This window comes from Artibeus jamaicensis, unplaced genomic scaffold, assembly GCF_021234435.1.
Source record: "Artibeus jamaicensis isolate MK-2021 breed Jamaican fruit bat unplaced genomic scaffold, CSHL_Jam_final scaffold_833, whole genome shotgun sequence".
In the NCBI taxonomy this organism is placed as follows: domain Eukaryota; kingdom Metazoa; phylum Chordata; class Mammalia; order Chiroptera; family Phyllostomidae; genus Artibeus; species Artibeus jamaicensis.
In genome coordinates, this window is record NW_026522056.1 from 7250711 (window position 1) to 7393690 (window position 142980).

Consider the following 142980-nt stretch of genomic DNA (forward strand, 5'->3'; position numbering starts at 1 on the left):
GGTAGAAAATAGATGGGGGGAGGGCAAGAATAGTATGGGAAATATAGAATCTAAAGGACTTGAGACACATGGTCGTAAACTAAGGGGGGGAATGGTGGGGGAGGGGTGTGCAGGGTGGAGGGGAATGAAGGGGGAAATAAAACAACTGTAATGGCATAATCAATAAAATAAAAATTAAAAAAAAGAAAGTATAGAAAAGTTGAATTTTATACATTGGAAAGTCATATGAAAATATTCTATAATTTTTATTTTAAATTGATATTTTATTCATTTATCAACATGACCCTCACATTTAGTCACTTTCTACTTTGTTAAACTAGTGTAAACATTCATGAGTTTAATATAAACATGGAAAAAATTTAGAAATTTTATATTAGTTTATCTCATCTTTTAAAAATGTGCTTATGAATTTTGAAAAAAATTAAGGTACAGTGTTGGTATAACATTAAAAGATGTGTGATAGAAAAAAATACAGGAAGTATAGCTCTGGAAAGATAAGGTTTATATTGCTTTGCTAAAATGTATAGTTACCTAACTATTTAGAAGAGGTACAGTGAAAAACTTTATTTCATCTGGGTATGTTAATATTTGCATAAAATTCTAGAGTCTTACTTATTGCTAATAACCAAAATATTAGGAATAAAAGAGGCCCTTAGCCCAATAGAGATTAAAATTTTAATCATTTTCTACTCATGAATTCAACATGTCCTCTTAAAAAAGTTATTACTTTTAGGGGTTATAATCTGTATCAGTCTTACTACAAAGACATGTCAAATTTTCAACTTTTAAGCTTTTGAAAAGCACAGCTCCTTTAGAAATTTATCTGGCAGTTCCTTAAAAGGTTATACATTCTTTATTGTATGACCCGGCAATGCCACTCCTATGTGTACCTAAAAGAAATGAAATTATATGTGCATTCAAAATTTTTACATGGATGTTCATAGCAGCACTATTTATAATATCCAAGAGGTGGAAACAGCCAAAAATTCATCAACTACTGAACATATAAATATGTGTTATGCCCATTCAATGAAATATTATTCAACCATAAAATGGGATAATATAGCTATAACATTGGTAGATTTTGAAAACATTATGCTAAGCAAAAGTTGCTAGTCACAAATGCCTATATATTGTATGATTCTATTTATAGTAAGTGTCCATAGTAGGCACATCTATAGAGATAGAAATTAAATTAGTGGCTGCCTGTTCCTTGCAGTTTTGAGAGTGAGATAGGAAATGGCTGATAATGCTTACAGGGGTCTTCTTTGGGTTATGAAAATGTCCTGTGCTTTGATTTTACTGATGGTTGTACAACTTTGTGAAAATAATAAAAACCATTGAACTGTACACTTTAATTGGTGAATTCATGGCTCTGCTATTATAGGCGCCCAAATGTCCACTAAATGACCTCATCTATTTTTGTGGCTGCATGTCAGTTGCTGAGGTTGATCAGTGAAACAGCATGGTGGATGCTATCAGGATTCAGCTTAGCCTTACTAAGATATACTGGGGGCAGGACAGCTGAGTTTCTGAACATGCCATTTTAATTTCACAATCATAGCTGGTTAGTTGCCAGGTCAAAGTTGACTCACTCAGTATGAAGGTACCAAACCAAGAATCACAAGGTATCCTCATTGGTCAACTGAATTTCATTAAATCCAGTAGAAAGTAAATAGCTTCTTTTTAAAAGTAGTGTATAAGGCAGCCATGTTTGGGAGACAAAGAGTCCAAAACCCCAAGAAGTACCTCCAAGTTCAATTTGCCTCACTTTTGAAGGGTTTCCCATGTATAAAGCATCAGTCACAGACTTGTAGCTCAAAGGAGTGCTTAGGATCACAAAGTAATTGAAGACCCTATATCCTGTATTGTCCCTTCTGGGAAAGTAGAACCCAGATTCAGGCAATAAAATATTACTCTTGATTCTCTATCTGAAGCCATATTTACATATATTTAATGTAAGATATTTATGTTGGAACTCAAGGTCATCTTCCTAGCTCTGGTTAGTACTCCCTTTAGTAAACCTTGTATACTTGGGTATTGCTGTTGGCTTAGGTGTTAGTCTGCTACCTGGAAAACTACAAAATGACTGAATAAATACACTGATCTCTGGCACAATAATCAGTGAAATAAATCACAAACATTTTTTGAACTATCTTGGTCATGATTATAAGACTGAAATAAATCTGCATAATGAGGTTGCACCCACCAAATGTTTATCACTGTTTTCTCAAATGATCATTTAACAGATAGGGTAACACACCTACCATAATAAACTAAAATACAAATTGAAAAATTCTATTTCTCTAATGCAGGTGATAACATGATATTCAAATGAAACATGACATGAAGAATTATGAAAAAAGCAGAGAATTTAAGAGGCTGTGGGAAAATATAAAATCATCTAGATATAATCAGAGTAATAGAATGAAAGGAGAGAGAAAATTAGGTAGGGAAAATATTTGAAATGATAACAGTTAAGAATGTTCTAAAGTGAATAAAAGATATGAACTAGTGAACCCAACAAACTCTTCAAATTTTATAGATAATCAACATAAAATGCACCTCCAAGCACATCAACTGCTGATAACCAAAAATTAAAAGAAGAAAGTCTTTAAAACAATGAAAAACTATATTCTGGGGAACAACATTAAAAATAATGTTAGAAATAACAGAATCCAGAAACCACTTTTCATTTGAAAGAATGGACAGAAAAGTCACTGGAATAAAAATTTTAAAAAACTAAGTAAATAAACTATAAAATAACTGTCAGTATAGAATAATTTATTCAACAGGAATATATTTTTTTAAATTAAGGCAAAATTAAGAGGATTTTTACAAAAACAAAAAGCTGAAACGAATTTACCTGTATAGAATAAATTTTAATATTTATATTAAATTATTTAAATAAATACAATATTAGCCCTGGCTGGCATAGCTCAGTGGATTAAGCGCAGGCCTGAGAACCACATGATCCCGATTTGATTCCCAGTCAGGATACGTGCCTGGGTTGCAGGCCAATTCCCAGCAGGGAACTCATAAGAGGCAACCATACATTGATATTTCTCTCCTCCTCTCCTTTCCTTCCCCTCTAAAGATAAATAAATAAAATCTTTTTAAAAATAAATAAATAAATACAATATTAAAAGTGTATACATATATTTTTAAAAAATGAAAAGATGAGGAAGAACTTTAAATGTATATTACTAAGTCAAAGAAGCTTACCTAAAAAGGCTACTTACTATATGATTTCAACTATATGACATTCTGGAAAAGCAAAAATAATAATAAAATCAGTAAAGAAAAAAATCGGTGGTTGCCAGAGGTTAAAAAGGACAATAAAAGCCATCAATAGGTGGGACTATTCTGTATACTACTGTAATGTCGATACCAGTCATTACACATCTATAAAATCCCATATAATATACAACACTGAATTAACACCAGTGTTAATGGTGTTAACTATGGATTTGGTTGACAATAACATGCCAATATAAGTTCATTGATGGTCATAAATGTACCCTACTAATGCCAAATGTTGATGTGGGGCAAATTGTGTGTGGGAGGGGCATATGTAGGCGGAAAATCTCTATATTTTTCACCTGATTTTTCCATTAAACTAGAATTGCTGTGTGTATGTGTAAAATGTATGACAGTAATAAGTTGAAAAACCTAAATAAAATTATCTTGTTGCAATGTTCTTACATTGTGCATGGCAATGTAATATGTTGAATATATATAATATGATTTTCAGTCACTAAAGAAAAGAGGAATATGTGGTATATTTAAAATCAAAAGGCTCTAATGGATTATTAAAGTGGCTTCCATTAAGAAGATCAAGAACTGAAAAAATACATGTAAAAAATAGAAGACTACTAGCAAGATGAGAGAAGAAAACTTAATATCTTTGTAATTTACAGCAAATAAAATGGACCTATTGCTTCAATTACAGCCAGTACTGTCAAACTAGATTAAAAAAAAAACTATATGCTCTTTACAAGCACACACATCCACATACATTTAAAATATAAGGACACTCTTTTAAAATACAAGAATTAAAAAAATATCCCATGCAAATTCTAATTATAAAAAAGCAAAACTGGCTACAGAATTGTGAAACAAAATAGACAATGACAGAGTATTACAACAGGTAAAGAGTGATATTCATCCTGATAAATGTCAGTTCACCAAGAAAACAAACCATCCCTAAACATGAAACAGAACCACTCTGACTTCTGTTGCCCACCACCAAAAAACCCATGAGTCCCAATGATAGAGTCTTATGAAAAGGAAAGGAATTATTTATTCAAAAGTTACACAGGATTAAAATGATGGTAAAATTTTTTCACTCAATCCCACTCTCTTAAAAATAAAAGAAACAACTGCAATCACACACATTCCTGCTTCCCCTTGCCAAACCAGGCCATTCCAAAGTATAGTCTTTCAGGAAAAGAAACAGAAATCTGTAGCTTTAGGTAGGCAGATTTCCGATTAGCTTCTCCCAGTTGTCCATGCTGAACGAGGCTCCTCCTGTTCTTAATCCAAAACTGTATGGCCCTTCCTCCTGTGGAGCAGAGAGGGTCCTTCTGCATCCTTTCAAACCATGTGGCCAAGACCCCACACGGCTACGACATCTTGCTTTTCTGCTTGTTTCTAAGCCGCATGGCAAAGACCCCCATATGGCTAAGAGAGCATGGCTACCAAGTGTTTGGGTTTAAATCCTGGCATAGATCTTCCATAACCCCATTTCCAACTCCTCCCACAAAAGGTTACACTCACCAATACTTTGGTTTCTTCTTCCTTTCTTGGCTGCCATTCTTAGTTGGGGGAAGCTTGGCCACATAACATAGGGAAACTGCCTTCCTGCTCTTATGCGGATGTTAGAGCCAGGGTACAGCCTCCCAGCTGCATCATAGGTTAGAACCATGCCCATCTCCCAGGCTCTGAGCCTGGCGGGCACAGCTATTAGCATTACCAAAACACTAGCCAAGTTCTGTAGACATGCAAAGTAACTCTCAATAGCCCTGCTCTGCTTTTTCCTGCCCCCAGCCATGTTACTGGGGGTTTTGGGACTTCTCAGCCTACACCCTGTCCTGAACCTTGTTCCATACCTATTACAAATGGGTATATACAAAATAAATATATATATATATAAATACAAGAATCAGAAGTTGATAGAACATGAAAGAGTAATAGAAAAATCTACTCTTAATTGATAATATTAAAAGAACAAAGAGGCAAAAGGCAAAGAGGCAAACATATAAAGTATTTAAAATTATATTATTTAATTTGATCTAATTGACATTTATAGAATAATACAACTCATAACTGACACTAATTCACATTATTTTAAAGTTTACATGAAATCATCTGTCTACAATGGACCATCTAATGAAAAATGAATTTTGTCTCAATGAATTGCAATGTCTGAAAATCATTCAAACTTTTATTATAACCACAATGGAATTAAACTTTGGTATCAGTAAGAGTAATATAAGTGAAATACCCTCAAATGTATAGAATTTAAATAACATATGGGGCAAAGAAGAAATCATGATGAAAATTAGAAAATATTTTTAACTGAATCTTAATCAAAAAATATATATCAAAATATGACATGGTAAAATATAAATATAAGTTTGATGATAAATTAGATTAAGTTTATAGTTTTAAATTTATATATTATACAAAAAATGTTTCAAATGAATAAGAAAAAAGTTGCCTTTTTAGAAGCTGAAAAGAAAAAGAGAAAAATTACACTCAGATTAGAAAAAAGGAACTGAGCACAAAAGCAAAAAAATAATTAATTAATAAAGGTATAATAGGAAAAAATTTTAAATCCAAAACTTTGTTCTTTTAAAAGTAAATAAAAATAAAAATTCCAAGGGAAACTAGATGTGAATATATAGAAAACGTACAAAATTATTAACATTGAGAACTTTAAAAAGGGCTATCCCTGCAGATGCCACAGAAAAAAAGATGATAAAAGAGGGAGGGGTATTATGAATAACTTTGTCCAAGATATCGAGGCAGTCAGAAAAAATGTACAAATTTATTACAAATTAGATTTCCTCTAACAAAAGAAAAAGAGTATCTGAATATTTTGTAAAAAATTACATTCAAGGGTAAAAAAACAACTCTCCCACAAAGAAAATTCTAAGTCAAATTGCTCCATTTCTACATTCTAAGAAACATTAAAAGAAAAAAGTATTTTAAAAATCACACTAACTCTTTTAAAGAAAAAGAAAGGGATAACATTTCCCAGTTTCTTTAATGAGGCCATCATGTCTTTGATACAAAAATTGACAATAAATTACAGTAAAAAAATTACGGACAAATATTTCTTATGGATACAGATGCAAAAAACCTAAACAAAATTCTGGTAAGTCAATCCAGCAAACTATAAAACAGATAACAAATCATGATCAAATAGAATATATTCCAGGAATACAAGCTTACTTCAATACTGAAAAAACAATTTGAATTCACAACATTAATGGAAAATGGAGAGACTTATATGATCACCTCAATTATAAAATTCAATATCCATGGTAGATACATATCATAAAAATTCCAGCAAATTCAGAAAAAAAGTAAATTTCTATAAAAATCCATAGAATATAGTACCTGGTATAGAAGAGATTTGCTATTATTATATTCAACAAAGGAGTCATATCTAGAATACATAACAGATTTTACATATAATAAGAAAGAAACAAGGCCACTCAATTGAAAAATGGACCAAAGTCTCAAATAGGCATTTACCAAAAAAGCTATATAAATGACCAATAAACATATAAAACTGTGCTAATTGTTAACTTAATAATTATCAAAGATGAACTGAAAATTAAAACCAAAATGCAGGACATCTGCAGGTCCACCAAAATGATTTAAATGAAATAAAAATTCTAGTTATTAATGTAAAGTGTAACTTTCATCTTGTAAAACTATGGAAGTATCTTCTAAAGCATACTCCATTAGTCAACTTCACTCTAATAATATACCCAATGAAAATTCATGTTCAAGTGACATGCACAAGAAATAAAATAACCAAATAAGGTTTTTATTGGCTTCCAATACAAATTTTAACAATAAAATGGAAAAAACAGATGGTGTTATATTCATTCAATGGGTAATATTGCCAATGAGAAAAAGAAAACTATTACTACTTACAACATGTTTGGAATAATCAGTATAATAAAAGAACTCAAACCTTAAAGAGTACATTTCGTTTGGTTCCAGTCATACAGAGTTCAGAAACAAACAAAACTAATCTTTAAAAAGTAATGATTGTCAGAAGGTAGTCTGGGGCGTTGGTGGCTCTACATTTTATTTCTTGTTCTGGACCTAGGTACTAATTACACTTGTTTATTTACTTGAATATTAGTTGTGTCTGTGTGCCTGTGGTTTACAGAAAAAAAATATGTGTATGTAACTTAAATTAGAAGTGCACGTAAGGTGTATGTATGAGTCTTCCTGCTCACAAGCTGTTTCTTTAACCCTGCCATTTGGAAGTGATTCTGTTCTTTATTAGCCACAAAGCAACCTGAAACCGAGTTGAAGCCTCCAACTGCATAGATTTAGCGGCCAACGCAGCCCAAGCCCAAGAGCAACAGCTCACAAGGCCTACTGTCCCCACCCACCTTTGCTCCCAGAGCTGCCCGCCTCTGCCGGGGTCTCCTCGTGCTTCCAACTGCCTTCTTAGCCAAGTCAACTGCCATTATTCCGGCTGGGGTCCAGGACGGCGAGCCATGCTGTGCTTTCCATTTCTGCTCATCATGCTCATCGGGCTCCAGACGACTGGTATGAAGTGCACTATCCATCCCACCACTCTTCGTCCTGTTGGGAATGTGACCTCTCCTCCGAGTTTCCTTCTGAGAGACTAGATATCCCTGGTAAACTGCTTTGTTGTGGGAGCATTCATGTCTGTAAACCCCAGCACACTCCCACATTGTGGGAGGTCCCAACATTCCACCACCAATATCCACAGTGGATACCAGGAGGCTTTCTCACTAGTCTTGGGACCATATAAAAAAGGGGCGATACCATGCATGGTTTGAGTGGATGCCTCAGGACTGATGTTTCATAGACTGCACTGCATTTTTACCCCTGGACACTGTAGGTGGAAAGTCAAAAGGACCTGAGTTTATATATACTGAGAGTGTTTGGTCTTATCGCTTCAGGATTACTGCGAACCACACGCTGGTCAACATTTCTAAAGCAATATACCTGTTTCTCTTTACAAAGTCTTTTAATTCCAGGAAGACTGTGGATTGAAGGTATTTGAAAAGATAGTAAAAATAAGCAGCGGCATATAACCTGTTATGAATTTAGATGAGGAAATAATGAAGGAAGATATGAGGTGATGGGTGTGGCTCTAACAAAACATTTTGCACCTTACAGATTCTGAAATACTACGTGTGCAAATTACAGTTCCAGAGAAAATACAGCCATTATCAACAGAAGAAGTTCAATCAAATGTAATTGGACAGTTTTTTATAGTTTAAAAACCATGTGACTATTTTGTTCCTAAGAAGTAAACTTGGCATTTTTCATATATGCAATCTTGCTGAATTGTATAGTTATACCCATTTTTTTCTTGAGTAAAAAAGCCCTTTTGAAAATGGACCAAGATTAATAATGTTTCATAGACATATTGTGCAGTGATGCTTATTATTGAAGTCCTAGGTCCCATCTCTAAATTTGTTTCCCTATTGTTTGAATAATCACTGACTTGATCCATTTAGATATTTTCATTCATTCACCAGGCTGTATGTGGTGGAAACTGTTGTTAAGTAAGCTTCTGGCTTCCTTATGTGGTATGACAATCATTTTATTTAATGAAGTATTGATTTTTCATCTTTATTGCAAGTACATTAATCATAAAACTGTTCCTTTCATTCTATCTTAGTTTATCTTGGTTCAGTGTCTTTTTCTTTATTTTTGTGTTATTATTTCATTGCAATTTTTCCATTACCATTCACCCCTTTATACTCTCTTCCACTTCCAGCCACTCACCTCCCCGCCACGATCATCACACGGTTCTCCATGTTCATTTTTTGCTTGTTCCCTCCGCCCCCTAATTCTCCAGTCTTTTTAATTAAATTAATTAGAAAGATATGTATCTAAAGATTTATATCTATTTGAATCTTAGAAAGATTTAATAATTTTGTGAATGACTTTATCCCCAGTGTTTAGAGCTGTGCTTAATACACAGTAAGGGATTAACATATTTTTGAACCCATAAAGCTTACCGATACAACATATTCTATAAATGATATGAAACAGTATGTTTATAGTTATTATAATTAATAAATAGCAAAGATCATAGAAGAGCATATTCAACTCAAGAAGACTAGGAGATTTTTTTAAATAAAAATAACAATGGAGCTTCTAGGTATATAAAATATAATATGAAAGTAAAAAATCTAATATGAAAATAGACCATATCACTAAAGAGACAAAGTACAGGCAACATATAAATGACTTACGAGCAAAATTAAGGTAGTATTAGAGGTTCAAGTATATTATAATTGGAATTCCTGAAAAAGAGAAATAAAACACCTGAAGAGTTTACATTAAATATATATTAAGTGAAAAGTGATTTAAAAAGAACCCTCAGATCAGGTGTCATACAACAGCATATATAAAAATCATGTCACACCTTGAAAGAGTGAAATCAGAACACCAAAGCCAATAAAATATCTTAAAGACAGCCAGGCATAAAAGAACATATACAATAAAATAATAAATATACTAATAGACTCTCAAAATTGATGATGGGGATGAGGAAATAGTGAAATAAAAGCTTCATTTGTCTGACTTTAAATAAATTTGCATTACAGAATTATTTACTCAAATGAAATATCCTTCAGAAATGAGGGTTATATTAATAACTTTCAAATAAGAGAAGAAAATAGTTTAAATAATCTATTTCAGAAATTGAAAGTAGGACAAAGAATACCATAAAAACAGGAGCCGGTGAAAAAGTAGTGACTATCTATAACTCAAAACAAAACAAATCGAATATGTAATTGTAATCATAACAAATTAAAAAATAAAAGGAGTGCACAAGCCACAATCTAGTAGGGAACCAAAAAAACCTGTTAAATAAAAATTAATTGATTACATTTATCAGAAAATACACATATTTCAGATTGGATTTAAAAATATATGAGAAAACACTTAAATTATGAGAAAATAAAGGTCTAACATAAAAATTAAAAAATTATACAAGGCAAATTATAAGTAACAATAAGCTTGTGTAACCATATTTTTATATGGCTAGTCTTTAAGAAAACACGGATAAAAGTATAAAAACAACTAATAGGGTTGGAAAAGTAGAGATAGTAGTATATAGAAAGAAATTTTAAAAAATAAATAAGAATAAATAGATGTGTCAACAAACTTGAAAACCTTGAGGAAATAAGCAATTTGTAGAAATATAAACTCATGGGGAAAGAATAAACAGAAAATGACCAAGACTTAAAATATTTGAACTTGTATATAAAAGCCTCTTTCTAATAATATAACTAATAGTAGATTATATGTAGAATTGAATTAAAGAAGGATGGCTAGTATGACCTTTTCTACTCAATATTATATTTGATATTCTAGAAGTATGATATAGAAAACAAAAGACTCAAATATTAACATAAGGAGAAATTTAGAATTATAAAAAGAGAAAACACATACAAGCATATGTGCTTACACACATAATAAATAATATTTATTGGTAAAGGACATTTTTATAAAGCATGCTCATTGTAAAAATATACATATACACCTATAAAATAAACACATTTTTGCTAAAAGTATGAGTTACTTATCAATAATATTATTTAAAAGATAAAGACCTTTTTAGGCTATAGTAAAACGTTGAACCACTAGTAAAAGTGGAGAGATAGATCATGTTGACAGTAGAGAATGCTCAGTATATTCTAAACTTAGTTTCTACTATATCTAGATTGACTACAGTTCCAATAAGAAATTTCATGGAGAATTGCAGGTTGATTTTAAAATTCTTATGTAATGCTAAGAGGTCAAAAGTTGTTTATTTTGAAGAGTAAAGGGGTGACTTGCATGGAAGTATATTTTAAAGTTTTAGCAATGAAAGTAATGTAGTATTATCTAAGGGCAGAGAAATTAGTGGAACAGAATAGGGTGCCTCCAAAATATTCATACACATGAGAAACTTTTCAATGCAATGGTAGCATTAAATGCATTGTATAAAGAATGGACTGGGTAATAAATGGTGAAGGCATAGCTGATTGACACCACAGAATAATAATAAGCTGTATGGCATATTAATGCCACATTAATACCAAAAACATTTAAGATAATTTAGATGCATGCATTTGAGAGTAAAATACTAAAAATTTAGAAGGCAAAACAAAAGGTTATTTACAGGACTTTATAATGGGAAGGCTTCAACCAGGGGAAAAAAAAACAAATTCTTAAGTAAAACACTGAGGAATATCTAGATTTAAATATATAAATACATAGCTACCATTAACAAAGTGAAAAATGTTCCAGTCTCACAGAAGAAATTTGAAATCCTTATAATACAGAGAGTATTCAGACTGTATCAATAACTCATACAAATCAATAAGAATGGGTAACAAAAAAATCAAATTTACAATTTGGGACATTTACAGGGAATTGCCAAATAAACACAGTAGGGTAGTACTCTACATCAGCAACAGCAAAAATTAAATCTAACAAAACAAAATGTGATTAGAACATATGAACAGAAGGCTAATATGCACTATGAATTAAATGTCTACATCTGTACAAGTTTAGAAATTTTAAATTTCAAGTGAAATTGAAAAACTACTTAGCTTTTTTAAAAAATAAGTCTACTCATAGGCTTAGTTTAACATATACCTAGCAAATATGCATAACACGATATGTCCAAGATTATTGGAACATTGCTTAAAATAGTGAAAAATAGAACTAACCACAATCAAGAAGATAGATATATAAACTGCACTGTATTCAGTTATACCACAATGAAAATAAATAACACTACATGTTTTAATGATGATGATGAAAGCAAATGTTTGTGTGAATTGTGCTCACTATGTCTGAGGCAGGGTTTTAAGCACCAGGGGTGATCCAGCAATGAAATATATAACTTGAAGAAGGATTACATTTATTTAAAGTTAATATTTATGCAAAACAAAACTATTACTTAAATAAACATTGTAATTAGTATAAATATAAAAATATATAGAAAAATAAACTTGAAATCTAGGATTTAAAAAACACATAGCTACTACATAAGAAAGGGAAGTAACTAGGTGTACTTAAAATTATTTTCAAGTACGTGTAATGTTTTTATTTTTTTAATATAGAAGCTGGTGACAAGGAATTTTATGTAGTTTTCTTTAATATTTATTTGCCCCCAAACATGAAATAATTTAAAATAACAGTCAATTGAGGCTTATAAAGAAGTTCAAATGCCTTTTTAGAAAACATGCATAAAGTTGAGATATTGAAAACCTTTCTCCTGAAATCAAGATAGAAACCAGGGTGCGCCCTATTACATTTTCTATTTATCATTGTTCTGGTCCAATGCAATAAGGAGAGAAAACAACAAAAATTTAAAATAACCATGATAATTGTAAAGAAAGAAACAACACCATCATTATTTATAGATAAAATTATTGTAAACCAAATAAAATCCAAAATAATCTAGAGATAATTAGAAATAATGCCATATTTAGTAAATTCTCTGGAAACAAAATAAAAATATAAAAATCAATTGTATTTCTATTCTACAAAGCAAAAATATAAAATGAAATCTTTAAAAAGTTACAGCTTGCATTGCATACAAATTAGAATCTAAATAAATTTCACAAAGATAAGCAAAACCTTCTTGTGGAAAACCCTCAAACAAGATGAGAAGAGTTAAAGACCTAAATAAGTTGGATGCACCCCATGCTCCTGCACTGGAAGATCTGTGCTGAAAGATGTCAAGGCTCCAAAAATAGACATATAAAGATTAAATCATCCATCTGTTAGACATCATTTCCTAATCCTCATATTAATAAAATAGATCAATAAGTATTGCATCTATACTTGAAACAGACCGTATAAAATCTACAAATTATTATACACTGTGTAATGCTAATTCCTTGCTTTACTATATAAATTTTTATTGAGTAATTTAGTTATACTCTTTCATGTTAAGCATAAATTTCATAATGGTGTCAATCTTTATTTAGATATAGTTATCTGATAAAAATAATCACTTTTTGAGATTTTATTTTATTGGGTAAATATAAGAGTTAACAGATAAGAAATTACACAAATTTTATTCTATAATTTATATTATGAAAGTGATTACTTGACTATCAAATTCCATTGAAATACATCAATGTTAAATTATAAATTATTTTTATTGTATTAGTGTGCTTTACAATGTAATTATTGTCAGTATAAAATGATAATATTCCTTTCTAATATTTTTCTCTTTTTTTTTGCCTTTTTAAATACTATCTGCTAGGTGTCTTACCACATCGTAATTGATGGGCAAACATACACTATAAACCTGATGCAAAAGTAGGTGATCTATATTATTTAATAATCTGTCTTTGTTCTACTTACAATTATCATTTATAATAATCTACAATGTCATTATTTTGCATTTGTAAACGTTTCTAGTTACTAGTTTTTTGCTATCTTTTATTTTCTCCTTTAACAAACTAAAAAGTCTACATAAATAAATCTTGAATCTATATACTAACTAATTAAATTCATAGTGTAAGCTCCCATCTTCCTCCTTCATGTAAAACCAGATTTCTGTTTTGGTTTTCCACATGTTTCATGGGGGATGAATTTGGGTAATTTTCTATTTTTATCAAAACATAAATAGGACTCTTTTGAAGTTTCCATACATTCAACTCTATTTAAAAGAACATAAAGCATTTTCAGGTGGAAAGAATAGTAATATTTTTTTTAAAGTTTGCATACCATGTCAGAATGTCTTAAGGATTCAGTATAATTGTAATTAATCAAAGTCAGTTCCATGCCAGCTGATAAGTAGTTTGGGGAAAACAAAGCACAATATACTAAGGAATAAAGAAATATCAAAATTGTAATGGTCCTTTCTAAAATAAGAATAGACATCCAAACATAATGACAGGCAGAAGTCTGCAAGTGAGATTACCAAATCAATACACAAATAAGAAATATATCTGCATGATTTCTGGAAATCACAGTTGCACTCCTTTCCTACCTGGTAAAGTTTGGGAAATGCTTTCTGTATTTTAAGATGGATGATACTAGTTTGGAGGAAGATACTGAAAACTGACTGAAAAGTACTTCTTCCTGAAGAAAAAAATGCACTTTATTTAATTTATTATGTTAGTATTTTCTTTTTAATTGAATTTATTGGGGTCACATTGGTCAGATTATATAGCTACATTTTAACACAAAATATATGGGAAAGAGCCAGATAGAACCACACAGTCAATGGTGATTTGGGAATGCCAAGTGATGGGCATGAGAGTAAGCCAATGGCCAGGCCTAAGGCATCTTCATTATGAATAACTATCAGTATCACAGACACAATATGTACTGAATGTTTCAAACATTTGTAAGTATGTAAAGTATAATTGCTTAGAAATATAAGAAGACCTGAATTAAAATGCAATATAGCCGTTGATTTTTAAGCTCCTTTTTATATTAGGAAAAAAGGCATATAATATAAAATATAAGTAATGATGGTACAATAATTCATGAATCACATATTACACTCACTACAGTTAAAGCTCTTCTTTACTTGCACACAAGCAATCAAAGCACATTTAAACAGAAAGCAGTCACATACTAGAACACAATTTTGAAGAAGACCCACATTCTCAATGTTGAGCACAATAGAATTAGAACACAATTCCCAATGTTTAATCAAAAAGCACCAGCTTTTTAGAAATTAAATAACAGTCACCAAATAATGCTTGGCTTTGAAAAATTCAAAACATTGATACCAAATATCAATAAATTAACTGCAAATAGACTGTTAAATAAAAGTTTTTAGAAATTACCAAACCTATAATCATAGTAAATACAAAGCTTTTTCTGTTTTCACATTTTTATATGCAACAGATGAGAGTAGAAAGAGCAACCCTGGGGTAGGGAGGAGCCAATAAAGTGTGGCCACGTAGCCCTTGCTGGTAGAGTCAGGAAGCCTTCAGTGACCATGGTTACTGGTTGCCTCAAGCTCTGGCAGTCCCTACTCAGGGTATTTTGATAGCTAGTTCGTTCCAGGCTTAGCCAACAGTTGACACATAAACAGGGTGATACCATTATGCTCTCAACAGACTATGAGGCTTGGGCTGTGTGCAGAACTAGCACCAATCTTTCCCTTGTCACAGCAATTTGGCAATCCCCTAGGACCTGTAAACATGAAATTACAACAACAGAGATCAATTTAATCACATTGCTCAATGATGTTCTTGCCAAACTCAAGAATAGATCTAGATTAGCATATTGAGAATACTCATTCTAATGAGTACTCTGATTATCTCATAAGATGCTAGAGTTTGTGATATGCTAGTCATGCTTTTTTGTTGTTGTTATATCTCTAAAATTCTATGATTTTTCAATTTGAGCATTATTACCCTCAATTCAATTCTGGAAACTTTCTGTCAATTTTTAAATTTAATATTCCTTTTCTCCCATTCTATTAAGTCTTTCTGGAATACTGTAGAATACAGATTGGGGACTCTTATTAATGTAAACTTGGGTGAATGATCATTTTGTTCTTAAAAGTAAGCAATTCCTGACTTACTTTTTCTATCACATGTGTTTCTAATATACTCTTTTCCATTTCCCATTATTCTTTTTAAAATGTCTGATCTTATGTCTTTATTTCTTATTTCATTTTTTTACTGGACTCAAGTAGAAGCTCTCAGAGAGGACAACCTATGTCTCTTGGTCATCTGTTCCTGGCATTTTTTTGTTGGTCTTCTTCATTCTCCTGGCCAAAAGTTTTGCACATTTTGCAATCTCTATCTTATTTTTCTTAGTATATCATTTCTATACAGAAATACGCTGACATTCGTATTGCAAAATGCATGGAGTAACAAGATGCTGGATCTTCGGTCCTTTGGTCCTAGGTTTCTTACCTTCTTTGTTTAGGGGTTTTCTCACAATGTATTGGTGGACCTCATCACCTTGGAGAGACTGAAAGTTTGTGGATTCTGCTAGCTCATTTGGACCCTTGGTGATGAGTCATAGTAGTATCAGTGAGCCCAAGAATATCTTGCTCCCCTTAGTTTTTACAATGACCAAGTTGAGAACACCGAGATTGGTATCTACAATGAAACCCCTGAACAAACTTGTGCTTTCTTTCTCCGCTCTATGACAGGAATGTCCCTTACTCAGGAGAAGGGAGACATGGCCATGGGTCAGGACACCCTGCTTCATGGGGAAGATTTGTTTGTTGTTTCCACCATTGATTTGAACCCTGTAACCCTTCCCTTCTTCCCCGCAGAGTGCCAGCAGCAACTTTTGTGGCCAACTCATAGAAGGTATGAAGTTTGTGTTCATTATCACTTCAATGGCTGGCAACCAGTGACCAGGAAAGAAATGTTTGGGTTCATCCTGAAGCAGCTGACCACCTGTCAGGTGCCACAAAGAAGTGGCTCTTACTATTTTTTATTTGTTCTTTATTGTGGGTATTTTTCTCAGATTTTAATTTATACTTTATGAAAATATGTCTAGTTTACTTTTAAGAATTTTTATCACTACTTTTCATGTATCTCCTATGCAAAGATACATATTTATGCTCTGAAAATCTTTTTTATGGCTTCTTTCCTGTTTTTTTCTTTTGAATGTGAAATCTATTCTAAATTAGAGTTTCAGTGTTACTTAATATTGTTATTTATCTACATCAGATTTCTCCCCATTTTCAAGCTCTGGATTTTTCTACGTTTTAAAAACAGGTTTTCTACATGTTTTAACAACAAACTCCTACGGAACATTATCTTCCATGATCTTTCCTAAGATTACTTGGGCTGTGGAAACTTCTCTTTGAGGGTGGTTTTATGGATGATTTTGCTTGATCTCTGCTGGGTTAATTTTGCTAAGTCCAATTTGCTCATACTCTCGAGGTTTCAGCAATGATGGGGGTTTAGGTAATTTATTTCCCATCTACATAAGATGTAGTTGAGAGTTCTCATTTCTGAGTGTGATGTTTCTACTTTGGTCAGGACTGGGTGCGTAGCTACCTTTTACCCATGGTCTGCGGACAGCAGGTATCAATTTTTCTCCTTCCTGGTCATGACTTAACAGAGAATATTTTTAGCTCTATGCTCTTTCTTGAAAGGCTCACAATATAATCTCATACTAGGGACACTTGTTTAAAAAAATGTGTTCTATGTTAGGGACCAGAGGGACTGAGGCACGACAGGGGGCATCATTCTGAAGGCACAATTATGGTCCAGTTTCTTAGTTTGCAGTGTCCCCTGATCACAACTCTGTCAGCAGTGGCACAGGTCTTTGTTTGATCTACTTATTTGATCATTATCTTTGAAGGTAGAGTTAGTACATTTTTTGACAAGAGGCCAGATAGTAAATATTTGAGACTTGAAGAGTAGTCCATTATTTTTCTGGTCTCTGAAATGTTTAGTTTTAGTAATGCTCACCTGTGAAACTACCTTCACCTGAAATTCTAGTTTAGAAACTTTTTTACTGTTGATTTAATTTCTCTAAAGGTTTATGATCATGTAGTTTTTCCTTTTCAGTCTATTTTTATATATTATATTTTTTAAGTATTCCTTGGTTTCAATTTAACACTTCAAATTTTGGTTCATAGTATTGTCTTAGTTTTTCAAAAACTGCTATTTCTAATAATAGTTACTTTCACCCCTGTTTTATTTTTCCTTTGACAAATCACACCATAACTTTGTGAAATTAACAACCTTTCCATGAACTAGTTTGTTTTGTTGACCATCTATAATGTATGGTTTTTATATTATTTCTCAGTTTGTTAAATTTCTTGGTGCTATTTTGATGTTTGTTTTCCATTTCAATTGAATTCTAATTACTCATCAATCATACTTATTTTCTAGTTAAATTTAAAGCTATTTTATCCCCTACATACTATTTAGCTGCCCATCACATCTTTGGATATGTAGAGTTTCCTCCAGTTTAACATTAGCGAGTATAGTCTGGTTTATTTCTTAATTATATTTTATTGATTATATCTTTACAGTTGTCCAAATTTTTCCCCTTTACAGCCCTCCACCCAGCACCCCCACTCCCTCAGGCAATCCCCACACTATTGTCCATGTCCATGGGTCATGTATATAAATTCTTTGGCTATCCTATTCCCTATACTGGACTTTACATCCTCATGTCTATTGTGTAACTACCTATTCATACTCCTTAATCCCCTCACCTCTTCACCCATTCCCTCCCCCGAAGTCTGGCAATCATCAAAATGCTGTCTGTATCCATGATTCTGTCTCTGTTCTTCTTGTTTGTTTAGTTTGTTTCTTTAGATTCAATTGTTGATAAATATGTATTTATTGCCATTTTATTGTTCATCTTCCTTTTGTTTTGATCTTTTTCTTAAATACTTCTCTTTAACATTTCATATAATAATGGTTAGGTAATAATGAACTCCTTTAGTTTTTTCTTGTCCGGGAAGCTCTTTATCTGGTCTTTGATTCTAAATGATATCTTTGCTGGATAGAGCAATCTTGTCTGTAGTTCCCTGCTGTTCATGACTGACTATTTCTTGCCAATCCCTTCCAGCCTGCAAAGTTTATTTTGAGAAATCAACTGACAGTCTTATGGGAACTTCTCTGTAAATAACTAACTGTTTTCCCTTGCTGCTTTTAAGATTCTCTCTTTATCTTTAAACTTTGGCATTTTCATTATTATGTTTCTTGGAGTGGGACTCTTTGCATCCATTTTATTTGGGCTTCTGTGCTTTCCTGGATTTGCCTATTTCCTTCACCAAATTATGGAAGTTTTCCTTCATTTTTTCAAATAGATTTCCAAGTTTTTGCTCTTTCTCTTCTCTTTCTGTTACCACTATGATGCAAATGTTGGGTCTCTTGAAGTTCCAGAGGCTGCTTACACTATCTTCATTTTTTTGGATTCCATTTTCTTCTTGTTGTTCTTATTGGTGGTGGCGGTGGTTATTATTGTTGTTGTTATTATTATTGTTATTGTTCTTCTTCTTCTTCTTCTTCTCTTTTTTGCCTCCTTATGTTCCAAATCATTGATTTGATTCTCAACCTCACCCACTGTACTATTTGTGTTCCCATAAACTATTCTTTATTTTAATTAGTGAATCCTTTATTTCTGACTGGATCTTTTGTATGCTGTTGAGGTCCTCACTAAATCCCTTGGTGGGTCCGACCTTCTGGCATCTCTGGGACACACTGGAAGAAGAGGAGTTGTCTTAGGACATGTATTAAATATATTGCAACATGTAATCACAAAAATATCATAATGTTTTAAGTAAATTTATGATCTTATGTTGGGCTGCATTCATAGCCATCCCAAGCCATATGCGGCCCCAGAGCCAAAGGTTGGACACCCATAACAGTGTTTTAAACCCTGCATCTGATAAATTGCTTATCTCCTCTTTGTTTAGTTCTTTTCCTGGAGTTTTGAGCTGTTTTTTTCATTTGGGCCATGTTACTTTGTCTTTGTATTTTGGCAGCCTCCCGGTGTTTGTTTCTATGTATTGGGTAGAGCTGCTATGACTCCCTGCCTTGGTAGAGTGTCCTAATGTAGTAGGTGTTCTGTAGGATCCAGTGGCACAGCCTTCCCTACCATCCAAGCTGGGTACTTGAGGTGCATTTTTCATGTGTACTAAGTACACCCTTCTTTTGTAGTTGAGCTTTGATTGCTGTTGGCAAGTCAATGAGAGGGATTTATCCAGGCCTGTCAGCTACAAGGACTGGCTGTGATGACTGACCACCGACTTCCACCCTCCGTGGAGGATCAGTTGTGCAGTTTCTGGGTGGTGGTGCTCCGATGTGGTCTGTAGCTGTTCACTGGGTGCACAGACCCTGGGATTTCCTGGATGGTACAAGCCAAGGTCAGACTCCTCCTGTGTTCTGCCCAGGGCCACCCCTCCTGGGCTATAAAGCAATTTGAGATGGCTGTTACTTATGCTGGGCTTGGAGATTCCCAGATAAAGCCAAGCTATGAATCAAGGCTTGTTACTGATAGTGCTGGGTCTGGGGACCCTTAGAAAGAGGTGTGGGGACTGGGGACTCACTAAGACCTGCTGTTGTTTGTTTGAGAGGATTTAGGAAGTTGTTAAGCATGAGCCAAGACCAGCCATTCATATGGAAAAGTATTAACTGCTTGCCTAAGTTGGAGGACCTCCAGGGTGAGGCAAACAGTGTTACCTTGATAGACAGATTCTGTATGTGGCATCCATCTGCCAGCTTTGTTGCTCTGTGGTAGGTTGGTTCAGAAAAGCAACAGTTGCCTCTACCCACCTTTCTTTCTGGGAGAAAGCTATTCTTCAGCTCTCACATTGATGCCAGACTCTTCAGTTCTTCATTGTATGCCACTGGTGCCTTTCAAACTGATAATCCAGTGTTGAAGCTCAGAGAGGATGAGTCCGATTAATCCATGTGTGGGATTTTAAGAGGAAGTGCTTGGGACTCCAGAAGTTTCTTTCATCAATTCAGTCCCTGCTTGTTTTTGCAGCCAGAAGTTTTGGGCTCTTATCTTCTTGGATCTGGAAACCCAGGTTCAGGGGCCTCTTGTAAGGCTGGGCCTCCTCACTTCTAAGATATTCCTCCAAAGTTGTTATCCACCATACATGGATGTGGGAGCTGCCCATTCTGCATCTCAGTCCCTCCTACCAGATTGGGTGGATGATGTTTCTTTAATATCTTAGTTGTCAGGATTCCATTCAACTCAATTTCTGATGGTTCTGAGTGATGGCTGTTCTATAATTTAGTTGTAATTTTGATGTAGTTGTGCCAGGAGGCAAGCTGTGTTTACTTCTGCCACCCATCTTCACCAGAAGTCCTCCCATTTTCTACTTTTTATAACATTTCTTCTTTGGCCCATAAATTATTTCATTTTATCTTAGTGTCAATACATGTGGCAATTTCTAATTATTATCTCTAATAATTTTTATCTCAGAATATTCTCTGATTTTAATCCTTTAAGAGTTTTGAGGCTTTTTTGTGATATAATGTATATTCACTGTTTATAAATGTTCTGTATGTGCTAGAAAATGTATATATTCTGCAATTGTTCTTACAATGCTTTTTAATCATATAAAATTTTTCCATATTCACACTGATTTTTCTATTTATTTTGTTTCTTTGTAATTTATATGATTTATGATCTTCTACAATAATTTTCAAATTAACTAGTTTCCTTGTATTCTTTAAATTTTGAATTATACAAAGTAGAGCAAAAGTAGGTTTACATTGTTTGTATGGGAAATAATACAATAATTAATAAATATACTTCAAGAATAAATTGCTAGTATTCACAACTATAAATCTACTTTTGCCAATCCTATATATTTTTGAAATTATAAACATTTTTAATAAAAATTTTAGCATTATGTAGTGATTCTTCATAATTAGTATCTTAAATTTTATATATTTGATGGGTGTTGCATCCGCCGTCATGAGAAACAGAGGTTCGGAGACTTTCAGAATTTTCAAGATGTTACTTTATTGGCCAAGTTTTACCTGCGCAGGGGCAAGCTCTCTGAGTGTCCGAGGACACTATGCTCAGGAGAGCTGCAGATGAGAGCTGCGCCCCAGCGCTTACAGCTATGTCCTTATATAGGGGTATGCAAGCAAGCTTTGAACAGAAGCAGATGTGGCTGTTAACTATTGGCTAACTCTAAACAGCTGATTGCCATTGGCTTATTAGGGAAATTCAAAAGGCTCTTTGTGTAGTTGACGGTTAGCCCTTTTAGGAAGTAAAAATTTCCCTGTTCCTGGTCAGCCTAACTTTCAACATCTGTTTTGGACCTCAACAATGGGTATATAATTACATTGGCTTTCTTTGTTTAGATTTGTTAATATGTATTTACTACTTTCCCCTTTTAATTTTTATTTAGCCTAATTTTTATTTTTATTTATTAGAATTTTAAATTAAGCTTTAAATTCTATTTTTAATATAATTTAAATTAACATTTTTACTTTGTAGTTATTATATATTTCATATTTTAAAATATTGTTTACTTACAGTCATGAATCTAAGCTACTATTTTCTTCTAATGTTTTTCTTTATTGTTTTCACTTTCATATTTAGCTCCAGGACTCATTCAGAGTTGATGTTTGTGTATTTTGTGAGTAGAGGAGTCAAGATTTGATTATTTTTTCATATTAGGATTTAATGGATCCAGCACATGCTTTAAAAAAAAAAAACCCTTTTCTTCACTTGTCATAAATCAAATGGCTGTTTCTGAGAGGTGTCTTTCTATATTCTTTTTTCTCTTCTTTTAGTGTATGTTTATTCTTAAGCCCTATTTATCAATACAAATACCACACAGAAGTAACTAATACAACTCTGTAATAGGTATTGATACCTTGCCTTGTTCTACAGTTCTAAGATATTCTTACTTTTCTTCATCCTTTGATTTCCATATATTTTTCAAGTAATTGTATTATTTTTCCTTTTGTACTTTCAATTTTATATTTCTTTGCTTTCATTGTGTTTAATGAATCTATTATTTTATATTGCACCATTATCTCTCTATAAAATTTGTGTAGATCCTTTTACTCCTCTTTTTGTGGTTTCTGTAGATCAACATATTAATTCCTGAGTTATTGAATCTAATACATACTTTTGCTTTTACCAATTACCCAATATTGTTAGAGCATTTAAACTTTAATTCCACTTGTCTTTATCTACTTTTTCATTATTCTTTATGTATCATAGTCCTGCATACATTTAAAACCCAATGAGAGATTACTATTATTTTTATTAAAGTCAATATTCCTTTATATTTAACCATAAATGTACCCATTCTGGTGCTCTTCATTTCTTCTCGCATTGCTGTTTTTATCTGTAGTTAACATCCATGTATCAGGAATTCTCTGTATTTCTATCACAGCTCTGCTTCTTTTTTTAAATTATGTTTGTTTGTATTCATTGTTAAATCTTTATTTAACCTTATTCTTAGAAGTGCTTTTGCTGGAATAAATTTTAGGATGACTTTTAAAAATGACTTTAGTTCCTTTAAATTATTATTTCATTGTCTTCCAGTTTTATTTCTATTGACATGGTGGCTCTCTGTCTTATTGCTATTTCTTTGAAGGTAACATTTTTTCTTTATTCTTTGACACTGATTTATTTTAATTTTCATCAGTCTTTAAAAAATATTTAGGTGTGACTTTTCTTTCTGTTATTATGCTTGAATTACATAGAGCATGTTGATTCTGTATTATCAATTTGAAAAAAATATTTGCTCTTATTTTCAAAGATTTTAATTTTTTTTTAGCATCTTGGACATCTGTGTCACTTCCAAAATTTGGCAAATGTTTTTACAGAAAAGGAAGTTATGTACTTGATACATTTCAAATGTTCAGTATTTTTATTTCAGTCCTACGTGAACCCCCAAATATCTGCCTGTGTCTAAGCCTCTAAATAATTAGTGACTTTCTTCTTGGGACAAACATGGACAAGCATCAATATTTGGGTTCTTCCTTTCTCTGCCAAAAAACAGTGCCTGCATATCACCAGCAAAATTTCTTTATAGGGCTTTCAGTTCAGAATTTATGTGTTCCCTGAAGTCCCACCTCACTGTCAGTCATTTTCTTTTTTGTTATGACAAGAGGACAAAAAGTTTTGTTCTGATTGTCAGTGGCTTGGTTTTTGGACCAGTTGCTTCAACAAATCCAGACTGCTGTGTCAGTCTCCATCTTTATGTTACACTTGCTTGGGAAAATGAAAATGGAATACTCACAGCTACCTTTCTTTTTATAAAGTCTCACAAGCATATTTTCCTCATATTTAAAGGATTTTATTTATTTATTTAGAGAGGGGGGAAGAGAGGGAAAGAAACCTCAATGTGAGAGAGAAACATCGATCTCTCTCTCACATGGGCAATGAGGCCCTCTCATATGGGCCTCAACTAAAGCCCAATCAGCAACCCAGGTACATGCCCTAATCAGGGATACCCCCGACCTTTCGCTTTGTAGGACAATATCCAAAGAACTGAGCCACACCAGTATTTTAATGTAAGATGTCCATCTAATCTATTGAATTCTTGTTTTATTAGTTCAGTATTTATTGACCATTTGCTATTTTCTAAGTACTTGAGATACATTAGTAAACAAAGTGGATGTGAATCTCTTAGTTTCTATTGTTAGCAGATGACTCTAATTATGATATAATAAATAAATTTAGGGACTAGCAAAATAATGCTTTTTTGTTATTAAAAATTCTTTTATTATGGCCATGGCTGGTATAGCTCAGTGGATTAAGCACAGGCCTGTGAACCAAAGCATCATCAGTTTGATTCCCAGTCAGGGCACATGCCTGGGTTGCAGGCCATATCCCCAGTATGGGGTGTGCTAGAGGCAACCACACATTGATGTTTTACTCCCTCTCTTTCTCCCTCCATTCCCCATCTCTCTAAAATAAATAAATAAAATCTTTAAAAAATATTTTATCACAAAATCATAAGCATGTAATTCTATAACATAATAATATCACATGTAAACACACCATATGATATTTTAGATGAAATGTTCACATTAAAACTGTAACTTATTGCATCCATAACATTATCCTACCAACCACACTCCAGCAGGTGTTACTTCTCCTGGACACTGTAAATTAGGAAGAGTGTTAAAATGCTTGAGCAAATATGTAGAACAAAGGAAAAATATTTTTTGGAAATCCAATGCTTGTTGATAGAGAAAGTTACATTTTTTATTAACTTATCAAGATGAACCTCACTGTGAAGCTGATATGTAAGAAAGACTTGAAGTAAATGAGCCAATGAACCATGCTAGAGAATATCCCAGGAAGGGGCAAGCAACATCTTGCGCAAATGCCCTGAGGCAATAGATTGCCTGTTATATTAAAAAAAACCAGAAAGATGGTATGACAGTAAAGTGAGTGAGGGGAGAACTGGAAACTCAGATCTTTGAGTAAAACAAGAACAAAAACAGAGACTCAATCTCTGTTTTTTCCTCACCCTCTCCCTCTGCTTATGTACCTATTTATAATAAATATAACTAAATATCTTTTTGAAATAAACTTAGGAAACAAATTTTCCATTAAATACTTCTCATCTATTTTACAGAGCTTTTTTACCTCATAATTTTAGAGTTTATGGTTATAATGGCACAGGACATATGAAACCTTTTGAACAAGAGATTCAGGTATGGTTTTTATCAACTGTTTTACCTTCATTATTTAAGTTCTGTGATCACCTTACTTAGGGTCCACTTGTTGCTGGAATACAAAGGGTTGAAGTTATCTTTTGTTTGGGGCATAAATTTAACCATTTCTTTTTGATGATGTGCCTTGAGTAAGCCTTATTACACAGACAGTTCTCCAAATAAAAAATGATTGTGATGTTTTTAAGCTATTATTTCATGGTGATGTACATGTACATACTTATGAGGCTAAAGGGTTGACTATGTTGAGACATACTTCAAATGAAAAAGCATGACTTAGGTTAGGAAAGCTAAATCTGGGAAGAAGAGGAGAATCCAAAGACTTTTTCTGAAGTATTTTAGGGACTAAGTAAATCAACATGGAATTTTATGTATATTTAAGAATACGAGGTCTGTCTGGGAAAAGTCCAGCTATTGTTAATATAACAAGAACTATTTGCACAACATTGATGTAACCTGGCAGTCAAGGAGAGTGGACTGGAATGTGCATGTGTGAACAATGAGGACTTCACTGTACTACTCAGTGGGGGTGGTAGATGCCATTGAGTGAGCATGTGTATAGTGTTGCGTCACATTCAAACGACTGAGTGAGTAGAGCAATGAATCTGCAACAAATTTTATTTTAAGCTTGAACATTCCTCTGCAGAAACTATTGGGTTGATTCAGAAGCCTTTCAGGGATGATGCAATGAGTGCAGCACAAATAAAAGTGTGACACAAACGCTTCAAAGATGGTCCAGAATCTGTTAAAAGTGATCCATGTTCTGGAAGGCCTGCAACAAGCAGAGCACATGAGAATGTTGAATGTGCACAGGCTGCGATCAACAAAGACTGGCGACTGACAGTGTGAGGACTAGAAGCTGATCAGCAGATTCCAAAAACTACTGTGTCTGAGATTTTGACATAGAATTTTGGCATTAAATGTGTCATAGCTAAATTCATTTCATGGCTTCTGCTACCAGAGCAGAAGGAACATTGTCCTACAGTTACTAATGACTTGATTCAAACCACTAACAATGAAACACATTTGTCACCCTGCAATTTCTGGCTCTTCCCAAAACTAAAATCACCTTTAAAAGAGAAGAGATTTTAGACTGTCGTTTAGATTTAGAAAATATGATGGGGCAGTTGATGGGGATTCCAAGAAAGGATTTTGCAGAGTGTTTTGAACAGTGGAAGAGACACTGGAAGAACTGTGTGAGGTTCCAAGGTACCTACTATGAAGAGACTGAGCCATCATTGTCCTGTGTACCATGTTTCTTGTATTTTGTGTCTTCTTCAATAAATGTCTCTATTTTTCATATTACATGGCTGAATACTTTCTGGACAGATCTTGTCATATGTTAAGTTTTCATATATTGGGAGAACTTGTAGCTTCATTTTCTAATGTCTGTAATTTATTGGAAAAATAGTAGAGAACAATTCATATAATTACGTGAGTTTCACATGCCTGAAATACCATTTTCCTTTTTACCTTTGCCATACCCTGCAAATTCCTATTGTTTTTTCTGTTTGTATTATTGATTTCTATGTTGGAAACCTACCAGTACTTTGAAATTAAAGCATTTTTATAGAGACTAAGCTTTTAACAGAATAAATAATAGAGATGGTGAATAATTGCTTTAAATTTTTTGAACAGACTGGGCAAATATATGGGTTGTTTATGGAGTAGTCTCTACAGTTATATAAATAATACATAGTCAAACTGTGTTATTGTTAGGGTGGTCAGTGACACAGGCTGTGAAAGAACTCACAAAGAGAAGAAAAGGCAGAGAGCAAAGTTTTATTGACTTTCCCAGGGAGAAAAGGGGTCTGGTGTGGAGAGATACATCCAGCAACAAAATGTAGGGGCATTTCCGTTGGTTTTGTTCAGGCTACATTCTGTGCTGATGTTCCTTTTGGGTAAGAGTTTGGGCTTTGCAGTCTAGCACATCTGGTCTTGTAAGACATGACCTCTGCACCTTCTGGGTGCTTCAGTAATTTTCTAGTTCTGAGGACAGAGGCTCATAAAAAAAAAGTCAGACAAGCTACTTCTGGCAAAGAGGGCCAGTAAAAGGCCCTCATCTTATTAGTTACAACATACATACACAAATATGTGTGTGTGTGTGTGTGTGTGTGTGTGTGTAAGAGGGAAGAGAATTAGAATCAGAGAGACAAAGAGATACACAAGCCCAATATCCCATGCCTGAATTTTATATAATTTTGCTATACCTAACAACTAATTCTACTTCCTGTCTCTCAGGAGGTAACCATGAAAAATAAATGTATAATTAAAATGACAGGGCAAAGAATGCTTTATTAGTAACCTGAATGAAATGAGTTGTTGAATATTGGCCTCAAATGTAATGAGTGCCGTCATGTGCCACATAACAACGTTTCAGTCAACGATGGACCACCTGTACTATGGTGGTCCCATAAGATAATAGTGGAGAAAAAATCCTAACACCTAGTGATACCATAGCCATTGTGATGTTGTAGGGCACACATTACTCACATATCTGTGGTGATGCTAGTGTAAACAGACCTACTGCACTGCCAGTTATACAAAAGTACAGCACATACAATTACGCACAATACATAATACTGAAGCCAGAAAAGTTGGCATTTGTGCCATCTGTCACCACTAGGACCAAGAAGTAGAGACAGGGATTGAATCTTTTTATCAGTGCTTTATTCAGATGCCCAGCAAACTGAGAAAATGGTGCATAACGTACCCTAAAAGATTGTCTCACACTCCATTTCAAGCCAACCTTTTTTATAAAAAAGAAAAAAGTTTAAGTAAGGGGTTTGGAATTCAGGAAAAGGGTTAATCATATAAAAGCTACAGTCTGTCAATTTCTCTAGCATCCTTCCATCTGCTGACCTGTGAGTCTTTAGCTGTTTATTCATTTTTCCTTAGGATAGATTGTCTTTTTGACCATTTCCAGAGAATTTGAATGGTTGTTTACTCAAAATTTTCATTTATTTTGCTAGGGAGCACATTTGTGGAGCTCCTCATTCTGTCAAACCAGAAGTCAATTCTCCATATATTCTTTATTAAAGAATACTTTTTCTTCTTGGGTCCAACTTCTTTGGGACTCTCTGTGATTCCAGGATTTCCTGGAAGTCTATTGCCTTTGCCAGATTGAGGAAGTTCTCTTTTATCATTTGTTCAAATAAGATTTCCACTTGCTGCTTCTCTTCCCCTTCTGGTACCCCTATAATTCAGATGTTGGAGTGTTTAAAGATGTCCTGGAGGTTTCTTAGCCTCTCCTCATTTTTTTGAATTCTTGTTTCTTCATATTTTTCTGTTTGGTCATTTTTTCTCCATTCTGGTCAGCTCCCCTGATTTGAGTCCCAGTTTCCTTTCTATCACTACTGCTTTCCCGTGCATTTCCCTTCATTTCAATTAGTTTAGCCTTCATATGTTCCTCTAATTTGTGGCTAAAATCAACCAGTTCTGTGAGCATCCTGATCACCAGTGTTTTGAACTGTGCCTCTGATAGGTTGACAATTTCTTGTTTGCTTAGATTTATCAGTTTTGGGGCTCTGAGTTCTTGAGCCATGTTTTGATCTGTTCACCCAAGGCACATCATAATTACATTATCCAAAATTACAATCAATGAGAGAATCCTAGAAGCAGCAAGAGATAAGGGGACAGTCACCTACAAAGGAGTTCCCATCAGACTGTCAGCTGATTTCTCAAAAGACACCTTACAGGCAAGAAGGGGCTAGAAAGAAGTATTCCAAGGGTCATGAAATCCAAAGACCTACAACCAAGATTGCTCTATCCAGCAAAGTTTTCATTTAGAATGGAAGGACAGGTAAAGTGCTTCTCAGATAAGATCAAGTTTAAGGAGTTCATCATCACCAAGCCCTTATATAAAAAGTTAAAGGGACTTATCTAAGAAAAAGAAGATAAAAAAGATGAACAGTGAAAGGACAGCAAACTCACAGTTATTAAGAACCACACCTAAAACAAAAGCAAACAAAGAGGACAGCTAGATCAGAAGTGAACCATAGAAATGAAGATCACATGGAAGGTTAGCAACAGGGGAGTGGGAGAAGGAGAAGGAGAAGGGGGGAGAAGGTACAGAAAATAATGAGCATAGACCATAGATAGAAAATAGATATGGGGGAGGAAAAGAATAGTATGGGAAATATAGAATCTAAAGAACTTGAGATAGGTAATCATAAACTAAATGAGGGAATGATGGGGGAGGGGTGTGCAGGGTGGAAGGGAATGAAGGGGGGACTAGAACAACTGTAATGGCATAATCAATAAAATATATTTTAAAAAGAATATTTTTTCTTAATACATAATTCTGTGTGCCAGAGCTCTTTTTCCTTAGCATTGTATTCTTTCATTGTATCCTGCTTCTATGTCTAAATATTTATATCTATATCTGTATCTATATCTATATCTATCTATATATAGAGAGAGAGAAACATTATTGTTTATATTATTATGTCTGTGAAAGTTATGTGTTACATTATTTTTGGCTTATTTCAAGATTTTTTTCTTTATTTTTGGTTTCCATCAGTTCATTATGATGTGCCCAGTTCCTTATAGCTTGTGGAAATGAAAGGAAGCAAAAGCTATTTATTCAGAGTTGGCCATTGCCAGGGAGCCAGCCACCGTCACTTATGTTTTGGCAGATGCCGTTACTGGAAGCCACTGTTTTCCCATGAGTTCACCTGTCTGTGTGCACTGACCCACAAGCAGGAGTTTTCAGTATAGAAAGAAAAACAATAGTTTAATATTACATTAGCTAATTTGGAGATGGGGAACTTATATTTCTAAAAACCCAACTTACAAGTTAGATGTTATCTTTAGGCAGCCAGAGGTCTGGACCATGTGCCCATTAGGTCCCTGCTACTATCTTCTGCTGCCTTGGGGGCTACCTACTATCTGGGGGAAAGGCTAGGTCTCCGAGGAGTCTATCTATCATCTATCTATCTATCTATCTATCATCTATCTAAGAGGGAAGGGTATAATTTCTGGAGCTAGGATTAAAAACTAAATTTAATAAAATTATTAAGATCATTGATTTTAATACTGTAAAACAGGCAGAGGGTGAGAAAGGTTCATAGAGTAAGAAATAAAAGAAAACTTCAGGTATGCCCCATCTGGAAGAGGGTAGGCTTGAAACCAGAAAAGACACCAGAGCTCACAAGGCTTGTCATCAGCCAAACCCAATAAGCAGAGACAGAGATTGAATCTTTATGGGCATATTCAGATGGCTGGTGATCTGAGGAGACAACAGGTTCAAACCTTAAAAAAAACATTGTACATTCTCTTTCCAGGTCAAAGTTTTTATAACAGGGAATAAACAAGGTGCAGGGAAAGGTTTCGAAATGCAGGGAGAATTGGGTGAAAAAACTGCAGCATTCTCATCCTGGGCAGTCAGCTGTTCCCAGGGGCAGGCAGTCCTCTGTCTCTCCCTGAAACACAATGGCCCAGGTGCCTCCACTTGTCCCTAGGTGATAATCTTATAGCAGTGCTTCAGGAGGTCGGCTCTTTCTCCCAGGAGCCAAGATGTGCCTTAGCTATGGTTTCTGAAACAAAAGCTTTAACATATGCATTATTTACTAGGCTTATAACTGTTTACCTCAAACTAAAATTTTTAGTTTAAGGTAAACTCTTGAGTTTACCTGTGAGGTTAAGAAAGCTATAGGTAGGCTAACAAGAAGCAAAACATCCTGTGTGTTTGTTTAGGGGTATGTACTCAGCTCTGTCTGGTTGGTCTCAGGTTGGAAGCAGAGACAAAATTTAGGTAAACTAAAAAATTTTTAATTGTTTTATTTACTTCATATGTTATTGTTTAGCTTCCTGTATTGTTACAAGAGACAGAAATATGGCTTCCTACGATGTCTGGCTGTAGCAAGCTGGCTTCCTGGGCTTACTGTTGTCCGTAAGGGTGTTGATTGATTTCCTGGGCAGGTTGCAGTGGGTTTTGTATCAGAATTCACTTTTTATATATGATCTAGCCATTGTCTATTTGTATATTCAGTGTCTCAACCTATAAATTGTTCTATCTCAATATATTTGGGGAACTTTTGGTCATTATTAAAAATGATGACCAAAATTATTAAAAATGATGAAAGAGGATATCTCTTTCCTCTTTTTATTCCTCTGAGAGTACAATTAAACATGTTAGATAACATTATCCCACATATTGTGACAACTATGTTCAGTTTTTAAAGGTTCTTTTCTCTTAGTTTTTTTTTAAATTTGATGATTTCTATAAGTCTATATGTTATTTTATTCTTTTACTTTTTTTGCCTTCTCCAGTGTACAGTAAAACCTGTTCAATGTGTTACATTTTAAAAGTATTTTTTTCTAGGATTCAGGGTTTAGGATTTTATAACCTTTATTTCTCTGCTGAATTCCCTAATTGCTTTCTTATTATGCCAAAGTTTACCTTTTGTTTTAGATCACATTTTTAATACCTGCTTTAAACCCTTTTTTTAAACTAAGGCAAAGTCTTGGTTTATTTCAGAATCAGTTCTTTTTTTCTTTTTAATTTTTCTCTGGACTATGAGGCACATTCACATATCTAATATCTTAAAATCATACTGGCCATATTCAATGATACATTCTAGAGTAATGAACTCTAGATTTCATTACTCTAGAATGTATCATTCTTATTCCACCAGACAATTAACTTTGCTAGAGCCACTTTCAAAATTGTATCTTTCTGTGTTCAGAAACTGCCAAAGCCTTCTCAGTTTTTCTAGCTTTTCTGGTCTTAGTTTCTGCTACACTACTTGCACTCTCTTTCAAATATTCTCAGTTTAGATGTAAAATAAGAACTATATCGAGGTTCATAGCCCACATTCTTGGACCTTGCTCTGTTCCTCCTTCTTTTCCTGGCTACTCTACCTCAATTTCTAGGAACCTAAAAATGTAATAACTAGGATTGTTTTGTTGTTGTTATTTGTTTTTGTGAATTGATTTGAGAGAGAGAGACAGAGAGACAGAGAAACATGTATTTGTTGTTCCACTTACTTAATGAATTCATTGGTTGATTCTCGTATGTGTCAAGATTGAATCTGCAGTCTTGATGTATCAGGATGATAATACAACAAACTGAACAGTCCAGCCAGGACAAATGTTGGTTCTTTCTTTATTTTTTTTATTTTAATCATTGTTCAAGTACAGTTTTCTGTCTTTTACTCCCATCCCAGCCCATCCCCCAGCCCTCCCCACCTCCTTCCCATTTCCACCCCCGCCCCCAGTTTTTGTCCATGTGTCCTTTTTACTTGTTCCTGTAAACCCTTCCCCTTTTCCCCTGAAATTCCCTCCCCTCTCCCCTCTGGTTACTGTCAGCCTATACTCTATTTCAGTGTCTTTGGTTATATTCTGCTTGCTTATTTGTTTTGTTGATTAGGTTCCTGTTAAAGGTGAGATCATATGGTATTTGTCTTTCACCACCTGGCTTATTTCACTCAGCATAATGCTTTCCAGTTCCATCCATGCTGTTGCAAAGGGTAGTAGCTCCTTCTTTCTTTCTGCTGCATAGTACTCCATTGTGTAAATGTAACATAGTTTTTTGATCCATTCATTTACTGATGGACACCTAGATTGCTTCCAAACACTTGGCTACTATAAATTGTGCTGCTATAAACATTGGGGCACATAGGTTCTTTTGGATTTGTGTTTCAGGGTTTTTAGGATATAATCCTAGCAGCGGAATTGCTGTGTCAAAATGCAGATCCATTTTTAGTTTTCTGAGAATATTCCATACTGTTTTCCATAGTGGTTGTATCAGTCTGCAATCCCACCAACAGTGCACTAGGGTTCCCCTTTCTCCACACCCTCTCCAACACTTGTTGTTTGTTGCTTTATTTATGATGGCCATTCTGAGCAGTGTGAGGTGGTATCTCGTGTTTTTGTTTTCATTAGGGCATTAGCTACCTTGTGCGGTCCTGCCTTGGGAGTGCCCTCAGGTGAAAACTAATGCAAAACTCCATAAATACCATGTTTTTCTTTCTCGTGTTGATTGCTTTCTCTCACCTTTTTCTGCAAGCCTTCATTTGAAGTTCAAAATTGTTTTTCAGAGTTTATATTTGTTGCAGTTGGTAGGAGGGTTAATCCAATGCAAGCTGCAATGCTGTTACACTCAAATAGTTTTAGAAACAAAAGTTTCTCTTTTTGAATTTGTTTGGTTTTGTTTTTATAAAAGTAAGCCAGTAGAGTATGAAAAAATTACTTTTTGATGATTTTTTTCCTTGATCCTAATTACCCAGAATTACATGTTCAATTTATAAAAAATATGAAAATGTATTAATTCCTTGTGAACCTCGGGGGAAATTTATTGGACAATTGAGTCAAATGCTCATCTAATAATCCTATTAATTTGTTTTGGAAGCAATGAGTATTTGAAGTATATGCACCAATTAGCATTTGTTTTAAATATTTGAGAATAGTACCTTTAAGATGAGTTATTCTAATAGAGATAAATGTATTTTATCTTTTATTTTTCAGAATTTTTGCTATTACCAAGGGTATATTGAAGGGTATCCAGATTCCATGGTGATCCTCAGCACATGTACTGGACTCAGGTTGTGATAGATAATTTTATAACTACAAAGTAGAATATTATTTTAGAAATAATTTTTTAATTTACAAATTATATTTAGTAGTTCTAATGTGAGGCATGCCTTATTGTGGAAAACCATCTTTGGAAAAGCATGGTATGGAAATTTTTGTAATATCCTACACTTATTCTGAATTAAGATTTTTGCTATGTTTGGAGACCATGAAATATCGATGGCTAGGCAAATCCCAACAGCACTACTCTTTCGTGCCACTCGGTAAGTTTACGGTTAGGAATTTTTTCCTACTTTTACTGCCTAAGATTAAGACTGAAAATTATCTACATACTATTAAACAAAAACCCGACTAAATGGCATATTATATATATACATGCATATATATTTAAATGTATTCTGAAATCTATAGGGGCTTACTACAGTTTGAAAATGTAAGCTATGGAATTGAGCCCTTGGAGCCTTCATTTGGTTTTGAACATGTGATTTATCAAGTACAACATAAGAATGATGGTGCTTCTTTATACGCTGAGGATATTAAGCCAAGAGAAATGCCCTATAAAATACAAAGCATAGAGGTAGGTGATTGAGCCACTATATGATTATTACTATTTATCACATAAATAATGTATTTTATCTGATAAACAAAATATTCACATTAATACACATGACTGATAGATAGATGTGCTAGATGTACCAGAAACTTTTGTGGCTTATATTGTAAGCCTTAAAACTTTTCATTCCAATTTCTAGGACTACAGCTGCTTTTTTTCACTGTTAGGGGCATATTTTTCTCCCATTACCTAGGCTGTTATTGTCTTCTGATAAACTCCTTTCTCCATATCCGTTATAGCAAAATTATGACATAATAAATGCAAATGCCACTCACATAAGTGTGGAAGATATTTCCTGAGGAGGATCACTAGGGTCTTTTAAGGCAGCTGCCTTAGGCACAGCCATTATATTTTCCTCAAGATGCCGAGTTAATTTCCTTATACAGGAACAGAGAAGCCACTTTCACTAGCAAAGAAGACTCCAGAATGCAGGGTTTTAATGACCCCAGATTCATCAGAGCTTTCACATATGTCCCCATTCCATTTTCAGTATCTCATTTTTCCCAATTAATACCCTCACTTTAACAGTAGACATTCTGTGGTGTTGGAAATTTAATATGTATTATAATTCATGTACTCATAGAATGAGATTCTGGGTTTGGTTTTCAGTCAACTGTGGTCTGCATCTACAGTAGTGGAGTTTTTCTTTTTTTAAGGGTATATATTTCTTGAGAAAAATAGAACCAACAGGAAATATGTAAACATATGTGAATGTGAATATATGTATGTATATATGTGTATATATACATACATATACCCACACTCACACACACACATTAATATATATATGGGCATTGTGATCCAGTCAACTTGATAGATACAACCATCTATCTATTAACCATCTCACCAGGGCTACAAAATTTATTTCTATATTTCTTTCATAAGTTTCATAGTTAAATCTATTTCATTTTGATATATGATTCAACTGAAGTTAATTTTTATATAGGGTCATGAAAGATTCTAAATTCATTGTTCTTCATATGGACATCTAGTTTTCCCAACACCATTTGTTAAAAGGATTATTTTTTGTTTCACTGAATTGTCATTGTCTTATTTTTTCAAGGTCAGTTGATCATAAATGTTAAGAACTATTTCCACAATTGCCATTATATTCTATTGATCTTTACACTTACTCTTATGCCAGAACCACACTTTTTTTTTACTACTATAGCTTTGAAGTAAGTTTTGAAATTAGTAAGTGTGCATTCTTCTTTTTTCAGCATTGTTTTGACTATTCTTGTTAATATGAATTTCCAAATTAATTAAAATTTTATGTCAATTTTTTTAAAATCATGAAATCATGTCAATTTTCTAAAACCATGTAGATTGTATTGATTCTGTAGATACATTTGAGGAATGTTGCCAATTAACAATATTAACTCTTCCTATCCGTGGACATTGAATAGCATTTTGGTTTTAGATTTTCTTTAATATTTTTCTGCATTGTTTTGCCTAGTTCAGTTTTCAAATCATCAAGTAAACTTATTTTGTTAAATTACTTCTACAAGCTTTATTATTTATTATTATTATATATTGCACATGTAATTTTTATTTAAAATTTGCATTTCTCATTATTAGTGTTTGGAAATTATCAATCTTTGTATACTGATTTTATGTTCTGCAGACTTTTTGAAATTGTTTATTAGTTTTTTATTGGACTCTGATTTTCTGTGTCATGTCACTTTGAATAAAGACCGTTTATATTCTTCCTTTTCAATTATGATAACTTGCCATTTCTTTTTTCTTGCCTAATTGTCTCCAGTATACTGTCTGAAAAGGTGAGAAGAGATATTCCTGTCTTGTCCCAATCTTAAGAGGAAAGAATTCAGTCTATTAAGTATAATGTTAACAGTAAAATAAAGTTAATCCTCCTTAGAATTTTCAACTCTACTCTCCAATAACACTCTCCTTCTCATTCTATCTCACTTTTTTTACTTTTCCTTATACACTTACATCTAGATATTAATATTTTCTTTTTTAAATGTATCATATTGATTATGCTATTATAGTTGTCCCATTTTTTCTCCCTTTATTTCCCTCTGCCCTGCACTACCCCTTCCACATGCATCACCCCCCTTAGTTCATGTCCATGGGTTGTACATTATCTATCAGTTATTTGGCTTCTCTATTTCCTGTACTATTCTTAACTTCCTCCTGTCTATTTTTTACCAACTGCTTATGCTTCTTACTCCCTGTACATTTTCCCCCATTATCCTCCTCCCCCTCACTGCTGATGACCCTCCAAGTTATCTCTATTTCTACAATTCTGTTCCTGTTCTAATTTTTTGTTCAGTTCATTTTTGCTTTTTTCTTTTCTTAGGTTCAGTTGTTGAAAGTTGTAAGTTTGCCGTCATTTTACCGTTCATATTTTTGGTCATCTTTTTCTTAAATAGGAGCCTTTAACATTTTGTAAAATAGAGACCTGGTGATGATGAACTCCTTTAACTTGACATTGTCTGGGAAGCACTTTATCTGCCCTTCCATTCTAAATAATAGCTTTGTTGAATAGAGTAATCTTGAATGTAGAAGTCTTGAATGCTTTTCATGACTTCTGAATATTTCTTCCCAATCCCTGCCCTGCAAAGTTTCTTTTGAGAAATCAGCTGATAGTTTTATGGAAACTCCCTTGTAAGTAACTGTCTCCTTTTCTCTTGCTGCTCTTAAGATTCCTTACCTTTAATCTTGGGTAATGTAATTATTCAGTGCCTTAGCATGTGCTTGGCACTGCTAAGAGGTTGGGTCCAACCACTTTGGGACTCTGAGCTTCCTGGACGTCCTGGAAGTCTATTTCCTAGGGAAGTTTTCTTTCATTATTTGTTCAAATAAGTTTTCCATTTCTTGCTCTTCCTTTTCTCCTTCTGGCAGCTTTATGATTTGGATGTTGGAACATTTAAAGTTGTCCTGGAGGTTCCTAAGCCTCTCCTCATTTTTTTGAATCTGTTTCTTCATTTTGTTATGGTTGAATGTTTATTTCTTCCTTGTTCCAAATCATTGATTTGAGTCCCAGTTTCCTTCCCTTTGCAGTTGGTTCCTTGTACATTTTTCTTTATTTAACTTTTCATAGCCTTCACTTTTTCCTCCACTTTGCAACCATACTCAACCATTTCTTTGAGCATTCTGAGTATCAGTGCTTTCAAGTCTGTATCTGATAGATTGGCTCTCTCTTCATTGCTTAGTTCTATGTTTGGGCCATATTTGTTCTTGATCTGTTCTTTCATTTGGGCCATATTTTTTTTTGTCTCTGCACAGCTGTTACGTAGTAAGGGGCAGAGCCTTAGGTATTTGCCAAGGTGGGGCAACCCACTTCACTGGGGGTTGTGTGGGGGAGGTGTCCAAGAGGGAAGAATGCTGCTTGCTCAACTCTCAGCCAGCTTCCAGTCACTTCCTCTGTTACCCATAAGCAAATTGGTCTCTTCTGTTGCTGATTCCTGGATGGGTGGGCTTATGTAGTTTCTAGGACCCTGTGGGACTCTCCAATGACCTCTCCTGTGAGGCTCAGAGTTTCTCCCACTACCTCAACCCTCACAGGTTTCTTTAGTCAGAGGTTTTGAGGCCCTACTGCCCCGAGCTGGAACCCTGGATTGCAAGGTTTGTCTCACTCTCCAGTTGTTCTTCCTGGTTGTTCTGCATGCAAATGTGGGACTGCCAGGTCCACCAGCCATTGCCTTGCCCACCCCTGTTCTCCAGCCACCTCCTTGCCATGGGTCCTCCCCACCCTGGTTGCCTGTTTCCACCCCTCCTATCAGTCTGGATGAATGTTTTTTCTTTAACTCCTTGCATGTTGGACTTCCATACAGTTTGGTTTTCTGACAGTTCTGGTTGTTTTTTGTTTTAAAATTTGTTGTCTTTCTTTTGGTGGTGCAAAGAGGCAAACTGCATCCATCTATGTCTCCACCTTAGCCAAAAGTCCCCTCCAATTCTTTAATATTTATTAAACCAAAGCAAACTTTACTGCAAAGTTATATTTATTTATATAATATATTTAAGCATTTTGTCTTCTTCTATAGCTATATTCTGTTACTACATAAGATGGCTTTTGAGGTCATGTGAAATATACCATCTGCTCATCTTCCAACAGCTTTCCTGAAATGCATCCTTATCATAAATTTATTTGGCTAATATAAATAGTTATTTTTCCCCATAAAAGTTTATTATTCATTAAATGAATGAATAAACAAGGGCTAACAAGGACTACTTCAGTGAATGTTAGACAACTAACACATGTGGGTTAAAACAAAGAAATAGCTTTGAACTCTTTATCCATTAATGCAGTATCTGCAACTGATAAGTTGCATTGTTAATGCCACTGATTTAAGTGATTATGTTTATCCTCCTATAAAGTCGTGCTATTTTCTTGTTTAGGGACTTTAAAGAAAGGACGGAGTCCTATACATAAACTATCATGAAACATTTGGTGCTTAATTTTGAATGGAAATGATAAAAAATAACAGACCACAGAAGGATTTCATCTGTATTTTTTAAAATAAAACCTTGAAATTTCCAAGGCTTAGGCCAGGAAATAGAATATTAAAGTGGGGAAAATTAGTGATCAATCAGCCTTAAACTTGTTTAACAGACCTTCCTCAACTTTTTCTTTTAAATTAATATAACCATCACTTTTCTGACCTCCGCCTCTACTAAATCCCATATTTCTTATTCTGTCTTTAATGTTCCATTTACCATATTAAGGACGATGGTTTTAAGAAAACAGTGCAGTTTTTTTTAAGGGTTGATTGATTAATTTATCTATGTGAGGTGGAAAGAGAGAGAGAGAGAAGATAGAGACACTGATGTGAAAGAAAAACATCCAATGGCTGCCTCTCGTATGCACCCTGACTGGGAACTGACTCTCTAACCCAGGCATGTACCTTGACTGGGAATTGAACCAGTGGCCTTTTGTTTGTGGCACAATGCCTAAACAACTGAGCCACATCAGTCAGGGTTAAAATGGTATAGTTTTAAAATTAATGTAAAAAATAAAATAATGCAGACATTGAAATAAACAAAATGTTATTAAAGTTTTCTCAATTTCTTAAATTTTATCCTCCTTTTCTTCTTCTTAATATTTATCCATTTTTTGTAGATAGTATGCTATTTTAGTAACAAGATATTTTGAGTTATCTACACTATATAGTCTTAAATAGTTTGCAAAGTCTGTCTTACAAGTTTTCCCTAGTGCATTCCTCTTGAATAATCTCCATGTAAAAATAACTATGAAAATAAACTAACATTTCTTTATAATAAATATAATAATTCTTTCTTTATCCCCATTTTTGGCAGAGTTGAAGTCATATAAATGATATACCAGAGTTCAAATCCCATCTGGGCTCATATTTTTGCCTAACCTAACCACTATAATTTAGGTGGATGATATCATACCCAGAATTTACACTTTGAGATGTCTATTGTACAGTTTAAGAAAGTCAGTCATTTTGATTCTCTGTTGTTCATCTTTTTCTGAGGTGATTTATACATGGATTAACTTTATTCTTCAGATGAAATATCACCCCTCTAAACACAGAGATGAGTTCTTACACGTTCAGGATCATAGATAAAACCATGCAATATATAACATATAATCACATCATTAAGCTAATAAAAATTCACACCTTTTGTAACAGGAATCAATGGAAGGGCTTTATTCAGAGAAGTGAACAATATAAATAGCTTAAAACCAATGAGAATATGGAGAATGGAAGGAAAGTTGTTTTCTGAGTAAATTAAATGGTTGATCAGCTGTGACATAGCAAATGAGGTGACAAAGGAAATAGCAAATGATTCTTTGGTACCTAGTTTTGCTTATATTATCTGATTTTATTTTTATGTGTGAAATTGAATCTTTCAACATTGAATTCATGAAGTAGTGATAAGCACTAAATATTTAAGTAATTATTTAATTTTCATGTGGATTTTTTTCAGCCACGTACAGAGCTCTCTCAGTATATAGAAATGCACGTTGTAGTTGAAAAAAATTTGGTAAGTATATTCTGATTTATTTGCTTTATGTCAATTTGTATTGGTAATTATTTGTTTCTTCAAATAATCTCTTTTTCTGGGATTCCAATAATTCATATATTGCTTCTGCATAATAGTATTTCACAAATCCCTCTTTTTTCCTTTCTGGTCCTTAATTTCCATAACTTAAACTATCTACTCCTCAAGCTTGCTGATTCTTTACCCTGCCTCTTCAGATCTGTTGTTGAATCTTTCTAGTGAATTTTCAGTTCAATTATTGCATTTTATAGCTCCAGATTTTTTTTTACTTCTTTTCATTTCTGTAGTTTCTCATTTTGTTTATATATAATTTTCCTGATTTCTCTTAGTGTTTTCCTTTAGCTCTTTGAGCATACTCTAGACATACTTTAAAGACTGTGTCAGATACCCTGGATTTCTGCAAGGGTGGCTTCTCCCTATTTATCTGGTTCCTTTAGGACATGTTTGTTTTTTTGTTCATCTTGTATTGACTCAATGTTTCTATTTCTCCTGAAAAATTCATATCAAAACCTACTATAATGTGATGGTATTTGGAGAGTGGGGTTTTGGGGAATAGTTGAAGTCATTAAAGTGGAACTGTTATCAAAGACTTTAGAGACCTTATAAAGGAGATCCAAAAAGTTCCCTCATCCTTCTACCATCTGAGGACACAAGAAGAAGCTGCAAGATGACCATTTATAAGTCAGGATGAGGGTTTTCATCAGACACTAAATCTGCTGGAGCCTCTGTCTTAGACTTGACAGTTTCCTGAAGAGATAAATGTTCATTGTTTAACATTTTACAGTGTTATAACATTTTTGCTATAACACCTCAAACAAAGGAATCTGATGCTTTTTGTTGAAAATTCATCATTTGAAAAAATTAAACACCTCTTGCGGTTTTTGCAGATTTGCCCTGCACAGGGCAGTCTTTAATTGATGAGTTGGCCTTGCTCACAATTTAGGGGTCAGCTGAGGGGAGATTTAGGATGTTCTCAGGTCTTTTTTAAGCATATGTCCTAATGAGCTTTCTTAACTTCACCATCTATAAGGCTGTTTTTGAATATCTCGATTTTCCAAAGAGTCTCACCCCAGCTTCTCCTCAGGGCCTTACAAGGTCTGTTGTCCATCTGTATCTGTAATCTCTTGCCCCAGACATCTGACCATCTGTCATCTCCCTGAAGCTTTTACAAGTAGTGGCTTTTCCTTTATGATACCTGAAATCTGATTTAAGTAAGTTAAACCCCAGCCTTTCTGCAGCCTTTAATATAGGTTAGAACATGTATAAATGAAACATGTATAAATGGTAATGAATTTATACATAATTTAATGTTTATTGGCCACTGGTATTTGCTTTTCTCTGAATTGACAACTTGCACCTTTTGCTCATTTTCTTAATGTTTTTTGCCTTGTCAACTTGTAACAAATATTTAGATGTTAAAAATATCCATACTTGGTTTATTACCTTCAATAAAATATTGAAGCATTACCTTTGGTAACTGGTTTTATTGTATCTGTGGGGGTATTGTATACACAAAATTTTAATTTTCTTGTATTCAAATATACTTTCATATTTTTCAATAGTCTTTAAGTTCACAGCTTTAATTAAGAACATGTTTCTAACTCCTATATTACACACATAGTCTTCTAGATTTGTCTGCATTTAACTCTAATATACCTGGAGTGCATTTTTATATATGGCACAGGATAAACTCTAGCTTAGGTGGGTGTCTATTTTTATTTCTTTCAGATAAATAGCTTGTTGTGCCAGCACCACAGATTAGATTTTAAAGTCTCAGATGTAACTGGGTTCTCTGTTTGGTGTCCCATTAACCTATGTGTCTACTTATAAACTGGCTTCATACTGACTAGATTACTGTGGCTTTATGGTTTAATGATGAGCAGACAAATCTCCATTCTGTTCTTACTCATACTTCTCTTGCACATTTTCTCTCAGAATCTTATTCTTAGATATGAAAATTATTTTCTCAATCCTCCCACCCAAATTGGGACTCTAATTAACATGGCATTTATTTTTTAAAAGTATTTTTATTGTTGTTCAATTATAGTTGTCTGCATTTTTCCTCCACCACTCCCCCCCCACCCCAGCCAAACCCGCCTCCCTCCCTTGCTTCCACCTCCCCCTTGGTTTTGTCTATGTGTCCTTTATAGTACTTCCTGATAACATGGCATTTAAACAATATTAATTTAGGGTAATAAGCAAGTTTGTGATAAAAGTCTTCTATCTAAGAAAAATATGTATGTGTGGTTTAGACTGATTTTACATTTTTAAACAAGACTACTCTAGTTTTTTTAAAACAAAGATTTATAGCCTTTCTTGTTTTATTTGCTCCTAAGTACTTTAGACTTTTCAGTATTATAAATACATTTTTCATCTTGATTGAGAAAAACATTAACTTTTGTAGATAGCTACCGTATTCAGCCACTTTACCATTTGCTCTTAATAATGACAGTTTTACTAGAACCTCATGTGTTTTCTAGTATAAAATATAAGTTCAAAGATATAGTTTTATTTCTTCTTTCTAGTATTTGTAGCAGGTTTAAGAAGATTTTCTTGTGTTTTTGCATTCACTATAACTTCCCTTAACCACATTAAATAAGGGAAGAGCTATATCAATCCCTATTTTAATATAAATGGTTTTTTCATTTTAAGTAATGTTTACCACCAATTTTTAGTTGTTCATATTGACATTATCATTGTATCGAGTCTTTAGGTAATTTTACTCAATTTGTTTTGGAGTTGTTATTAGGAATTGCTGCTGAATTTTATCAAATGCTTTCTCAGCACTTATTTTCATGACTATGCAAATTTTCTCTTTCAGTTTCTTGATATAATGGATAATGTTACATACTTCATTGATGGTGAACTTCTGTTTACTGAAAAATAAATTTGCCTCATCATTACAGTATTCTTTTGATATGTTGCTGAAATTTGTTGACTAATATTTAGAATATTTGCATTTGCATTCATGAATATAGTTGTTTTATAGTTTTATCAAATGTATCAATTAGCATAGAAGAAACTTAAACGATAATTAAAGAACTACCATTTAAAACTCATGAGGATACTCTGGTTTCTCTTCAGATCATATAAATCTTTCATCTTTTAAAACTCATCAGGAACTTTGAGCTTAGAGCTGCATTTTATCTAACTTCTAAATAGCAGATAATTGCTCTGTATTCTAATCTAGTAGTTTTCATTCATTGGTATGAATAAATATCTCCTAGAAAATTGGGTTAAAAAATGAACAGACACCAAAATCCTGAAACTTCAACAAATCTAGGCTTCTATAATTTATTTTCCAGATGAGTCTGACACAAGCAAAATCCAAGAATCACTGTCCTAAACTGTTCAGAGAGCTCCCAATTCATTTTATAAAGACCAAAAACTTTAATTCCATCTCATAAAGCTAGGACATTTATATATTTTAATATATAAATCAGATTGTATCAATGCCCTGATTAAAACTTTGAATAGCTTTCTCTCTTTTTTTATTGAGGATAATTGGCATACAACATTATTATATTAGTTTCATATGTACAACATAATGATTCAGTATTTGTATATATTGCAACATACTCACCATAAGTCTAGTTAACATTTGTCACCATATGTAATTAGAGAATTTTATTTTCCAATGAGAACTTTTAAGATCTACCTCTTAGCAACTTGCAAATATGCAAAACAGCATTATTAACTATAGTTTTCATATAGTTTATCACATCCTTGTGGCTTGTTTCATAACTGAGAGTTTATACCTTTGGATTTCCCTCACCTATTTTGCCAAACCCTCTCACCTAGCTCTGACAACCAACAATTTATTCTCTGGGTCTACGAGTGTGACTTTCAAAAATTTCACATATAACTGAGATCCCCTAACACTTTTCCCCTGAAGTTTATTTACTCTTAAATTTCTCAGACCATCTTGTTATTCCACCCAGTCCTGAAGTTTCTATGACTTTGGACTTTCCTGGTTGACCTTAGAATTTTGGTAGGAGTTGCATCAAATTTGTATATTGCTTTGTATAGTATACACACTTTAACAATATTAATTCTTGAGCATTGAATATATTTGCATTCATTTGTGGGGTTTGTTTCCATTTTTCTTTAATATCACATAGGTTTTTTTAAATTTAATTATTTTTCAACTACAGTATTCTATTTCTCTCATCCCAGCCCACCCTGCCCCATGCTTCCCACCTCCCTCCCATTTCCACCCCCTAGTTATTGTCCCTGTGTCCTTTATACTTGTTCCTCTAAATCCCTCCCCTTTTTTCCCCTCAAATTCCCTCCCCTCTCCCCTCTGGTCACTGTCCCCCTGTCAAGGAAGACGCAAACAAGTGGAAACATATACCATGTTCATGGATTGGAAGAATTAACATCATCAAAATGTCCATACTACCCAAAGCAATTTACAGATTCAATGCAATACCTATTAAAGTACCAATGGCATATTTCATAGACATAGAACAAACACTTCAAAAATGTATATGGAACCATGAACGACCCCGAATAGCAGCTGCAATTTTGAGACAGAGGAACAAAGTAGGAGGGATCTCAATACCTGATATCAAACTGTATTACAAGGCCACTGTAATCAAAACAGCCTGGTACTGGCATAAAAACAGGCACATAGACCAATGGAACAGAACAGAGAGCCCAACTCTCCACAGTCAATTAATATTTGACAAAGAGGGCAGTAATGTAAAATGGAGTAAAGATAGCCTCTTCAACAAATAATATCACATAGGTTTTTAAAATTTTTTGTTTTAATGTTTAATTTATTTTAATTGTTGTTCAAGTACAGTTTTCTGTCTTTTACTCTCATCCCAGCCCACCCACCCCAGTGCTCCCCACCTCCCTCCCATTTCCAGCCCCCCCTTAGTTTTTGTCCATGTGTCCTCAACAATATCACGTAGTTTTAAGTGCACAGTTCCTTCCTCTCCACAGTTGTTTATTCCTAGGTATTATTGATGTCACTGTAAATGGGGTTGTTTTCTTAACTTCTCTTTCTGGTAGTTTGGTGTTAGTACATAAAAATGAAACAGGTTTTTGCATATTTATTTTTTATCTTGCAACTTTGCCATCTTTGTTTATTACTTCTAACAGTTTTTCAGTGGAGACTTCAGAATTTTCTACATATAACATAACACTTTCAAACAGTGACAGTTTTACTTCTCCCTTTTCAATCTGATGCATGTTTTTCTAGCATAATTTCTCTAGCTATAACATTTAAATCTATGCTAAATGAATGTGGTTAGACTGAGCATCCTTGTATTGCTCCTGATTCTAGGGGAAAAGTCCTTAACTTCTCATCATTGATTATGATTATTATCTTGGTTGTAGGCCTGTTATATACAGTTTTCATTGTGTTAAGGTATGTTCCTTATCTATGTGTGTCATTGATAGTGTTTATTATGAAAAAATGTTGGAATTTTATAAAATAATTTTTTATATATCAACTGAAATAATTTTATGTTTTTCCCTTCATTTCATAGTGTATCACATTAACTGATTTGTGAATGTTTAACCATTTTGCATCCATGGAACACATCCCACTTGACCATGATGCATGATCCTTTTAATGTGCTCTTGATTTCAGTGTGCAAAACTTCTACTGAGGATTTTTATATCTGTGTTCATCAGAGAGGCTGGCCTGTAATTTCCTGTTTATGCTGTGTACTTGTTTGGTTTTGGGATCAGGATAATGCTGACCTTGTAAAATGAATTTGGAAGTGTTCCTCCTTTTCTGTTTTGGGGAGTTTGTAGTGTCTTTTTGTGCCTTTTATGTAGCCCATTTCTCACACTGAGTATATATTTTAAGATAATATTTAATATTAAAAACTAATAATGAGCAGTTTAAACACTACATTAAAATTTAAGCATTCATTAATTATTAAGCAATATATGTTTAGATCTAAAATGTGTGATTATCTTTTTCAGTATCATCATATGGGTTCTGATACAGCTGTTGTCACTCAAAAAATTTTCCAGTTAATTAGTTTGACTAATGCTGTAAGTATTTGCTTTTCAGTACTTTTGCACTTGCTTTCATTACTTAAAAAATTCCAAGTTTCTTTTATGACACTGCCTGAATATACATCTTATGTAAATAGGGAAAATTATGTAGCCATTTTAATTTTCAGTTTTCTGACTGTTTAATAGAAATAATAATAACTGTATATATCAGCTGTTTTCAACCTTTTTATTTTATAACACACAAAATAATCATTAAAGTGATGTGGCACACCAAAAAAATCTATTTTCTGCCATTTTGACCAAAAAATAGGTATACCCATAATTTTTATTTATTCACACCAGACAGCTGTTGTTGTGTTGGCTGTTGTCATTTTTTTGTTTGACAATCTAAGAAAAAAGAAGTCAGTGCACCTGACTAAATAGTCAAATATTGTATGTTTTAAAAATTCTTGCAGCACACCGGTGGGCCTCTGGCAGCACACCAGAGTGCCAGGCACACTGGTTAAAAATCGCTGGTGTGTATCTAAACAGGTTATTGTAAGGACCAAATTAAATAAAGCACTTGACATGGGATGTACTTAAGTACGAGCTTTTCAAAAGTTAATGGTAACTTGTTCCATTAGTAGCATGTATTATAAAACAGACTTAAAGTTGAATTGTTTAACATTTGTAACCACTATAGTGTTTATTTTCACACGTAATTTTGAAATCTATTTTGACCATGATATTTGAATTTGTTTTGTTATGTGTTCTATTTTAGATTTTCACTTCATTTAATATTGCAATAATTCTGTCTTCATTGGAACTTTGGATAGATGAAAATAAAATTCCAGTAACTGGAGATGCTAATCAATTATTACACAGATTTTTACGGTGGAAAAGATCTTATCTTGTTTTGCGTCCACATGATATGGCATTTTTACTTGTGTAAGCATGTACTGGCATTACTGAATCTTATACAAAGAAAACATATCCATATTTGAACTGATTTCTGACAGTTGACATTTTCTTACCTACAGCATTGTATGAATATTCTTTTTCACCATAGGGGTTTTATAGAATTATTTGAATCATTCTACTTATTTGTTTGCATGTAAAATTCATTTCTTCAATCTCGTTACCATATGCCTTTTTACCTTATAGTATAATGTCCCTAACTATACAAAAAATATTAAAAATATCTATCTGAAGAAATGTAACAGAATTCTATGATATAGTAATTTGGGTTTCTTTTTATGCTTTATTTCCATAAAATAAAACAAAAATAATAAGGAAATAGAAACCCTATTATATATTTAAACATCTCCAACATACCACATTCACATTGGGCTGCCTTTTAAAAATCGTGACTCCCTTTCTATGTAATAAGCTTATTTTTTAAAATTAATGTCCAGAATCTGTATATTATTATATAAAATAAAATAATATGCATAATTAAAAATAATAATCCTTTATGTTATTTTTCTGTCCCACCCATATGCCATAACTTTTCATGACTCTGGCAAGCAAATTCTCTCTGATTAAGCAGAAACTTTAGTCCATAAGCTGACTCTGCCTATTTGTTAATTATATTGCCTCATTTTTTTAATTTTAAGAAATTTGATTCAATTTTCTTATTTTAATTATTTTAAAATATTTTAATCTTTAATGAATACTACAAAAAACAGTATCTTCATTTGAGAAATTCCGTTTGAGAATACATTTTATAATATTCAATATTTGATTTAAAATCTATATTATTGTTTTCAAAAGAAGCAGACATATTGTCCCTTCCTATACTTTAGTTCTTTAATGTTAGGTGAAAATATCTATGCACATATTATATAATATCAAAATATATATTAAGCAAATTAGATGTTAATTGTGCTTAGTTTTACAAAATTATATAATTATGATTTTCTTCAACTTAAGTTACAGAGAAAAAGCAAATTATATTGGTGCAACTTTTCAAGGGAAGATGTGCGACAGACAATATGGAGGAAGCGTTGCTCTGGTTGGTGTAATCTGCTTGGCTAAGATGTCTAAATAGAATGCTTGTTTAGATCCTGTAGAGTTAACTGTTTTTCTTTCTGAATTGTTTCTAGGTATGATGATATTTGCATAACAAATCTAATGATCTCTATCCCTGCTGTCCACTGAGAAAAGTGTTTGAACTATAGCAAGTCCTTTCTGAACTTAATACACATAAAATTTTTACTGTTTTCTTCTCATGAGTTCCAAATATCCTTCTAGAAAGTTAATGTAGTGATCTATTTTAATCTTATAAGATGGTCATGAATTTTCATGTGCTTAACATTTATTTATTCATTGATTTTAATTTCAAGCTTACATGTTGGATACTTTCTTAATTATTGTAGGTAACATAATTATGATCCAGATTAAAATAAAGATTTTGAAACTATCGATTACCTTGAAGTACTTTGTGGAGCACAGGTGAAAAATAACAGAATCAAATGCTCTCCCTTTTTTTCTTAGTAGAAAATCTTGGTGTATTTAAAATGGGTATGTTTTTGCCCCTCTTTCACAATGCTCTGGTTTTTCTGACACGAAGAACTTGCCTTTTTTACTTTTGTGTGTGTGTTTGTACAATATGTGCTGGAGTTTGAGGCAGGCAATGCATAATACTCATATTTCAGTGAACAAGTAAAGCTAAGTGAAGACATAAAAAGATGACTCAATCAAATGGAGAGAACTTTAATATTCACATATCATAGTTTGGAAAATGTGGCTTATTCTTATGGGCAAGCCATGACCTAGTCTCAAAAGCTGAAATTTATCTGATTTAACCAGTCCCAAGCAATACAGAAATATAAAACTCTTATGTGAAGAAGGACCTTCATCAATTAACAAAAATCAGAATAGAACTTAATCTCTCTATAGGCAAGTTAGCTACCAAGTGGAAGGAAATGCCATCATTTACTGGAAAGTGTTTGGTTCATGGGGAGGACAGTGTCTCTAGAGAGAGAAGAGCAATCAGAGAAGAGCTTTCTAGTATTCATGTTTCTTATCCTCCACATTCCTTTGGAATTATCATTGCCTGACCTTTTCATTGCAAAAATCAGCAGTGGCCCATGATTCTAACAAATCACTAGAATGAGATGTTGAAGCCAACAGTTGAAACTCTGCCTTCTGATGTTAAGGACCCACCGCCCTCCCCACTGTACCCTAGTGGTCCCTCTGTTATTAAATCAGAGCATCATATTTCTAGTCTCTTCCTGGATTCTTTTTTGTGTAAAAAAAAAACTTAATTTTTATTTATTTATTTTTTTTGTTATTCAAGTACAGTTGTCTCCATTTTCACCCTACCACACTCCCTGACCCACTCATTCCCATCTTTCTGGATTCTTTTGTCATCATTTTTTTTGTTCTTCTAACAATAACACATTGTCTTAATAACTAGTTTTATAACGAATCATCAAAAATGTTAGTGCAAACCCTACTGCTACTACATCAGACTGATTTAAGTATTCTGAGTTATCAGCATTTCCATTTTAAAACCAGCTTGTCAATTTCAACAAAAACGGCTTGGGTTTTGATTAATTTTGAATTGTATCTTTAGTTCAATATGAGGGACATTGATATCTTAACAATACTGAGTCCTCCTATCCATGAAATGAAGAAACCTGTATAGTATATTCAGATAATGCAAGCAAAAAAATTACTATTATACACTCAACATTGATGTATCTCAAAATCTACATGTTGAGCAAAATAAATCAGAAACAAAAAATATTGACTTTATTATATCATTTCAGTGTGTAGGTAAACATGAACCATTTTGTTCAAGATCAGAATAGAAGTTACAAATTACAGGGAGGTAATGCCTAGAAGGTTGCTGAAGAGAAATTCTTGGGTAATAAAAATACCCCATGTTTTGCCCAGTGTAGTAGTTGCACAGATATGTATCATACACACTTCACAAATATGTGTATATACATATGCACATACAATATTATAAATAAATTATGTATATGTGTGTATACATCTGAATATTCTATATATGTGTATATATTAAACTGCATGAAGGCATTTAAGATTCGTGCATTCTTATTTAAGTATATTTTATCGATTTACCTGTTACAGTTTTCCCAATTTTTCCCCCTTTATCTCCCCTCCCCCTTATACCCCCAACCTTCCAGCATTACCCATACCTTAGTTCATGTCCATGGGTTGTACATATAACTTCTTCGAGTTGTCTGTTTCCTATTCCACTTTTTACCTCTCCCCATCTATTTAATCCCTACCAATTATGCTTCTTCCCTGTACCTTTTCTTCCCTATTTCTCCCTTCCCCTTCCCCACTGAAAATCCTCCATGTGATGTCCATTTCTCTGATTCTGTTCCTGTTCTAGTTGTTTGCTTAATTTTTGTTTTTGTTGTTTTTCTTCCTTTATTTTAGGCTCATTTGTTGATAGTTGTGAATTTGTCATTTTACTGTTCATATTTTTTATCTTCTTTTTCTTAGAGAAGTCTCTTTAACATTTCATATGATAAGGCCTTGGTGATGATGAATTCCTTTAACTTGACCTTATCCAGGAAGCACTTTATCTGCCCTTTCATTCTAAATGATAGCTTTGCTGGATAGAGTAACCTTGGATGTAGGTCCTTGCTTTTCATGACTTTGAACACTTCTTTCCAGCCCCTTCTTGCCTGCAAAGTTTCTTTTGAGAAATCAGCTGATAGCCTAATGAGCACTCCTTTGTAGGTAACTCTCTCCTTTCCCCTTGCTTCTTTTAGGATTTTCTCTTTCTCTTTATTTTTCATAGTTACTTTATTGTTTTTTATTTTTTTATTTAATTATTTTTCAAGTACAGTTTTCTGTTTATTTCTCCCATCCCAGCCCACCCCACCCCATGCTCCCCACCTCCCTCCCATTTCCACCCCCCTTAGTTATTGTCCCTGTGTCTTTTATACTTGTTCCTCTAAATCCCTCCCCTTTCTCCCCTTAAATTCCCTCCCCTCTCCCCTCTGGTCACTGTCCCCATTTTCTATTTCAGTGTCTTTGTTTTTATTTTGCTTGCTTGTTTGTGTTAAAGACTGGTACAACATACTGGAAAACAGTATGGAATTTTCTTAGAAAAATAAAAATCGAGCTGCCTTTTGACCCAGCAATTCCACTGCTATGATTATATCCTAAGAACCCTAAAACACCAATCCAAAAGAACCTATGCACCCTAATGTTCATAGCAGCACAATTTACAATAGCCAAGAGTTGGAAGCAACCTAGGTGCCCAGCAGTAAATGAATGGATCCAAAAACTATGGTACATTTACACAATGGAATTCTATGCAGCAGAGAGAAAGAAGGAGCTACTACTCTTTGCAACAACATGGATGGAACTGGAAAAGCATTATGCTGAGTGAAATAAGCCAAGTGTTGAAAGACAAATATCATATGATCTCATCTCTATCTTTAATCTTGGGTAACGTAATGAAGATTACGTTGTGCCTTGGTGTGTTCCTCTTTGGGTCCAACTTCTTTGGGACTCTGTGCTTCCTGGTTGTCCTGGAAATCTATTTCCTTCAGCAGATTAGGGAAGTTTCTCTTCATTATTTGTTCAAATAAGTTTTCAATTACTTGCTGCTGTTCTTCTCCTTTTGGCACCCCTATAATTCGAATATTGTAATGTTTCAAGTTGTCCCAGAGGTTTCTAAGCCTCTCTTCATTAATTTGAATTCTTGTTTCTTCATTCTGTGCTGGTTGGATGTTTATTTCTTCCTTTCATTTAAAATCTCTGATTGAATCCTGGTCTCCAACCTGTCACTGTTGGTTCCCTGAATATTTTGCTTTATTTCAATTTGGGTATCTTTCATTTTTATTTTTTTCTCTCCCATTTTTTAAATGTTTTATTGATTATGCCATTACAGTTGTCCCATTTCCCCCCCTTCATTTCCCTCCACCCTGCATACCCCTCCCCCATTCAGCCCCTTTAGTTCATGTCCATGTGTCATAAGTTCTTTAGCATCTATGTTTCCCATACTATTGTTGCCCTCTCCCCTGTCTAGTTTCTACCTACTGTCTATGCTACTTATTCTCTGTACCTTCTCCTCCTCCAACTCCCCTATTGCTAACCCTTCATGTGATCTCCATTTCTATGGTTCTGCTCCTGATCTAGCTGTCCTCTTAGTTTGCTTTTGTTTTAGGTGTGGTTCTTAATAACTGTGAGTTTGCTGTCCTTTTACTGTTCATCTTTTTTATCTTCTTTTTCTTAGGTAAGTCCCTTTAACATTTCATATAATAAGGACTTGGTGATGATGAACTCCTTGAATTTGACCTTAACTGAGAAGCACTTTGTCTGCCCTTCCATTTTAAATTAAAGCTTTGCTAAATAGAGCAATCTTCGATGTAGGTCTTTGGATTTCATGACTTGTAATACTTCTTTCCAGCCCCTTCTTGCCTGTAAGGTCTCTTTTGAGAAATCTGCTGACAGTCTGATGGGAACTCCTTTGTAGGTGACTGTCCCCTTATCTCTTGCTGCTTCTAGGATTCTCTCCTTCATTTTAATCTTGGCTAATGTAATTATGATGTGCCTTGGTATGTTCATCCTTGGGTCCAACTTCTTTGGGACTCTCTGAGCTTCCTGGACTTCCTGGAACTCTATTTTCTTTGCCAGCTTGGGGAAGTTCTCCTTTATATTTGTTCAAATAAGTTTTCCATTTGCTGCTGTTTCTCTTCCCCCTCTGGTACCCCTGTAATTCAGATGTTGGAACATTTAGAGATGTCCTGGAGGTTCCTAAGCCTCTCTTCATTTTTTTTTGAATTCTTGTTTCTTCATTCTTTTTTGTTTGGTCATTTTATTTTTCCTTCTGGTCCAGTCCATTGGTTTGAGCCCCAGTTTCCTTCCCATCACTATTGTTTCCCTGTACATTTTGCTTCATTTCACTTAATGAAGCCTTCATTTGTTTATCTAATTTGTAACTAAAATCAACCAGCTCTGTGAGCATCCTGATCACCAGTGTTTTGAACTGTGCATTCAATAGGTTGGCTATCTCTTCGTCGCTTAGAACTATTGGCTCTGGGGCTTTGAGCTGTTCTTCTTCTTGAGCCATAATGTTTTGGTCTGTTTGTGCCTATTACCTATGAGGGGAAGAGCCTTAGATATTCACCAGGGCAGGGCAACCCAGTTGCTGGGTTGTGACACTGTATGTGGGGGTGGGGTCAGAGAGGGGCAATGGCGTTTTTTTTCTGCTCTCTCTCAGATTTCAGTCCCTTCTGCTGCTTCCCACAAGCAAATTGGGCCCTTCTGGTGCTAGTTCCCAGATGTGCGGGCTTGTGCACCATTCAGAACCCTGCGGGTCTCTCCAATGAACTCTCTGTGAGCCTGGGAGCCTCCCCCAGCACCTCAACCCCCAAAAGTTTTTCCAATTGGTGGTTTTAGGCTTTATTTCCCAGCACTGGGGCCCTGGGTTGCGCAGTCTATCTCATTGCTGGCTCCTTTGCCTGGTTTACCTGCGTGTGAATGTGTCACCATGGTCAGCCAGCCGCCTTGCACCGCACTGGGTCTGCCTGTTGCCACCCATGCCTGGGATCTGTTAACTGCCACCTGCGCTCCTGGGTCGGTCCGGCCGCTTTTTCCTGCATGACCGCTCTCTGCAAGCCGCTGACTCTGCCCCCCTTACCAGTCTGGATGAATGATTCGTCATTGTTGGACTTTGGTACAATTTAATTTTCTCTCTGTTTTGGTTGCATTATGTTTTTTAAATATTTGTTGTTTATAAACTTGGTTGTGCGAGGAGGTACAGTATTTCCACCTATGCCTTCATCTTGGTTGGAAGTCCTTGTTCTTCCATTTTTCAACCAAACTCAATAAGTTCTGTGAGCATTTTGATCACCACAGCTTTAAATTCTCTATCAGATAATTTGGCTATCTCCTCATTATTTAGCTCTCTTTCTAAAGTTTTGCTCTGTTCTTTCATTTGGAATGTATTTCTTTGTTTGAGGCACTTATTAAATTGTAAGTGGGCAGGGCCTTAGGTATTTACCCAGGCAGGGCAACCCTCCTTGCTGTGCTGTGGGCACTGTCTGTGGGGGAGGGGCCAGAGAGGAAATAATGCAGGTCCTCTGCTCGTCTCTAGCCCACTTTCCAACGAACTCTCGTGTGAGACTAGGAGTTTCTCCCTCTGGGGCAATCACCATATCCACAGTCAGTCTATCTCAGATTCCCCTTACGTCAGCCCCACCCACACGGTCTGCTGTGTTGCTGCATGTTCTCTCCATTGACTACCTTACTAGTCTGGTTGGTCTATTTTACTGTATCTGTAATTCTGTGGTTGTTGCAGTTCCATGCAGTTTGATTTTCTGGTGCTTCTGGCTGTTTACTGATTTTAGATTGGTCATTATCCTCCTTTTGTTTTTTCAGGGAAGCAAAGGGTTTCTACCTACGCCTAGTTCCATCTTGGCTGAAACTAGAATTGTGCATTCTATATAGAACAAAATTATTTAAAAGGCTTTAAAACATCACATAAACAAAATGTTATTAATAGTTTTAAAAGACAATAATCAAAACAAAAATATTTGTTTCAACTGTTAAAAATAAAAAATATCAAGTTGGTTTTTCTTCAAAAATTTTAAACCAATATATAATGCCACAGAAATTTTACCCCTAAAGACTAAGAAAAAGAACTGAATATATTACCAAAGGAATTTTGCTGTATCAATGGTATTAAGTAGCAAGAATGCTCTTCATGTAGAATAGACATGAATTTTAAGTGATTCTTTAGTTAGAATGAAATAAAATTTTACTAACATTGTATAATAAACTAGAACTTATATATACCTAGGGCACACAAATCAAACACTAAAAGAACTACTAGAAGGAATAATCATACTTGGATAATTATTTTTCAGACCAAAATTTAGCAAGTTGGAACAGTATTAACAAGGTTTATCTAAAAAGCATACATAGAATCTTGATTTCTAATATTAGAGACTAGAAGAAGTTTTTACAAAGCAAACATGGCAGGCATATATATAGTGAGTCATCATATGCTGTACGATAAAGGACATATCAATAATTACTTGCCTACAAATTCCTCGGTCTAGTGATTGGCACATACGAAATCTTAATAAAAGTCATCTGCTGTTATTATTTGACAGGTATTTCCCTTAGCAACTATTATTATTCATCATGGGAAACTTGTTTGCTTAGTTATAAACTTTTATACAAAATATTTAAATATTCCAATGCTAAATATAATTTTAGCTTTTCTATTATTTTCTTTTTTTGTTATTGTTCAACTACAGTTGTCCCCATTTTCCCCCCACCATTCCCCCCCCCACTCCACCCTTCCCTGACTTTAACCAGAGACATCACAATAAAGAACAAATTGACACTAATCAGAAGGGAGGGAGTAGAGGGATAATGGGGAACAATAGGGGAAGGGTCATCAAGGAACATGTATAAAGGACACATGGACAAAACTTTTCCATCATTTTCAAAACAGGAGTAATCATAACAATATCCTGTAAGAAATTTTCACACTCCAGTTTGTATCTTTTTCAAGTTTTTCGTACTAGCCTATTATGGTGTAAATTATATACTCCTAAAATTGATTCAAGCATTGAAAGCCTAACCCAATGTGACTATATATTTTATATCAGGCCTTTAAGGAAGTAATTAAGATTCAAGGGGGTTATAAGAGTGGGCCTCTGATCCGAGAGCACTGGAGTCCTTACGAAGGAGGAAAAGACACCAGAGGTATCAACCTCTGTGCATAAACAAAAGAAGGCCACGTGAGGACACTGTGAAAAGGCAGCCTTCTACAAGCCAGGAGGAAAGACCTTACCAGAAAGCAAACCTTTTGACAATTTGACCTTGGACTTCCAGTGTCCAGAACTGTGAGAAAATAAATTTTTGTTACTTAAGCCATCCCAGTCTGTGGTATTTTGTAATGACAGCCCTAGCTGACTGATGGAAGCCTAATGTGAGATTGCCACAAAAAGAACATAAAGGAATGTCATCTCCAATGCAAACTGCATCTTTTGACCATATCACAGAAATGAAAGGAAAACCCAGAATAAATATGCTAGTAAGAAGATAAAGAATAAAAGAGCGATTGCACATGGAAGTATAAAAGACTTCTTTCATACAAATGAATGAAGTGAAATTTTTTGGATGCTGTTATTTCCATTTTACCAAGCTATGTAAGAGAAAACAGGAGTAATAGAGAAAGAGAAATAATTATAAAGTGGCATTGAATGGTTGCCTGGCCTTTTCTACAATATCTTCAAAACAAAAATAACTATACTAATAATATACCACCTTATTTTTTATTATATCACTATTTATAATATCCTATTACATTTCTGACATTTAGCAAAATTTTTCTTTTTATTTTCCATGGAATCAAATATTTTTCCTCCCCTTCCCCTTTCATTCTCCATCTTCTACCTCCCCCTTTTTCCTCCTCTCCCTTTATTTCCTTTTCCTCCTCCTCCTTCCTCATGTTCTTATCTTTTTTTCCTTCTCTCTCCCTCTCTTTGAAAATGGATGGTACATTCAACTGTGGTAATTGGATAAAGTGACTGTTATTGATGTGTATGCAAAATGTAAGGACTTGGCACTATCTCAAGGCTATAATACAGATATTTAATTTGTCAGCCAGGCTTGAAAAAAAGGACAGAGTTATTCCATTAGGGTCACAGACAGACTGTAGAGAACTCCACTCAAGGATTCAGACAATTACAGGACTCCTGACAATGACAGCAATAAACAACTTGCTCTTTTCTCACCCTCTCATCTCTGTTGGACCGAAGTAAAACAGGGGGTGAAAGATACTTTTGACATAATCAATCCCTTGGTGTCATTCTGAGTTAGAGAGCAGGGTGGAAAATAATGGAGAGTTGAATTAGAGAAGCAAACAGAAGATATCAGAATGCATTCCTAGAAATCTGTCTTGAAGTGTATTTATATAAGTGTTATTAGATATATTTGAAGAGCTAGCATGACTTATGGATTTTTTTAAACATATATTTTAGTATGGTCAAAATTTTCTATATAAGCATCTTATATTTATTAAAATGATAAAGGCATTTTGGCTTTGAAAATAAAGTTTAAACAACTGGAAAGTGGCATTCTCACTATTGGTCATTATTACCATAATATAAATTAATTCTATGTGTTAATTTATGGCTTTTTAAAATGTATGAAATGTTTATGTAAAATATCATTTCTAGTCAAATTATAAATGAGCATGACCTGTTAATAATTTGTTAGTACAAAAATCACTATAATTATTATTAAGTATAATTATATTACTGAGGTCATTTTTATCTTGCTCTGATGTCACCAAATGAACCCGACATTTACATTTTGGTAAAATTTCAAATTTCACTATTTCTATTTTTCTTATATTGACAATGGTGCCTATAACAAATTAGTCCAACATGGATGGCACTTCTTTTTAAAATTTAATTTATTTAGTTTTAGAAAGACGGGAAGGAGAGAGAAAGGAGAGAAACATCAATGTGTGGTTGCTTCTCACCAGTCCCCCTACTGAAGAGCTGGCCCACAACTCAGGGCACATTCCCTGACTGGGAATAGAACCGGGGAACCTCTGGTTCTCAGGCTGGAGCTCAATCCATGAGCCACCTAAGCCAGGGCATGGATGGTACTTCTGTGGTTAATATATTAGAAGCCTCTATTCCATTTTGTCATGTGACTATTTCTAATAATTAACACTATTTCCCAGTAAATGAATTATCTTCTAAAATGTGTCTGTACACATATGGTTTTTTCCAGCACCCTAAAACCATTAGTATGGAATCATTTTCAGTTATTATAGCTCAATTACTGAGCCTGAGTATGGGGATAGCTTATGATGACCTTGACAAATGCCAGTGCCCAGGAGCTGTCTGCATAATGAACCCAGAAGCAATGTAAGATGCTTTAATTTTAAATGCTTTATATATGGAATTTATGCAAAAATAAGTTCGATGTATTTAAAATCTAAGCTCTTAAAGTAATTAAAAATGGCCAAATATAAGCTCTGACCTGTGATCCCCAGGTCAAAATACATAATCTAAATTCTAAAAATCTATCTCAATATTTCTTAATCTAATGTCACACTTGCTTTGTCATATGTGATCTAACCCTACATTTATCACTAAGTTTACTTGCATGATTTTAATAATTTAAGGCCTGAATAGATAAGCAAAACACTGGTTTGTAATTACTATACTAGAATGATTTATTAATTTGGTTTTGTCTGCATGTTAATCTCCTTCATCCCACCCTGGCTCAGCCTGAGGTCTTGGCATCTATCGGTTTCCTAGATGCTGTTATTCAGTTTTTTCTTTGTCATTAGAGAAGGTTTTGGCCATGTCCTTATCGTGCCTCAAAACCTAGTGCATTTGCTGTTTTTGTTATTATTCTTATGGTACACTCTCAGATTTTATAAGAGTAGAACCAAATAGTCAGGGATTAGAAAATCCATTATCCAGTCAGTGACTAGAGTCAGCCTCTTATCTTTCTGTTGGACAATTTTTGGAAGATGTCTTAGAAAATCAAGCCCAACTGTCTACAGCAGCAAACTTGATAACATCTCATTCTCTCCATTTCCTTGTCTTACTTCTACAATCATTTCTGAGAAGTACTTGCATTCAGAATTTTCTCTCAGGCTCTGACTTGGGAGGAACACATATCAAAATAGTGATCCCCAAAGTGGCCTTAGTAAACTTTTATGAAATGGTTGTTGAACTGAATCAATGAGTGATCTGATGTTAATAAGGACATCATTGGCAGGAGATGATGTACATGGAGGGCACTGTGGCAGGTGCAGGGTGTGATGCAAGATGCCTTGTTCTTTGGCACTTAGGATCATTAAAATACAATAAAAATAAAATATTCCTGGTAGATTAGGTTTCATGTGGAATCACTCACAAATATCAAAGATTTGTACTTCAGGCCCCCTAGAGTTCTGTTTCAGCTCCTGGTAGGCTACTGGACCCTTGCAGAGTTGAGCATACATGTGGAAAACACTAAGTTACAATGTTACTGATTGAATATTTTCATCATAATTTGCATATTTTTAGATCCACAGCATTATAAGATCAAGTGGGCATATTAATTTATCTGACGACCAAAATAGTATATCTGGGAACAAGCTAAAAAAGATCCAGATAGTTCAAGTAAATAACACAAACAGGGATCCCAGATTCCTATGGCACCTACACCTATTGCACCAATATTTCTCAATCTTCACACCGATGGCCAAATGGGGTTTCCTAAAACTGGCTTCTAGAGAAAGAAAAGCTCTCTTGTTTCAAGAACAGTTCCTCTCAATATCTTAGTTGGAATAAAAGAAATGTACTATTCCACATTATTCTCTAATTAGATTAAGAACTAAATAGAGTGGGAAATGGTAAATGTCCTAGTGAGCATATCTGCAAGCAATTTATTACCATCTTGCATGAGAAACATGCCAGAGACCAGGACCTACATAGCCTGAGCTATGGCAGATTACTTGGGTATCTGTTCAAGGATCTGGATGCTGCAACATTGGACATTTAGAGACAAAGAACTATGGAAAGAGGAATGTGAATTAATTTAGAATGAGCACAAAGTATGTAGATTTCTGTATCCTAAGTTCACATTCCACCAAAAAAGTATTTCCTTCACAGGTAGAATTCAATGACCTGGTCAACATTTTGAAATCCGTGAATGCTAACCAGCTTCTTCCTTAGGCTACCCATAAAATGACCCTTAAAATGAAGGTAGTCACCCCTTTACAAGAGCGAATTTCAGCCATTTTATTGGAACTCAGCTTCCTGACCATCCAAGGACAATTCGATTAAGTACTCTGTAGACAAATTTGTGGTCTCAGCAGAATGAAGCCATTATAGCCATCTCAATGAAACATACTTAGATGAACATTTCCTCATTCTTTCCTTTTCTATTCCTCTTCTCTTAACATTGCTTCCTAAGATCACATTCCCAAAGTCCATGCCTTTCCTTCTGGTTAGTCTAAATAAAGACAAATGACATCTTATGTAGCTCATTAATAATATTGAGCACTGATTATTCGATTTCTACTTATCTTTGATTGTAGCTTTTTTAACAATGATGATATGTTGCTTATGATACTAAATATAATAATGGTAAGTTATAATGGTGAAGAAATAATAAGGAGGATTAGAGTATCTTAAACATTCTAAACTGCTTCCTAAATATTGTCATTATTCTTTGTTCAATTTTGAAAGTAGTTTTTTTTCTTGGAATGCCTGAATTACTCTCATTATCATTAGAACCCTTCAAAATGCAGTTTCGTCACTATTTTTTGATATATTATTAAATGTAAATATTGACCTATACTGTTTTTTCTAATTGTGCCTATTTATGTGACTATGAAAATTCCAATTGTTTGTGGAAAATATACAGAAATTTTATCGATTATTTTATACTGAAGTTATATCCTACAGCTTTGCTAACCTAGCTTATTAGTTCTAGGAATTTAAAACTAGCTTTATTAGAATTTTATACATGTATAATTATATAATATACATACAGTTTTACATTATCCTTTTCAATCTTTATATTTTTTTCAATTTCTATTTTTTGCCTTCTACTGTGGCTAAGATCCCCAGTATAGTGTCAAAAAAGGGGTATTTGTGGGTGTCTTTGCTGTATTTCTGATTTAGAGACAAAATCTTTCCCTAAATAAGTTACCTATAACTTATTTAATCATTCCCATTAATTAAGTTATAGGTAAATATTTCTCAGGGAGACTTTTTAAATCAGACTGAGGGAGTTCTTTTTTACTTCTTATTTGACAAAGTTTTTATCATGAATAGGTTCTTCAAGTGTTGTGATGATTATTGTTTTCTACTTATTCTGTTGATATGTTTAAAATAACATTTTTTAATTTTCAATTGTTTAACTTTGCTTTCCGAGGATAAACCACATTTGAGCATAATACATTATCCTTTTTTTAAAAGATTTTATTTATTTATTTTTAGAGAGAAGGAAAAAAAAGGATAAAAAAGGGAGAGACACATTGATGTGCAAAGGAAACATCCATCAGTTGCCTCTTGCACGCTCCCAGCTGGGGCCCTGGCCCACAACCCAGGCATGTGCTCCGGCCAAGAATTAAACCAGCGACCCTTTGCCTTGCAGGAGGATGCCCAACCCACTGAGCCACACTGGTCAGGGCACATTATGCTTTTTTTGTATTTATTTTACTTGTTCCTGTATTTTTTCCTAACATTTGACTCCACATATACACGTAACATTGCTCTTTAAATATTTTCTCTTGTAATTTCTGATAGAGAAAATTTGTGTTTTCTCTTTTTTCTCAATTACTCTAATGAGTTTCATGAAATTAATTGAATTTTTAAAAGACCATATTTTAATTTTGTTCACTTTTTTCTATTGCTTGTCCACTTTTTTGTTGTTGTTGTTGTTGATGATACATAGTTGGAGGTCATTTTGTTTTTCTCCTAGATTTTTATATAAAAACTCAACTAATTAATTTTAAGCTTCCTTTTTGTGTAAGCCCTTTAAAGTTATATATTTCCTTCTAACAACAGTTCCAGTTACATACCACAATTTTTGATATTTTAAAATTTGTTTTTCATTTATTTGAAATATTTGAAAACTTTAAAAAATTTTCTTCTTTGACCAGTGGATTATTTTAGAAGTATGTTAGTTGATTTTAAAATATTTATGAATAATCTCAGTATCTTTTTGTTATTGATTTTGGAACTGATGTCAGTGTGGTCAAAAATATACTTTTTAGCTATATAGCAGTTGAAATTTATTGAGACATTCAATAATAGTCTTTTATTTTTGCTTGGTTCTTTTCATGCTGTACATATGTCTCAGTAAAAGGAAGAGTGTTGAGGTACTGGTTTTGTTTTTAGTTGGAAATTGAAATGCTTCTAATAAAATCTTTAAAGTTATATTCAAAAACATTGGTTTTATTTATTTTTATGCCTAATAGTGTTGCTTCTGAAAATGTAAAATATAAAAACCATGTTGTGCTTGTAAATAAGAAAAAGATACTCTATTCTATTCTTCTCCCTCATTGTAATAAGAGCAATACACCCTATTGTCAACACTTCGCAATTTTGCAGTGAGGAAATGAATTTTTGAAATGTGACTTAAACAGCAATACCCTGGTGGAGATCTATATTTACTAAGACAAAGTCTACAAGGATTTTGCTGCAAGTCACAGAAAACCCAAAGTAATAGTGGCTTAAACAAAAGACTTTATTTTAATTTTGGAAAATTCTATTAATTAAGTGGCATTTCACAGTATAATTTTATATTGATTTATGTGAGTGAGCTCTGCCCACAGGATTCCCCCAACCCCCGTCTGCCACAGATGAGAATAAGTCTACCAAGACATGATCTGCTTGGGGAGGAAAGGTAGCTGATCTCTCAAAAGAGAAGGGTAAAGACTCTTCTCCTCAATGGGCTTTTATTGGGGTCAATTTGCACAGGAACACAGGTAAAGCTCATTAATCATTGTCAAGCAGGATCAAACAGTAGATGACATACATAGAATTACAAGGGCTTATTCTGAGTCAGGGTCTGTTAGCTAAAGGGAAACAAACTCATTTCCTTCTCAGACCCTTATCGGAAAACTGAGATCATTCTTAGCAAAGCAGGTTTCACAGGATTTTATGTATTCTTTCTTTGGTCTGATTACCCAGGGAACCCACCCTTTCCAGCACAGGGCTGCACCACCCTCTGTCATTGTTTCAAGCTTAAGTAGGCAGAGGAAGTACAGCAGCCACGAGACTAGGAGACTTCTTGCAGACAGAATGAGGACTCAGGCTGCCTCAAAGTGGAGTCCATCACCCCCTTTTACTATAGTCCCCCAAGTTCTTTCCTGGGGGCCCTCGTGATCATGCCTGTCTTAGGTTGTCCCTCCCCTGAGGAATCTTACCCATCATTGGCTAACTGATCATGCACTGGGGGCCAGGCAGGGTGAAGTAAAAGAGACAGAGGTGGTTCCCCTACCAGAAAGATAAGCTTTGTCTCCTTAGTGGCTTATGGTCCCAAGGTCACTCTGCCTTAGCCATGTGGGGGTTACAGCTTTTCAAACCAGGAAGGGTGGTTCCCAACAGATTTCCACATAGTGGCTTGTATTTTCAAGGTAACTTATAGTTTCTGGTGTAAGCTTTAACTGCAATGAACCAAATTTAAATCAACAATAGAATAAAGCAGGACAAGAAAGCATGTCTGTCAAACATTACTTCCTAGAACTTAAATTTATGACATCGTTTTAAGCCAATTATCTAAATTTTTTATCTGCCCAGTCTTAGCTTTATAAAAAGCTAAACAGTGTAGGCATTTATACAAGAAGTTATGTATTGAACTGAAAATCAGAGGCTCTGTTATCAAGAAAAAATGAGAGAATGAGGAATGGGAATATCCAGAAAACCTGCGCAAAGATTCAGATTGCAAATAAATTCTCCAGTTGGATGTAATTATTATTATATTTTCTTTTAAGTGAAAACATTAATTTCATTCCCAGAAAGTGTGTCTCCTATGAACCAGTTCACACATAATAAACATACCTTGCATTGCTGATGCTCAGTAATAGTTAAACTTCTGTTGCTTTTTCTACTTTGGTTTCTGGTGTTTAGATTGATAGAAACCATTTGAACTATTGATAATGTAATAATAAATCCATTCATCATGGTTAATATAACCGAAGGGTATGTTTACCCAGGATGTGAAAACAAAACAAAAAAAATCAAAATTGATAGTTTGTTCAAAACTTCTTAATTTGTTTGTAGTTCTCATGTGAAAAACATTTTTCTGTAATAATCTAAATGACTAAGGTTTGACTCTATGGTTTTAAAATTTAATTAATTCCATATTTGCTATATGTTAATACTATTCAGAATAATAAAAATTATAATAAAAAGGCAACCAAAGAATCTACAACAGTTTTAACCATGCAGTCATTCATTTTTGTTGTTTTAAACAATCATTGCCCTGGCTGGCATGGCTCAGTTAGTTAGACATTGTCTTGCAAAACAAAATATCACAAGTTTGATTCCTGGTAGGGCATATGCCTGGATTGCAAGTTTTGTCCTCAGTTGGGGGCGTGTGTAAAAGACAACCGATCAATGTTTCTCTTTCCCATTGATGTTCTGCTTTCTGTTTTTCTCCCTCCCTTTCCCTCTCTCTAGAATCAACAAAAGAAAAAAATCATTAATCTGTTAGCTTTGTGCTAGTGAACAAAACAATCAAAACATTTTTTCTCATAGAACTAAAAAACTAGTAAGACAAGATAATAAGTAAATAATTAAATAAATAATATCCTAGTTTTTGATAAATATTTTGGAGAAAAAAATCAATGTCACTAAGTGAATAAAGGGAGTAAAGGAATGTTATGCTAGATGTGTGCTTGGAAATGTTCTCTCTGTGTAAACACTGAGTAAAGAATTGGATACTGATCTCAAGTTTAAGTGATTAGTTTGTGTTCGATAGTCAAATATCTGAGTTGTCAGGTATTGATGTTATTTAAAAGGTAGAACCAAAAAGATTACCTATGAGTAGTAAAAAGAAACAGAAAAACCCAATCTTTTTTCTCAATACAAGGGTATGGAAATTTTTACAAATCATGAAAAGAAGAGGAAGCCAAAAGTGATGCAAACAGACCACTGTGTGAGTTAAGAGCTATTTGAAAAAACAGTGTCACAGATAACTATGATATAAGATCCAATAAAATTGTATTGGTTATTTATTCGTACTAAAATATTTAATACAGATTTTTGCACAATTGACTCACCATGCACAGATAAAGAAAGTTTCATGCTAACCTAATTGAGCATTTTGTCTGTTGTGAAGTGCTATTGAGTAGCTTATTCCTAGGTTAGACAATTTATGAATACAATGCTTATATAAAAATTTGAAGTTTAATGTATTTTTAGTCATTCCAGTGGTGTGAAGTTCTTTAGTAACTGCAGCATGGAGGATTTTGCACACTTTATTTCAAAGCCAAAGGCCCAATGTCTCCAGAATCATCCACATTTGGATCCAACATACAAAGCTGCAGTCTGTGGTAATAGCATTGTGGAAGAAGGAGAAGAATGTGATTGTGGAACTCCAGATGTTAGTACTAATTTAAAAGAATATATACCAGAATTACATAACAATTAATTAATTCTTACAGTGTTACACTGTTATGTTCCATAATTTATCAAATTTACTTTTCTACAAAAACCTTAAAAAGGCATGTAGTGATTTTAATAAACTAATGAGTGCACTTATATGTTACAAGTGCATTATATATTAATTAACTGTACATTATATATTAATGTACAGATTTTGTGGTTTGTAGATTATTTTGTAGATTATTTGTACAAGTGATTTTCAGTCATTTATTCTATAGCCGAGTTGACCTAGGTTTAAACTGCCCTTCTTGTGTATTTTCTTTGTATTTATTCTTAACCTAAAATCCTCTGCCATTCAGAAAAATATAAAGGTTTTACAATTAAGAAAACATAGGAGGCACATTCTGGCTTTGAGTATTTTAATCTAGGTCAATGTTTAAGTCAGAGAGATTTAGGTAATACACAATCCATAAAAGCTGGTTTTTGAACCTCTAGAAATCTTTGAAAAACCTGCTATATCAGAGGGAGGTGGGATGAGCCTAGATAAATGGAACGCAATGAGGGAGGCAGGGACTGTGGGACTCACAGTGAGCAGTATGGACTTGAGAGAATCAAAAAGACATGAACAGAGCTCTGCATCCCCTACTGCCAAAGAGAAAGCCATTTACATGTACCCTCTCCAGTACAAAAAGTGTGTGTTTAGATAGCTAGTTGGGTGGTATACTTTTAACAAATTATTTCTCACCACCTGCCTTATTTTTGCTAGTTTGATCTAAATGAACACACCTTGAAAAATTGGCAGGAGAATTTCTTGGTCCAATTAAATATCATATAATTGAGCCCCAAATCCCTGTTATGTAACTTAACCCTCTGGAATCCCATATATAGATAGCACCAGCAATGACATAGATTAAACAGAAGAGTCATGGAAAATACTGTAAATTTACTGTGCCCTACTAAGCTATGACTCATACAAGATCACTGAAATATATGATTTATTTTTGTGAAACACTGAAATTTTTGGCCCAATCAACCCCATTTAAAATCCTTGGGGATTTGAAAAATGTCTGCATGTTGGTATGTGATGCATCATCTCTTTAGCTTTCATCTTTCTTACATGTTGATTTTATTAAGCCTAATAATAGAGGTTAAAAGAAACAGAATCATGGGTCACAGATGAATTACAGCATAAAACACAAGGCATCCTGAAATATTAGATGAGTGATACAAAGGTAATAATTTCAGTTATGTGAAACATTTTTAGCTCTTCATCTTTAGAGAATTAAAAGTAAAATAAACTTTGACTATCTCATAAAAGTTATTGACTTATTAAAATACAGTAGATACATAAAGGATGAGTAAGAACTGGTCACTCTAATGAGATTGTTAAGTCATAACTTGCATCTCATGTCTTGTATTTTACTATCTCTATCTATAAGAGCCAGAGAGCTTCTCACAGATAGCTTTGGTGGCCTCCAGGGTTTCAGAAAACTCTACTACCAATATAGTCAAACTTATTCTAGGCATATAAAAAATACACAGTCTAGCACATTGTAGTTAGTTAATATATTTCTATTAAATACATAAATGAATAAGTAGGTTTAATTTTTCTGTTTGCCAACATGTAAGTTAAACATCAACAATTAGTATATATGACATATATACTATATTATGTTGACATCACAAAAATATGTACCCAATGTAAATAAGAGTTGGAAGACATTTAAGAGTATTTGGTTTGCCTTTCAGCAATGTAATCAAAATGTAGACTCATGCTGTAAGTCTACTGGATGTAGACTGAAAGACACGTCCAAGTGTAGTATGGGACCATGCTGTGAAAATTGTCAAGTAAGAGTCTTTTTAAATTTCCATATCACCTATGTAAGTTATCATTCCTTATAATATCTGTATGTTCACATTCTGTTTTATTCAATCACATTTATCTCACATCATCAGTTTAAACAAAAAGGAGAGCTATGCAGGCCTTCTAATGATGAATGTGATCTCCCTGAATATTGCAATGGATCATCTATGTCATGTCAAGATAACTTTTATGTTCAGGATGGTCATCCGTGTGGAAATTCAAAATGGCTCTGTGTAAATGGAAGATGTATGAGTATAGACAGACAATGCAAGGATGCATTTGGTGAAGGTATTTATTATAATTTTATTTCTCCTATATGTACATTTCTGGAAACTGAAAAGAAATAGATATTGATATATAATTGTGATTTGTAAAATAACATAATTTTATTATAAATATTTTAAAGGGATATATAAAGAGAAGAAGAAAACTATAAGAAAAATATTGTAAAAGTTGTCTGGCATTAAAATTCTAAATTATTTCCACAAAATAATAAAGGGGAGGATTCAAAGTCTATGGGATCTGTATTCAAGAAGGAAGAAGGCAGACTGAACACAAGCCACTCTTCCCTCATTCACTCCATGTCCACAGTTCTCTCAGTAAATGTAAAATACTTACATATGCATATGGGCAGTAAAGAGATCGTAAATATAAGTTGGTGTGTGAATATAATTTAAACTACACATGCAGACACAGAGAGATGGACACATTTACACCAGGAAACTACAAGGATGACTCATGAAACTCCCAAAGAAAATTCCTGACAATCGAGGAACTGTGAAATAATGAAAAATGATATTCACTGAGGTTGAAAACAAAAAGGAAAACTATAGTAGAAAATACACATGGAATTATTTGCTAAAGATGAAAGCAGTGGCAATGGCAACATTATTTCCTATCTGTATCACAGGAATCAATAGCAATTGACAGAGGAAATATTTAGATAAGCATCCAGGTTGGTCAAACTTCTCTCAATTCAAGCAGGTGGTAATGCTCACTCTAATCTCTGTGTCAAAAAAAAAAAGAACTTGCAAAGTGATTATCAACTCCCAAAATGAACACACAATAAGAATGACTATTAGTTTGAAGAAAGGCAACACAAAGACACAAGAGAAGAAACATATACAGTAGAAAACTTCCCTCCCAACAACATACAAGGGATTTGGAACCATAGTGAGGAATTTTGAAGACATATGTCTATACATAGAGATATATGGATATATACATATATAAAGAGATATATATCATATATAGGTATATATCTATACACATATAAATAGGTAGATATATGTTGGAGAGAAGATCATGAGTTGAAAGGTATACAAGTTAAAGTTTAAAAATAAAAAATTGGTTAAATTGCTAAAAAGGTAGAATTTCTGTTTAAGCTAGCAGCTATAAGTGAAACATTTATTCCAATGCCAAAAGATAGATTTAAAAAAATGGGAAAGTATTTTAAGCATTTGAACTCATATAACTTACTTTCCAAATTCATCTCTGTAGAACTGGTTGTGAATGACATTCAAAATAAAGGAGACTAAACCAGGAGAAAGAACAGTTAAGCAAGATGAAATAATAATAAAAAAATAGTAAAAGTCATTGTTGACTGATATACATATCTTTTAAAATATAAAATATAAGGATATATAAATATATTTTAAAAGACAAAGAATGGTATAAAATAAAGTTATTATGTCAAAAGTATGTTACTCTCTAGAATAAAATAGAAAGTTTCGGCATAAAAAATCCTGAAAACTCAACCATTTCATAAAGGTGCAGCACAAAGAGGAACTAAAAATTAGCATTTAATTCAAGCATTCATTTATAATCTAAAATAATTACAAGAATAATAAAATAATGTGAAACTAAAAGCTAATAGAGGGGAAAAAACAAAATCAATTAAAACATTTAATTAACTCTCAGGCAAGAGTAAAAAAAAGAGCATACAATAAGAAAAATACTATGATAGGTTTTATACATATAAACATTTTGCAATTACAGTGAGTATAAAACCTATATTAAATATTGTATTTAGGAAAAGGATGCAGCAAATAATGACAAAACTATGAGAAAATTAGTAGAAAAATCAAAATGCACTGCATTTATATCTTTAATGCATTAAAGTAAAATAAACCCAAAGTCATGCTAATGACTTAAATTTTCACAAGAGAGAAATTTTGCATCTCTTAGTGGACAACGGTCAGCCATTTATGTTGCTAGAAACATCTGCAGAATTCTGAAAGATGAAGATCAAGTTTGGTTTAGGCAGAGATCTTTCACTGGAAAACAAAGATAAAATAGACAAGTTTTAGCATCTGGAATTGAAGGGAGACTGTCTAAATCATAGACTATTTTTATCCATTAGGCATTCTGGAGCTCTGAAGTTTCTCAGGAAATTGGTCACTTGGGTCAAAAATACTAAAAAGCCACTATGAATTTCCCTGAAGTCACAATGTGATCTAAGACCAAATGATGGAGGAATCTTGCCTCCAGAAAACCTTAGCCTTCTAGAAGTTTTTGCTACATTTTGAAGCACCTGTGTTAGTAGGCTAGAAAGCTGTTCTGAAATTCTCTGAAGGGCATGTACTATGTCTGTCCGGAAAAAATCCAGCCATTGCTAATAAAATGAGAATGGTTGGCATGACATTGATGTAACCTGGAGCCAAGGAGAATGTGCTGGAATGCACATGCATGAATGATGATGACTTCACTGTGCTGGTCAGTGGGGGTGGCAAATGCCTTTGAGTGAGCATGTGTACTGTGTGACTATTGCATTCAAAATGACTGAGAGTAGAGATTCAGCCACTCTACAGCCCAGATTTGGTACCCTAGGACTTCTAGCTTTTCCAAAAACTAAAATTACCTTTGAAAGGGAAGAGATTTCAGACCCTCAGTGAGATGCTGATGGCAACTAGGAGAACTGTGTGAGGTCCCAAGGCCCCTACGTTGCAGGGGACTGAGGTTAATTGTCCTATGTACAATGTTTCTTGTATCTTGTATCTTCTTCAATAATTGTCTCTATTTGTTATATTACATGGCTGAATCTCTTCTGGATAGACCTCAAAGTTAGTGGAGGACAGACCTTCACTGAAAGTCTGCCAGACTTTCAGTGAAGAGAAAGCTCTCTATCAATAGTTTGCAAGAGCCATACCTAAGATAATGAGGTAAACTCAGATAAAACTGCACTTCAGCTCTGACATAGCTGACTGATTAGATTTAGGCAATCACTGCCTCGCCCATTCTGCCTAACACAGGGAAGGGAGTCATTGAAAAGGTCAAGGCAGGAAATGGAAAGAAGCAATATTTCAAGAGATAAGAACCAATAATTTTCAAAATAAAACAGGTCGACTACAAATTCAAAATGCTCCAAAACCTTAAGAAGGACATTTTTTAAGAAAAACACATAAAGACATCATAGCAAAGCTGCCAGAAAATAAAGAGAACAGAAGCATGGAGGATGGCAGTGGAAGCATATCTTTAAAGGAGCAAGAATGAGTTAAACTTCTCATTTCTCAACAATTACAAAGGCCAAAAGATATAGTAGACATTTTTTAAGGACTAAAAGAAAATAAGTGTCCATCCAAAAGTCTATAATAACCAAAAACACCTTTCAAGTCTTTCAAAGAAATGAGCTTGAACAATTGCATATTGACACTCAATCCCTCACCACACATGTTTTCTCTCCCTCTCTCCTTCCCTTCCCCTCTAAAAAAAAATAAAATCTTAAAAAAAAAAAAAAAGAATGAATTTGAACCCCTACCTCATACCAAAATGAGAATTAACTTGAAATGTATCATAGACCTAAATGTAAGAGCAAAACATTTCAACATTTAAAAGAAAACATAGACATAAATCTTAGTGACTTTGGACTAGGCAGTGTTTTATTAGCTATGACACCAAAAGCACAGGTTACAAAAATAATGAATGACGTGAACTTCAAAATTTTAAAAAGCTTTTGTTTTTTGAAGTGTATTATCAAGAAAGTGAAAAGACAACTCAAGGAATGAGAGAATATGTTTGCAAAGCATATTTCTGATAACATACTTCTTCACAGAATACATAAAGAATTCATTCAATTCAAGAATAAAAAGACAAATTAGCCAAATTTAAAAATAAGCAATATTTTGAATAAACATTTCTCAAAAAAGGCATAGAAATGGCTAATCACATGAGAGACACTAAACATCATTAGTCATCAAAATCATGAAGATGGCTATGATTTAAAAAAACAGAAAAGAACAAGTGTTAGTGAAAATGTGGCAAAATCAGAATTTTTATGCATTGCTGGTAGAAATCAAAAATGGTGTAGCTGCATTAAAAAACAGTTTGGCAGTTTCGTAAAATATTGAGCATAGTAATTTTATACCTGGTATATACCTAAGAGAACTGAGCACATATGTTCCTATAAAACTTTGTATATGAATGTTCATAACACCATTATTCATAATAGTCAAAATGTAGAAATAACCCAAATGTCCATAACTAATAAATGAATAAATCAAATACAGAATATTATTAGGCAATAAAATATTAACAAATTGCTGATATCTACTAAATGTAAATGAATTTTGAAAATATGCTAAGCTAAGGAAGGCAGTCACAATGGACCAAATATTCTGATTTAATTTATATTAATATGTAGAATAGGCAAATACATAGAGACAGAAGGTAGATTAATGGTTGCCTAAGGCTAAGGCAGGGACGAAGGGAGGCTGAAGGAAAGTGTGTGTGTGTAATGCATGTGTATTGTGTGTGTGTATTGCATATATTCAATGTAATATTAAAAGCAATTGGTAATATTTCTGCTGCATAGAATTCCATTGTGTATATGTACCATAGTTTTTTGATCTATTCATTTACTGATGAACACCTAGGTTGCTTCCAACACTTGGCTATTGTAAATTGTGCTGATATGAACATTGTGGTGCATAGGTTCTTTTGGATTGGTGTTTCAGGGTTCTTAGAATATACTCCTAGCAGTGGAATTGTTGGGTCAAAAGGCAGGTTCATTTTTAGTTTTCTGAGAAAATTCCATACTGTTTTCCATAGTGGTTGTACCAGTTTGCAATCCCACCAACAATGAACTAGGGACCCCTTTTCTCCACAACCTCTTGTTGTTTATTGCTTTGTTTATGATGGCCATTCTGACTGGTGTAAAGTGGTATCTCATTGTGGTTTTAATTTGCATCTCTCTGATAGCTAGCGATATTGAGCATCTTTTCATGTCTCTCTGGATCCTCTGTGTGTCCTCCTTGGAGAAATATCTGTTCAAGTCTTTTGCCCATTTTTTAATTGGGTTGCTTGTCTCCTCAGAGTGGAGTTGGGTAAGTTCTTTGTATATTTTGGAGATTAAACCCTTGTCTGAAGTATCATTGGCAAATATGTTTTTTCATAGAGTTGGTTCTCTTTTTAATTTAATACTGTTTTCTTTAGCCATGCGGAAGCTTTTTATTTTGATGAGATCCCATTTGTTTATTCTTTCCTTTATGTCCCTTGCTCTAGGGGATATATCAGTAAAAATGTTGCTGCATGAAATATCTGAGATTTTCCTGCCTATGTTCTCCTCTAGGACTTTAATGGTGTCAAGACTTATATTTAAATCTTTTATCCACTTTGAATTTATTTTGGTGTATGGTGTAAATTGGTGCTTGAGTTTCTTTCTTTTTGTATGTGTGTGCATAGCTATTCAGTTCTCCCAACACCATTTGTTGAAGAGACTATTTTTACTTTATGTTGCTGCCCCCTTTGTTGAATATTAATTGACTGTAGAGACTTGGGTTTATTTCTGGGCTCTCTGTTCTGTTCCATTGGTCTATGTGCCTGTTTTTATGCCAGTACCAGGCTGTTTTGATTACAGTGGCTTTGTAATACAGTTTGATATCAGGTATTGTGATCCCTCCTACTTTGTTCTTCTTTCTCAAAAGAACAGCTGCTATTTGGGGTTATTTATAGTTCCATATAAATTTTGAAGGGTTTGTTTTATGTCTGTGAAATATGTCATTGGTACTTTAATAGGTATTGCATTGAATCTGTACATTGCTTTGGGTAGTATGGACATTTCAATGATGTTAATCCTTCCAAACCATGAACATGGTTTGGAAGAAACCATGTTTCTTGGTATATGTTTCCATTTGTGCCTTCCTTAATTTCTTTCTTCATTGTTATATAGTTTTCTGCATACAGGTCTTTTACCTCCTTGGTTACATTTATTCCTACATTTTTTTTTTTTTTTGCTTTATTGAATGAGATTTTTTTTCTTGATTTCAGCTTCTGCTGTTTCATTATTGGTATACAAAAATGCCTTTGATTTCTGGATATTGACTTCATATCCTTCTGTTTTACCAAATTCATTTATTAGGTTGAGCAGTTTGGGGGGAGAATCTGTAGGATTTTTTTATGTACACTGTCATGTCATCTGCAAACAGTGACAGTTTTGTTTCCTCCTTTCTGATTTGGATGCATTTTATTTCCTTTTCTTGTCCGATCACTGTGGCTAAAACTTGCAACGCTATATTGAATAGATGTGGTAAAATTGGACAAACTTGTCTTGTTCCTGATATTCGTAGAAAAGATTTTAGTTTTTTTCCCATTGAGTATGATGTTGGCTGTAGATCTCTCATATATGGCCTTTATTATATTGAGAAATGCTCCCTCTGTAACACCCACTAAAAACACCCACTTTGCTGAGTGTTTTTATTATAAATGGGTGTTGTACCTTATCAAATGCTTTTTCTGCATCTATTGATATGATCATGCAATTTTTGCCTTTGTTTTTGTTTATGTGATGTATTACACTTACTGATTTGTGAATATTGAACCATCCTTGCATCCCTGGGAGGAATCCCAGTTGGTCATGGTGTATGATCTTTTTAATGGATTGTTGGATGCAGTTTGCCAATATTTTGTTGAGATTTTAGCATCTATGTTCATCAACAATATTGGCCTGAATTTTTTATTCTTTGTTGTGTCTTTATCTGGTTTTGGGATTAGGATGATGCTGGCTTCACAAATAAAGTTTGGGAGTCTTCCATCATTTTGAATTTTTTTGAATAGTCTGTAAAGGATAGGGGTTAGCTCTCCCTTAAATGCTTTCTACAATTCCTCTGTGAAACTGTCTGGTCCAAGGCTTTTCTGTGTCAGGAGTTTTTTTTATTACTGCCTCAATTTCATTAGCTGTTATTGGTCTGTTCAGGCTTTCTGCTTCTTCCTTGAGTTCTGGAAGATTATATTTTTCTAGAAATTTGTCCATTTCACCTAGGTTTTCAAATTTGTTGGCACACAGTTCTTTGTAGTAATTTCTTACAATCCTTTGTATTTCTGTGTTGTCAGTTGTAATCTCTCCTCTTTCATTTCTAATTGTGTTTATTTGGGTCCTCTTTTATTGATGAGCCTGCATAAAGGCTTGTCAATTTTGTTTATCTTTTCAAAAACCCAGCTTCTGGATTCATTGATTCTTAGAATTGTGCTTTTAGTCGCTATGTCATTTAATTCTGCATGATCTTGATTATTTCATTCCTCCTACTTGCTCTGGGCTGTCTTTGTAATAATAAAAAATTGTTCCTTGAGTCTTTGTAGGTGTAGGGTTAGGTTGTTTGTTTGAAATGTTTCTATCTTTTTTAGATAAGCCTGTATTGCTATGAACTTCCCTCTCAGGACTACCTTTACTGTGTCCCATAATTTTTGGGTTGTTGTGAGTTCATTTTCATTTGTTTCCAGAAACTTTTTATTTCCTCCCTAATTTCATTCTTAACTCATTCATTGATTAATAGCATGCTATTCAATCTCATGATTTTGGGTGTTTGGGGTTTTTTCCTTTGGGGTTGGTTTCCAGTTTCAGTCCCTTGTGGTCAGAGAAAATGCTTGGTATGATTTCAATTTTCTTGAATTTGTTGAGGCTCATTTAGTGTCCTATCATGTGGTCTATCTTTGAAAATGTTCCATGTGCATTTGAAAACAATGTATAGTTAGCTTCTTTGGGATGAAGGGCTCTATATATATATCAGTTAAGTCCATTTCATCTAGGGTGATGTTTAATGCCACAATATCTTCATTGATAATTTGTTTGGAAGATCTGTTCATTTTTGACATTTTTATAGTAATCCCCTACTATAATTGTGCTGCTGTCAATATCTTTCTTGAAGTCCTCTAAGATATTCTTTATGTATTTGGGTTCTCCTATGTTGGGTGCATATATATTTACAATGTTTATGTCTTCTTGGTGGATTCTTCCCTTGAGCATTATGAAGTGACTTTCAAAATCTCTTTTTATGGCCCTTTCTTTGAAGTCTATTTTGTCTGATATGAGTATTGCTACCATGGCTTTTTTTTCCTTTTTGTTTGCTTGGAAAATTTGTTTCTAGCCCTTCACTTTTAGTCTGTGTAGATCTTTTGTCCTGAGGTGGGTCTCTTGTAGGCAGCACATGTGTGGGTCATGCTTTCTCATCCATTCAGCTATTCTATGTCTTTTGATTGGAGCATTTAATCCATTTACATTTAAGGTTATTATTGATAGGTACTTATTCATTGCCATTTTTGTACCTGTGTTCCTCTCTGTCTCTCTCTTTTTCTTCCTTGCCTTAGAGCAGTCCCTTTAGCATCTGTTGCAGAGATGGTTTGGTTGAGATGTATTCTTTGAGACGTCTTTTGTCTTGGGAGCTCCTTATTTGGCCTTTTATCTTGATTGAGAGCCTTGCTGGGTAAGTGAACCTTGGTTGCAGGCCTCTGGTTCTCATTACTTGGAATATTTCTTGCCATTCTCTTCTTGCTTGGAGCATTTCCATTGGGAAGTCAGCAGCTAACCTTATTGGGGCTCCCTTGTATGTTATTTCCTTTTTCTCCCTTGCTGCCTTTAAGATTCTCTCTTTGTCTTGGAATTTTGCCATTTTAATTATGATGTACCTTGAAGTAGGCCTATTTGGGTTCTTCTTGATTGGGACTCTCTGTGTCCTGGATTTGTGTCACTTTTTCTCTCATCAAATCAGGGAAGTTTTCCATGATTACTGTTTCAAATAGGTTTTTTATCCCTTGCTCTTCTTATTTTCCTCTGGTGTCCCTATTATTCCGATATTATTACGTTTCACATTGTCTTGCCTTTCTCTTAATCCTTCTTCATTCTTTCTGAGCCTCTTTTTCTTCTCTTGCTCTTTCTGAGTGTTTTTTCCTAGTTTGTCCTCCAATTCACTGATCCAATCTTCTGCTTTATCAATCCTGCTTTTGATTCCTTCCACTGTGTTCTTCAGTTCAGAAACTGTATTCTTCATTTCCTCTTGGCCCTTGCTGATAGTTTCTATTTCCTTTTTCATGTTGATATAGTTTGCACTGAGTTCATTGTAGTTCCCGTGTAATTTCTGGTAGCTCATTGTGAGCTCTTTGAACTTCCTGATAACCAGTGCTTTGAATTCAATATTTGATCATTGACTTGCCTTTATTTCATCTAACATTCTTTCTGAGGCTTTGTCCTTTCCTTTTGTTTTGGGGATTGTTTCTTTGTCTTCCCATTGTTTGTGAGACTCTTCTTGTTAGCTTCAGCTTCTTAAATTGATTTGTTCTGGCTTCCTGGGTTTATAGTGTGAACTTCTGTGGTATAATACCTGTGAGATTCAGTGGTGTAGTCTCCTTGATCTCCCAAGCTCACTGGTCATGGGTTGTCATTTAAGTTGGCTCTGTGTTTGTCTTTGGGTTTGGGTTGTTTGTGGGTCTTTCCCACAAGCTGGTTAACTGATGGTCCCTCTTTCCACCACCTGTTTTAATTTGCTGGTGAGGGCAGGTTTTGTTGAAGCTAGTTCTTCTGTGTTTATAAGGTTTTGAGGATTCTCTTTTGCTTTTTTCAATTGTTTGTACTGGGTAATTTCTCCACTACCCAGATAAGTTTCTCCACTTATTTCCAGATAAGTCTTGGATTGAGGTTTTATAGTTTCCACTCTCTCCTTCACCTTCTTCTGTTGTTATCTGTTGGTGGTTCCTTTGTTGCTGAGTTTCCTCTTCCAGTGGGTATCCTGGTGTTCACTGCTTCCACCTACTCTTTTTTGTGATCAGTTGGAGGGGAAGGCAAAATGGTTTATGACAGCAGGAGAGTATTCTATGATATTTACAGTAGCAGACGGTGGAGAAAAGATAGGTGATCTTTAGGCTATTGATAGTGTTAACCATAACTTCAACCCAACTAGCCACTTTTAAGAAAGGATGGACAGAAGTTAAGACTTGTTTTGGATGGAAGGCTTGTGAGTTGGATCTAGAAAGCAGTGAGGTTGTGGGGAGTCAGATTCTGAGGTAAGGTAAAGGATTCTGAGTAAAGGATAGTAAATAGGTGTAGTGTGTGAGAGAATAGAGTTAACCACTACAGTAATAGAGTTCAGGAAACTGTGAAGTGGGCTAAGATCCAGGAGGGGTGTTGTGAAGTATTTACAATTGTATGGAATAGCTATTATTTACAATAATATTATAGCAACAATCATATGACAGAATTTATGTGATCTGGATAACATGAATAGCGGGTATAGAACTTTCAGTAGTGTGCTAAGGGAACGCAAGTGATGTGAAGGGTAGTAAATTAGCAATACACTGTGGAAGAGAACAGGGGAAACCTGTCAAATGATACAATATAACCAGCCAAGGCAGAAAGCCTTTACAGAAAGAGGAGGAATACAAAGATACTACTAAAATAAAAGATATAAGAATAATAAGAAATAATAATACAAATATGCAGCAACTCTGCTACAGCAAAGTGAAATTTGCCTCTCTGTCTCTACTGTTGAGATGCCCCCTCTTTGGGTCCAACTCTGTTTTTTTCACAGTTCCAAGTTGTTCGTCCCACTTGTGGGGGATGGGAAAAAGGCAGGAGAAGGGAGGAAGAAGCAGTAAGTTTGGAAAGAAAGGAATAAGGAATAAAACAAGAAAGAAGGAAAGAGAGGAAAATGGTATTGAAAGATAAAACAATAATAAAATTAAAAAATAAAAGATTACTTAAAAAAACAACAAAAGAAAAACATCTCTTGTTGGTTTCAAACTGGCCAAACTGTTTTTTCTGGTCTTGCTGGCTGCAGCAGGCTGAGGGGTGATTGGTGTGGCCTTTCTCCCTTCCAGATGTGTACTCAGCCAGTCCTGCGAGCACTCTCCCAAGAGCTAGTCTGGCACCTCTCCCCAGCATCTCATGCAGGGGATCCAGATCCTCTTAAGAACACTCTTTCCTCCTGGGTCATTGCCATGGGCTGAGGTGCAGGTGTGCACACCCGCCAGGCTGCCTGGGTCCTGCAGGTTTGGGCGCGAACCTTTTCTAGTGCTATGGGGGGGAATGCAAGGCCTTCCGCCCAACCTCAGGATCACTGCCAGGCTGGGTGGGGAGTAGGCCAAGCAGCTGGTGCAGGAGAATTCTCCAAACAGTTTGCTTTTTGTGAAATTCCTCCTACTCAAGCCTACTGCTCAGTACAGCTCAGTTCTCCATCCAGTCTGGTTACTGTCGAGGTCAGAGCCTGACACTGTGACTCTCAATTCTCCCAAGCTGGCAACCACAGATTCTGCAGGTGATCTTGGCCCTTGTGTTTGCCTCTTTGTCCTTATTCCCCTCTCTGCAACCTTAAGCAACCAGGTCTCTCCTGATGTTGCCCAAACCCTGCTTGGCCGGGGAAGGAAGGAGCTAATGACCCAACTCTCCCTCAAGGACACTTCGGCAGGCCCGCAGCTCCCAAAGAGTCCGTGGTGGTAGACCCGGCGCCCAGCGCAGGGTGCAGGCCAAAACTGCCCACCCCTATCTCTGCGCTGGTCCCTGGGACCCTACTGTCCTGTAGCCATCTCCTTACCATCTGGTTTTTCAGTATCCACTACAATTTCTGGTCTCTTATTTTCATATATGCTGGGGTACTGTTGGCTGTTTGCTCTGTTCCTCCGTAGATTGGCCAGGTTTTTCTCCCACGTGTAGAAGGAAGTGGAATCCACCCCGTCCTATTCCGTTGCCATCGTCCCCTCCCCTCTATCTTTTTTTTTTCTTCTCGTTGTTCTGCATGGTTGTTTTTTGCTTCCTTATGTTCCAAATCATTGATTTGATTCTCAGCTTCATCCATTTTACTGTTCTTTCCCTGTAAATTGTTCTTTTTTCAATTAGCATATCCTTCCTTTCTGACTGTGTCTTTTTTGTGTTGCTGACATCCTCACTAAGTTTCTTGAGCATTCTTACAAACATTGTTTTGAACTCTGCATTTGATAGATTGCTTAATTCCATTTCATTTAGCTCTTGGAACCCATATGTGGGTTCCCCAAGAGTTTTGATCTGTTTTTTTCATTTGGGCCATCTTTCTTTGTCTCCTCATTTTGGCAACCTCCCTGTGTTTGTTTCCATGTATTAGGTAGAAGCTGCTTTGACTCTGTGTCTTGGTAGTGTGGCCTATTGTATTAGGTGTCTTGTAGGGTCCAGGGAACAGCTTCCAAGCTATGTATCATCCAAGCTGTGTATTTGAGGTGTGCCCCTCATGTGTGCTGAGTACACTCTCCTCTTGTAGTTGAGCCTTGGTTGCTGTTAGCAGATCAATGGGAGGTATTTACCCAGGCCAGTCATTTTCAAGGACTTGCTGTGACCACTGACCATCCACCCCCTCCCCTTGGAGGATCATCTATGCAAGGGCAGGTGATGGGACTCTGACGTGGTCTTTAGCTGTCTGCTGAGTGCACTAGCCCTGGGGTGGCCTGGGTGATGCAGGCCAAGGTCACCTCCCAGCTGTGTTTTGCCTGGGGCACCCTGCCTGAACTGTAAAGCAATCTGAGATGGCTGCTATTGTGCTGAGTTTGGAAACTCTCAAGCGAAGCCAAGCTGAGACTCTTATCTGGCTGCCACTAGGCCTCAATGAAGCCAGCTGTTGCTTGTTTAATAGGAGTTAGGAGCCAAGACCATCTATTCTTATGGAAAAACAGTTTGGGTGAGCTTGTAAGTTGGGTGGGGTAGAGCTTCTGTGGATCTCCATGGTAGGTTTCACAGTGTTATCCAGTGTTAGCCAGTATTTGCTCAGATTTGGCACCAGCCTACTAGCTCTGTGGGGGGAGGGCTCAGCAAAGGGACAATGGCCTTTGCTTGCCCAGATGCCAGACACTTCAGTCTCTCCCTGTATATCACTGGTGCCCTTCAAGTTGCCACTCCATTCCTGGAGCTCAGAGGGAATGAGTCTGAGTAGGTGAGTCCATATGCGGGTTCCCCAAGAGGAATTCTTAGGGCTACAGCAGTTTCTTCCACCAGCTCAATCCCCACTGGTTTTAGCAGCCAGAAGTTGTAGGGACTTATTTTTCTGGCACTGGGACCCTGGGCTGGGGGCCTGCCTTGGGCTGGGGGCCTGCCTTGGGCTGGGACTCCTTACTCTGAGATTATCCCTCCCAAATTTTTATTCCTGAAGGTGTGGGGCCAGTCCATTCCATATCCACACCCCTCTTACCAGTCTGGTTAGATATGGTTTCTTCAATTCTGTAGTTGTCAGAGTTCCATTCGACTCAATTTCTGATATTCCTGAGTGATGGTTGCTCTATATTTTAGTTGCAATTTTGTTATAGTTGTGGGAAGAGGTGAGCCATGTCTGCCTATGTCTCTATCTTGACTAGAACCTAGAATGTGGATATTAAGTTGTTTCGGCATCACTATTGAAAAGATGATTATCTGCTCATTTTACTGACTTGGCATCTCTGCCAAAAAAACATCACTTGACTGTGAAACTAAGGGTTTAACTCTGGACTCTTAATTCTATTCCATTGATCTGTATGTTCATATGCTTAAAACAGTAGCCCCCTGTCTTGATTACTGTAGCTTCATAGTTTGTTTTGAAATCAGGAAATATAAATAATCCAACTTATTTCTTCTTTTAAAAGATTATTTGGATATCCTGGGTCTCTTAAACTTCTTGAATTTTACAATCAACTTGTCAATTTTTGCAAAACAAGGAAGTTGGAATTTTGAGAGTGACTGTGTTGAATCAGCATATTGATTCAAGGTGTAATGTTATATTAACTATATTAAGACATTTAATACAGGAAAGTGGGATGGCCTTCAAGTGGGATTTGGATTTTATTTAATTTATTTTAATTAAATATTTTATAGTTTTGTAATTATCAGTGTACTTATTTTAAATTTATTTCTTTACATTTTATTCTTTTTGATGCCATTATAAGTATTTTTCTTAAATTTTGTATTGTTCATTACTAGAGTATAAACATCAATTGATTTAAAATATTGATTTTTAATCCCGTAACCTAGCTAAAATCATATATTACTTCTAATAGTTATTTTTTAATTGAAGTATAAATGCTATATAATATTATATCAATTATAAAGAAGTTTGACATCTTTATATCTTTCAATGTAACCACTCCACTAATTCTAGCCATCATCTGTAACTCTGCAAACTCATCACAATATTATTGACTATATTCCTCTTTACCTTATTTTCCATACCTACCTCCTTCCTTCTGGTGAGCATACCTTTAGTCTACGTTTTTATGAGTCTGTTTGTGTTTTGCTCATTTGTTTTCAATTCCAGATATAACTGCAATGGTACAGTATTTGTCTTATTCTCTTTGACTTACTTGTGTTAGCGTAATGCCCTCTATATCATACACAATGTCTCAAATGGCAAGATTTTATTCCTTTTTATTATAGCATATTTCATATTATTCTGTAATATTCCATTATTATACCAACATTCCATTATTATACCAATATTTCATATATACATGCTACATCTTCTTTATTCATTCATCTATCAATAGCCACTCAGTTGTTTCTATATCTTGGCTATTGTGAAAAATGCTGCAATAAATATAGGGGTGAATATATATTTTGGAATTAGTGTTTTTCTGTGGAGGTTTGGATAAATACCCAGAAGTGGTTGATGGGTTGTATGCTAATTATACTTTTAACTTTTTTGAAAAACAACCTCACTGTTTCCCATAGCAGCTGCACAATTTATTCTCTCCACCAACCATGCACATTTCAATTTCTCTACATCCTTGCCAACACTAGTTATAATCTGTTTCTGTGATCATCATTACTTTAATAGTATGAGATTGTATCTCATTGTGGTTTTGATTTTCATTTTCCTAATGATTAGTAATGTTGAGCATCTTTTCATGTGCTTATTGGCTATTTGTACATCTTCTTTGAAGAAATGTCTATTTAAGTCTTATGCTTATTTTTAATTGGGTTGCTTTTTTGTTATTGCTAAGTTGTACAAGTTCTTTGTATATTTCATATATTAACCCTGTGTTAGATACATACATTTAAATATTTTTCCATTCCATTAATTGACTTTACCCTGTTGATTTTCATGCACAAAAGTTTGATAAAATTTTTATCTATATTTTCTTTTCTTGCCTGTGCTTTTTGGCATCATACTCAAGAAATGAATGTCAAATCCAGTGTCAGAAAGTTTTTCCCTATATTTTATTCTAAGAGTTTATAGTTTTAGCTCTTAATTTTAGGTATCTAATCCATTTAAGTTACTTTTTATATGTCATATAAAGATTCAACTTCATTTTTTTGCAAATAGATATCTACTTTTCTCAACACCATTATTTAAAAGACTATCCTGCCCCATTGAATGGTTTTGGCACCTTTCTCAAAACTTATTAGGCCATATAAGCATTAGTTTATTTCAGTATCTCTGTATATCTGTGTTTATGCCAGTACCACATTGTTTTCAATACTATAGCTTTTGCAGTAAGTTTTAAAATCAGGAAACTTGAGACCTTCATATTCGGTTTCTATTTTCAAGATTGTTTTCACTATTTGAGGTCCCTTGAGATTTCATATAAATTTTGGGATTGATTTCCCATTTCTGCAAAAACACATTGTTGTTATTTTGATAGGTTTACATTAAAGCTTTAGGTCACTCTAGGTACTATTGACATTTTAATATTTAGTCTTTTAAGAGAGAATCATGGGATGTGTCCCATTTATTTGTCTTCTTTCATTTCAGCAACCTTTTGTGGCTTTTATTGCACAGGTTTTTTTACCTCTTTAATCTATTTTAAACTTAATTTTTGAATATTATGGAAAATGGAATTGATTACTTTATTTTTTGAGGTTTTTCATTGCAACTGATTTTATATGTTAACTTTGTGTCTTAAAACTTAGCTGAATTTATTAGTTCTAACACATTTGTGTGTGTTTTTGTCACTTTAGGGTGTTTTTTATGTATAAAAGATCATGGCTTCTGTGAATACAGATAATTTTACTTGTATTATTTCAGTTTAGATGTATACTATTTCTTTTATTTGCCTACTGCTCTGACAATCAAGACTTCCAACACTGTGTTGAATAGAAGGAATGAAAGCTGGCATCCCTGTTTTGTTCCTTATCATAGAGGAAAACCTTTTAGTCATTTACCATTGAGTATTACTTCAATTGTATGTTTCCTACAGATGGTCTTTATTATAGTCAGTACTTTCCTTCTACTAGTAAGCTGAGCGTTTTTATCATTAAAAGGTGTTGAATTTTGTGAAATGCTTTTTCTGGGTCAATTAACATGATTACATAGCGAGGGGTTTTTTTCCTTTCATTCTGCTATTTTGGTGTAAGACATTGATTGTGTGTGTGTGTGTGTGTGTGTGTGTGTGTGTGTGTGTGTGTGTGTGTGTGTGTGTTTTAAACCATTCTTCCATTTCAGGATTAAATCCCACTTGGTAATGGTATATAATGTTCTTTATATACTCTAGAATTCAGTTTATTAGTATTTTGCTTGCTTTTTTAAAAATGAAATGTCCATAGGGGTATTAAAGTATAGATTTCTTGAGGATTTTTACATCTAAATTTGTGAGGGATAGTCTCAAATTTTTCTTTATTGAAATGTCTTTGGGTTGTTTTAGTATCAAGTCTCATTGAGTGATTCAAGAAGTATTTCCTACTCACATTTTTTGGGAGAATCCGTGATGCACATAATTAAATGCTTGAATTTTTGTGGAAATCATCAATGAAGACTTTCACACTCAGGCTTCTAGTGTGGGGTATTTTTTTCTGCTTAATAATGAAAATTTACCAATTTTGTTGATGTTTTCAAAAAACAAATTTTATTTTTATTGATATTCTTTATCAGTTGTCTATTCTCTGTGTTATTATTTCTGCTATAATCCCTTTTATTTTTTTCTTCTGTTTGCCTTATGTTTAGAATTTTCCTTTTTTCAGTATCTTCAGGTAGAATGCTAGGTTATTGATTTTAAATATTCTTTCCTAACTTAAATATTTACAGTTATAACTTTGTAAGTACTGTTTTCAAAGTTTCTCATGAATTTTTGTAAGCCATGTTTTCATTTTTATTCATCTCAAAGTATTTTCTAGTTTCCCATTAGATTTGTTTTGGTGCTTTTGTTATTTAGGAGTGTGTTCTTTAACTTGCACATTTTTGCATTTTTCTTACATATTATATTATTGATATTTAAATTCAATTTCATTGTATTCAGGGAACATAATTTGTATGGCTTTAATTCTTTTTAATTTATTTAGATTTTCTTGGCCTCACATATGATCTGTCTTGGAGAATATCCAAATGCATAGAGAAGAATAGGTATTCTGGTATTGTTGGTTACAGTGTTCTATAGATACCTATTATGTCTGGTTTATTTGTAATGTTGCTCTAATTTTGTATTTCCTTACTGACCTCCTGTTTATTTGTTCTAGCCATTACTGAAATTTTGGCAAAAATCAACTATGTACCCGGGGTATGGTGCATACCCAGGCATATTGAGCTTTTACAGAAGTTCACACTAGGTTACATCATTTCATTAGGTGTAAGGCTGATGGCTTTTGGCTACCATGACACTGAGGGATAAGAATATTCCCAATTAAAATATCACATGTCTCTTTGTCCTACTAACTATATTAGCCAGGATTTCCCCAGAGAAACAAAATCTGTAGGAAATACAATTATTGTATTTTCTTTTCTTGTATATGTAACAATATATGAATATGTGTGTGTATAGTTATCTATTATCTATCTACCTATCAAAATTAAGGAGTTGGCTTATGTGATTTTGAGGGTGATTCACTTTTCTGGGAGACACTGGATAGCTGAGACAAAGAAGAGGAAGAGCTCAAAGATCATGTCCATTATCCTCCCTCAATGCAGAGAACATTGGAAGGCTCCCGGATATATGCCAAACCAGATCCTTCACCAAAGGTCAAATCTCCGGTACAAGCAAAGAGGTCTCAGCCCCTGTTACATGGAGAGATGGAGCATGTGTTTCTGTCTGCTGTCTGTCTATTTAGTGCCCTGGGGGTGGTAGCCAGCCCAAAACTATCTTTCTGATCAGTACTATCCTGTGGCAACCAGGAATGTAAGCGCTCCCTAGTCATTAGAGCCAGATGATTTAGAGGTGTCTCCTGGGCAGCAACCCCCCCAGACTGGAGCGCCCTCTGAAACCCAGAGCACCATCTGAAAGATACTGCTACTCTGGAGCTTGGCACAGTGAGAGCACAAAGGTAGCACCCACCCTCTGAGGTCTTGAAAAAACTATAGTAAGCCTTTAAGATGTGTGTTTTAGTATAAATACCATGGTTCCCTTACTCAATTGTTTTAAAATGATAGATGCTTTTCTTTTACATTCTTTCTTGATGTTTTTTAGATATAAAGACACATTTCTTGTTAAAAATTCTTTACTGTCTCCATCTTTAATTTTTGTCTTTGAGAAGACCTGTCTTCAGTCTGGGTGCTTCTCTTGTATAGATATTACTATCATGCACCTTTTTTTCCTGTTAGGTACATGAACTAGGGAGCTAATTAATTAAATCAGAAGCTGATCTTTGTCAAGGTTAGAATTCAGATGAGGCTCAGTCTACATCCAGCACACTCTTGTTTCCAGGGCATAACTCCCCAGGGTTTTTAACTGAGAGGTGTATGTTTACTCAGACTCCTCTCCCTGGCATGCACACAGAAACTGCAGAAAAATCTGTACTGCTTTTATGGAGGTCATCTCTTTATATTTTAATCTTCTGCTTTTTATATGTTTGGAAGCAAGAACAGGCTTTGAGGAGGGACTAGGCTATATGTGGAAGCCCCCTGAGTCTCTAGTTTTGTTACTCTAACTATGAAAGATCTCCAACTTTGGTTTATTTTATGTCCACCAGCAATTGCTTGCTTCTCTTCTTAAGCTTACAATTTTGACTTCTCACCCATGCCAGGTTTGCAGATGACCTCTGAACAAAATCAACAGCATATTTTCAGTTCACTACCAGCTCTAGGAGTTTCAACTGAAATCCTGATGTGTCTACTGGGGCTCTTTTTCTGGTGTGTCATTTTTTTTCAGCATGACAATCCAGTGGTTAAATCTTTCCAAGAGTTTTAATTCAATCCTTCAACTAGATTAGAACTAATGATGGGGGGTTATGATAAGTAAACTGCTCTTTAATTAGGTTGGATTTTATGAGAATTACACACATTCTGTTCATGGATTGGATAGTGAATGTGACGATAAATCAATGTTGGCTTCAAGATTTTTGATCTGAGGAATCTATAGGGAAAAAAACAAGATATTAGCTAAGTGGCTAGACATGAAAAGATATTTATGCAAACACAGATAATTGACCAAGAAGTCAATTATTCTTAAAGTTTCTTAAGTACTTATATATTCTAGACTTACTGAAAATTAGAAGACAAACTGCATACCATATTTATATTTAAGGTATCTGGTTAGTAACCATAGTGCTTTCAACTAAATATTTTATTGAAGTGGTTTTATGTGATCTTAAACCTAGTTTTTATTTTCAATATATGTTATAATCTTATTTTGTGCAATAAATCTTAATCTATTTTAAAATGTTAACTACATTTGTTATTATGTTAAATTAATATAGTTCACTATTACTAACCACACTTCTTTTTCAGATATAAGTGGGGCTCCTCCAGAGTGTTTTGAACACCTTAATTCTATGGCTGATGAATCTGGGAACTGTGGTACAAGTGGTTCAGGATACAAGAAGTGTGAATCTAAGTATGTTTTACAAAATATATCTGAGAAAGTCTACTGCCTTAAATTTGAAAGTACCACCAGATGAGTTTATGCATCACCTGGCCATGAAGTTAAGACTGTATTTAATCAAATTATAAATGTCTGACGTACAGAATATCTGTAATTCTTTTTTCTCACATATCCAAATTACCCCTTATATCTTTCCAGAGACTGTTTAACATACACATAAGTAAATTAATTATCCACTAGTTATAAGGACCAATTTTATTTTGCTTGCTGTCACTTTAATTATAAAGGATGACCATTCCTATAGTGGTGAAATGAAAACACGTGAATTTTTACTGGCTGGGTCGTAAAGCACTGTGTTTGAGGACATGTTCTCTGCAGCCAGACATCATGCTCTCCAATCCCAACTACACTGCTTTGCACTGGGTATACCTTTTACTGTTCTTATATATAAAACATAAATAACAATTTTACTAACATCATTAAGTCTGGTGCCAGTGTGGAATTTCGATCATCTATGAAAAGTACTTAGAATGGGACTGACTCATAGTATGCGCACCAGAAAGTACATCTTAGTACATTTATAAGTTGCTTTTTCATATGCTCAAACCCAGAATACACAGAAGTATGCTTCTAATTGATACAGCATATACTGACTAAAGGAAACCATCTAACTATTGTGACTATATGCTCCTTTAAATCACTGGCAATTTTCATATTAGTTGCTAAAAATTAATTCTCTGATAATTATAATGTCTGGATCATTTTGATATTGGTATCTAGTGATTTATTTGCTCCTTGCCTATGCCTAGCAATTTTTGACTCTATATTAGATGCTATGAATAATATACAAGGGAAACATTGCATTCATTTATGCATTTCAGAATGAAATTCTATGTATCTTGATATGGAAGAGATTTAGCATAACAGCAGCTGAAAACAGTGTTCATTTATTTATCTCCTCAGATGAATTTTATGAATTCCTTGGAGTCCTCACTGTACATGCTTAGTTCAGTGGTCAGCCAGGGTTAAGGGTAAAGTTTACATGCACATTTTATGACTCAGTGCCTCTTAATTTCCAGTCACAAAATTGACATTTAGGCCCATCTTCAAATTCTGTCTTTTGATTATTCAAGATAAGAAGATTGAAAGTATTCTCAGAATATTTTAAAAAGCCACAATACACAATATCTCATATGCAGTTTCCATTCTTAAGGCTCAATTATTATATAATTCTTCCCTTTCTGTTTACATCCCAAAGCCTTCACTGTGTGTGCATGTGTGTGTGTGCATGTATATGTGTGTGTATGTGTGTGTGTGTTAGATTAGAATTCTAACCTAATTGGAATTCACTTCAACCCACTCCTTAACTGTAGAAATGATTTTTAGGTCAAGTTCTGTGTCAGTGCCTTCTAGCCAAAGACCATCAGGAATGAAACTGTAGTTGAACCAGTTGGGTTTCTTACTTCTTGCAGACAGTGAGACTTCACACTCTGAGATTCTGTGAAACATCTTAGTTGCAGAGTTTTAGAGACTTGTTATAGGACTTGAGCTTGTGTTAAGTGATTTTCAGCAGGGATTTTGGAAGCACATCTTTTCTCTGAGCTGGATAGCTTCAGAAAGTGAAGGGGATACTGTGATCATGTATCTTAATAAATCTTATATATGAAGAAGGAAAACTAGAGTGAAGGTGAAGTTGTAATTGGTAACAAAAAACAGTCACTCCTATAAGCTGGATGAGAGGGATGTTTGATCATTTTATTGCTTGGACAATGTGTATTTCTCGTCTCCTTATGTTGAGACATGATCCACCATGGTCACAGAAGGACTTTACCTTAGGTTAATCTTCTTGTAATTTCCTATATTCAATAGGTAAGCACCATGGTCTGGCACTGAATGCAAGTCAGCTTGTATAATTTCAAGGCCTTGCTGTTAGTTCAGGTAGATAGATAGGTAGGATTATTATTGCTGAGTCATATAAGTTCATATGAACCATTTTTGATAAACTGACAAGTTGTTTTCCAAAGTGACTGTGCAGTTTTATGTCCACACTAGCACAATCCAAGAATCCTTGTTTCTCCACAATGTGGTACTGCTCGGTATTGTCAGTCTGTTTTATTTTAGCCATTATAGTTGTAAGTTATTTTTGTTTTAATTTGCATTTATCTAATTAATAATTATTTTGAGCACTTTCCAAGTTTTCTTATCAATGTGTGTATCCTCCTATGTGATGAATCTCTTCAAATTTTTCCATTATATTTGGAATAGTTTAGTCTTCATTTCATCTTTGTATCTTTTTATTCTGAACTAATTATAGAATCACCAGAAGTTGCAAAAATAATCTATATATAATACAGAGGACCCATGTACCCTTTAGTTGATTTCCCCTAATGGTAATATTTTATTACATTTGTCTGTAGTATAATATTAAAATCATGAAATTGGAACTGGTAAATTCATAGACCTTCCTCAGTAGAGTTGATCCCTTGTACTTGCATTGGTGTGGTCTCTGAGTGCATGCACTGAGTTGTCATCTTAACAATTCTGAGTTTTCAATTGATGAATATATTGGGTTGACCAAAAAGTTCATTTGTTTTTTTTCCATAAGTTGGCTCTATTGACACTTAGTTTTCTTGAAATTCATTACAAACAATTGTGTTAGATTGTATTGTAACAGCTGTCATATCAGTGTGCATTTAAAAAACATCAAAATTGATTAATTTTTGTGGAGCCATTTTAATATTGATGATGGAAGAAAATAAGCAGCATTTTTGGCATATTATACTTTTTTATTTCAGGAAAGGTAAAAACACAACTGAAACACAGACACACACAAAAGTACAGTGTATGGAGAAAGTGCTGTAACTGGTCAGATGTATCAACAGTGGTTTGTGAACTTTCATGCTGGGAGCTCTCTCACTGGATGACGCTCCACTTTCTTTTAAGAAATCAGCTGACAGTACTTCCCTGTAGGAACTAGCTTCTTTTCCCTTGCTGCTTTTAAGATTGTCTCTTTATCTTTAATTTTTGGCATTGTAATTATGATGAGTGGGCTTCTTTGCTTCCATCTTGTTTGAGACTCTCTGTGCTTCCTGGACTTGCATGTGTATTTCCATCACCAAATTAGGGAAGTTTTCTTTCATTATTTTTAAAAATAGATTTCTAATTTTTTGCTCTTTCTCTTCTCCTTTTGGCACCTCTATAATGTGAATATTGGAACAATGTGGTTGTACCAGAGGTGGTTCATATTATCCCCATTTTTTAAATTCTTTTTTCTTCTTGTTGCTCTGAATGGTTGTTGTTTGCTTCCTTATGTTCTAAACTATGATTTGGTTCTTGGCTTCATTCAGTCTCCTGTTGTTTCCCTGTAAATAGTTCTTTTTTCAATTAGTGTATCTTTCACTTCTAATTCGATCTTTTCTTATGCTGTTTAGGTACTCGCTAAATTTCTTGAGCAATTTTATAACCAGTGTTTTGCACTCTGCATTTGATAGACTGCTTATCTCCATTTTGTTTAGTTCATTTTCTGGAGTTATGATCTGTCCTTTCATTTGGGCCTCGTTTCTTTGTCTCCCCATTTTGGCAGCCTCCCCGTGTTTGTTTTCATGTATTAGGTACAGCTGCTATGCCTACATGTCTGGTTAGCTGTCCTAATATAGTAGGTGCCCTGTAGGGTCCAGTGGCACCACCTCCCCTTTCACCCAAGCTGGGTATTCAAAGTGCGCCCTTTGTGTGGGATGAGTATACTCTCCTCTTATAATCTAGCTTTGGTTGCCGTTGGCATGTAAATGGGAGGGATTTACTCAGGACAGTCAGTTGCAAGGACTGACTGTGACCACTGACCATCCACCTCCTCCTTCTGTGGAGGATCAGCTGTGCAGTGGCAGGGTGGTAGTGCTCTGATATGGTCTGAAACTGTCCCCTGGGTGCACAGGCCCTGAGCTTTCTTGATTGGTGCAGGCCAAGGTCAGCCCCAACCTGTGTTTTGTCTGGGGCCATCCTGCCTGAGCTATACAGCAGTCTGAGATGGCTGCTACTTGTGCTGGGTTTGGAGGTTCCCAGGCAAAGCCATGCTTGAATCTAGGCTGGCTGCTTCCAGTGCCATGCCTGGGGCCTCTTAACAAGAGGTGCAGGGACTGGGGACTCACTGAGGCAGGCTATTGCTTGTTTGAAAGGATTTAGGAAGTTGTGAAACAAGAGCCAAGACCAACCACTTACATGAAAAAGCCACTGGTAACCACTGTAAGTTAGGTGGAGTGGAGCCTCAAGGGATCTTCGGGGTATAGAAAATAGTGTTAGCCAGGTTGATGGGGTCTCAGATATGCCACCTGCCTGCCAGCTCTGTCTATCTTTCTGTCTAGGAGAAAGTTGTCTCCCAGCTGTCACCTTGATGCCAGACACTTCAGTTCCTCCCTGTGTGCCACTGGTGGTGCCCTTCAAGCTGCTGCCCTGGTGCTGGAGCTCAGAGGGAATTAGACGGAGTAAGTTTGTATGTGGGTTCTTTAAGAGGAACTGCTTGGGACTGGAGAAATTTCTTCCACTAACTCAATCCCTGATGGTTTTTGCAGTCATAAGTTATAGGTACTTATCTTCCTGGCACTGGAACCCTGTGCTTGGGGGCTGTATATGGAGCTGGGACTGCTCACTCCTGAGATATCCCTCCTGAATTTTCATTCATCACACATGGATGCAAGGCCAGTCTGTTCCACGTTTTCGCCCCTCCTACCAGTCTAGATGGATGCTGTTTCTTTAATTCTGTAGTTGTCAGACTACCATTCAACTTGATATCTTCTGATTATGAGTGATGGTTGTTCTATAATTTAGTTGTAATTTTGATATGGTTGTTCAAGGAAGCAAGCCATGTTTACCACATACATTTTTTTTAAATTTCACTTGGATGTATACTTAGAAGTGGAATTTCTGGGTCATTTGGCAAGTATATGTTTTTATTGCCCAAATATAATATTTTCCAGAATGACTGTACCATTTTACATTTCCATTAATAATACATGAGAGTTCCAGAGTTCCAGCTATTCTACATTTTCAACTTTTTTTCTTGCTTGCTTTTTGCTTTTTTGTGTATGTGCCTTGATAAAAATGTATGTGGTTCTGGTTTTAATTTGTGTTTACCTTGATTTATGCAATGACTACTCTTTCATGTGATTACTAAGCACTTGCATACCTTCTTTGGTGAAATCTCTTGGGAGATCTGTAGTCCATTTTTTAATTAGGTTCTGTTGTTTCTATTGAATTATAAATGTAGTTTATGTATTTCAAATATAATCTTTATCAATATATGAATTATAAATATCTTCTTTTGGCTGTTCTTTCCATAATGACCTCTTTTGGAGAGAAAAATATTTTAATTTTGATAAAGTTCAGTTTATTCATTTATATTTTTCCAGATCATGGCTTTGATACAATACCTAAGAAATCTTTGTCCCATTGTATAGAAGTAAGAAAATAGAAATGTTTGTCTTATGTCTGATTAAAGAGTGATAGTCATGAACCATGAACCATGGTGATACTAGTGGGTTACACATACAGGTCTATCAGGCTGAGGAACTTCCTTTTTATTTCTGGTTTGATGAGAATGTGTACCATGAATTATTACTGGATTTTATGGAATGCTTTTTCTGTGATTATACATTTTTTCTTTATACTCTACAAATTAGAATCTGTTAGATATTAACTTAATCCTGCATTCCTGGTTAATTTCTACTTAGTCATAGCATGTAATCACTTTTATATAATTGTAGATTTGGTGTGCTAATATTGGTTAAAGTTTTATGCATCTATGTTTATTATGATATGATGACTTTTCTTGTGTTTGATATCAGGGAAAATACTTGCCTCACCGAATGAGTTGGAAAGTGTTTTACCCTTATTACTTCCTAAACAATTTGTGTAGAATTAGTATAGAATTTATGACTAAAGCCATTTGACATTGTGTGTTCTGTGTGTGTGAGAGAGAGAGTATGTGTGTGAGAGAGAGAGATGGCTCTGTTTGTGAATTGGGGAGCACATTTAGATGGAGGCAAATTTTAAGTTTTATTTGGTGTTACTTCCAAATCTATCTTTCGCAAGTCTCCTCAGCACATAGTCTTCCAGTCAACTCGGAATGTGATGGGAAGAAAGCGTATCACCACCCTTTTTGGAGCTCTCATTTCCAGGATTACCCTTAAATTCTGGTTGGTCTGTCACTGAGCTAGGAGAGGCCATGTAAGCAGACAGGCAAGAAGACCACAGCCTCTCACTGTTCTCACCTGATTTTATAGCACCTTGTAATAAATGCTTCTCAATTTGATGTTTGCTTTTAATCAGTTTTGATAGCCCTAAAATGGTTGTTTGGACAAATTTGCCCAATTTTTTACTTGTTTGAGCCTAAATATTTATATATTTTAACCTATATATTAACCTATATATTTGTCTCCTACAGTCCCTTAATTTAGATTTATCTACACCATTTTCTTTATTCTTTGTCTGATTTATCACAAAATCTAGCAATGACCCATGAGAAACATTCTCATATAACTAAGAATGGAAAGAGACCTTCTTAATCATATTAAAGCTATATATTTATATATATATTAAAGCCATCTATAAATATATTTATAAAAGTTACACATAGGATCAATTCCACAATGGGAAGAACTCAGTTTACATTTTACACCAGTAGTGCTAGTGAAAATTTTTCTGAATTACTATTTGAAAATGCCACATTTCATTCTGAAATACATTTTCTCTGCATATAGAATGGGAAGACAATAGACAGCTAGTTTCAGCTTTGAATCTGTCATTCAATAATCTTCTGGCTTTCATTATTTCTCTTAGAAAATCCATCATAAGTTGTATTATTATTTCTTTCTTATTAATGCTTTTAAAATTTTCCAGTTACTTTTATGATTTGGGGGGTCTACAATGCTGCTGTGATATAGTTTTATATTAATATTTGTTGCATATAATATTTCTGGAGTGTGGATCTCAAAAGTCTAGATTCATAATGCTGAGAGTAGTATTATGTTTAGAAAAAACTAAAAAGGAAATCAAATAAGACTGATAATTAGATAAACTTTACTAATTTTTTTAAGATAGTGTAAACTAGAAATTGATTATGTCTAAAAATAAAAAACTGCCGCAAGAAGAATATTCTCTCCCTCTCTCCTTCCCTTCCCCTCTAAAGGTAAATAAATAAAATTCAAAAAAAAAAAAAACTGAAGTAATCACTAAAAAAAGTTTTCAGGCTAATGAGGAAGTAGTTCATAATTACTAAAATGTTCAGTTATTATTAACAATACAGGCAAGGCTGGGTTTTTTTGGTGTTTCATAATTAATTGCATACATCTTTTTCAAAACTTCAATGCTTTATTTAAGTCTTTGCTTTAGATGCTATTCTAATAGTTCTATGTTTTTAAGACTAATGATTTTTATGTATTGGTAAATTTTAGAGATCTGCAGTGTGGAAAATTAATATGTAAATATGAACAAGAAAATATAATTTTTATTACAAGTGCCACTATAACTTATACTAATGTAAATGGAAAAATCTGTGTCTCAGTGGAGTATCCACAAAGTAATGAAAACACCGCAAAGATGTGGGTAAAAGATGGAACTGTTTGTGGTCAAAATCAGGTATGTCGTCTTTCATTCCCAAATGACTTTCTAATTTATGCTCTAATTTTAAATGCTTGTTTAGTATCTGCCTCATAATTTAAGTGCACATTCAATTTCAAAAATAAGAAAGCAGAACATTTTTAAAAGAAAAAACTTGAAAACAAAAATTAATCTGCATTCGTGCATAGATGATATCACCATGAATATTTTATTGGCTTTTTTTCATAGAAATGATGTATATTACTGATTTAAAAATCATTGTTCATTCCTGTGTTTTGTTAAATTATATTACATAATACTTCTAATGTCATGAATTATTCTTTTTATATAATTTCTTTAAAATAGCTGTTGCATAATACATGTCCATTTTAGTGAGGAAAATAAGAACACATAGAGTTAAGAGAAAATTAATTGAAGGCGCATATCTGAGGTGTAACTACTCTATTTGCAGAACCTTCGATCTCTCTCTCTCTCTCCCTGCCCCATGCATGCACTTATCTAGCTAGTCTTACTCCATATTTTTACAAGAACATCTCATTCTATTATCTGATTTTATTTTATTATTCCACATACATATTAATATGCATCAACATTTCTGTCTTCCTAGATTTTTCCTCTGTGAAATTTATGTCACTGATGTATATATACATAAATACACAAAAAACTGAAGCTTAAATGATACTCCCATCTCAATTTTAAGGTACAAAGTCTGCCTAGTCTAATGAAAACATAATATATTAAATTACTTAATGAAGAACAAGGGTAAGGGCAAAATATAAAGGCAAAGACCTGGGAGCACAAGATTTTTTTTGTAATAATCTTTGTAAAATGATTTTTTTGTAAAAATTTTATGTTTTGTTTGTAATCAGGTATAAATGAAATCTCACATTTTTTTCACATTTTAGTTTAAATCACTATGCATGTATACATGTTAAAAATAGATTATTTTTACCTGATAATTACAGAAATATTTGTCATATTAAATTTTTTTTCACAACCTAACTTTACTAATATTCATTTTAAAATTAGGAAGTAAAAACAGTAAAAGAAAAATTGTCATCCCCAGCTCTTACACAAACTGAATCACTTAAAACATTTTGTAGTAAGTTTCTTTTTATGAAATTTACTTTGCAAGTATTTCAACCATGGAAAACAAGCATATTCACTCAAATTGTATATTCTTCATGTACTAAAGAATTTAATACATAATTTTTCAGGATCCCCTTGTCTGATGGGGATTATAATACATACAACTCTCTTCAAACAACACAGGTTTGAATTTACACATATGCAGATGTTTTAAATAAATACAGTCAGTTCTCCATTTCCATGGTTTTCCCACCTGTGGATTCAACTAATGGTGGGTTGAAAACAGTCTTTTTGAATAGCTGGGAAAGTGCAAATGTGGAGGGATGAAGGTATGCATTCTTCTATACTATTTTATATAAGGAACTTGAGCATCTATTGATTTTGGTATCCATGGAGATTTTAAAACCAATATTCTTTGGACACCAAGGGCTGACTATAGTTAGGTTTTGGGGGAGTCAAAAGATAGAACCCAATTTTCTTTTTTCTTTTTGTAATAGTTGTTCAGATCCAATTGTCTCCATTTTCTGCCACCACTTTCCCCGCCCCACCCTTCCCTCCTCCCACCCTCCATCCTTCCTCCCTTTGGCTTTGTCCACAGGTCCTTCACACATGTTCCTTGGTGACCCTGTCCCTTTTTCACCATTATCCCCTCCCATCTCCCTTCTGGTTACTATCAGTTTGTTCTTTATTTCAATATCTCCGACTATATTTTGCTTGCTTGTTTGCTTTGTTGATTAGGTTCCACTTACAGGTGAGATCATATGCTATTTGTCTTTCACTGCTGCGATTATTTCACTTAGCATTGTGTTTTCCAGATCCATCCAAGCTGTTTCAAAGGGTAGGAGGTCCTTCCTTCTTTCTGCTGTGTAGTATTCCATTGTGTAAATGTACCACAGTTTTTTGATCCACTCATTCACTGATGGGTATCTAGGTTGTTTCCAGCATTTGGCTACTGTAAAATTGTGCTGCAATGAATACTGGGGTGCATAGGTTCTTTTTAATTTGTTTTGGGATTCTTATGGTTTAATCATAGCAGTGGAATTGCTGGGTCAAAAGGCAGTTCCTTTTTTAGTTTTTTAGAAAATTCCACACTGTTTTCCATAGTAGCTGCACTAGTCTGCACTCTCCCCAACAATGCACTAGGGTTCCCTTTTCTCCACAAACTTACCAGCACTTATTGTTTGTTGATTGTTTATGATGTCCACTCTGACTGGTGTGAAGTGGAATATCATTGAGTTTTTAATTTGCATCTCTCTGATAACTACTAGTGCCTCTAGCTCTGAGTTGTTCAAGAATGAATTGCACTTCTCTTACAACATGAGTTTATTGATTTATTACAACATGAGTTTATATAAAGTACTGAATATAAAATACTATTTTTATGTTAAAACATGCATAACATAAAATTTACCACTTTAGCCATTTTTAAGTGTACAGTTCAGAGACACAAGTATGTTCACATTTTTGTGCAACCATCTTCACTCTATTTCTCCAGAATATTTTCATCATTCCAAACAGAAACTCTGTATACATCAAACTATAACTTCCCAGTGACCCCTCCCATGGCCCCTGGTAATCACTATTCTACTTTCTGTTTCTATAAATTTCAATATCTAAGATACCTCATATAAGTGGAATTGTACCATATTTGTCCTTTTGAGCCTGACTTATTTCAAATTATGTTTTCAAATTAATCCACGTCATTGCTTGTATCAAAATATCTTTCCTCTTTGAGGCCGAGCAGTGCTCCATTTGCTGTTTATATCATAGTATTTATGGTAATAAATACTATGATATAATGTTATTTGATATATATGTCATAATAAGATAATATATGTGTGTTATTTGTCTATTATTTGTCAATGGACATTTGATTTATTTCTACATTTTAGCCATTATAAATAATGTTGCTATTATCATTAATGCACAAATTTATGTTCAGGTCCTCGTTTCAAATGTTTTTATTATATACCTTTTGGTAAAACTGCTGGATCACACAGCAATTCTGTTTAGTTCTTGAGGAATTCTTATACTGTTTTTTACTTCTTTTCATTCCCGCCATCAGTGCCCAAGAATTACAGTTTCTCCATTCCTCACTAACATTTATTTTTTGTGTTTATTTCTAATAGCTATTTTAATGGGTTAAAGTGGTATCTCAATATCAACTTTTATTTTTTATTTCTCTAATGATTAGTGATACTGCACATGTCTCCATATACTTATTAGACAGTTACATTTCCTCTTGGAAGATATGTTTATGCACATCCTGTGCCCATTTTTTTTAAAAAAATTGAATTGTTGAGATATACAAGTCCTTTATATATACCAGATATTAATCCTTAACTAGATATATGATTTGCAAATATTTTCTCTTATTCTATGGGATGCCTTTAACATTGTTAATTGAGTTTTTTGATGCACAAAAATTTTTATTTAGATGAAGTACAGTTTATCTATTTTTTCTTTCTTCCTATGTGTTTTGTATTATATCTATGAAATTGTTGCCAAATTCCATGTAAATTACCCTGTTTTTTCCTAGGAGTTTTATAGTTTAAGATCTTATATTAAGTCTAGGACCCATTTTGCATTAATTTTCACATATGGTATAAATTAAAGGTCCAAGTTTATTCTTTTGTATGTGAATATGTAATATGAATTTTTGTGACAACCACATTAAAAATCATTTGACCATATCTTAAAGGCTTTACTTCTGGGTTCTTTGTTCTTCTCCACTGATTCATATGTCTATCTTTATGTGAGTACCACACTGCTTTGAATACTGTAGCTTTTTTAGTAAGTTTGAACTCAATAATTGGGTGTCTATTTTTTAAAAAGTGTTTTTGCAACCTGTATCTATTACTGTAAAAAAAGCATTGATATTTTATAGGGTTGTGCTGAATCTGCAGGCTTCTTTGGGTTATACTGCCCATTTGAAAATATTAAGTCTTCAGTGCATGAATGTGGGATATCTTTCTTTTTTTGTTTGTTTGTTTGTTTGTTTTTTAAAAATATATTTTATTGATTATGCCATTAGAGTTGTTCTATTCCCCCCTTCATTCCCCTCCACCCTGCACACACCTCCCCCACGATTCCCCCCTTTAGTTTATGACCGCGTGTCTCAAGTTCTTTAGATTCTATATTTCCCATACTAATCTTGCCCTCCTCCTATCTATTTTCTACCTACCATCTATGCTGCTTATTTTCTGTACCTTCTCCCCCCTTCTCCTTCTCCCACTCCCCTGTTGCTAACCCTCCATGTGATCTTCATTTCTATGGTTCTGCTCCTGATCTAGCTATCCTCTTAGTTTGCTTTTGTTTTAGGTGTGGTTCTTAATAATTGTGAGTTTGCTGTCCTTTCACTGTTCATCTTTTTTATCTTCTTTTTCTTAGGTAAGTCCCTTTCACATTTCATATAATAAGGGCTTGGTGATGATGAACTCCTTGAATTTGATCTTTTCTGAGAAGCATTTTATCTGTCCTTCCATTCTAAATGAAAACTTTGCTGGATAGATCAATCTTGGATGTAGATCTTTGGATTTCATGATTTGGAATACCTCTTTTCAGCCCCTTCTTGCCTGTAAGGTCTCTTTTGAGAAATCAGCTGACAGTCTGATGGGAACTCCTTTGTAGGTGACTGTCCCCTTATCTCTTGCTGCTTCTAGGATTCTCTCCTTCATTTTAATCTTGGCTAATGTAATGATGATGTGCCTTGGTGTGTTCCTTCTTGGGTCCAACTTCTTTGGGACTCTCTGAGCTTCCTGGCTTTCCTGGAAGTCTATTTCCTTTGCCAGATTGGGGAAGTTCTCCTTTATTATTTGTTCAAATAAGTTTTCCACTGGTGGCTGTGCCTTTTCCCCTTCTGGTACCCCTATAATTTGAATGTTGGAACGTTTAAAGATGTCCTGGAGGTTCCTAAGCCTCTCCTCATTTTTTTGAATTCTTGTTTCTTCATCCTTTTCTGTTTGGTTATTTTTTTTCTTCCTTCTGCTCCACTCGATTGATTTGAGTCCCAGTTTCTTTTCCATCGCTATTGGTTTCCTGTTCATTTCCATTCATTTCAATTAGTTTGGCCTTCATATGTTCCTCTAATTTGTGACTAAAATCAACCAGTTCTGTGAGCATTCTGATCACCAGTGTTTTGAACTGTGCATCTGAAAGTTTGGCTATTTCTTCATCACTTAGATTTATTGACTCTGGGGCTCTGAGTTGTTCTTGAGGCATATTTTGGTCTGTTCATGCCTGTTAAATATGAGGAGCAGAGCCTTAGATGTTCACCAGGGCAGGGCCACCCAGGTCACTGGTTTGTGACGTTGTATGTGGGGGTGGGGTCAGAGAGGGACAATGGTGGTCCCCTCTGCCAATTCCCACCATTGGGGCCTTCACGGTTTGCCTCACTGCTTGCTCCTTCACCAGTTTATCAGTGCTTGAATGTGGTGACCATGGTCAGCCTTCAGTGAGTCCACCGCCTTGCGCCCTCAGTGGGTCCACCCACTACTCCACACCTGGGATCCACCTACGACTGCCAGCGTGCATGGGTCATGCACCTGGGTTGGTCTGGTGGATCTTTCCTGCCCAATCCCGCTCTGCTGCTGGCTCTGCCCTTCTTACCAGTTTGGCTGAAGGGTTGGTTGTTGTCAGACTTCCGTATAGTTCAATTTTCTGTGGTTTAGCTGTGCTTTTGTTGCTACAACTTTATTGTTTTTAAACTTGGTTGTGCAAGGAGGCACAGTGCTTCCACCTATGCCTCCAACTTGGCGGAAGTCCTTCAGATATCTTTCTATTTGTGTCTTCTTTAACATCTTTCGGGAATGTTTTATATTTTTCAGTGTACAAGTTTTTTAATTCCTTGATAAAGTTTATTCCTAAGTATTTTATTCTTTTTGATGCTATTGTAAAAAGAATTGTTTACTTAATTTCCTTTTCAAAGTGTACACTATTAGTGTTTAGAAATACAATTGATTATGTTGCATAATAAAAAATTTACATGTTAACTAGACATATTTTATTGCTAAGAAATGCTAACCATCACCTGAGTCTTCAGCAAGTCATCTTTTTGACAGTAAAGGATCTTCTCTTGATGTTGATGGCTGCTGATTGATTAAAATGATCATTTTTAATGTTGGGGTGGCTGTGACAATTTCCTAAAATAAGGCAATGGAGATTGCTTCATCAATTGACTCTTCAATTCATGAACAATTTCTTTGTATCATGTCATCCTATTATGTAGCAATTTACCAACAGAATTTTGAAAATTGGAGTCAATCCTCTCAAACTTTGTGCTGCTGTATCAGCTAAGTTGATGTAATATTCTAAATCCTTTGTTGTCACTTCAACAATCTTCACAGCATCTTTACCTGGAGTAGATTTCATTTCAACAAGCCACTTCCTTTCTTTGTTTATTCATAAGAAGCAATTCTTCATCCATTACAATTTTATCATGATTGCAACAAATCATAACATCTTCAGGCTCCAGTTCTAATTCCAGTTCTCCTGGTATTTCCGCCACCTCTGAAGTTGCTTCCTTGACTGAAGCCTTGAATCCCTCAGTCATCCCTGAGAGTTGGAATCAACTTCTTTCAAACTCCTCTTAATGTTCATATTTTGACCTCTTTCTACAAATCGCAAGTGTTCTCAGTGGCATCTACAATGGTAAACCCTTTCCAGGAGGATTTTCAATTTACTTTGCCTAGATTCACCAGAGGAATCACTATTATAACATCTATAGCTTTTCAAAATGTATTTTTAAAATAATAAGACTTGATCTGTGTGCTGTAAATGGATGTCACAAGCATAAAAAACATTAATCTCATTGCACATCTTCATCAGAGTTTTTGGGTGACCAGGTGCATTGTCAATGAGCAGTAGTATTTTTAAAGAAATCTTTTTTTTCCTGAGCAGTAAGTCTCAACAGTGGGCTTAAAATATTTAGTATACCATGTTGTAAACAGAATTGCTGTCATCAGACTTTGTTGTTCCATTTATAGAGCAAAGATAAAGTATCTTTAACATGATTCTTTAGTGTTCTAGTATTTTTGGAATGGCGATTGAGCACTGGCTTCAAATTAGAGTCACCAACTGCATTAGCCCATAATAAGAGAGCCAACTGTGCTTTGAAGTTTTGAAGCCAGGCATTGACTATGAAAGGCCCAGGTAACATCTTCTTCCACCGTAAGGCTGCATCATTTACACTGAAAATATGTTGTTTAGTTTAGCCACCTTCATCAATTATCTTAGCTAGTTCTTCTGGCTAACTTGCTGCAGCTTCTACATCAGCACTTGCTGTTTTACCATGTACTTTGATGTTATGGAGATTGATTATTTCTTTAATCCTCACTAACCAACCTTTTCTAGCTTCACACTTCTTTCCTGTTGCTTCCTCACCTTTCTCGGCCCTCACAGAATTAAAGGGAGTTAGGTCCTTGCTCTAAATTAGACTTTGGCTTAAGGGAATGTGGTGGCTTATTTGACCTTCTATCCATACCACTAAAACTTTTCCCACATTAGCAAGACTTTATTGCTTTCTCATCATTCATGTGTTCACTGGAATAGCACTTATAATTGCCTCCAAGAACTTTTCTTTTGCATTCACAGCTTCACTAACTCTGGCACAAGAGGCCTAATCTTTGACTTAGCTCAGCTTTTGATATAGCTTCTTCACTATGCTTAATTATTTTTAGCTTTTGATTTAAAGTGAGAGATGTGAGACTCTTCCTTTCACTTTAACACATAAAGGCCATCATAGGGTTATTAATTTGCCAAATATTAATATATTTTGTTGTGTTTCAGAATATAGGGGTGCTTGAGGAGAGGGAGTGAGATGGGGAAAGAGCCAGTCAACTAGAGCAGTTAGAACACACACAGCATTTATTAATAACATTCACCATCTTATATAGGCCTGGTTCCAAAACAATTGCAATGATAACATCAAAAGCCATTGATCACAGATCACCTTAACAAATATAATAATGAAAAAGTATGAGATATTGTGAAAATTACCAAATCGTGACACAAAGACACAAAGCAAACAAATGCTGTTGGAAAAATTGAGCCAACAGACTTGCTCAACACAAGGTTGCCACAGGCCTTCAATATGTAAAAAAAAAAAAATAAGTGTAAAGTGCAATAAATGAGCACAATAAAATGAGGTATACCTGTATCATATTTTTTCGCATTTCAATTCGTTTTGATTGCTATATATCTTTGTTGATATTGTCCTTTTTCTGATTTTCTTTTATTCTTTATCCATGTTTTCATTTAGCTTCTTCAGCATTAGTACAGTCATTTAAAAAAATCTGTCACTTAATTTTCTTCCTTTAAATGAGATGTGTTTCCTGTTCCTTTTTATACCTTGTAAATTTTTTAAAAATACTCACTTTTCCCAGTGTTTCAGACTGGCTCTGTGCAGGGGCAGTTCTTTACTAATTTGCTGGGGACCTCTGAGCCTTGCAATCAGCCTGCAAGAAAACTTGTGGTCTTCTGGTATCTTTTGTGATATGTGTCTTTCCAGAGCCTCTGAGAGGCTTTTTTAAAAATTTTCCCACATTCTTGGATGTTTTTAAATGTCTTATTTTTCCAAATAGTCTCATGCAAGCATTTCTTTAGAGCTTAGATGGTCTATTGTATGTTTCCACCCATAATATCTTGCCCCAGAGGTCTGCAGTCTTAGTCTCTCTTTAGCTTTCTTGAGCAGCGTCCATTGCTTCTTTCCATCTAAGATTTAAGTTAAGTAAATTAAGGCAAGTCCTTCAGGAACCGCTCAGTCAAGTTGCAATGTTGAAAATATGGTCTCCTCTGCTCCCATCAGTTTAAGGGGCCAGGGGAGAATTGGGAACTGCTGCTGTCTTCAGACCAAGACTGTGCCATGCCAGGGAAGAAATGAGGCAAAGGTGAGCAAAAAGCCACAAACTCCTCTGCCATTTTGGCTTTCTCCTCATGGGGATTTGCTTGTGTTGCCTTAGACCATAGACTGCTTCCAGAGCTCCTGGAAGTTTCTTTTGTTCCTTACTTCTTCCCTTCCTTCCTTCCTTCCTTCCTTCCTTCCTTCCTTCCTTCCTTTCCTTCCACTCTCCCCTCCCTCTTTCCCTCTCTCCTTCCCTCTTCCTTCCTGTCTTTCTTTTAAAAAATATTTCCAAGGAAGAACAGAAGTTAGGGCTTCCTAGTACACTATTGTACTGAGTTCACTCTCCAGATTATTTTTTTTCCAGGATTAGGTAAAACCTGCTTATAAGTATCACTGCTGTAAGGTGCACATGGTCATTTAAATCCTATGTGTTTGGTCACTGATGGTCACTGGAGTAATGTTAGCTTCAGCCTTTCATTCTGTTGGGAGATCACAGTGCCTCACTTTTTCTGAGCTTAAAATAACTTTTACTTTATCTCTAGTAACAACCATATATTTTTTTATAAAATAATATACACACCTTTTTTGTTGTTGTTTTATTCACTATTTTAGGTTCTCCACACAGGAAGGTTTCTACAGAAACCTATTCTGGCCAAGTAACCGGAATAACAAGATGCACTAGCTTTCTTATCTCGTAGTACATAAAAAATCTGTAACAAAGAGCTTGGTGAAGAACCATAATTTTCTTTATAATATTCTTAGTGGAGATAAATAATTTTTGTGGTTTTGTAGCTCGATTCCTACATTGGATGGTGTTTCTCCCTAGCCTTCCTTCATGGTGCAACAGAAGTAAGCATGGGTAAATCAGAAAACAATAATTTCGTTGCACAGGAACAGTACCAACAATAACAATAATCCCTTCTCAACTTCTTTCTAGCCTGGCTCAAAGGATTTATTGAACAGTTTTGAGAATTAGGTTTATTTTCTTCTGAATAACAGTTCTGCAAATTATGTATCTAACTTCTCTGCTCAAGTTCTAGTTAGGTGTTACAGGATCATTCTGAAAGAACAGATATAATTCTTTTTTTTTAAGATTTTATTTACTTATTTTTAGAAAGAGGAGAAGAGAGACAAAAAGAGAGGGAGAAAAACATCAATGTGTGGTTGCCTCTCATGCAACCCCCACCGGGGACCTGACCTGCAACCCAGGCATGTGCCTTGACTGGGAATTGAACTGGTGACCCTTTGGTTTGCAGGCCAGCGCTCAGTCTACGGAGGCACACCAGCCAGGACAGAACAGATATATATCTAACAGTAGCAGCACTAGTCTGTATCTAGAGCCAGATCTTTTAGACTATTACCACAATCACACAAAATAATCCGACTATGTTTGTCATCAGTTTATTATTTTCTAAATCTTAAACAGAGGTATATATTGCCATAATTATCAGACAATATCAATATATTTTCCCATACTCCGTAATGTTTAGCAAATCCTATGTGAACAGATTCACTCTCTGACCTTAAAAAATTAGTATATTACAGTCATGTGTATTTTAAGAGTTAAGAATCCCAAAGAAATATTACCAATATAACTTAGAAACTTTCTTAAAAAGTTATTTTGATTATTATAAGTTACTCTAAGGGCTTCTACAACTACAGTACACATTTAAAAAAATTCTTTGAAGCATAGTATTATTTAATATTACCAGTTGACAGAAGTCTTAAAAATAATATTCTAAATATTTGGGCTTTATGCTTAGCTTTCTCTATGTCAGTTAATTGTGCTACAACCAAGAGAGTTAGACAAGCCAGACACTCTGTTGTCATGGGCCCATCTCTGTTTTCCTTCTGCACGTACTATCTATCACTAAACTTAGGTAGATTAAACTTTTTATCTATATTTCAAACACAACTATGGGTTTCTATCTAAACTACTACTGTTCACTTTCACTCTATGATTATCATTTTCCTGGAATAACATTTTAATTTATCTCTCTGCATTTTCTTTTGCCTTTCCAACCTCTTTTCTAAAATTTACTCTTATGAGCTTCTTATCTTTCCATTAAATTTCTAAATAAAACCAATTGCTTATAGATTATAGGACAACTTTCTGATCAGAATCAAAGGGTCCTACACAACCCTGCCATAACAGCTTCTCTCAAATCATTTAGGTTTTTTCGTTCATGTATGTGTTTCTATATCTTCTACTGCAATATGAACAATATGAAATTTTTTTGTGTTCTTAGGGCACAGCACAATATAGAACTCAAAGATTTAGTTAGTTAATGATTTAATGATTGCTTTCTGTGTAACAGTTACATTGCCCTTAATACTTTTCAAAAGCTCCATGCAATTTCCAATGTAGGGTCATTTAAAATACTTTTTATTTCCGTTTAAGTACCTGTCTTTTATTGCTATGCTTTATTCAATTTTGCTCAATGTAAAGGTTCAGCAAGAAGATTTTACTGCTCTTGAATGTTAGATAAATTTCTTGTATTTTTATATAACTATTTTTTCATTATACTAATTATCACATGTTAATCTTTGATTTTATTTATTTCATATCTGTACTTTCCATTCCAGTGAAGCAGGGAAGAGGCTTGTATTGTTTCGTTTACTCTCAGATAATCAGAGTTGTATCTAGTGCTAAAAACATAGTAGCACTATAAATTAATCATGTGTTATTAGTATATTAACATTTATTGTTAAATCAGTACCTCTTAATTAGATGCCAAATACAGATGACATTTCAGTTCACTTAGGCTTACTTTCTTTTTAGGTGTGCAAGAATAAGGAGTGTGGAAGTAATTACTTGGCTTATGACTGTACTCCACAAAAATGCAACTCTCAAGGTGTAAGTACCACTATTATGATGCAAGAATAGAGATCGTTGAGAGTAATCCTAGGAAAGCACACATGCAACTAAACACACACACAAGACACAACATGCTCATAAACCACATTTAAAAACTCAGCCTTATCTGACTTCAGTATAATTCTAAAATTCTACTTGAACCCCAAACTTTTGAGCTATTTATGTTATGACATTTCTCCCGTTTTCAGGTATGCAACAATGCAAAGAACTGTCACTGTAACCAGGGCTATTTACCTCCAGATTGCAACACTGTGCAAGATTCATGGCCTGGAGGGAGTATTAACAGTGGCAATTTTCCATCTGTAGGATCCCGCAGTCCTGGTAAGTATTAGTAACAAATTAAAAACATAATTAAAACAATGTTTTTATTTATTAAATTAAAATGAATACTATTTTGTCTACCAGTTTATATTTAGATAATGTTTGGACATCAAATAATAAATCATATATAGCTATTTAATTTATGTTTTTATTACAGAGAATAATGTAATAGAACATATTTAACTTTCATTGTAGATGAGACAGGTCAGCAAGGGCCAGGCAGAAAGATAAAAATCACTTTAGTTTTCTATACAGAAAAAATTTAATATAAAGCATCAGGTAAGACATAATAGCAGAGATAAAAACCAATCAGAGAATAGTGAGGCAAGCCAGCAATTAGCAACAGCAGGAATTCATGATCACTCCTTGGGTCTGGTGGGACAATGAAAAGAGGTGGTATTTCTGAAACCAGAATCTGAGCCATGTGCCTACACCACAGGGAGAGATACTGTTCAGCATAAGATGCAGAGGTAGTGAGCATCGAGCAGAAGGGAGGATAAATGCCATGGATATTTTACTCTTCTGACACTCTTCCATCCAGTGCCTCCTATCAGCTAGATCTAACTGGAAGACAGAAAGTCAAGAAGCTTGGGAGATGTAGTTTCCTACAATATTTTGTTCATGGTTAGGGCCTGACTTCTTTTTTATAAAAATTTGAATTTGCATATAATTAAAGCAGGTTTTTCCAGATTTTGAGCCAGAGGTAGTTCTTAAGATTTCCACATTCATTCCATTGTTTAAGGTCATATGATGATAGATTACTAAATCATAACATATTTAAGCATTATCAATCTGTTTCCATTTTAGGAGTAACACTGATCTTGCAGTAGCTTATGTTCAAATCAGATGCTATTCATTGCTTCTGTTCATGCACACACATGCCATTTCCTAAGAACACAGGAGATCACTCCTTTTGTAGAATCCAGACTGACCTTAGTGATATGATTAGTCAGTAAAAATTATAGAAGTGAGATTCTGGGACTTCCATGGTCTTTCTGCACATTATGATTGGGTCTTTTAGATGAGTAATTCTTGGAACTCTCCATGTTGGAACACATATTGTGTTGAAACTCATCTGCTCTGCATGAAGCTTGACTACATTGAGACACAAAAACATAACTATACAACTAAGCCCTCCCCAAATTCATGACCCACAAAATAATCAAATTTAAATGATTATTGTAAGTTACTAAATTTATGACTAGTTTCTTACACAGCATGCTCTCTCTCTCATATATATGTATATATGTACATATGTGTATGTGTGTATATATATATATATATATATATGTATAAATGAAAACAACTTGCTACCAGAAAGTGTATTTATATAACAAGTATCTACAATAAAACATGGTCTTAGCTTTGGAATTGGTTGGCATGTGGTAGAAAGACCTCCAGGAAACTGTTGAAGACTCTTGGTATAAGATAACATTGTCTTGAGAAGACAGTTTGTGAGCAATTCAAAAGCATGTTATTAGAAGTTGGAAAAATGAGTTTTATTATCAAGCGGTGAGTTATTTGGCATCATTACTTCCTGTGGTAATGTGTAAAGTAGAGTCCATGATTCTTGTTGGCAAGATTTTCAGGTAGATTATAAAGATTCGCAAGTAGGCGACTTAAATTATTGACATCTATGATTAAATATAAGAAGATGGTAAAAATTAATAAAGAAACAGTTCATTTTTTAAGTAAAATGTAGAGTAAATGTAAAAGAGCTAATTTTTTTGCTTGAAAATGAAAGTAGTTATTATTCCCAGTCTGTTCCAGAAAAAAATTCTTAAAATAAGAAATGTCTAACAGCCTAATTTGAGATATTAAACAATAGAATTTGATCTCAGAAAAACATTAAATCATGCATGTGACTCTAAACCCCTCTATGAAAAACCTCAAAAAACTTAAAGTGATGTCTCTTAGATATCTTCATCTAAACAAAATCCCTTCTACACAATCCCTTCTTGTGTTGAAGGGATATAAAAACTCTCAAAGGCTACTAAGAATCTTAAATATGTTGTTCCATGGCAGTCTGGCCAGCCCAATATAGAAGAAGGCTTATCTCAAAGAGAGTGTGAGTATGACCTTTATTTAATGAGGTTTATATCATCATCATCATCATCATCTTAAATTTTTATAAGTGTTTATTTGAGCCAAACTGACAAATATGCTGAAGAGCAAGATCTCAAACTGCTCCCTGGAGTATACTTTTATTTTATATACAAGAAACTCACACATTTTTAAAGAAAGTACATCAGCTCATAATTGAAAGTGATCTCAATAGCACATATGCTCTTTGAGTCCCAATTTTGGGAAAGAAGCTACTCAGATATAAGAAGGGTTATTCCTGCCCTGGCTGGTGAGGCTCAGTAGATTGAGTGCAGGCCTGCAAACCAAAAGGTTGCTGGTTCAATTCCCACTCGGGTCACATGCATGGACCTACGGGCCAGGTCCCCAGTAGGAGGCAAGTGAGAGGCAACCAACCACACATCGATGTTTCCCTCCCTCTTTATCTCCCTCCCCTCTCTCTGAAAATAAAATATTTTGAAAAAGGGAGGGGACTACTTTTAATGAAAAAGGAATTATAAATTAAAGGTATTACAAAAAAACTAGAAGTCAAAACGGCTTAGGTCCGTGGATTTATGTTTTTTTAAAAAAATCACCACCAGCAAATATAAACAAAATTATAAGTCTAGATGGTGAAAATACATATTAACTCCACTAATTTTTTTCACAAAAGACATACCATTTTATGAAACTGGTGGAAGGACTCCTGTCACCTCATTGCATGAGGAAAACATAACCCTGGTGCCAAATCCACACAAGGACTTTATTTTTTTTTTTATATTTTTTTTTTGGTTTTTTTTTTTAATTATATTTACAAGGACTTTAAAAAAATTGCAGAATAATTTCTCTTATGAATGTAGATCTAAATGTTCTCCAAAACTACTGTTTCTATTTTCAAGACCATAAGACACACATAGGTTTTAGAGGAGCAAAATAGAAAAAAATTTGAAGCAAAAAATGTGATAAAATATTTAATAACATAAATAATATAATATTTCACCTATGTAAATGCAAACAGAACTCAACAGCAGCAATAACAACCATTGTTCCTCCCAAATTTGGGGGGAGGAGAATGTGCATCTTACAGTCCAAAAAAATATGGTACTTCATGTATGTATCTGTACATATATATTTAAAGGATAATAATGCAGACTTTGTGAGGTTTATCACAAGAAAGCGAAATTTATCATTTGAAAGTCAATCAAGAACAATTCACTAAATCAAGAAACTTTTTTAAGTACACAGTTTTTTTCATTTAATGCAGAAAAATAATTTGACAAAGTTCACCACCTCAGTGTTTTGTGGGGAGCAGGGACACACAAACCTTGGAACCATAACTCGTTTCTATTCCAACTTCTTATTGCTTCCAGAAGATACCGACTAACATTTGTAGTTACTAATTTAATCCCTGGGGGGAAAGTATGGCTTAGAATGGGTGTCAATCCTGGCCCAATAACCAGTGGCCACAGGGCAGGGTCCCAAATTACAGAAATCATTGCACTTGTCCAACTCTGCCGGAAGCGGGAAGTTCTCTGGAAAGGGGCGTGCACTAAGCACCCGCAGCAAAGCGCATCTTTTACACGCCACCGAAGCCTACCCAGGCAGCTCTCCTACAGCCTGAAGCACTTTCTGCCACATTGTTTTAAAAAACATAGCTTTCTAATGTACTGTAATTGGTTTTGAGGGCACAGGCTGTGACTGATTCATATTTTTATATCCCCAGTGCCTGGGATAGCACCTAACACAAATGGGTGTTCAGTAATGTTCATTTTAAAGTTTTATTTATTTATATTTCTCCATTACCATTTATCCTCCTTAAATTCTCTCATCTCTCTCCATTCCCACAATTACTACACAGTTGTCCATGTCCATGAATCCTTTTTCTTTTTGGCTCTATCCCCCCACCTACTAACCAGTAAACTACTAACTTAAGTAAACTTCATCAATCTGATAAAAAGCATCAACAAAGAAACATAGTTAATATATTTTATAATGAAGTACATTGTTTTTCCCAAAATATTTATAATGGAATAAAGTCTGCATTTATGAGGTCTATTCAGCATTTTACCAAAAGTCCTAGACAATGCAATAAATAACAACAACAAAAAATAAACACAAGAATTCCAGAGTATAAAGATTGGAAAGAATTAAGTGAGTTTGCAGATGATAAGGTTAATTACATAGAAAATCCTAAAGAATCTATAAACCCACTTGTAGAAGTAATAAATATTTTTGAAAGTTCAAAGGAAAAATATCAAAAAATCAATAGTATTATTATATAATAGCAGCAGTAAGTGGAAATCAATATCAATATCATTTACAATGCTGTAAAATATAAAATATTAAGAACATATTTAACAAAAGGTGTGCAGGACCTTTACACTGAAGCTAAAACAAAATTGAGGTGAGTGTTAAACATACAAGTAAATGGAGAAATATGCCATATTTGGCTACTGGAAGGTTTATTATTGCTAAAATTTCAATTATCACCAAATTAAATCTACAGATTTAAAAACAATTATAAAAGCATGCAACTTTTTAGATATTAACAATTTCATTCTAAAAAACAAAAGAGAGACTAGAAAAGCCAAACAACCCTGAAAAAGAATGACAAAGACAACTTAGGCTATTTGTTTTGTTGTCTTATATTGAATTTAATATAGTACAGATTTTGTATATGGTTACATACATCAAGACAGTGAGGCATTTTTAAAGGATATACAAGTAGATCAACAGAATGAAGTAGGGAGCTCAGAAATTTACCCGTTAATATAAATAAGGTTAATCAATTTTTCAAAAATTTTCAAGAAAAGTCCAAAAATAGTTTAATGGGGAAGGAAAGACTGTTCAAAGCATTGTACTGTAACAACTGGATACCCACATAAGGCCCAAGAACCTCAAAAATCACAACTTATGTAATAATTTATATAGGATGGATCACAGACTAAAGGAAGATGCTAATACTATAAATCTTCTTGAAAGAAACACAGGGAAATTTTTCCATGATTTTTGGATTAGCAATCACTTCTTAGATAAAACATGGAAATATATATACAATGCAAAAAGTTAAGATAATTTGGGCTTTACTAAAATTTTATTATATGTACCATATTTATTATTAAATATAGGAATTAAGAAAAGCTCAACTTTTATAAGCATTACACTTTAATTTTTTAATCTATATTATCAGAGAGTTCTGAAAAGAGACTACATGGAATAGAAAGTTCTCAATCAAAAGCAAGGGATAGAACTATTATTATAAGAGTTAGAAGAGTGTCTTTTGGCACTTACACTATCAACTTATCTATTTGATTAAAATGTTAACTATAAAATTATTAAATAGTTAATATTTTTTATTCTAATAGTTATATTAAAATACAGAAATGTCTTTGCTATGTTCCTTGTAATTACTTTTAAATCACTGGTGTTTTCTTTCCTAGAAAGACTTTATATCGAGAATGCTTACCCTTCCAGACCTACGAGATGGCCATTTTTCCTACTCATTCCTTTTGCCATTGTTCTCTCTGTAATGATTGCAACCCTGGTAAAAGTTTATTTTCAAAGGAAAAAGTGGAAAACTGAGGAGTATACAAGCGATGAGTATATTGATTTCATATTTAAGATTCATTAATTTTATAGCTGTTGACACACATAGTAATTTATTATTAACTAACATTGTGATAACATTACTAGTAATAATTTCTATTTAATTTTATCTTTATATAGAAATTCAGCACTTAATATGCTAAACTGTCAGCAATTTTAATCTTATAACCACTTGGACTCTGTTAAGGATAAAATTAAGTGAAACTTATTTCTAGTTAATCTTTACCTCTTTTAATTATTTGATCTTAAATATTGAATGTGTATTAAGCATTACCATTTTATTTTTAATATTTATATATTTAAAAATGTTTTGTATGCACTGTTTTATTAAAAAATGCCAGGGAAATTAGTGAGAATAGTTATCTTTATATGTAGTTTAATAAATTGAAAATAAGCAGCCAGAAGTAGAAAAATTTAAATATTAATATGTAATAATAGTAAGACTAAAAAATCTAGATCATAGCTGTTGCTAACCTACAGAAAAAATAAAACAAATAAATTTTCAATAAAAAGTTTAGAAATACCTGAAAGCATGCTTTAAAAATAAAAATAAATATTAAAATCACTTTAAATCTTTTCAGGAAAAGTGATATAAAATAATTTCTGCTTGGTCATATGTGAGAAACCTACAGCCAACATCATATTCAATGGGCAAAAACTAAAAGCTTTCCCACTAAGATCAGGAACAAGACAAGGATGTCTGCTTTCACCACCTTTATTCAACATAGTATTGGAAGTCCTAGCCACAGCAATTAGACAAGAAAAAGAAATGAAAGGCGTTCAAATTGGAAAGGAGGAAGTAAAACTGTTACTATTTACAGATGCCATGATAGTGTACATAGAAAACCCTATAGTCTCCACTAAAAAGCTATTCAACCTAATAAGTGAATCTGGAAAAATAGCAGGATACAAAGTCAATATTCAGAAATCAAAGGCATTTTTGTACACCAACAATGAAATATCAAAAACAGAAACTATGAAAAAACATCCCATTTACTATAGCAACAAAAAAATAAAATAAAATAAAGTATCTAGGAATAAACTTAACCAAGAAGGTAAAAGACCTGTACTCAGAAAAGTACAGAACATTGAAGAAAGAAATTAAAGAAGATACAAATGAATGAAAGCTAATACCATGTTCATGGATAGGAAGAATTAACATCATCAAAATGTCCATACTACTCAAAGCAGTGTATAGATTCAGTGCAATACATATAGAAATACCAGTGACATATTTCACAGATATAGAACAAATATTTCAAAAATTTATGGGAACCATAAATGATCCTAAATAGCCTCAGCAATCAGGAGTAAGAAGGCAAAGTAAGAGGGATCACAATACTGCTATCAAACTATACTATAAGGCCACTGTAATCAAAAGAGTCTGGTACTGGCATAAGAACAGATACATAAAACAATGGAATAGAATAAAGAGCCCAGAAACAAATCCATGTCTCTATGGTTAATTAATATTTGACAAAGGGGGCAGGAGCATAAAATGGAGTAAAAATAGTCTCTTCGACAAATGGTATTGGGAGATCTGGACCCAAGTATGTGCAAAAATATGAAACTAGACTACCAACTAACACCATAAACCAAAATAAACTCAAGATGGATAAAAGACTTAAATATAAGATGTGATACCATAAAAGTCCTAGAGGAGAACATAAGCAGGAAAATGTCAGATACCTCATGTGACAATTTTTTCACAAATACCTCCCCTAGAGCAAGGGATATAAAGAAAAGAATAAATAAATGAGACCTCATCAAAATAAAAATCTCCTCTGCACAGCTAAAGAAAGCACCAGCAAAATGAAAAGAGATCAACCATATGGGAAAACATATTTTCCAATGATATCTCAAACAAGGCTTTGATCTCCAAAATATATAAATAACTCATATGACTTAACACCAGGAAGACAAACAATCTAGTTAAAAAATGAGCAAAGGACCTGAATAGACATTTCTCCAAGGAAATAATACACAGATGGCCCATAGACATATGAAAGGATGCTCAACATCACTAGGCATCAGAGAGATGCAAATTAAAACCACAATTTCCCCACACCATTAAGAAGATCATCATTAATAAATAAACAAACAAGCGATGGTGAGGATGTGGAGAAAGGAGAGCCCAGCCCTAGTGCACTTTTGGGAAGAATGCAGACTGTGGAAAACAGTATGGTATTTCCTAAAATTTTTTTTAAATTACTAAGCAATTCCACTGCTAGAACTATACTCTAAGAATCCTGAAACATCAATTCAAAAGAACCTATGCACCTTCTATGCTCATAGCAGCATTATTTACAATAGCCAAATACTGGAAGCAGCCTAAGTGCTCATCAGTAAATGAGTGGGTTAAAAAACTGGTACATTTACACATAGAATACTGCACAGCAGAAAGAAACTCCTGCTTTTCACAACAGCATAGATGGAACTGGAGAATATTATATTAAGTGTAATAAGCCAGGTGGTGAAAGACTAATACCATATGGTATCACCTATAAGTGGAATTTAATGAATAAAATAAACAAGTGAGCAAAATAGAATAAGAGACATGGAAATAAAGAAAAAACTGACAGTGACCAGGGGGATAATGCAAGAAACGAGGGGAAGGTTCAAGTCAAGGACCATGTATAAAGTACCTGTGGACAAGGACGACAGGGTGGGGATTGACCATGGCATCAGGGGGTGGGCTGGGTGAAGAGAGCAAAGGGAGAAATTTGAAATAACTGCAAATAAACAACAATAAAGTGTTTAATTAAAAAATCATAATTTCGACCTTTGCATTCTATATCTGGGTCCTCCATTTCACTTAAATTGAATTGAAGTTTATTATAATATTTAAAGTTGAGAAAATAATATAAATTAAGAGTAAATATAATTCATAGAAATATTTTGAAAAGCTTATGTAAAATTGCTTAAGTAATATGCAGCTTGTATAACAGTTAACTGTGTCAACATACAGTTAATACTGAAAACATACTAAAGGAATTTTTTATATTGAATGACTTCATTGTGGAAAAATTGATATCACATATCTGATGGAAAATTAGTAAAATAATAGAAATAAGTTGGGCAAGATTAAAAACTTAAATGTAAGACGTGAAACATTAAAAGCTGTAGAAGAAATCATAGGCAGTAAAATCTGTAGCATTTCTTTTGGCAATATTTTTTCTGAGATATATCCCTGGTCAAGGGAAACAAAAGAAAAAAGTAAACAAATGGCACTACATTAAACTAAAATGACTTTGTAAACCAAAGGAAACCATTAACAAACTAAAAAGACAACCTACTGAATGAAGGAAGATATTTGCCAATGATACATCTGATTATATCCAAAGTTTATTAAAAAACTTGGATAACTCAACACAAGAGAAACAAACAATTCAATTTAAAAAGGGGCAGGGGACCTAAATAGATACTTCTCCAAAAAAAACATACTAATGACCAATTATCAGAGAAAGGAAAATTAAAACCACCATAAAATATTACATCACACCTGTCAGAATGGCTATCATCAATACATCAACAAATGAGTCTCAGTGAGGATGTGAAGAAAAGGAACCCCTCATGCATTGTTGATGGAAATGCTGGTGTAGCCACTATGAAAAACATTATGGAGCTTCCTCAAAAAGTTAAAAATGAAACTACCTATGACCCAGCAATTCCACTTCTGAGTGTATATGTGAGGAATCTCAAAGCACTAATTTGAAAGAATATATCCACCTCTATGTTCATTACAGCATTATCTATTGAATACAATAGCTAAGATATAGAAGTAACCAAAGAGCCCATCTGGATAAAAAAAGCCTATCTATCAATAGATGAGTGGATAAAAAAGCAGTGGTGTGTGTGTGTATATGTGTGTGTGTATAGTAATATAGTATATATAGTAATATAGTAATATAGTATATATTACTATACACACATAGGAATATATAGGAATATAGTAATATTCCTATATTTATAATATTTTAATATAGTAATATAGCATATTAACAATATACTATACATTGTTATATATAGTAGTATATTACTATATAGTATTATTTAATATCTATTACTATGTACAGTAATATGCATTACTATATATTACTATACAGTATAGTGTATGTTATATAGTATATATAGTGATATGTACTTATATAATAAATTACTGTGATGTATATAGTATATATTACCATAGTACATTACTATTAGTATATTATATAACAGCATGTTACTATTAGTATAGAATATATATTACTATAGTTATACATTATGTGTATTACTGTATAGTATATATAGTTTACAGTATATAATATAATATAATAGACAATTGTTTGCCATAAAAGCAATAAAATTTTACCATTTACAATAGCATGGATGAACATAGAGGGTATTATGCTCAGTGAAATAGTCAGAGAAAGACAATTACCATATGATTTCACAAACATGTGGAATCTAAAGAACAAAATAAACAAAATTGAAACAGACTCATAGATAAAGCGAACAGACTAATAGTTGCCAGAAGCGGTAGGGGTTGGAGGACTGGGTGTAAAAGGTGAAGGGATTAACAAGTACAAATTGGTCATTTCAAAATACTCATGGGGATGTCAAGTACAGCATAGGGAACACACCCAATAATATTGTAATAACTACATATGGTGCCAGGTGGGCCCTGGAAATATCAGGATAAAATATATGATAGTCTAATCACTATGCTGTACATCTTAAACTAATACAAAATAATATTGAATGTAACCTGTAATTGAAAACAGTTTTAAGTAAATAAATAAAAGAAAGAAATAGGGCATAAGATGAGTGCCAAAAAAAGTTTAAATAAAGGTATTTAGCTAATCATGTTTTAAATATGAAAGTGACCTGAGTTCATTTTCAGGAAAACTTACATTACCATGCTTTTTTCTCATGTTAATCTTACTTACCAGCTGAAAGATAATTCAGTGGTAAAGTAGTCTCAAGTACGGGCTGTTTCCAGATCTCAGCTGGGAATTCAAAACTGTTTCAGTACTAGCAGGTGGTACAGAGTTTTGTACAGCAATCTTTGAAGAAGATATAATTGTAAGTGATTATATTTGTTTTTAAATGTACAGGGAAGTTGAAAGTGAGACTGAAAGCAGAGAGTAACCCAGAAAACAGAGAATCGATGAGATTATAGTGAGTATCAAATTATTTCACAGATGAGATGGAGAGACAAATTTTAATGTATTGGATAAATATAAATAACATAAATGTGTATTAAATGGTAGTAGTCATACAGATGCATATAATGAAAATTAAATTGGATAATATTTTTCAATAATGTAAACTACATTATATATTAGTAAACTATAAAAGTAGAATATAAATGACATTCAATTTTTCATTTAAAATTTCTTGCAGTGTTATCCTTTAAATTTTTTTTCCTAATGTTGAATTCTTTAGTATTTGTGTATTCAAATGTTGGTTTAGAATAAATTACATTATCAAACTCTATAATAAGGTTTCCTTCGTGCTATTTGTTGGACTAACCACCATTTTTAGCCTGATTGGGCATATAGGTGACTTTTTTCCCTTTATTCTTCCACAGTAATTATCTTCAATGGACAGGAAAAATGGAAAAGAAAAAATACATGCGTTGCCTGATTGCCTGGGATTCAAAACCTGCAAATTATTGTTTTGACCTGACAAGAAAAAAATTAGAAGCTTTCATATGTAATTTAGGTTATATCATACTATTTAAAAGTTATATAACATACATATATATTTATTTAATTCCACAGACACTTATTTGTTTATGAGTGTTTATATTACATATTTTTAAAGTTATACTAATTCTGCTAGTCAGTAGAAACAAAATGATAGTCAGCAGACATGAGATGAGAAGATGTTATAATAAATGCAATGCCTTGATTAAAAGCCACTGTTACATTTTAAATTGCAAAATTATATAGTTATGTTATTATCTGATTGTCCACAAACACTCAAAAGAAAGCTTGATAGACTTTAATAGTGAAAGCATTAGTAAAGATAAAGAATATATCATAATATAAATTGGCAGTTTAACAGAAATCTACAGTGATACATATGCATTAGTGAGCATTCTCCAGAGAAACAGAACCAATAGGTGAAGATAGATCTATAGATTAGATAGATAGAAAGATAGATAGATAATAGAGTGATAGATAGATAGATAGATAGATAGATAGATAGATAGATAGATAGAAAGATAGATAGATAATAGAGAGATAGATGAAATGCAGCTAAAGAGATTTATTATAGAAATTGGCTTACATGGTTATAGAGGCCAAAAAGTCCCATAATCTGCCATCTACAAGTTGGAGAACAAGAAAGGTTGGTGGTATAATCAGTATGAGTTTGAAGGCCTGACAATTGGGGATCCTATGGTGTAAGTCCCAGTCTGAGTCCCAAAACCCAAGAATCAGGATGCCAATGGATATCCAAGGGCAGGAAAAAGATGGATGCCTCAGCTCTAGCAGAGAGCAAATTCAACTTTCTCCACTTGTTCTACTTAGGCTCTCATGGGATTGGATGATGCCTCTTTGCATTGATGACAATAATCTTCATTCAGTCTAATGATTCAAATACTAATCTCTTCCAAAGACATACTCATAGACACATTCAGACATAATGTTTTTATCAGATATCTGGGCACCACCAAGTTAATCATCATAAGTGTACCCTTTGCCAGCTTGGCCCCTATGTGTATCACCTGAAACCCTATTAATTTCTAAATAGATATATAACTCGGCCTAACATGACATGACTATCCTGCATGCAACCAGAAATGCACTAATTCCTTCCTCAGAAGATAAAATATAATCCTTGAATAATGTTTACTCTTCTCCAGATATCTCTTAACTTAAATACTATGAGATAATGTTAACAATACTTAAATACTGATATAAAGTCCATGCATCTTACGTTACATGTTAGGGGAATAAGAGAGGAGGGAAAACAAAGGTATTTCTTTGATATATGTATATACACACACAAGTATATTCATAACAAAACAAGGAGGAAATATGACATTACCCATCATTTTTATAACTGGTCATGTCATTATAGCTGGTATTTGTTCTACTACTTAATTCTACCTAATTCTACCACCCATTCTGCATTCTCTTTGACTTCAGCAGGCACCTGAGCTGGTTTGGTGAGTCAAACCTTCACTTCTAAAGGCTCTGAACCATTATTAGTCCTGTCTTGATTGAGCTGTAGTTTTCCATTGACTTTAACCACAGGGTACGGTAATACAAAGAGACAAACTAAAATATCTCCTTCATTCCAACCATACTCTTTCTTACCTCATACTACTTACCACTGCAGAGTAGTAGTCCAGTTTCCTCTTGGTAGTCAGAATCAATCACCTTACAGCCAACACCTTAACTCTCCTCTTTGCCTGTTTAATCAGAGGGATGAGGAACCCAAAGTGGGTTCTTAACCAGGTGGCAGTCTTAACTTTCAGTTCAAGGAATCATTGTGTCTCCTGATGGAAACATTTCTCCTTCTGAAACTAAGACCTCCAGGCCAGCAGAACATAAATTCATGAAAACAGGAAGCAAAAATTTCTCTATTTTGTCACTCAGGGTCACACTAAATGGTGCCACTTCTATTCTCACTCTCTGATTCCTGAACCCATGAATGCCATCTGTGGGAGGAGAACGTATATTGGATACTGCTTCAGAGCACATACAGTCCTCTGGAGAACCTTGCCCCAGTCCCGGAGGCTATTGTTATCTAGTGGGCACCACAGTTGGGTGTCTGAAAGGCCATTCTACCATTCTTTCAAGACAGCTGCTTCTGGTGGGTGAGAAACTTCTGATGTGGGGCATCACCACACTTCTCTTTTTTTTCCATTTTTAAATATATTTTCTTGATTATGCCTTTACAGTTGTCCCATTTCCTCCCTTTATCCCCTCCACCATGCTCACCCCCTCCCCTCATTCTCTCCCTTTAGTTCATGCCCATGTGTCAAAAGTTCTTTAGTTTCTATATTTCCCATACTATTCTTGTCCTCCCCCTGTCTATTTTCTCCCTACTGTCTATGCCACTTATTCTCTGTCCCTTCTCCCCCCTTTTCCTCCCACTCCCCTGTTGCTAACCCTCCATGTGATCTCCATTTCTCTGCTCCTGATCTAGCTGTCCTCTTAATTTGCCTTTGTTTTAGGTGTGGTTGTTAATAACTGTGAGTTTGCTGTCCTTTCACGGTTCATCTTTTTTATCTTCTTTTTCTTAGGCAAGTCCCTTTCACATTTCATATAATAAGGGCTTGGTGATGATGAACTCTTTGAATTTGATTTTATCTGAGCACTTTATCTGTCCTTCCATTCTAAATGAAAGCTTTGCTGGATAGAGCAATCTTGGATGTAGGTCTTTGGATTTCATGACTTGGAATATTTCTTTCCAGCCCCTTCTTGCCTGTGAGGTCTCTTTTGAGAAATCTGCTGACAGTCTGATGGGAACTCCTTTGTAGGTGACTGTCCCCGTAGCTCTTGCTGCTTCTAGGACTCCCTCCTTCATTTTAATTTTGGCTAATATGATTATGATGTGCCTTGGTGTGTTCCTCCTTGGGTCCAACTTCTTTGGGACTCTCTGAGCTTCCTGGACTTCCTGGAAGTCTATTGCCTTTGCCAGATTGAGGGAGTTCTCCTTTATTATTTGTTCAGATAAGTTTTCCACTTGTTGCTGTTCCTCTTCCCCTTCTGGTACCCCTATAATTCAGATGTTGGAACATTTAAAGATGTCCTGGAAGTTCCTAAGCCTCTCTTCCTTTTTTTGAATTCTTGTTTATTTCATTCTTTTCTGTTTGGTTGTTTCTTTCTCTTTTTTTAGTCCACTCCCTCGATTTGAATCCCAGTTTTCTTTCCATCGCTATTGGTTCCCTGTGAATTTTGCTTCATTTCACTTAGTGTAGTCTTCATTTTTTCATCTAATTTGTGACTAAAATTAACCAGTTCTGTGAGCATCCTGATCACCAGTGTTTTGAACTGTGTATCCAATAGGTTAGCTATCTCTTGGTCGCTTAGAAGTATTGGCTCTAGGACTTTGAGCTGTTCTTCTGCTTCAGCCATAATCTTTTGCTGTATAGTTAGTTTCTTGATCAGAAGCAATGCTGAGCAGAATACTGTGATGGTGGATAAGGCATTTGGTAAGTCCATAAATGGTAGTTTGGGCAGAAGCTTTGTACGTAAGGAAGGCAGATACAAATCCAGAGTAAGTTTGTATTCTGATAAGGAAAAAACACTGCCCCATCCATGATGGAAGTGGTCCAACATAACCAACCTGCCACCAGTTTAGCTTACTCATCATCCTAGTGAATGATGTTATATCTGGAGCTCAGTGATGACAGACTAAGAACTCAGCAGTGACTGTAACCAGATTAGGCTTGGTGAGTAAAATTTCATGTTGCTGAAACTCCACTTTTTGTAAACTCCACCCTTGCCATCATAGTCACAGTGAGGTCACTGGGGGATAACAGGTATTACTAGGTATAGAGGCTGACTAGTACCCACAGAATGGGTCTTCCTTTCCACCTGATTATTGAAATCCTCCTCTGATGAGGTCACCCTTTAGTGAGCATCCACATGGGACCCGACAGAGCCAGGTAGGTGTAGGAGGAATAGAGAATCACCAGGTGGGAAATCTGTACCATGAGAAACTACAGCCTGGGAAAATGCCTGCTGACCCTACCCAGGACCAACAGGAGCCTGGCTAAGATTGGGGTCTGAGGTCAGCCTATCCAGCATAACAGGATGCAGCTTTAACTCGAGCCTGACGAGATGTATCAAGAGCAATGGTCGGCAGAAATGGCACCCAGCAACCAGCTGTAGCCAATCAGACTCTGACACTCCAACCAGTTACCCTTCATGGGTTTTTGTGCTTAAAAACCTTTCCTTAAGAAAACCAAGTGAGTCTTAAACTCTTTTGGTTGGCTCCCCAACCTCCCTTGGTTGGCTTCACTTTTCCTTCTTATTCCCCACGAATAAACCCTTGGTTCCTTAGCTCGCTGTATCCACCTGGTTTCTTGAGTGACTCCGACCTAACAGGACCCAAATATCTTTAAGATCTTTGCCAATTCAGAGATGTCTATCCACGTGTTATTCTAAAATTTTTGCCCATTCATAAGGATCTACCCACATACTTCCCCCCCCCCAAATTTCTTTGTCTCTTTCATTCATGTTTTTTCCAAGTCCCTGACTATCCGGCCAAACTACATTGACATATAATCACATGTCTGGCTATTTATCTTATCAAGCAAAGTGCACGGCCATGTAAACTGCCCAAAGTTCTTCCCTCTTGGGAGGATTTCCTTTCACCACTGTCCTTCAGGAGGAGCTACCGTGCTGCACCTGTCCATTTTCAGGTGGTACCTGTATATCATACAACATCACCTGTAAACTAAACTCAAATCTTCCTTCGCCAGTTAAAGGTAGGAAACTCCCTGTGAAGCCACAAATGCAAGCTGGGAGAATTTTGGTTCATTCATACCAGATAGCTATGACTGTGTTCACTGCTGCCATTTTTTTATTTGACAGTTTAAAAGTTCTCGTGGCACACCAGTTGAAAATTGCTGGCTTAAAACTTTCAGTTTTACACAGCACAATCATGTAAGTGAAATCATGTAGGCTTGTGTCTGTTGATTCTTCCACCTGCTTGGAAGAATATATCTTTGCTCTTTAGGGGCACCCAGACTTGCTGCTCTTTCTTTACTAGAAGCTGAGCTTTTCCAGGTAAGATTATCTTGCTTTATTGACCCCTCCCTGTGTTGCTCTTACTGAGCTAGATGCACTTCTGCACACCTCAAACCATTCATTATACATGGATTGGAAAACCATCAGCCTACCTGGAGATAAATAGGACCTAAAGATTCTTCATCAATACACAAAGATGTTCCTGGGTCAGCAGTGAGAGTACCTCGCCTCAGAGGCCAAGAGTTTCCTTTCCTAAATGTCTACCAACTAATGGATAGATTTCAAAATGTGTTTGATCCATACAATAGAATATTTTTCAGCCATAAAATGGTTACAAATGGATGTAACTTGAAACCATTATACTATGCTAAGTGAATAAAGCCAATCACCAAAATAAACAAACAAAAATACCCATATATTATTCATTTGTATGAAATATCCCAAACAGGGACATTGATAGAGAAAAAGGTTGGCGTTTGTTTAGGGGTAGAATGGGGGCCTGACGATGAAGAGCTGGGACGTGGGGTGGCAAAAGGTTTGAATAATGTAACTTTACCCGAATAAACCAACTGTAAACAAAAGCATACGCTCCTATCTGGGGGTTCCTCTCCAGGCTCTGTGGCAGGGGCCCAACCAATTAGGATCCGGAAGGGTGGGCCAGCTGGGGCAGAAGGCAACTGCAGCGCTCACCCGGGGCCCCAGCGCTGCGCACTGTTGTGCTGACTACTCCTGCCCGCGAGCCGCAGAGTTGCCCAACGGCTTTCAGTCTGGGCGGCGACCCTGCGCTCTGGCCCAGCCATGCTGCTTCTCCTTGCACTGCTTGCTGAGCTCGGAAAGCTGCACGCCAGCATGGGTAAGACCACGGGAGCCTGGACTACTTCTTTTGCCTTTGAGCAGGCTGCGTTCTTTCTGGAGAACAATTTCCTGTAGCTCTGGGACCTCTGTCACACCCCCTTCCTGGATCCCTGCTGATGCCCTCTTCGTGTCTCCCCAGGGGACTAATGATATTAGCCCAGGAGAACGCTCTGCTTCAGGGGTCCTGGGTCTCGACAGCTGAGACTCAGCTGGTCTTCCTGGCACACTTACTCTGGGGCTGTTGGATTTAAGGATATGTGTACTGCCCCCAGTTTATTCCTCAGAGCACGGAGGGAAATAATCCCAACGCAGTTCTGTAAGGAACACGATGGTCCTGTAGAACTACAGTGACCCATTTTCCTTTGTTTCTGTCTTAGCAGTTTTCAGTGTGTCCTTGAAAATGTAGTGAAAGCTTTGGACCAAGAAGGAGGGAGGACAAATATAAATATGATTTCCTGACAGCTTTAGTCCCCACCGTGGTGGACTCAGTGAAGAGCCCGTTCTTCACTGAGATGATTGTTGCTGCAAACAGCCCCATTTTCTTACTGCAGGTTCTGAAAGAATATTCCTGCACCTCACAGTCCCACAGAAAATAAGGTCAAATGAGAGTGGAGGTGCAAACAAGCAGGTAAATATTTGTCTTACATTTAAAATTTTTAAGACTATTTTAATCTACCTCTGTATCAAGTCAGGTCATACTGATTTGAACTCATTTGCAAAAGAAAATGTTTTCAAGCCGCTACTTTGCCTCTGTGTATTTTGATCCTACACCTCTGTGCTAACTCCTGTGCCTTCCCTGTGTCTTTTCATCTCTCAGACATACTCTGTCCTAATTTTCAAGAAAATGCTGGTAGAAATATTACAGAAGAAATACTGGCAGAAAAAAATCAGTATGAAATAAACTTGACAGTGTTCCAGCAACAGAGAGATTGGTCTTCAGTAAAATTTAGACCAACAAAATTTTGACACAGAAGCATCAGACTTAGTAGAAATATGACTAAATGAAGAAAAAAAAAGAAAATGTCACATTTTCCCTATTATGATGATAGTACAATAAATATTAACTGGAAAACTAAGTTGAAAAAAATGCTTACGTGTCATATAAAAAAGAAATTACATTGAAGGCATTTAGTCTTGAATATTTCAAATTGGTGTATTTATGTTTTATATTAGACACCAAGAGTCATAATGAAGGAGTTTAGATTTTCATGTAGTTAAATTGGTGTGGTCAATATATGGTAACTGTAAAAAAAAGTTCATGTTGGAACAATTTTTATAGTAGGAATAAGTAAAATACTAAGAATTCATAACTATTTTGTCATACAGTAATGGAACCTGTATGAGGATTAACAATATTAAGAGCATGAAAGCTACAACATTAAGGACATGGCATAATGGCACTTTTTTTCTGACTTCGAAAATGTTTGTATCTGCTTTCTGGTTAGACTGTTATAGGAAAATGAAGCAACCAAGACACAGAGGGATTCTGGAGGACAAGGTTTATTATTTAACGTGCATGGGCCCAGAGGAGTCAGTCTCCAAATTCTGAGCCCCGAACAAAGGATTCTTGGGGTTCATATAGTCTACGGGGTCTTCCTGTCCACGTGACAAAAGTGGGATACAGAAGCAGAATGTGCTAATTGTTCTATCAGTGGGGGTGCTAGTCCCAATCCTACTGACTATCCAGCTACTTGCTTTCCCAGCGGGGGTGCTAGTTCCCGCCCTATCCGGCTATTTGCTCTCTCAGACGCCCTTATCAGTCTTAGGTGAACAAAGGTTTTCCAAAGCTTCCCACATTAAGACATGATTATGAAGTGATCTTGTGTTTGTCTTAATGCCCAGTTTCTCACAGCGTCTGTGTGTGATGTGAATGTTCTGTAAAAAAGTTCACATTCAACAGCAGAGCACCAAGGCTGGTACCAAGGCAGCTCTTCAGTGTCAGGGGCTGCTTTTCTAGTTCTCACCCTTTGTACATTCCTCATATATAATATAATAATAATAATTGTATGTATGTCAAAATTTATATAAATATATTTATGTTAGGTCATATGAAGCACTAATCAAGCATTTGAGGAGGTACTGAAATCAAATGACATTAGAAGACAAGTGAGATGTATATGGATAGATTAAGGTTAAGTTATCACGGAAGAGTTTGAGAATAACAATCTAAACAAAATAGTTTTGCAGCTGATTGTTGACTTAATGTAATACATTTTGTATCTATATGCTGTTAGAGTAACTAAATAAAAGGCCATTAGACACAGGTGGCTCTAGTGCCTATAGTCACCTGCGTAAGCAAACCCCACTTTAGAAACTTGACCTAATCTTATCTCTTCTACCACCTTTATGATGCAAAATCAGTAGCCTCTTAGCAAAAGAGTAAAGAGGATTTTGGCCTGAGGGTTCTGGTGAAACCCACACAACTGAGAAAGGTGCCTGGAGAAAGGTCTAATTCTGAAGGAAGAGTAAGGAATATTTGCTAGGCCCGGCATTATATGTTCAGTCCTGGGTTATCAGGTATTTTAGTCCCTGAGTCTTGTACTTCTGTTGCAGGAAAATGAAGCGACCAGACACCGAGGGTTTGTGGAGTACGGGGTCTATTTTACGTGTACGGGCCCGGAGGAGTCAATTTCCAAATTCTGAGCCCCGAACAAAGGATTCTTGGGGTTTTTATAGTCTATAGGGTCTTCTTGTCTACCTAGCAAAGCAAGATACAGAAGCGGAATGCAGAAGTTAGTCTTAGCTACGAGGCCAAAGTAAAGTACAAAGGTTAAATTCGAAGGTCAGTTTTTAACAGCAGCGGTGTTAATCTCAGTCCTAGCTAATGCACTGTTGTTTACTTAGCCGAGACAGCCCCATCATTCTCCTTAGGGCGCCTGGGATCTGGGCAAATAAAGGTTAAACAGAGGTTTTTCAAAGTTTCCCATATCATTTCCTGGGTGTTTCCAGACTGAAGCAGCACTAGCCTCTCTCAAGCTTTCAGGCTCTCTTTTCTCAAAATCAAGGATCTTTCTTAAAGTTGGTTTTTCTTGAAAAGAAACTGTGGGTTTGCTAGCATAGTATCGGTCCGTCTTTGTGAAGACAGTCCTCTGACCCATCCAGCTATTACCGGATGTCACCACTTTAGGATGAGGACCAGTGTTATTGGAACTGAACCCAGGTTTGGCTACCTGCTACAACAAAAATGACAGGTGCTGGTGAAAAACAAAAGAAGTTTTATTCACGTTGTCTGCAATTCAAGAAGTTGGGGAGCTCATGTCCTCAGAAAAGCCCATTTAAAAATTTCAGTACAGGTGGAACTTCTTATAAGAATGTAGAGGGAAAGCAGAACAAAAAGATCAGGGGAGGGAAGGCACTGCTCCTCCCGAGAAGGGGGCGCATGGGAAAGGGAGGGGCTTCTTCCCCTGGTGTAGGTGCTATCTCTCTTCAAACAGAAATGTGTAGATTGACTTCAGAAACCTGTGACTTTTCATGGCCGGTGCCAAGCTTCTCTTCTCCAAAGCCGACTCCTTTAGGCTGTAAAAAAGGCTACACAGGGGGCGAAAACACAGGGTTTTCTTTATACATTCTAAGAAAACAAAGGGTGGGCTGTAGCCTTGAGAAAATGCAGTTTAATTGAAATGTGAAATTATGGCTACATCATAAATAAGTCTGTTTTTTACTGAAGCTCTTATTCCTGGAGCTGCAGCAGTTCTCACTAGCTTCTGTCTCTTGAGTCTTTATTCCTCATGGTTTTATATCAGGAAGACTGTGAAGTGGCTCCAGGTATTGATAGTATGTATATAAGTATTGATAAATTGTTTTATTGGGTTTAGCGTAGAGTTTTAGCCTGCAGCCATGGCTCATTCATCTTGACTAGAAAAAAATTTTTTTTCAGATGGAAATGACTAATTTATGGTATTAATGATGCTAAAATTGTCTCTCCAAAATGGGACCTTCAGTTTTTTCTTTTCAGAAAGCCATCCCTACATATCGAAGTCATTACCCTAATCCTGAATTTGCAATAATAATACATTTCTTCTATTTTGAATCATAAATTCTGTAGAATGTTAATTTTCAAAATGGACTTGAGTTTTTTGACATAAGTGAAAATAGTTTAAGTATGCATATATATATATATTTAATATTTTATTTATTTATTTTTAGAGAGAAAGGAAGGAAGGGAGGAAGAGAAGGAGAGAAACATCACATCAGGGGGTTGCCTCTCGTACATACCCCAGCTGGGGGCTGAACCCACGACCCAGGCATGGGCCCTAACTGAGAATCAAACCAGCAACCTTTTGCTTTGTGGGACAATGCCTAATGAACTGAGCCACACCAGTCAAGGCTACTTTGTATATTTTTGACTTATTAAATCATCTTTATTAATTTTTTTGTTTTAGGTGATTTATATTATTACGATTGATGAAAAATCATATACTCTGCATCTCACAAAACAGTAAGATATAATTTTCCTTTAAAGCTTAAATTTTGCTTGTTACTATAATAATGAAGAGAATGCACACTGTTTAATCAATCCATTTTCATTGTAGGATTCATTAGGTCTTGAATCTTAGATTTATGAGAATGTTGCATTTAATTATGTAGGTTTTTATTTTCAAATTTAGAAATGAGCTAAGTACATATTTATATGTCTTTACATATTTATAAATCTTTATACATATTTATAAATCTTTAATGAGTTATAAAGATACTGAACCCAAGAATTGTGATAGATATTAAGTATGTCTGATGGAAACTCAAACATAATGAACACATCAAGTGGTTATTGGTGGGAAATTCAACTGGCACCATGCGTCTTATGAGTGTTTAATGATATATGTGTTTATTTTTTACTTTACAGGGCACACTGTATATATCATAAAACTCAGTCAAGTGTATAGTTAAGTAACTTTTAGTAACTTTTTGTATTATTGCAACCATCAACCATAAATCGTTTTTAGAACATTTCATTCCCTGCTTAAGATCCCTCACACCATTTCACACCTGATTTCTGTTTCCTATCTCTACTCCAGGTAACAACCTGTACACTTTCTGTCTCCTACTTTGTATTTTCTCAACCTTTTATATAAATAGAGTCAAACTGACTCCTCTATCTATCTCTTTGAAAATAAATATTTATAACAACTTCATTTTGTCCACCTACATCTTTACGGTTGAACAAGTCTAGAGAAAATTATCCTCAGTTAATTCATGACTGTTTTTACCTAATTCATAATCATTAAATTCATGTTGGTCTTGAATGTCTCTACAACTCCATCAAAATTGTTTTTTAATAAGACCATCCATGATCGTGTTTCTGACTGGTAGATAATTTTTAATCTTCATTTTTCTTGACCAATTGGCAGTATTCATATAACTAATCAATGTCTCTTACACAAAATACTTTCTTCATTCAGCTTCCAGAATACCACAGATTCCTTTTGTAACTCTTACCATTGTTCTTACCCTTTCCCAGTATAAATTTGTTTTTTCAGATTATCTTTTATCTCTCCAATCTCAGACAACTCTACAGTGCTATTATTGAATCTTGGTTTCCTTTTCAGTCATGTTCAATCACCTTGTTATGTCATCCAATCCCAGGGCTTTAAATACAATTTGCATATTGATTATTCCTGAACTTATATCTATTTATACTTTATTCCTTTCCACTGAATACCATATTCACTTATCTGACTACTTATTTGATAACTGAGTGTTCAACAGAATTTTAATACTTAACATATTTAAACTGTCTTTCCAATCCTACTAAAATGTATCTTTTTCACAATCATCTCAGTAAATGGCAATTCTGTTCTTCCAGTTTCTCAGAAGAAATACCTTGGAGTCACCCTTGATGTCTTTTTTGTTTGTTTGCTTTTCCCCACATTCAATAGCTTATTAAATCCCATGTGTTCTGTATTCGAAATAATTTCAGGTTTAAACTCCCATCGCTGCTACTATTCTAGTTCGAGCCACTAAAACGTCTTGTTTGGATGACTGGCACAGCCAAACTGGTATCTCTCTGCAGAATCTCACTAGTATTCAATCTGATTCTATTAAAATGTTGGTCTGATCTGATCATTTACTGCTCAAAATCTCCCAGGGGCTTCTCCTCTTTGTGATATTGTCTCTTACTACTATCACTTGTCTTCAACCCACATTCCACTCTAGTCACATTGCCCTCTAGGTGTTCTTTGTATGCACAAAGTGTATTTATGCCTCAGGGTCTTTACATTTTCTCCTAACTCTAATAGCATTTCAGTGCAAATTGATGGGCTTGTTTTCAAGTTTTTAGTCATCCAGTATATTATAATATTTGTGAGCCTCCAATGACATCTGATCCACATTTTGCAACATACCTCCCTAGCCCCTGCTCTATTGAGATAATCAGCTCACACATTCACAGTGTGTGTCCCTCACTGTCACGAAGACCAGTGATTTTGTCTTTTATTTCCTGCTATATCCCAGTGCCTGAAAGAGGATCTGTCAGATAGGAGGCACTCAGTAAATATTTGTTGAATGAAGACTCACACAGGCACACACAGACTTTGATACAGAAGATTCAGAGTTTATTTCAGCGTTAAGGAAGCCCGATATAGCAGTTCTGTGAGTTTAAACTGTTATTTCACATTAATTTACTCTAACTGAAGCATATTATTATATGATTCTAATAAACTTCACATTTATTTTTATTAGTGTAATTTTTATATTCATATTAAATTCATGACTCAACCACCTTTAATTTTTGTTTTTACTTAGCTCATTTCTATCCAAGAATTTTTTGGTTTATACATTTAATGAAACTGGGTCTTTGCATACTGATTCTTCATATTCTAAGGTAAGACTCAGATGTCTGAGACATTTATTATCATATATATCTTTATTGAAGTATATATATCAGTACCACTGAGATATATTCTATGTTTAAAGTTTAATATAGATTTTATATCAGATGCTTATGGTGTGTCATGTGGTTGATTGTTGTACACAGAAATAATATGAAATGTTGAGACAATATTCATGGGCATTTATGTGGTGTTGTACAAAGTAAGGACAGTTGTCAAAAACTTTAAAAATATACATTGATAAATATGCATAATATGCAATTTTATACTGAACTCTTTTAAGGTTTTAAGGCATCTGTAATGTTTAACCATCCATATTTTGTTCATAAAGAATTTATTTGCTTTTTTATACTATTTTTCAGATTCATTGCTATTATCAAGGATATGTTGCAGATTTTCCAAATTCATTTGCAACACTCAACATATGTTCTGGGCTCAGGTATAACATCTTAGAGGATTTTTGCACATGAAAAACTTAGGATATACTTTAATATGAAACTTGGTGCTAGCAGACACAAATCTGGCATGGTTTAAGAAGAATCAAAATTTTTAAAAAATTAATATTAGTAGCTGGACTTAAGTACCTAGTCAAATTAAATCACTACAGGGACATCTGATTGGAGATATTTTCAATATACTGTGCAAAAAAGGATAGTTTCATTAAAGGAGAGCTTAAAACATTTTCTAAACTGAATTACTTCCAGTTATTTTAAATAGTTATGGACAAGTACTTTAATTAGTATTTTAACAGACACGTATTTTATGCTCACAGTTAAGGTGCACTCAGTATCGGACATAAAACTAATTAAGAAAGTACCTTAGAGGACTTGACAGACATTTGTCCAAAGACAACTTCCAGACAGTCAACAGGCACATGAAAAGATGCTCAGCATCACCAATCACCAGGGAAATGCAAATCAAAACCACAGTGAGATATCACTTTACAGCTGTCAGACAGGCTATGATAAAAAAATCAACCACTAACAAGTACCGGCAAGGATGTGGAAGAAGGGAACCATCACGAACAATTCGTGGGATGATAAATTGGTGCTCCCACTATGGAAAACAGTATGGACATGCCTCAAAAAAATAAGCATTTATTCTCAAAGATATATGCATCTATATGTTCACTGTAGCATTATTCACAGTGGCTGAGACATGGAAATAATCAAAGTGTCTTTTGATAGATGATTAAATAAAGAAGATATGGTAAAGCCCTGTCTGGTGTAGCTCTGTTAGTTGGAGCATCATCTGGAAGACCAAAAGGTCATGGGTTCAATACCCAGGTTGTGTGTTTAATCACCCTGTTTGGGGTGCATGCAGGAAGGCAGCCAATAGATGTTTTTCTTTCACATTGATGTTTCTCTCTCTCTGTCTCTCCCTCTCCCCCTTCCCCACCTCTAAAAGCAATAAAAAATGTCCTCAGGTGAGGATTTAAAAAAATATGATACACGTATACGATAGAATGTTACGCAGTCATAAGAAAAGGTAAAATATGGCCATTTGCAATAACATAGATGTATCTTGAGAATATCATGCTAAGAGAAATAAGTCACAGAAAAAGTTAAGAACCATATCATTTGGCTCATATATGAGATATAAAACTGAAAGCAACACATGAACAAACGAGAAAAACAAAAAATTCATAGACATGGACAACAGTACGGTTATCGGAGAGAAGGCGGTAGGGGGGCACAGTAAAGGGTAAAGGGGATCAATCTGTGGTGATGGAAAAGATTTGACTTTGGGAGACAGGCTCACAATGCAATATGCAGATGATGTATCACAGAAATGTACACTTGAAACCTATATAGTCTTCTTAACCAATGTCACCCCAATGTATTTAATTTAAATAATAAACATAGAGCTGCCATATGACCCAGAAATTTCACTTATAGGTATTTATCTAAAGAAAGCACAAGGCACCAATTTGAAAAGATACTTGTCTCCATGTTTATTTCAACATTACTCTTAATAGCCAAACTATGGAAGCAACCTAAGTGTCCATCAATAAATGGAGAAAGAAGATGTGGTACATGTGCAATGGAACATTGCTCAGCAATTTTAAAAAAATGAAATCTTGTTATCTGTGACAATATAGATGGATCTAGAGGGCAGTATGATAAGTGAAATAAAACAGAAAGAGAAAGATAAATATCTTGTGATTTCAGTTATATGTGGAATCAAAAAAACAAAACAAATGAGTAAACAAAGCAAAACAAACAAACCCATTGATATAGAGAACAAGCTGATGGTTGCCAAAAAAAGAAGGAGGTGGGGGGAAGAATGAGACAAATTTCCCTCAGAGGTAAAGGGCAGAGAAAAGTCATTTTCATCATTAAAGATGGCAAGAGGAAGGTGGTAAGTTTATCAGAGGAAGATGAGTCCAGAACAAATAAGACACTCTCTAACTTACTTTTGGTTCTTGTTTGCCTGATTTCCAAAATTTACTTATGTCAACTCAGAAAATTGGCATTCTCTGAATATGGCTTTTATTTATATCAATCTCTTTAGATATGTCCTCTATGTTTTTGCTTTTCTCTGTCTTAACCTCTGTAAGAACAGGAACTTTATTCTTGAAATTTTCAACAAATATCTTGTTTCCCAGCAAATACTTGGCCTTATATAATATATTTTGAATGAATGCTATCACTATAAAAATACAAAATATGTTTTAATATATGTAGTTCCTTAGTGTGTGAGAAAAACTATGGCAGATGTGGTAACCATTACTAAGTGTAGACCCAGGAAATGGGGAAAGGCAGGTTTAAAACATGTTCCTTTACTGTACTTCATTATTTCATACAACATGTAAGATTATAGCTTTTATGGGATCATTAGTAGTATTTTGATAGCATTACTTTGATATCATTACTTCAGGGGATTCCTTCAGTTAGAAAATATCAGCTATGGAATTCAACCATTGGAATCTTCAGCAAGATATGAGCACATAATTTATCAAGTGAAAAATGGCAATCCAGATATACCAATGTTAGCAGAAAATTACAGCAATATTTGGCAGAAAGACCAGACCTATAAAGTTTATTTAAGCTCACAGGTAACTGCAGTAATTCTGATCTTATAATATACCATGAAACTACTTCTGTAGAATTCTTTTAATTGAGAAAAGGAACTGCTTAGCAGTTGAGTAGGAAAAATACATTTGGTATCTTTTTTTATACATCTATAGATAATCATTTGTCTATATTAAAATCTCTTAATTTGCTTATAGGCTACATATAATTTTTGTTGGCTGGATACAGATTTTGTTGACAGGGGTTATTAAGAGGGTTCTCTCACTCCACCATGATGTTGATGCCTAGGTAGCTATGTTATTTTTAATCAATGAACACATTTTAAAAGTTTTGAGTGTGTTTAATCAGATATATATCATATATCAGAATATATACATTGATTATATGCCAGTTGATATATATCATCGATTAAAACTAACACCTAGTTTTGGAAGTAACTTTTCAGTAGAAGTATTTTTTGATCTACCTAATAAAATTGAACTAAATACTCAACTTAATAATTACATAATTTAAAGTATTTTAGTGCTCCCATTCCCACTGCACATTATTTCTTTTAAAAAAATACACACTATGATTACCATTGTTATAAGACTAGTAAGTAAGTGTTGAGTAAGAGTGAAGAGCACATTCTTTCCTACAAACTGCTTATTTGCATTTGGTCAGACCGACAGAGAGGGAATGGCAATACATACTGGGTTATGCAAAAGTAAGTTCACAATTGTGAGTATGCAAAACACAGAATTTATTCTTGTATTATTATTTATTATTTCCTATATTATTTTCCAAATAAATTTTTCCCTACCCTGTATGTAGAAGGCAAACACACTTTAATTTCCTATGGAAGCATAAGCAAGCTTATTTAAATGTAGGCTCTACCCACTGAGTCTATTTGCTCGTTTGTTTTAACCTAAGCTATTTTATGATAGACCCAATCTTTGCACCCTCCTTACTCATATTAAGTAACCAACATACTTGGATAATGATGAACTTTTGGTTCCCTTGAAATATGTGAACAGCATTTTAATATGTTTAAGATATAGCTCATATGAAAATGACCATTAAAGTGCCAAATGATGATGTAACAAACTGGTGATTTATAGCTGACTTCTGGCAGCATAAAGATTATAACATCATACCAGAAGGGATGTACAGCCTGTGCCCTGGAGCTACAGAATTATTTCTGGTGTTTTGCATCCTGTCCTTTCCCGTGTACCCATGTGGTTAACAGTGCCAGTCATACTGTCGAATTTCTGCGAGGACTGTGATTTCTCAAATTTTTTCTATGTTTTTCTGATGAATGAATGAAAATTTTCCATTGTGGCACACTTGTAGTCTTCAGGAAGACCTCCCAGGAAGAATTCTCAAGTGTTTTGGAATAATGTAGGTTTCTCATGAGAGCAAGACAATAGACTATGTATATTTGTATTCATTCTCTTTCTCAGTCAGTAGTAACACTGAGCACCTAGACTCCCACATTCTTCTCACAGGTTCACTGGGATTCTTTCAAACCTAGAATGTGTTTTCAAGTGCAATTTTTATTTGCAATTAATTTTATATTTAAGTCCTTATGAAGGGTGTCTATGACTCTTATTGCCTTCTTCACATGTTACTCTGCATTTAACAAATTTAATACATGTAATCATTTGATCAATCCCTTTTTTCCCCAGAAAAAAGCTCTTTCAAAACTATTACCCCAGTACCTGGAAATGCATATTATAGTGGAAAAAGCTTTGGTGAGTCAAACTATCTCCTCCTCCTCTCCCCTCCTCCCTCCTCTCTTCCTGCCTCTCTCTCTCTTTTGCTCTCCCTCTTGCTCCCACTCTCCCTCTTTCTCCTTTAAACTTAATAAGACTTTTTAAAATTTCAAAGCCACAATAAAATTTTGTTATCATTTCCAAGTAAAGGTACTTCATTTTAAATGTTAATTATCATGAAATGCCCCAACTAGCCTAGAACGCCTTGCACTCTCTGCCCCATGCCTTGCCCTTGCCCATCTCTTGGCCCACTGTAGCCTCTCTGGTCACGTGCTGTCTTTGAACATACCAGGAACTTACCATCTTACAAATTCACTTAGTAGTTTTTTCAACATTATTGAGGAATAATTGTCAAATGTAATTGTATATAATTTATTTTTTATAGTTCAATTACAGTTGCCCCCATATCCCCCATTACTCTCCCCTGCCCCGCCTCCCACCTCCCACATTCGATCCTCCCCCACCCGTTGTCTTTGCAGTTGTGTATATTTATTTAAAGAGCACAGTGTGATGACTTGGATTTGATTACCAAGATCAAGATAATAAACACATCCCTCACCTCACATAGTTAACTCTCTTCTTTCATCTGTGTGTGTGTGGTGAGAACACTTAAGATCTACTTTCAGCTACAATCTGATGCCATGTAATCAGACTAGTCACTGTTATACCTTATATCCTCAGAACTTATTCTTCTTATAACTGAAAATTGGTATCCTTTCACCTATATATTCCTTATTTTCCCTTCACTCCAACCACTGGCAGCTACCATTCTATTCTTTGTTTATATAGAAGCATGAATTTTATCAACTGCTTTTTCTCTGCACCCTATTGAGATGATATATATATATATATATATATATATTTATACTTTTAAGATTTTATTTATTTATTTTTAGAGAGAGGGGAAGAGAGGGGGAAATAGAGGAAAAGAAACATCAATATGTGATTGTCTGTCGTGCACCCCCAGCTGGGGGACCTGGCCCACAACACATGCATGTGCCCTGACTGGGAATTGAACTGGTGACCCTCTGGTTCACAGGTCAGCATTCAATCCACTGAGCCACACCAGCCAGGGCTGTGTCTTACAGTGCTGTAAATTTTTTTAAAAAATTAACATTATTTTGTTAATATGTAATGGGTTCATTATTGTTATTTTAAATGTTTTTAATTTTTTTAGTTTTTTTTTAAGATAAAATATTTTTTAGAGTGGTTTTAGGTTCACAGCAAAATTGAGAGAAGGCTCTGGCTGGTGTGACTCAGTGGATTGAGTGCCAGCCCACGATCCAGAGGGTCGTCAGTTCAATTCCCAGTCAGGGCACATGCCTGTGTTACAGTCCAGGTCCCCAGCAGAGGGTACACAAGAAGCAACCACACATTGATGATTCTCTCCCTTTCTTCTTCCCTCCCTTCCCTTCTGTCTAAAAGTAAAGAAGTAAAATCTTTAAAATAACTTTTTTAAAAGGACTTGGTAAGATTCCTTATTTTCTATTTGCCAAATTGGCAACTTTTATGGAGGTATTAAGCATTTTTCAAATATGACTCTAAAGTACAGAAGATTTCACTAAGCTCCCGAAAAGGAATTTATAACTTCTCAAGAATTAGCAGTTATAGAAAACAATTTCTTTCCTCTCTTCTTTTATATTATTTCATCTTATGCTTTATCAAACATTTTTGAATAGTTTAATCCACATAATTTTTACTTTTCATTATTATCATTTATTTTTCCCACAAATATATTTGAGCATTTTGATTACTTTTAACATTTCTTTATTTATTTGCTCTTTTTTAATTTATTAACCATACAACCAGAAATACTGTGATTCCCTCTGTGCAAATAGAAAATTTCTAGCTGAAGAAATCACTTTATGAGAAGGAAGATGTAAAGTTACTTTAAATCCTGCTTAAGAATTTTAAATATTTCTGTTCAAAACTGTCTTTAAAACATATAACAAGTGAGACTCTTTTTTTATTGTTGTTCAAGTACAGTTGTATCCATTTTCCCCCTAACACTCCCCACCGCCCCATCCATTCCCACCTCCACCCTGGATCCTACCCCCTCTGGCTTTGCCCACGGGTCCTTTATACATGATCCTTGATGACCCTTCCTTCCCCTATTTTCCTCCGTTATCCTACATCCTCTCTGGCTACTGTCAGTTTGTTCTTTATTTCAATGTCTCTGGTTGTAACCAGAGACTCTCTTTTGAGAGAGTACAATTACAAATACAATTTTTAGTTGTTGTTTGTTTTCTTTTATTATAAATGTTATTATCTTTATGTTAGCATGCTTTACATCATTTGACAAATCCTATGTTTTTCTTTCTGATATCGCCAAAATATATTCATCACTCAAAAAATCACATTTTAAAGAAACCGTAAAAATATTTGTTTTTCAGTTTGATTATATGGGATCAGAAATGATGGCTGTAACACAGAAAATTATCCAAAGTATTGCTCTTGTGAACACTGTAAGTTTTAACTTTCTTACATTTATAATTTTATGAAAAGTCATTGAAAATGATTTTCATTCTATTATAACAAGTTAACGTCTTAAAGGCCATTAATTAGTGTAATATCCAAAATAGTCAACTAAATTTTTTTTTTACTCTTATTCGTTTTGATGTAATAATTTACTTCAATAAATATAACATAAATTTTACTTCTAGATGTTTGCTCAGTTCAAATTGACTGTTATACTGTCTGCCCTGGAACTCTGGTCGAATGAAAACCAAATTTCTACTAACGGGGATGCTAATGATTTATTAAAAAGATTTTTGGGATGGAAAAGAGACTATCTTATCCTGCGGCCCCATGACATAACATTCTTATTTGTGTGAGCATAATTTCTACATTAATAGAATATATGTGTGAATAATACTATCAATTTGATAATGTAATTTTTATTGTGTTTTTTTCAACTTTCTGTAAGCCCTTTTGCAAACATTAAATAAAACACGGCTGTTGCCATGGAGGTAATAGGGTAGTTAGGAAATGATTTAAAACTTTCTGTGAAAGCATCAGTTATGTAAGAGTCAATATATTCTGGAGTGCATTTTATGTGAAAAGACTGGCCTTTCACAAATTTTTATTATATCAACTTCATTACAAAATAAATACATGAAGCCTTATCTAATTAATGATGTAAAAATTGACACTATTCAGTTAACATTACCTACAATGTGTTCATACACTTTATATGCACTGTTTGACTAAGAGGAATTTGTTTTTTGTTAATATTTATTTTTTTAAATGCTTATCCTCAGCAGAAGCAAGATGCTTTTCTTACACAAATTAAACATTTTTTTTGCTTTAACTTTTAGTGATCAAAGCACTGAAGACATAATAAGGAAAACTGAGGAGAATTTGAGATAATAAAATTATATCAATTCTAGGAGTTAGGTGAGGAAAGATATTTGGTATCGAAGTAAATTGTAATTTTAAGTGATTTGACCATTTTGTATAATAGATACTGTCCACATCAAAATATTGTATGTTTGATAAATCATTCTTAATTTTATAGAAGATTTAATTTAATAAATAAGTGAGTAAATTGCTCTGAATAACTATGCTAATAAAAAATCCATGATAATATAGTTACAGGAAACAACCTAAATACATGGGAGCAACATTTGCTGGTTCAATCTGCAATAAAAGCTATGACACCAGTATTGCTGTGGTATGTAATATTTGTCTCTTTTTATGCTTTATAAGTATTATATATAGCTAAGTAATATATAATAACTTGATTTTTTTCCCTCTGTATGTATATTATTATTTTGTTGGTACACTATTTTAGTCTTCAGAAAGTTTATTGAACTATAGATTTTAACCTTAAGAAAAATGGTGTTATCATTAATATACTCATTCACCAAGTAGGCAAAATGGATACTAATATTTGCATCATACTAATTGCAAATTACTAATTAATTTGCAATTACTAATATTTTTGTCCTCTCTTACTACAGTGTAACTAGAGGATATTTTATTCTGTTGCAAGACTTTATACAGGGGATTTATTTTCTAAAGACAAAACATTAAAGCAAATTTGAATTCTCTTGTATGTCCCCTTCAAATTCAAGAAATAGCAAAAATCATTAATTTATGTTTGCCATTTTATAAATATTTTATACAATATATCACTGTTGTTATGTCTATCCACTAACTATATGTTGTCTGTATTGCTCTTATTTTATGTTGCATTTCAGAACTATTTTTAATCACTTTTAAAAGACAGATACATGTTAAAACACATAACTCTACTACAATTACTATTACTTTAAAAGTGCTTATTTTTATCAAGTAATACACATATACTTATTATAAATACAAATGGTTTTACAAGATTGAATAAAACTAAATCAATTTCCTGCAAAATCTATACTCTTTGAATCCTCTTTCCCATTTTTTAAAACTTTTCTGCCTAGCACATAACTTTACATTCATTTCTTTTTAAATAGAAGTTTTGCTGAAGTACATTATGTAGAAAGAACATTTCACAAGTCATAAATTATAGCACAGTTCATTTTGGTCAAGTCAATACATAGGTATAAATATCACAGAGATCAAGAAATAGAATACTGTCAGCAATTCTGAAGATTCCTATGAGTCATGCCTCCTCCCATAGACCACCTATGCCAGAGAAAACTATGGTTCTGACACCTCTCATGGTTGGCTATTTTGACCTCATTTTGAGCTTTATGCAAATGATAGAGTACATATGTATATTCTTGCATCTGCCATTTATTTGCTCAAAATTCTGTCTTCAGTGAACGTTATGTTTGTATGTGTAGGAATAGTTTATTCATTCTTTTACTCTATATATTTTTTATTTTTTATTATTTGTTTATTCTGTTACAGTTGTCTCAATTTTTCCATTTTGCCCTCTATTCCCATAAATTGTCTTGAATTATCAAATTTAGACATTACCTATTGACTTCCTATTACTGAAGTAAGAATTGTACATCCTCATACCTCATTATATCTACATTCTGCCTCTTCCATTCTTCCTCTATAATTATATAGCTTATTAGAATTATGTTCTAATCTCTGAGGAGCCAAATAATGAACTAAAAGTATCCATTTACCTGTATCCATTTGTGTGTATTCCTTGGGGAAACCTTCATTCAGGTTCTTTGCCTACATTTCAAATCAAGCTATTTATTTATTTATTCACTTATTCATTTATTTATATTGGGATCTAAGAGTATCTTAGATTATTGATCTAATCGCTTATCAGAAATTTGGTTTACAAATATTTTCCTTCATTCCATCAGTTGCATTTTCATTTTGTTGATTGTTTTCTTTGCTATGTAGAAACACTGTAGCTTGATGTAATCCCACTTGTTTGTTTTTGCTTTCATTGCCCATTATTTTGGGGTAAAATTAAAAATAAGCACTGCCAAGATGAGTGTCAAGAAACTTTTCCTTATATTTTCTTCTAAAAGTTTTACACTTTAATTTTTTAACATTATTTACTTATTTCTGGATAGAGGAGGAGAGAGGGAGAAGGAAAGGGAGGGAAACATTGATGTGCAAGAGATACATAGATCAGTTGCCTCTTGCATCCCCCACCCCCACACTGGGGACCTGGCATGCAACCCAGGCTGGGAATTGAACTGGTGATCTTTTGATTCATAGGCCAACACTCAATCCATTGAGCCGCACCACCCAGGGCACAGTTTAAATTTTTAATCCATTTCAAGTTAAATTTTTTGAATCATGTAAGGTGGGATTGAAATTTCTTTTTTTTGCACATCATAGCTGTTTTTAACCTGCGAGACCTGCAGTGACATCCTCTTTTTCTTATTCTTGTGATTAATTTCTTTTGCAACTTGTCCTCTCTTTTACTATAGTGTAACTAGGAGATATTTTATTCTGTTGCAAAAGACTTTACACAGGGGACTTATTTGTTTACTGTATAATTATGGAGTTACCAGACTATGTCTCCTTTCTCTCACTGACATTAAAAGTCTAGCTTCTGGTTTCTACACCATGCTCTGAAATCCAGCGGTCAGTGAGACGTCCTGGCTTCAACCTCCTTTTGCATTCTGATACTGGATTTTTCCTTTCTTTGAAGCCTCTTTTCTTTCTTTCTTACCTCTTTTAGGGTAACAGGAGACAGTACCTATTCACTCATTTTTCTATGTTCCTAGATGACAGTCCATATTTTCATTCACATACATGCTTACTGTACACACAATCTTTTTTTTTTGGTATGAATTACTTAAATTTTACTCACTATAAATTTCAATTCATGTGGAAAATTTAGGGAAGTTCTAAGAATTTTGCGTATAATCACTAAAGGGATGAGAAAAGTATCACAGTTTGTTTATCAGAGTAAAATAATATGAAATGCCACTCTGCATTTCCAGCAACCTTTTAAAATAACTTCTTATTTCTTATTTATTCACCTTGGCTTTACCTGTATCTCTAACTTCTGTTATTTCTTCACTTCACTCACTATGCTATAACCTTTGATTAGACTCCCACATAAGCAGCCTGCCCCTGTTCGTATTACCAGGTCATTTCCTAACCTTGTGTGTCAGCCTAAATATCAACCTCACATAAATGGATTTTTTTTCTAGTTCCGTTAATGAAGTAGTTACACCTCTCAAAATTCTTTGTGGGAACACTTCCGTTTCTTCAGCGCACTTTTCATTATCTCTTCGTATTTGGGAACTTTATTGTGAATTTCCTGTTTATCTTCTTTCTTTTCTTCTATAACATCAGCTCCAGGTGCGGACACAGTCCGTTTTTTGCATGCCCTTGTATTTCCATCACCTGTCATAGTCCCTGGTGCATGTGTACACTGAATTAATATTTGTTCACTAGATGAATTGTTTTAATGAGAAAGTTAAGTAAATGGGTTATGCATTGATTGCATTGGAATTCTAAGTGTATTTAAGGCTAAGAATTTAGGTATGTCAGATTTTATTTAATACTTTTATTTAAAAGTATTAAATAACTTAACTGTCATCTGTTCCCTATGAACAGACTGAACTAATAAGCAAAAGAGACTCATAGGGTATGTCAAATTTCAAACCAGAGAA

The 142980-nt window shown here is 34.5% G+C and overlaps 2 protein-coding genes across 2 annotated transcripts; both read left to right on the plus strand.

Moving 5' to 3' along the window:
• The first annotated feature begins 21091 nt into the window (after positions 1-21091).
• On the plus strand, positions 21092-117896 carry ADAM2 (ADAM metallopeptidase domain 2). Its single transcript, XM_037166936.2, has 17 exons — positions 21092-21189; positions 25274-25352; positions 33840-33916; positions 34317-34482; positions 40438-40494; positions 46456-46527; positions 47252-47418; positions 48403-48484; positions 58231-58367; positions 65379-65559; positions 67518-67713; positions 87267-87372; positions 94806-94989; positions 106683-106757; positions 106967-107099; positions 112601-112760; positions 117863-117896. The coding sequence occupies exons 1-17, from the start codon at positions 21092-21094 to the stop codon at positions 117894-117896; spliced, it is 2004 nt and encodes a 667-aa protein (XP_037022831.2).
• Positions 117897-124261: 6365 nt separating this feature from the next.
• On the plus strand, positions 124262-134230 carry LOC119064989 (disintegrin and metalloproteinase domain-containing protein 18-like). The gene is made up of 6 exons (XM_037166885.2): positions 124262-124316; positions 124870-124946; positions 128701-128756; positions 131060-131138; positions 131508-131584; positions 134026-134230. The coding sequence occupies exons 1-6, from the start codon at positions 124262-124264 to the stop codon at positions 134228-134230; spliced, it is 549 nt and encodes a 182-aa protein (XP_037022780.2).
• The last annotated feature ends 8750 nt before the right edge of the window (positions 134231-142980 follow it).

What these genes read in the sequence shown, in the direction of transcription:
- ADAM2 (XM_037166936.2), top strand. Translation starts at nt 21,092, where the DNA reads ATGTGGCAATTTCTAATTATTATCTCTAATAATTTTTATCTCAGAATA. An exon ending in GATATGGCATTTTTACTTGT is followed by an intron (nt 47,419 to 48,402) that starts GTAAGCATGTAC and finishes CTTCAACTTAAG; the next exon opens with TTACAGAGAAAAAGCAAATT. An exon ending in TACAAGAAGTGTGAATCTAA is followed by an intron (nt 87,373 to 94,805) that starts GTATGTTTTACA and finishes GGTAAATTTTAG; the next exon opens with AGATCTGCAGTGTGGAAAAT.
- LOC119064989 (XM_037166885.2), top strand. Translation starts at nt 124,262, where the DNA reads ATGCTGCTTCTCCTTGCACTGCTTGCTGAGCTCGGAAAGCTGCACGCC. An exon ending in GTGGAGGTGCAAACAAGCAG is followed by an intron (nt 124,947 to 128,700) that starts GTAAATATTTGT and finishes TTTTTGTTTTAG; the next exon opens with GTGATTTATATTATTACGAT. An exon ending in AACATATGTTCTGGGCTCAG is followed by an intron (nt 131,585 to 134,025) that starts GTATAACATCTT and finishes TCATTACTTCAG; the next exon opens with GGGATTCCTTCAGTTAGAAA.